We start from the raw sequence: 144,179 nt of genomic DNA, 5'->3' as shown, positions 1-144,179 counted from the left end.
GGCTTTGGACCAGGATTGGGTTTGAAACCCATTGTGGATTAAATTATTCTTACACAAAATCATTGGTTATAACTTATCAACCTCTTCTTTCAATACTCATTGCCTTTTTGAATTGAGAAGGCGTCTTTTTTGTTATTTTAAAGGATATTGAGGGTCGATATTGAGGTGATGGAAAATGACATTTGGGTCAATCCGAACCATGTTTAAATGGTTCCAAGTAAATTGGTCATGGTTTTCCATTAAGAAGTGAATTAATTACTACTTTAACTCTTTCCCTACCCTTTCCTAATTTTTACAATCTTGGTAGGGTGATTTGGATCGAGTAACACTTCTTCCGATTCTTCTACTGGCCTGAGTTGGGATTGTTCAGCATCAACTTCCTCGGTTATCATTACCATTGTTTGAAGAACTTTAGTTCTCTCTTTCAACTCTATGTTGTAACACTCTCTCGTCATTAACTGATCTCCTCTCACAGTCTAATTCCTGTTTGAGAAATTTCAATGATAAACGTTTTATCGAGCTAACTGCCCCTAGACCAGTTAGTGTTGGGTGACATATTATCATATTGTAGACTGAAGGATGATCCACTACCAGAAATTCTTGTAGTTGGGTAATTGATAATGGCGAGCCCCCCATTGTCAAAGGGAGATCAACTGTTACGAGACTTCCGACACTGTCTCTTGTGAATCCGCATAATGACCATGCATGGTTTCAGTTAAATTTTTCTAATCCCATTTTCCTTAGGGTTTCTTTGTATAGAATATTTACCGAGCTTCTATTGTCAACTAAGACCCGCTTTACCCTTTTATTTGCCAGTTCAATAGTTATTACGAGCGAATCTGTATGTGGAAATCTCACATGTGTCACATCGTCTTCATTGAAAATAATTGATGGCTCTTCAGTTCTTACTCGCTTTGGCACTTTAGTTGTGAAGGCTAAGGATCGATTTTTCACTTGATTGATATACCGCTTCTGGGCAGTATTTCTTATTTTTGCTAGATGGGGCCTTCTAGAAATTACTAAGATATCCTCACCATCAATTGGTGCTGGCTAGATGTTTTGATTTGGATTCTTTATTGGGTTGATTTTGTTCATTTCCCTTATTTCTCACGTACTGTCTAAAGTATCCTCGAGAGATGAGGCTTTCAATCTCATCTTTGAGTTGTCAACATTCCTCGGTCGTGTGGCTGATATCTTTGTGGAATCTGCAATACTTATTTTGATCTCATTTGTTCCTCACATTTCTCATATGTTCTGACTTGCGAAAAGCGACCCTATTTGAATTTATGAGAAATATGTTTTCACAAGTCTCGTTCAATTCTGTGTAAACAGTATAGATTGGTATGTATTCCTCCTATTTTTTATGCTTATTTTTATCCTTGGATGACTCCTTGGATTCATCTTTTCTTTTTCCATGTGGCTCATTGCTTATGCTTGTGTTTGCAACATTTGTTTCAGTCTTGCTCGAGCTAGGTTTATTCCCTGAGCCATCTTTTAGCAACTTTAGTTTGGATCGAGCTTCTTCCTTTTAGACGTATATAAATTCCTTGTCATTTAATTCATTTATTGATCTTACTGACAAAAATTATATTTGGCAACACCTAATCAACAACAGTTAATAAAAAAGTGTTGTGAATTTATTTTTGAAATTTTTACATGAAAAATCACTTTTGCACAATTTATTACCAAAATACTCATACACGTCTATACCAACTTTTTTACTTACAATGTTGGTTTTATTACACAAATACCACTTAGTCATCATTCCATCCATCATCAATCAAATCCTACTCTCTTCCCTCTCTTTTTTCATTTTCTATCAATCAATCTATCATTTCACTCTCTTTTTTTCTTCTTTTCTTTTTATTTTTAATTTTATTTCAGTTTTTAATTTTTTATTTTTAATTTTATTTCAGTTTTTAATTTTTTATTTTTAATTTTATTTTCAGTTTTTAATTTTTAATTTTTTTTCCATAACAATTCTTCTTTTATTTTTATTTTTAATTTTTAATTGTAAAGCTAGTTTCTTATATATTGTTGCTTAGGTCTAGGATTGACTTCTATCAATCAATCCATCATTTCACTCTCTTTTTTTCTTCTTTTCTTTTTACTTTTAATTTTATTTCGAGTTTTTAATTTTTAATTTTTAATTTTATTTCAGTTTTTAATTTTTAATTTTTTTACATAACAATTCTTCTTTTCTTTTTATTTTTAATTTTTAATTGTAAAGCTAGTTTCTTATATATTCTTACGAAGCCAAGGAAAGTGTTCTGAGAAATGAAAAATGTTTTCACTGGTTTTAGGCACAATCTTAGGAAATCATTGTGCTTCTTATGTATGTTTGCTCAACAAATAATGCAGAGATTTCATTGTCAACGTTTCTGGGAAAAAAGCTAATGTTGGTGCTGATATTCGAACCGAGGTTTGTTTTCGGTTTCTTTTTGGTTTTCTCCCATATTTGAAATTTTACACCTTCTGTATGTATTTTTTTAATATGTTTTTTATCTAGTTGTTTCCTGTCCATTTTTATATCATCAATGGGTAACAATGAGATTTATCATGGATGTTGATGTTCAAAGAGTTTTTCCTGTATTTTAGTTTGTATACAGTTGTTTTGTAGTTTTATTATAGTTTTGCTACTTGCATATGTTATTTCACTATAAAATTAATATGCAACTATTTGCACAAAACTTACTATGTATAACTACTATTTCTTAGTCCCCATCAAATTAAATGCTTGCATAATATATAAACTATCATAAAACGATAATGCAACTATAAGGCAACTATTTGCACTTGCATACAGTTGTTTTGTAGTTTTATTATAGTTTTGCTACTTGCATATGTTATTTCACTATAAAATTAATATGCAACTATTTGCACAAAACTTACTATGTATAACTACTATTTCTTAGTTCCCATCAAATTAAATTCTTGCATAATATATAAACTATCATAAAACGATAATGCAACTATAAGGCAACCAAAATAAAAATAAATCAAAATGTAACTGTATATAACGTACATGTATTATTCATGAGGTTTTTTTTAAAATTTTCACATCATACATTGTTTTGAATATGGTGGGAGGTCCAGATCTGTTTGTTACAGATCTACATTTCATGAATATGGATTTCGATATTAGGGGGAGCTGTTTTGATCGAATAAAACAGAAAACAAATGTGTGATTTCAGTTTCTTCACAGTTTTTCTGATTTTTTTTTTCGTCATTTTCAGTTTAGATCATTGCAGGTATTTTTTTCCAGTTGATTTTGCCAGAATTAATAGTTGTATTTTTCTCGTTTTGGTTTCATTTTGGTTGTTTTGCGGTTTTGAAACGAGCGCGTATTTTCATCTTCATGGTTCGCTCTGTACAGCTGACGGCTTAGTGCATGTGGTATTTTTGTAAATATTTGTATGTGGACTGTATAAATGTTTAATGGGCCGGCCCAAAGTATTTTTGTAATTTTTTTTCCTTTTTTGTATTTTTTTGTTTTTTTCCCTAATTATTAATTAATGCTTTATATATAGAAATTTTTACATGAAAAATTCATTTTACACAATTTATTACAAAATTACTCATACACGCTTATACCTACTTTTTTACTTACAAAGTTTGTTTTATTACACATATACCACTTAGTCATCATTCCATCCATCATCAATCAAATCCTACTCTCTTCCCTCTCTTTTTTCATTTTCTATCAATCAATCCATCATTTCACTCTCTTTTTTCTTCTTTTCTTTTTATTTTTAATTTTATTTCAGTTTTTAATTTTTTATTTTTAATTTTATTTTTAGTTTTTAATTTTTTATTTTTTATTTTATTTCAGTTTTTAATTTTTTATTTTTAATTTTATTTTCAGTTTTTAATTTTTAATTTTTTTTTCCATAACAATTCTTCATTTCTTTTTATTTTTAATTTTTAATTGTAAAGCTAGTTTCTTATATATTGTTGCTTAGGTCTAGGATTGACTTCTATCAATCAATCCATCATTTCACTCTCTTTTTTTCTTCTTTCCTTTTTATTTTTAATTTTATTTCAGTTTTTAATTAAATCTTTTTAACTTATTAGTTTAACTTTACAACTTCTGAAATACTTTCATGACAAAAGAGAAGACTTTGACTAGGCCATTCAACTGATATAAGCATGTACAAATAAATTCGTACAATTTTAATGTCATTTTCATTCTCGCTGGACTAGCTCAAAGCCACGTCGAAATAATTAGATAACAAAATAAAATAATAAGAAACAATTACCGATGATATTCTATACTTGAAAAGAAAACGATCTAATTCATGCTTATAGTAGTATTGACGTGAGTAGAGTTATAAAATTAATATTAGAAAAGTATTAGGACAAACATGATTAAGATTTATGAGTGAAGGTGGCAAAGCTAATAGATTAGATTAACCTGGTCAGTCCCATTTTTATATCATCAATGGGTAACAATGAGATTTATCATGGATGTTGATGTTCAAAGAGTTTTTCCTGTATTTTAGTTTGTATACAGTTGTTTTGTAGTTTTATTATAGTTTTGCTACTTGCATATGTTATTTCACTATAAAATTCATATGCAACTATTTGCACAAAACTTACTATGTATAACTACTATTTCTTAGTCCCCATCAAATTAAATTCTTGCATAATATATAAACTATCATAAAACGATAATGCAACTATAAGACAACTATTTGCACTTGCATACAGTTGTTTTGTAGTTTTATTATAGTTTTGCTACTTGCATATGTTATTTCACTATAAAATTAATATGCAACTATTTGCACAAAACTTACTATGTATAACTACTATTTCTTAGTCCCCATCAAATTAAATTCTTGCATAATATATAAACTATCATAAAACGATAATGCAACTATAAGGCAACTATTTGCACTTGCATACAGTTGTTTTGTAGTTTTGTTATAGTTTTGCTACTTGCATATGTTATTTCACTATAAAATTAATATGCAACTATTTGCACAAAACTTACTATGTATAACTACTATTTCTTAGTCCCCATCAAATTAAATTCTTGCATAATATATAAACTATCATAAAACGATAATGCAACTATAAGGCAACCAAAACAAAAAATAAATCAAAATGCAACTGTATATAACGTAGATGTATTATTCATGAGGTTTTTTTTTTAAATTTTTCACATCATACATTGTTTTGGATTTAGTGGGAGCTCCAGATCTGTTTGTTACAGATCTACATTTCATGAATATAGATTTCGATATTAGGGGGAGTTATTTTGATTGAATAAAATAGAAAACAAATGTGTAATTTCAGTTTCTTCACAGTTTTTCTGATTTTTTTTTTCGTCATTTTCAGTTTAGATCATTGCAGGTATTCTTTTCCAGTTGATTTTGCCAGAATTAATAGTTGTATTTTTCTCGTTTTGGTTTCATTTTGGTTGTTTTGCGGTTTTGAAACGAGCGCGTATTTTCATCTTCATGGTTCGCTCTGTACAGCTGAAGGCTTAGTGCATGTGGTATTTTTGTAAATATTTGTATGTGGACTGTATAAATGTTTAATGGGCTTGCCCAAAGTATTTTTGTAATTTTTTTTCCTTTTTTGTATTTTTTGTTTTTTTTCCTTTATTTTTTTATATAGTTGAACACACTTAAAATTAAAGTGTTGCTAAATAATTCATACATTTTTAAATTTGTATTTTAAAATCAATTAATAATAAACAATAGTAACACTCATAGATAAGTGTTGTCAAATACTATTTTATGTATATAAAATAAATAAATAATTGCCATATTTAATTCTAAAACTAACTAATTTAAGTTGAACTAGTGGATTGTAACTTCTTCTTCTTATATGTACCAACTAAGTACCATGAAAAAAAAAACTATCCCACTTTTTACAAGTTAAAATAACCATACATATATGAAGGTATCATCGAAAAACTTTAATGGAGATCATTAGAACTTATCTCTATCTATAATGGTTAGCTTTTTGCCTAATGTTTCTTCATAATTTTTAGTTTCTATTTATTTATGATATATCTATCATGATAATTTTAATCAAATACTTCTAAAATTACCTTTGTGTGTGCTAGGTTCTTCGTCACTTATACTTGGATAGTATGAGAATGACTTCAATTAGGTAAAATTATATATAGACATTATTCTAATTAGTTAATATATCTTTTGAGTTTTATTATTAATTTTTTTAGAATTTTATATATATATATATATATATATGTTTATTGAATTCTTGAAGCTTATACATTTAAATCAGTGAGCTTTTATTTTAAGATTTTTTGCTTTAGTTGTTAACTGTACAATGATTTTAATTTTTCTAACTATTAATTTATGTTTGCATAAGTCTTGCTTGAAGAATTCTTAAAAGAATATTGTAAGTATTGTTGCCTAAGTATTTAAGAACTGCTCAATTATATATGACACATGTAATAAAGAAAAATAAATTATCATTGATAATTTATACTAATATTTTTTTCCTTCTTGTTGTAGTGTTTCTCGCACAAACATATACATATACATCATGGAATGGAGAACTCCAGTGCTCTACCGTAGAACAACATGAAATTAATGGAGGCTTTCAGAGAAAATAATAGTTTAGTAGATTTTTTTTTTTTTGTTTTGGAGTGCTATGTATTTAATAGACTAAGAATATGTTTAAATTTTTGTAATGTTAAAGCATAATTGTAAACTTTCATGATTTTAATGTAAATAAAATATTTTTTGTTTGTTTTTGAATATACAGAAAAAAAGATTTAATTCCATAAAATCATTTGAAATAATTAAATAACAAAATTTTCTATATAAAAAAAATTAAATTATAAATTTAATTAGAAAATAATAATTAATTTCATTTGATTCAATTTTGAAAATTATGTATGGCAACACTTTTAAAGGAAATGTTGTCATATGTGTTAATAAGATATGGTAACACTTTTTTAAGTGTTGTTTAATGCTAATATTTTTGGCAACACTCTAGGAGGAAACACTTTTATAAGTGTTGTCTTTTAATTTTTCTTAGTTAAAAAAAAGTGTTGCTAATTGTATTTTTTCTAGTAGTGCCGGGTGCCCTTGCATATCATCCTGAGCTTACCTCCTGGTGTTATTCCTGCTTATATGGCAGTTAGTTTATTGCTATCATTCAAATTTTTAACGTTGGGTGCATTAGTGTTGAAACGACTCAAAAAGGACATTAAGGATTAATCAGGTTACTATTTTAAGTTAGTTAAAGATGATGCCTTGGGTCTCCTATTTCTAGTAATAAAAAATTGTTTCTTAAAGTCCTGAGACAACTGTTCCCTGGAGGTAATAGAATGTTCGGTAAATCTGTCAAACTAGCTACTCGTAGCTCCTGTGAGGGATGTTGGAAATAGAATGCATCATAATCCCACATTGTTGGCTCGTATTATAGTGTTGAAATTATCTAAATGAGCCACTAGATCGGTCGTCCCATCATAAGGTATCACATGTGGCTATTCAATATTTTTGAATGGAAAGGTTCTGGGTCGTCATCTAAATCATATCCTAGAAGTTTCCCATATTCCCCATCCTAGTATTTCCTAAACAAGTCTTCTAGCTAAATGAATCTTTGTTGAATAGAGTTATCAGCGGGTTGATTGGCCTATTCGTATGCTCGTGGTGTTGGAATTATTTTATCAGGATCTAGATTACTAACAAGTATGTTCTTAACATCATAAACATGAACTTCTAAAAACGATATAAAATAAAGGCATATAAAGTATTAGGAACCTTACAGTGGTTGCAGCGGGATATAATGTCTCCTTCCACTCAGATCTCTAACCCTTGTATCCTTTCTGTAGCAGGGTATCACCAAGATTTGAGTCCGAATCTCCTTCTCTTGAAACTAGATTCTTCACAGCCTTACACACTATGATTGAGTACCACTTGATGTGTGTGGGCACTCACTCTTTTCACTATGTGTCTTCGATTTTGAAGAGAGGAAGAGAGAGATAGGGTTTCGAATAGGCTAAGTGAAGGAGGCTTAAAATTTTACTGAATGAATGAGATGCATCATCTTTTCCCTTTAGCCATCACTACCTATTTATAGGAAACCACCTAGGGTTAGGTTAGATTTATTTGACATTAAAATAATGAAAAAATTAAATGGTAAATTGCTATGGAGTGGCCGGCCATGGATTGATATTGGCCCCACTTTGCAATTTTGCCATTTTTCAAATTTTCCATCTTATTTTCTCAAAAATGCCATTTTTCCAATTTAACCACTTAAATGCCCATTCTAATTATTTAATAACTAAAATTAATTATTAAATAATATTGCCATTTAACATATTTATTAATTAGACTCAACAAAGTCTCTTAAATAACAAATAAAGCCTAGATTCTCTTTTCTTCACAATTAAGCCCTAGCTTAGTGAAAATTCATAAACTAGACATAGTCTAATTTTAGAATTATAATTGATTAATTAAAATCAATTAACTGAGTCTTACAAGTAGTATTGTCTCAACTAGTATGGGGACCATGGACCTATATATTTGAGCTTCTAATAAGCAAATCTAGAATTTACCAAGTAAATTCGCTAACTTATTAATTCCTCATTGCATCCACCATAGAACTTGGAATCGCACTCTCAGTTATATAGAACGCTCTATATGTTCCACGATATAGATACGCTATTAGTTATCCATTGCTATAATCCCAATAAGCAATGATCCTCTATAGATGATCTACATTGTATAAAGATTAATTTACCGTTACACCCTTCAATGTATTTTATCCTTAAAACACTTACCCTCCTATAAATGATATTTCAGTAAACTAACATAATCACTGCAATGAGTACTCAACCATTTATCTCTGTTTAGCCAAGCTCGAAGGAAATCATCATTTCACTTCTATGTCTTGATAGAAGCTATAGATTCCATATCTTATGATTAGCGCTCCCACTCAATTGCACTACAATGTTCCCAAAATATACGTATCACCCTGACCAAAAAGTAGGCTTAACTTACAAATCAAAGAACATGAATAATACTCTTGAGATCGAGCCTAACCATGTCAGGATTAAGATCATTTGATCTAGGATCAACTAGGTGATATTGAATTGAATAGATATTACGGTAAATTTGTCATATCTAATTCAAGTTCAATATCGGTCCGTTCCGATGCATACTCCATACATCCAACCCAAGTTTTACTTTAACCAATGCCATGGAAAGCACATAGCACTTATCCAAGGTGCAAGTAAACTATGTTGTAGATTATCATATCTGTTAAACCCTGTGTACTGATATATCTAGGAATATATATTTAATCACACAATCTTGATTACTTTCCACTGTGTTGACGACACAATATACAAGAATATTAATGTGATAAGGGTTTGGATGAATTTATAAATCAAATAAACATATAAATGATAACATGAACCAAATGACACACTAAATAAGTGATGAAAATACTTCTGTCTCTTTATTGATAATTAAATGATAGAGATTACATTGAAATAGAGTTTTATTTAGGGCACAAAGCCCAACACGTGGAGCATCTTTATTTAATCTCTCTCCAAGATCTAGTGCATTTCTATTTATCTGCTCGTGTAAGTCTAGACGCCTTTGGTTCAATTGATCTAGCAAATTAAGCTGATCACGTACATTTTGGCATTGATTTTGTCTATTACCATAATTACTTACTGATCAACTTGGGGAATTACTTTTGGATTGGTAACTTTGCAAGTTACTTACACTTTCTTGCTCACTTCGATATTTGTGGCGTGGTGTTCTCTCACCTCATGGTAGATTTTCCCGTGTACGGGATCTCGAGGATTGAGTTTGCCCCTGGCTTGTTGACCTACATTGGGTTGTATTTGTTTCTAATTCTTATGGTTCTCCTCGGACTGGCCTTCACCTTTCAAATAAGTTAGCGAACTGCCCCTTAGTCAAGTATTCATACATACTGTCCCTTTCCTCCCTTATTGGTCCTCATGGTATACGTGGAGGGCGAGCAGAGTTGTGGTACCCTGATTCTGCGGCCCTATTCATCAACATGAACTACCCTTGTTTCCCATGGTTGTTTTTCTTGGGAGCGAGTGGGGTTATTCAGCTCCTGCTCTATGACGTTGGGTCCTTGTGCCCTTCTGATACGTGACTCGCAGGGTCTTCCTCGTGGTCGTCGAATAGGTTGCTCTTCTTGTGTTGGTGGGGCATCGTTTCGAGGTTCTCTGACCGTAGCCATTGCTCGTTCTAACTCTTTATCCTTTAACTGGATTCTCTGAGTCTTTGTCAAAGTTTTTGGTCTTCTGACTCGACGATTGGGACATACCTTGTGGGGTCATGCGCATCTAAATCTACTCTCTTAGGGATTTCTTCCTCAAGGTCATCGCATTTGGGGTTTCTTTCAGTAGGACCCCTTTCTTGGGTTGGTCTATTTTGGGAGTCTGTGTTCCATGGGGCTCTTTTCGTTGGAATTTATTTTACCAGGATCTTAGATCTACTCACAAGTATGTTTATTAACACACTAAATATGAACTTTCTAAAACGATAAATTAAACACATATAAAGTTTAAGAAACCTTACATTGGGTGCAGCGGAATATAATGACTCCTTCCGTTCAGATATCTAGCCCTTGATTCCTTTCTGTAGCAGAGCATTATCAATATCTGAACCTGGATCTCTTTCTCTGAAGCTTTGATGCTGAAGCTCCTTTGCTGATGATCTTTCTTCACGATCTTCCTCACTATGATTGAGGTATCACTTGATGTGTGTGGGCACTACTCAAATCACTAAGGATTTCGAAATTCTAATGAAGAAGAGAGAGAGTGGTCAGCTAAAGATAGGGAGAGAGAAGGCTCAGTTTTTCTGAATAGAAAAAGTCAGAAGAAAAGTGTAATTTTCCTGAAGCCTTCACTATCTATTTATAGCATTCCTACTAGGGTTAGATTTGAATTATATGGCATTAAAATAATGAAAAAATCAGTTTAAATTTCCTACAAAAGTGGCTGGCCCTAAACTTAGTGGACTGGGCCTTGCTTTTTGCAATTTTGCAATTTTAACACCTTTTGTATCTGATTTTCTCAAAAATGCCAATTTCCTAATTCAACCATTTAAATGCCAATTCTAACTATTTAATAACTATAAATAATTATTAAATAATATTGTCATTTATCATATTTATTAATTGAACCATACAAAGTATCATAATTAACAAATATGCCCCTATAAACTCTTTCTTTACAATTTCGCCCTTACTTAGTGAAAAATTCACAAATAGACATAGTCTAATTTGAGAATTATAATTGATTAATCAAAACCAATTACATGAGTCTTACAAGCAATATTATCTCAACTAGTGGGGGGACCATGGGTCTATATAACCGAGCTTCCAATAAGTAGATCAAGAATTTAGCACTAAAATTCACTAACTTATTAATTCTTCGTTGAATCCACGCATAGAACTTAGAATTGCACTCTCAGTATATAGAATGCTCTATATGTTCCACCATATAGACACATCATTAGTTATCCATTGTTATAATCCTAATGTGATCAATGATCCTCTATATGAATGATCTACACTGTAAAGGGATTAAATTACCGTTACACCCTACAATGTATTTATTCCTTAAAACACTTGACCCCGTATAAATGATATTTCAGCTTATGTGAAATGAGTACTCCACCATTTATGTTCGTTTGGTCAAGCTCGAAGGAGATCATCCTTTGCTTACTATTCGCCAGATAGAAGCTATAGATTCCATGTATATGATAGCGCTCCCACTCAATTGCACTACCGTGTTCCCAAAATGTACGTATCACCCTGACCTAAAAGTAGGCTTAACTAACAAATCAAAGAACACGAATAGCCTTTCAAGATTGAGCCTAATCATATCAGGATTAAGATCATTTGATCTAGGATCAACTAGGCGATATTGACTTGAATAGATATTACGGTAAGTTTAATAAATCTAAGTCAAAGTTCAATATCGGTCCCTTCCGATGCATACTCCATGCATCCAACCTGAGCTTTACTTTAACCAATGCTCTGGAAAGAACATAGTATTTCTCCAAATACAAGTAAACTCTTGTTGTAGATTATCATATCAGTAAAACCCTGTGTCTGATAAATCTAGGAAACTTTATTCACATAGTCATGTTTACTTTCCAATGTGTTGACGACACAATAAACAGGATCAAGTATGTGAAAAGGATTTCAGATGAATTTATACATTATGTACATATAATCATGAAATAAATCATGTGAACCATGCAACATTAAATGTTATTTATGATCTATATTAATAAGTAAATCTGATTATATTGAAATGAGTTTTATTTAGGGCATAAAACCCAACAAACTCCCACTTGCACTAATATAAAACAAAAAGTGCGTTTCAAATAATCTCAACACCTTGATATACAAATCAAGTGTAGTACTAGTAAACTCCTCGTAATAGGATCTGAAAGGTTGAATTAACCACAACCTTTTCTCCACCATTACTCTTCCTTTAATCACAAAATCATTGATAATGTGAAATTCCTCTCTATATGTCTACTCTCTTGGGATACTGGATTCTATACCTTTGGCAACTACTTTTGGTTAATCAGGAAATTAACACTAGTAGTTTAAGGCAATTTGGAATGGTGCCAAAGATGTATAGAACTTTCCTTAGACTGAATAAGTAACTTTCCTGCAGCTTTAACATTCAGTCTCTCTCTGGTAGACTTAGAGAATTCAGATAGGTTTTTACACTTCTCCAAAATCACTATTCCACCCCCAGAGTAATCACCATCTTATCAGAAATATTTACTAGCACATAGGCAAATTTCAAAATCTGATATGGTGTAGTCTAAGAGTTTTAAACACACCCTTATAGACTAACATATAGTTCCTCTTCTTTATCTTAGGATTTACTTGATTGTCTTCCAATGTTCTTCTCTGGATTAATCGATACCTACTCATTACTCCCACTCAACAGCAGGTGTCTGGTCCAAGGCATACAAAAGCATATCTAAGACCTCTCACTGTTGATGTAAGAAATTCTTTCATGGCTTTATCTTTTCTGGAATAGTTAAGACTTTTCCTTAGATAAATAAAATCTATACCTAAGAAGTTGTGAAGCTTCTATAGATTGCCATTAGAAAGAAAATGCTTCAGCATTTTACTAAAGTAAGTTGCTTGCATTAGAGTAAGTAATTACCAGGTATACCACAAGCCATAGATTTAGATAAACTCAAACCTATAATGCTAGGAACAGGAAGTTTTGTTAAGTCTATTGAATGGACTTATAAACAAAAATTTCCTTTTATGTCCTTGTAATAGAAAACTTTAGGTTATTCCATGTGAATGGATTAAACCATAGTTCTATTGGCTTTCTTCTTAGTTTCTTATCTTGACAATCCATTACTTGTTTAAACTCACAATGGATTTTAATCACTTGTGTCTCCCAAGTCATAAGAAGGTGAGTTCCTAGAAACTCTCCCACTACAACAAGGTACTGTGAATTATGTCGAAGAAAACTAAATGGTATTGATCTCTTCGGTTGTGACAAGACAACAGAGGCAGTGGGATCATCATATGTTATATAAGATGATAGAACACTTTTGGAATCAAGAATAAATATCTCCTTTATTTGCTACTTGTTTTTCAGACTTAGTCATTTTTTTAGAAAAGTAGTATTTGTTTGAACAAACACTTTCTTATCTATTGACAATGGGATGGTCCACCCCTAATCACTTAGAAAAGCTAACAAACCATGGTTAACAGTTCTAGCCTTTCTTAAGATTTTGATTAGGTCATCCATGAATCTAGTAATGATTTACATTAAGTATACAACCATTACATCATTCTGAAATTGTATTACCATAGAAGGACTTAGGCAACGACTAGTAACTAATCATCAATATGCAAATCGAAATTTCTGGGGAGGTAAGTTTGGATATAATTCAAAAATCAATTTAATGATCTTTGAACTGCATATCTACTAACTATTTCTCCACCCCTATCAGTTCGCAAGATCTTTAACCACTTACCTTAATGGTTTTAACCATTGCTAGAAATTAATGAAATTTTTCAAACATTTCAAATTTCTTTGCTAAAAGGTATAATCTAGAGTTATCGTCTTAAGAATACAACGAAAAACTCATATCCACCCCTGAATGTACATCCATCTGCGAATGAGATGAACTACTTTCAGTGGATATAGGCATATTATCTCTTTTGCAGAGATTGATCATGTCAAATTCACTATGAACAAGATACAAATGCCATAGATTAAAAAAAATGTGGTAGTGTCTTTTGATGACATAGGTTTAGTTACATCAAAGAGTTCTTAGAATAGTGCAAGTGGATCCTGGTCACAGAATACCTAACTCATATTCCATACAGTTTGAATCCATTAATAAAAGATGGATATTAAACACTTGAGAAAGTGTAAACTTGTATTGTATCTGGAATTAGAAATATAAGAAAATTTCTGTTTGGATTCTAAAATTAAAGTCAAAGACTTAAATTCAACCAAATATAATGAGTAATTCTTTCTTGGACCACCACTACTAATACAAACTCTAAGTCAGATTTGCCCATACAAGTAGGAGATTTCTAGGATTGAGGATTTATATCAATTGGGAATAGAATTTCGGGATTATAATCATATACATCATTTAATTTCTTAAGAGAAAATACAATGACATGAAATGATTTATAAACCATTCATCCAATGATATGTTTTGAAGCTAATTCAAAATGAATAAGCTAAGAGGAATTAGGATAATTTCGTTTATAAATAAGAATCCAACGATGCTTCGATTAGCGAAAGACAAAGTAATCTTATTTATGTAATTTTCTTGTTTCATATCGTAAAAATACTAGTCTAAGGTGTCATCAATTGATGAACAGCTAGATGTCGCATATACAATATTTATCTTTCGAGATCTAACACTATTATGTATGTCTAATGGTGAAAATCCACTAGGGATTTATCTCATTAGATAAACAAGCCAAGTTAGACCAACAATGAAGATTCGAAATGAAACTACAACTTAATAACAGAAAATAACATGGTTCAATATAAATTCATACACAATTCAGAAATTATAAGCATATAGCAAGTAGGAATGACAAGTGAAAATACTAAAACTTACAATCCTAAATAATTTCCAAGGTTTTTAACAAACTGATATCAGTGTCCCGTTTAGGCGAGAGTCAAAGCTACCATTCATTGAATAGAGTTGTCAGCTCGTCTAAAATGTTAAACATTCTAGCAACCTTTTATTCGATCAAGATTGGAATTCAGCGTTGTCCGTTTAGGCGAGAGTCAAGGCAATTCTATCTTATGAGCTTCCACCATTGTTTCATAATTTGCAAGTCAAGTATGGTCGCCACCATTAGGGTGATCCATACCATACAAAACACTTACAAACTACTTATCATGCGAGGTTAAACGGTGCGAAATTGCTAATGAACGTTCCTCCATTAGGGAGGATTACTCACTAAAACAAACGCGGTGTAAAACCCACAATGGAGATCGAATGTCTCTATAATAAAGCTCATTATTTGAAAAGAGTTGTATTTTCTTTTATTCTCTTTATTTATTCTATTTATTTTAAATATATATTTATTTAATTAAAATTTCCAATTTAGAATGAAAAATTCTAAATTTAAATTTTAATTTAATATTTATAAATTTTACTTAGATGGATATGAAAATAATATGAATTATTTCCATCTTAGTAATAATTTCCAATAAATATTTAGAAAAAATATTTAAGTTGTTACAAAATTAATTTAAATTAATTTACAACTCAAATTTAATTTTCTATAAATATATATTGCATTTCGAAAAATTAAAGTATATAAGAATACAATTTTCGAAAAATGCATATTAAAATAAAAAATAAATCCTGGAAAAATTATTCTAATTTAATGTTGGCCCAAAATTAATTAATAAAATTAATTTACAACAAAAAATATAATTTTCCTATTTAATTAAATATATAAGAAAAATTTCAAATATTTAAGTATGATGATGAAAATCAACTTAAATATTAATTTTCTATTTAATTAAATACACTAGAAAAATACTTCAAGCAAAAATATCACCTATCTAGATTTTCCTTTGACTAATTAATTCAATTTCTAATAATATACTTTAATTCAATTTATTTTAAATTAATCAATAAATGAAAAAATCATTGATTTAAGTTGATCCAAGAATTAATTAAAATAAATAATTAATTTACAACTTAATCTATTTTTTTTTAAAAAAAATAAAATTCGAAATTCTAGCATTTAAGAAATGCAATTTCAAAAATTGATTAATAAAATAAAGAAAAAATATATTTTGAAAATTATTTAAATTTAGTTGAAAAATTAAATTTCAACTAAAAATAATTTTCTATTTAATTAAATGTCATGAAAAAGAAATATTTAAGTATGATGATAAAATCAACTTAAATATTTAATTTTCAAATTAATTAAATATATTAAATTCAAGAAATAAATAATTAAGTGTAGAGAATGCTTAATTATTAATTTCTAGTTTAATACTAGGAAAAATATACTTAAAATAAATTGTACCAAAATTAATTATTTAAATAATTAATTTCACAATGTATAATATTTTCCTATTTAATATTAGAAATAATAAGTAGTCTAGAAATAACTATCTAGAAAATATCTTATTTGACTAAGTATCTTTTCTACAAAATTTGAAAAAATATCTAATTTAAGTTGTATTAGAAAAAATCTAGAACCTAAATATTTTTCAAATTTAAATTTAATTAAATATCAAAAATTAAGTTGTAACCACTTAATTTGAAAATATTCCATTTTAAGTTAATATTCGAAAAGATATTAACTTAAAAAATATCTAAAGAATCTTAATAACCAATGCCTAAAATTCCTCAACTTAATTTTGAAATTTGAAATTCAAAAGATATTCAGATTTAAGTTGATTAGTTGTAGATAACTAAATATCAACTTAAATAGGAATATTTAATGAAAAATTTAAATTAAGCTCCAGAAAGAATCTAGATGGTTATAATTCTATATTTAATTAAATACAAGAAAATACATATTGTTTAGCTTAGAATAAAAAATTCTTTAAACTATATTTTTCTTAAATTAATTTCAAAATAAATGAAATTAATTATGTTGCTAATTCAATTTTAATTAGGTTAAACTAGTTTAATTAACCTAGTACAGTCATTCAAATCAGGCAAATGGGCCTTCACAATTGGGGTAGTTTGTGTGAGGGGGTGCTGGGTTCAGTATGTCGTACCCACTTCTATGGCTCCCAACTCTCACACAAGGCCCAAAAGAGAGGAATTTAACCTTAATAAGAACAACTGTTATTAATTGAATAGGCCCAAAAACTAAATGGGCCTAAATAAATCCTATCAAGAACTATGATAATTTATTTTAGCAACATTAACCTATATGCATCTATAATAAAATTAAACACATAGGCTCACACAGGCACACTTTGGATGGGTCCTATCATGTTGCTAGGTCATACACAGATGAAAGAAGATTGTAAATTATACCTGTTACAAATTATTATCTTGACCAAGGGAGCCATCAGATCATTAGATCTGGCAAAAGGTAACCATGGCTATTTGCAATCAAGTAATAATAGGTTTTGAAAAACTTACACATAAGTTAAAACACATACTCCTGCAACAGGGTTAGCTGGATAGTTGGAAGTAGGATTTATTTAATTTTTTTTTTTTTTATAATAAATTTCGAATAAATAAATAATTAAATAAAAATTTAATATTCGAAAAAAACAAAAAAATAATTTCAGAATTAAAAAATAAATTTCGAAAATTTAAAAAAAATTTAAAAAATTAAACCTACTTTTTATCTTATATCTATTTAAAATTACATGATTATAAATATCTTATTTTAAATAAGGTCAAAATATCTTTTAAAATATTTATAAAATCTGACCTTAAATTTAAAAAAAAATATAATCAAATTTAAAAATAAGATAGGTTTTTAAGCAAAAAGATAAATACTAATTCTATTCGAATTCAAATTACACTAATATCTTGAATTAATTTTAAAAAATAAAATGAATTCAAAAAGATAATTAGAATTGAATTAGGAATAGTATTAGTATATATACAAAACCATACAAAAATTTGGAAGTTAATTCCATGAAAAGGTATGAAAAATTGAAGAAAAAGGGAAAAAACCGAAACTGTACGGACAGTTCTGCGATCATGAAAAATATCCAAATGTTGATTTTGTCAAATCTTCAAAAAATCATAACTAATTCAAATAAAATCCAAATTGAGTTCTGTAAAAGGCTAACTTGCTTAATTTTTTCCATACTATCCAATAAAAATAATTACAGAATCGAAATCACAATTATTTATCACAAAAATTTAACAAACATCAATCATTCATCAAATAACACTCAATACAACATGATACCATCCAAAGAACATACAAACAATCGTTTTAAAGTCCAAATTTCATGTAAGTAAATCAATTACCATGGCTCTGAGGCCAGTTGTTGGAATTTATTTTACCAGGATCTTAGATCTACTCACAAGTATGTTTATTAACACCCTAAATATGAACTTTCTAAAACGATAAATTAAACACATATAAAGTTTAAGAAACCTTACATTGGGTGCAGCGGAATATAATGACTCCTTCCGTTCAGATATCTAGCCCTTGATTCCTTTCTGTAGCAGAGCATTATCAATATCTGAACCTGGATCTCTTTCTCTGAAGCTTTGATGCTGAAGCTCCTTTGCTGATGATCTTTCTTCACGATCTTCCTCACTATGATTGAGGTATCACTTGATGTGTGTGGGCACTACTCAAATCACTAAGGATTTCGAAATTCTAATGAAGAAGAGAGAGAGTGGTCAGCTAAAGATAGGGAGAGAGAAGGCTCAGTTTTTCTGAATAGAAAAAGTCAGAAGAAAAGTGTAATTTTCCTGAAGCCTTCACTATCTATTTATAGCATTCCTACTAGGGTTAGATTTGAATTATATGGCATTAAAATAATGAAAAAATCAGTTTAAATTTCCTACAAAAGTGGCTGGCCCTAAACTTAGTGGACTGGGCCTTGCTTTTTGCAATTTTGCAATTTTAACACCTTTTGTATCTGATTTTCTCAAAAATGCCAATTTCCTAATTCAACCATTTAAATGCCAATTCTAACTATTTAATAACTATAAATAATTATTAAATAATATTGTCATTTATCATATTTATTAATTGAACCATACAAAGTATCATAATTAACAAATATGCCCCTATAAACTCTTTCTTTACAATTTCGCCCTTACTTAGTGAAAAATTCACAAATAGACATAGTCTAATTTGAGAATTATAATTGATTAATCAAAACCAATTACATGAGTCTTACAAGCAATATTATCTCAACTAGTGGGGGGACCATGGGTCTATATAACCGAGCTTCCAATAAGTAGATCAAGAATTTAGCACTAAAATTCACTAACTTATTAATTCTTCGTTGAATCCACGCATAGAACTTAGAATTGCACTCTCAGTATATAGAATGCTCTATATGTTCCACCATATAGACACATCATTAGTTATCCATTGTTATAATCCTAATGTGATCAATGATCCTCTATATGAATGATCTACACTGTAAAGGGATTAAATTACCGTTACACCCTACAATGTATTTATTCCTTAAAACACTTGACCCCGTATAAATGATATTTCAACTTATGTGAAATGAGTACTCCACCATTTATGTTCGTTTGGTCAAGCTCGAAGGAGATCATCCTTTGCTTACTATTCGCCAGATAGAAGCTATATATTCCATGTATATGATAGCGCTCCCACTCAATTGCACTACCGTGTTCCCAAAATGTACGTATCACCCTGACCTAAAAGTAGGCTTAACTAACAAATCAAAGAACACGAATAGCCTTTCAAGATTGAGCCTAATCATATCAGGATTAAGATCATTTGATCTAGGATCAACTAGGCGATATTGACTTGAATAGATATTACGGTAAGTTTAATAAATCTAAGTCAAAGTTCAATATCGGTCCCTTCCGATGCATACTCCATGCATCCAACCTGAGCTTTACTTTAACCAATGCTCTGGAAAGAACATAGTATTTCTCCAAATACAAGTAAACTCTTGTTGTAGATTATCATATCAGTAAAACCCTGTGTCTGATAAATCTAGGAAACTTTATTCACATAGTCATGTTTACTTTCCAATGTGTTGACGACACAATAAACAGGATCAAGTATGTGAAAAGGATTTCAGATGAATTTATACATTATGTACATATAATCATGAAATAAATCATGTGAACCATGCAACATTAAATGTTATTTCTGATCTATATTAATAAGTAAATCTGATTATATTGAAATGAGTTTTATTTAGGGCATAAAACCCAACACTTTTCTCGATAGATGCACCGTCTCTTCTTCCATGACTGGTTCATCATGTTGAGTGTTTTCCATGACGAGGAAGTCTGGTTATGTTGCGGAGATGTGTTTTGAGTTTTCAATTTTAAACAAAGGCTCTCACTGAAAGCACCAAACTCTTAATTCAGAAATTTATTAACAATAATGAAGCTTTATAAATAAAATTAAAATATTTATAATTACTAAATATAAATAAAATGAAGTGAACTTTTTACGTGGTTATGTAGTTGAAATCTAGATACTCCACGAGTAAGTGTTATTTCAGATTATTCTTTTATAGTATTTATAGATACACAATAATATTTTTGGGTATCTTTAATACTTAATCTCTCAAGAATTTTCTCCCAAAAAAGGACCCCGCCATCTTTGTAGGTCCTATCCCAGTTTATAGGATTCTTAGAAATGATAGTTATTCCTTTTTTATCTTATCTAGATAACTGTTTATGAAATGTGAATAATCATCATATTTTATATTTACAACATGTGGGATAAATGAATTAACTGTTGATAACCGTTTTTCTCCTTATCAGAAAGCAGTTTCTTTGCCGAGATATTATACCCAAAATTTTCCTCACACTCTTCAACAATGTTTAGGAATGATTGGACGTATTTTGTGAGACGCTAGTTGAGGTGTTTTCCTCACTTTTGTTATTTATGACTAATCTTGAGCTAACCTTTAAGATTGTATCCTCTATTATCCATTTGAGTTAATTCTTTCGCGTGGTCTATGAGCATTCTGAGATAGATCGTATTTTGCTCATTTATTTTAGTCTTTCAACATACTCGTGAGTATGCAGATTAATGAGCTGCAAGCTCTTAAAAAACTCGTTATCAACCCTTTCTAGCTATTCATTCCTTTGTACTCTATTTATGTCTTGTCTATCTCGGTCAAGTCCGTGATGACCTTATGATGTTGTGTTCTCGGTAACCGTTATATTTATAATTTTATCACTTTTATTAGACAACTATTTTATAATACAATACGAGACCAATATATCATTTAATTGTAGCATATCCTGAGGTGAGACACTTATTTTATTCTTCACGTTTATAGTTTTTCTCAATCTTTGAGACTTATATCTACATGCCGTGTCCATATTTAATGCTTGAAATATCAGCATAATAATTACTTGATATAAATATTTCTTTTTATTATTAAAATATTTTTATTTCATTATTTTTTTTTTTATTATATTAAAGCATGATACATTATTTAATTTAGTTATCGTACATATTTATGTACATATGATATATAAATATATTTTTTTTTTCACAAAAACTTGTTAATTACTTTTATGATTTAAATTTAAATTTATGTTATAATTACTTATACTTAAAATATATTTTAAATTCTATTAGTTTTTATTTTTTTAGAAAGAAAACAAATACTGTCCATTCTAAAATTAAACACAATTCAATCTAATCCAATCTAATTTAATCTTTCTAAATCTAATCTAATCTAATCATGCGTGTTAAACAGGCACTTAGAGCATTGCTATTGCACATCTTAAGTTATCTAACACTACACCTATGTTGACACTTTATAATTGGTTAATAATTTTCAATATTATTAAATTAAAAAATGTAAGACTTGATATTAAAATTTATACAAATTGCAATATACTACCTCTTCTGTTGTTTGACATCTTAACGTGCCATTTTGCATTTCTCTTATTATTTGTAGCTTAACATCATCACAATAGTATTTTATGGTTAGTGATTTTTTATATTCATTTAATTAAAATATGGACCTCTAATATTTAATTACAATAATCACATTATATGTAGAGTAAAGTATGATGATAAATGTAGAGTGCAACTATTTTTCCCAAAAGAGTGTCTAAAGTTGATAGAGATTGATTTGATAACTATTTGTAAATATATATGTATAGAACAAATCTCAGGCCTTATTATTGGGGGGTTGTTAGGATGTACTGGTTGAATTTGATGAAATACAAAAGAGTTAAATTCAAAAAAAAAAAAAATCACATTATGACATTTTGTAGTAGTACATGACAGTCCCATATATGCAAATTGTTCCTTAAATTAAATATATATATATAAAGAGCATTGATATTGGGTACCGGTGTTGTCTAGTGGTGCAAGTTCATGCATGTCGTGCTGGCCTGATCTATATTTTTTCGTGCTTTTCAAAAAACAGGTTGTGTCATGCCGTACCACAGAAAAATAAGGGTTGTGTTGTACGTGTTGTATCTATTGGGTTTTGTGCCCTAAATAAAATCCATTTTAATATAATCATATTTACTAATTAATAAATATCAGAAATCGCATTTTATGTTGCATGGTTCACATGATTTATTTCATGATTATGTTTAATGTATAAATTCTATTAAGTCCAGAACATATGTATTTGTTCATGATTATAGTGTCGTCAGCACAGTGGAATATAATCATGATTATATGTTCAAAAGTTTAATTCCCATGATTTGTCAGTTCACTAGATTTAGACTGGCATGATAATTTGTGATAGGTATACTTACACTTTGGATAAGTGTTATGTCCTTTCGAGGGCATTGGCAAAGTTTGCCAGTATCGGATGTATGGAGTATACATTGGAAGGGACCGATATTGATCTTAGATAAGATAGCCTAAACTTACTGTTATATCTTTCTAAGTCAATATCAATGGTTGATCTTAGGTCTATGGATCTTAATCCTGACTTGGTTAGGTTCGATCTCAAGAGTGTTATTTGTGTTCTTTGATTTGTTAGTTAAGCCTACCTTTTGGTCTAGGTGATATGTACATTTTGGGAACATGATAGTACAATTGAGTGGGAGTGGTAAACATAGATATGGAATCTATAGCTTCTATAAGTTTTTAGAAGTGAAACGATGATTTTCTTCGAGCTTGGGTGAATAGAGATAAATGATTGAGATCTCATTTCAGTAATTATATTAGTTTACTGAAATATCCTTTATAGGTAGCTAAGTGTTTCAAGGATAAAATACATTGAAAGGTAGAATGGTAAATTTGTCCCTATTCAGTGTGGATTATCTATAGAGGATCCTTGACTATTAGGATTGTAACAATGGATAATCATAACATATCTATATCGTGGTACATATAGAGCGTTCTATATAACTGAGAGTGTATTCAATTCCAAGTTCTATAGTGGTTCATGTTGGAAATATTTTACCAGGATCTAGATTTACTGCTATGTATGTTTCATTAACATCCTAATATGAATTCTAAAACAATGAAATAAACACATAAAGGTTTAAGGAAACCTTACATTGGTTGCAGCAGAATATAATGACTCCTTCCGTTCAGATCTCTAGCCCTTGATTCCTTTCTGTAGCAGAACATAATCAAGATCTGAACCTAGATCTCTTTCTCTCCTTCCTTTGATGCTGATTCTCCTTCTTGTTGGTTTGGATTCTCCTACAGTCTTACACACCATGATTGAGATACCACTTGATGTGTGTGGGCACTCACTCATTCACTAATGGCTGAAAAATATTTGTGAAGATAGGCTATATTGTTTTCGAAAATTGAAGAAGAAAGAAGAACGGAAGAGGTCTCATCAAAAGCTAGGTTATTAGCTTTGGAGGCATTAGTTGGATAATGAGACCATAACCTTCCTTTTATACTATTCTTCAATAGGGGTAGGGTTGAATTAAATGGATTAAAAAAGAATAAAATATTAGGCAAAAATACCTCTTGGCCGTACACAATAAGTGGACCAATCTCTAGTTACAATTTTGCCACTTTATTTCAACCACTTATTCTTCTTTTCAATAATGCCACATTTTCCAATTCAACCTTATAAATGCCAAACTATTTATTTAATAATTAAAATAACTATCAAATAAAATTGTCATTTATAATATTTATTAATTAGACTCCATAAAGTCTCTTAATTAACAAATAAACCCCAAAACACCATTTCTTCACAATCAAGCCATAACATAGTGAAAATTCATAAACTAGACATAGTCTAACTTTAGAATTAAAATTGATTAATCAAAATCTATTAACTGAGTCTTACAAGTAGTATGGTCTCAACTAGTATGGGGACCATGGTCCTATATAAACTGAGCTTCCAATAAGTCGAACCGAATTTACCAAGTAAATTCCCTAACTTATTAATTCCTTAATGAATCCACACTTAGAACTTGGAATTGCATTCTCAGTCATATAGAACGCTCTATATGTTCCACGATATAAATACGCTATTAGTTATCCATTGTTATAATCCTAATTTGATCAATGACCCTCTAATAGATGATCTACATTGAATAGGCACTAAATTACCGTTACACCTTCAATGTATTTTTGTTGGAAATTATTTTACCAGGATCTTAGATCTACTCACAAGTATGTTGATTAACACCCTAAATATGAACTTTCTAAAACGATGAAATAAACACATATAAAGTTTAGGAAACCTTACATTGGGTGCAGCGAAATATAATGACTCCTTCCTTTCAGATATCTAGCCCTTGATTCCTTTCTGTAGCAGAGCATTATCAATATCTGAACCAGGATCTCTTTCTCTGAATCTTTGATGCTGAAACTCCTTCTTGCTGAAAGTCTTTCTTCACGATCTTCCTCACTATGATTGAGGTATCACTTGCTGTGTGTGGGCACTACTCATACACTAAGAATTTCGAAATCTCAATGAGGAAGAGAGAGAGAGAGTGGGTTCGGCCAAAGATAGGGAGAGAGAAGGCTCAGGTTTTTCTCTGAAGGAAAAATAGAAAATTTAAGTGTAATTTTCCTGAAGCCTTCACTATCTATTTATAGCATTCCACTAGGGTTAGGTTTGAATTATTTGGCATTAAAATAATGAAAATATCAGAGGGAAAACCCTACAAAAGTGGCCGGCCCTATACATGTGGATTTGGGCCTCACTTTTTGCAATTTTACAGTTTTATCTTTTCTACATCTGATTTTCTCAAAAACGCCAATTTTCAAATTCAACCATTTAAATGCCAATTCTAACTATTTAATAACTATAAATAATTATTAAATAATATTGTCATTTATCATATTTATTAATTGAACCATACAAAGTATCATAATTAACAAATATGCCCCTATAAACTCTTTCTTTACAATTTCGCCCTTACTTAGTGAAAAATTCACAAATAGACGTAGTCTAATTTGAGAATTATAATTGATTAATCAAAACCAATTACATGAGTCTTACAAGCAATATTATCTCAACTAGTGCGGGGACCATGGGTCTATATAACCGAGCTTCCAATAAGTAGATCAAGAATTTAGCACTAAAATTCACAACTTATTAATTCTTCATTGAATCCACGCATAGAACTTAGAATTGCACTCTCAGTATATAGAGTGCTCTATATGTTTCACCATATAGACACATCATTAGTTATCCATTGTTATAATCCTAATTTGATCAATGATCCTCTATATGAATGATCTACACTGTAAAGGGATTAAATTACCGTTACACCCTACAATGTATTTTATCCTTAAAACACTTGACCCCGTATAAATGATATTTCAACTTATGTGAAATGAGTACTCCACCATTTATCTTCGTTTGGTCAAGCTCGAAGGAGATCATCCTTTGCTTACTATTCGCCAGATAGAAGCTATAGATTCCATGTTTATGATAGCACTCCCACTCAATTGCACTACCGTGTTCCCAAAATGTACGTATCACCCTGACCTAAAAGTAGGCTTAACTAACAAATCAAAGAACACGAATAGCCTTTCAAGATTGAGCCTAATCATATCAGGATTAAGATCATTCGATCTAGGATCAACTAGGCGATATTGACTTGAATAGATATTACGGTAAGTTTAATAAATCTAAGTCAAAGTTCAATATCGGTCCCTTCCGATGCATACTCCATGCATCCAACCTGAGCTTTACTTTAACCAATGCTCTGGAAAGAACATAGCACTTCTCCAAATGCAAGTAAACTCTGTTGTAGATTATCATATCAGTAAAACCCTATGTCTGATAAATCTAGGAAACTTTATTCACATAGTCATGTTTACTTTCCAATGTGTTGACAACACAATAAACAGGATCAAGTATGTGAAAAGGGTTTCAGATGAATTTATACATTATGTACATATAATCATGAAATAAATCATGTGAACCATGCAACATTAAATGTTATTTCTGATCTATATTAATAAGTAAATTTGATTATATTGAAATGAGTTTTATTTAGGGAATAAAACCCAACAATTTTATCCTTAAAACACTTAGTTCCGTATAAATGATATTTTAGCAAAGTGAAATGAGATCTCAACCATTTATCTCTGTTTAGCCAAGCTCGAAGGATATCATCGTTTCACTTCTAAATTCCTATAGAAGTTATAGACTCCATATTTATATTAGCGCTCCCACTCAATTATACTATCGCGTTTCCAAAATGTATGTATCACCCTGACCCAAAAGTAGGCTTAACTAACAAATCAAAGAACATGTATAATAGTCTTGAGATCGAACCTAACCATATCAGGATTAAGATCATTTGATATAGGATCAACGGGTGATATTGAATTGAATAGATATTACGGTAAATTTTAATATATCTAATCAAAGTTCAATATCGGTCCCTTCCGATGTATACTCCAAACATCCGATACTGGTAAACTTTGCCAATGCCCTGGAAAGGACATACCACTTATCCAAGGTGTAAGAATACCTATCACTGATTATACCATGCCAGTCTAAATCCAGTGTTCTGACAAATCAGGGAAAAAACTTTCGAACATATAATTAAGATTATATTCCACTGTGCTGACAACACTATAATCATTAACAAATTCATATGTTCTGGACTTAAATAGAATTCATACATTATGTGTATATAATCATGAAATAAATCATGTGAACCATGCAACATAAAATTTTATTTCTGATCTTTATTAATAAGTAAATCTAATTATATTGAAATGAGTTTTATTTAGGGCACAAAACCCAACAGTTCAATGAGGAATTAATAAGTTGAGAATTTACTTGGTGAATTCTAGATCTACTTATTGAAAGCTTGGTTATATAGGCGCATGGTCCCCTCACTAGTTGAGATAGTACTACTTGCAGACTCAGTTAATTGATTTTAGTTAATCAATTATAATTCTAAAATTAGACTATGTCTTATTTAAGAATTTTCAGTAAGAAAGGGCTTTATTGTGAAGAAAAGAGGTTTTGGGGTCAATTTATTAATTAAGAGACTTTGCATGGTCTAATTAATAAATTACATAAATGACAATTTGATTTAGTAGTTAATTATAATTATTAAATAAATAGTTTTGACATTTATAGGTTTGAATTGGAAAATATGGTATTATTGAAAATAAGAATAAGTGTTTGAAATAAAGTGGCAAAAATCTAACTAGAAAGAGGTGCACTATCTTGTACGGCCAAGGTTGATTTTTTCCCCAATCTTTTACTATTTTTTAATTCATATAATTCTACCCTAAGCCCTAGTTGAAACACTATAAAAGGAACATGATACCCTCACTCATCCAATTAATGTCAACTTGACTATTCAACCAACCTAGATGAGAGAGTCCCTTCCTTAGTGTTTTCTCACCTCCTTCATTGTTCTTCACCATTTAAACCCTTAGTGATGAGTGCCATGCCCACACATAGCAAGTCAAGTACTCAATCATAGTGAGTAAGACGGTGGTAACCAAACCCGAAGGAGAGAAAGAAATCCAGGTTCAGATCTTGATAATGCTCTGCTACAGAAAGGAATCAAGGGCTAGAGATCTTGAACGGAAGGAGTCATTATATTCCGCTGTACCCAATGTAAGGTTTTCTTAAACCCTTTTGTGTTTATCTCATTGTTTTAGAGAATTCATATTTAGGATGTTAATTCAACATACTTGTTAATAAATCTAAATCCTGGTAAAATATTCCCAACAGTATCAATATTTCTAAAGGGTAGGTTCGATATTTTTGTGTCGTACATGGATTTGTGCTGTGCTTTGTTTATGTCAGCCTATTATTTTTTAAATAGGTTAGCCTATTTTTATATTCGAGCTTAAATTCGTGTTTTACATTTTCATATATTTCTTTTACAATTACTAAAGTATATGTATATTTTATAGCTTTAATTATATTTAGTATAATTAGAAGTTGAATATTTACTTATAAATACTCAAATTATTATATCACACTATAAATAAATTAAAATATAACCTTTATTTTTTATGTTTTTTTATAGTTTTAATTATATAATTATAATATTCAGTTTATATTTAAGTTTTATTATTATTTTAACTTATTTATAATTAATAAATTCATATCTTATTATTATTATTAATAATAAATTATAAAGTTTTTTGATATATCGTGTCGTGCTTTTCGGACTTGTCGCGTATTGTGTCTTATTTTAAGCTAGTTTATTTGTGCTTACGTGTCACGCCTTTTGTGTTTCTCGTGCCGTATCGTGCTTAAGGACATATTTTTTTGTATCGTGTCGTGCCAATTTGTAGCATTGTACCGTGCTCGTGTTAGTTTCGTGCCTTGTCAAAAGGTCTGGCCCGTATTTACAGCACTAGTAGTGCCTAGTACCACCTAGAGGTAGCGCTTTACGATTTGTTAGCGATATTCTCTTAAATTTATTACCTTAAAGTTCTGATATTTAATTGTTTTAGCATTTCTTATTTTCAAAACAATCAACTTTTTGTTGAGCTTTTACAATTTTCTAGCAATTAATTCATGCCTCGACAAAATACTAAAAAAAAAACCAAAATGTTGACAGGCACACTTTTTTTGCTCCTTTTGTATTGTGTCGGAAGCAATGTTCTTTACCGGTGGCAAAACTCGTCTGTAAAGATATAGACTTTTATCGATTTGAATAGTATCATAAGCCATTTTTTTGCGGCAAATCTCACAAAAACTGCGGGCAAAAATTAGCACAAAAAGCTTAGAACTAGGGTGACCATTGAGAAGGGCGATAACATCAGTAAAAGAGGCATTTCTTATAGTGATCGCATTCTTATATATATTAGGGCATGTTTAATAAAATGCTAAAATATTAGTATAGTGTTGTATTTTTACATTGTTTTTTTAAAAAAAATAGTTATTCATGGGTGTGTCATATCTTGTGCATAATTTGACACATTCTGATGCAATTTTTTTAATTACATTCTTGGCATTAAGTATTAATTATAGAATTCAATACACATTTTTTAATTACAATATTATAAGTAGTGTAAATATCTTTTAAATATTTATTTGATTAATAATTATTTCAATATTTTATGTCTCAAAATATTATTGTATATTTATTAAAATAGGCTTGTTATTTTTCTTTTACTGCCATTGGTTTAGTGGTTATGTTCTATTGTATTCTGTTATGTTAGTTGTTCTTTGTAACTAACTATGTACTGTACTCCTCTTGAGCTTGAGCTATGTAAGGCTCACTCGCTTCTTTAATTTATTAATGAGAAATATACTCTGTTGTTCCTTTTCTCTTTCTTCTCTCGTTTTATATTTTCTTGTTTGTAATATGGTATCAGAGCCACGACTTTTGTGAGCTTCTTTTCTGGTTTCTTTGTTAATTGTGGTTGTGGCTCATGGCTCGTGAAGGAGCCAATACTCGATGCACAGCGAATCAGGGAGATGAATCTCGGACTGCTAACAGATTCTATGCCCTGGAAACCAATGATCGACCACCTAGAGAAGATCCAAGAAGTCCCTACTTCATTTCAAGTGAAGATCAATTAGCTGTGAATCTTGTTCCAAAGATTTTGACTGGCTGTGAAAATTACAGTTCATGGAGGCGATCCATGATTGTAGCTCTTGCAGCAAGAAACAAAATCAAGTTTGTCGATGGGCGATTACCTGAAATAGAGGTTGATGATGACATTTATGATGTGTGGTTTCGATGCCATAGCCTGGTGATTTCTTGGATTTTACATGCCATTTCGAGTGAGATTGCTAATAGTGTGATGTACCTTGATAATGCTGCAAAGATTTGGACAGAACTCAGGAGAGAAACCACCAGAAAAAATGCGCCAAGAGTTTTCGAAGCCAAACAATCTATGTATGCATTGATTCAAGGTTCGAATTCTGTTACCACTTTCTTCACTCGTCTGAAGTCTTTTTAGGATTTGATACAAGAATATAGGCCACAACCCGTCTGCACTTTTGGTGCTATGAAGACTATTCAAGAATACCAAGATGAGGATCGTGTTCTTGAGTTGTTAATCGGTCTAAATGAGTCCTATAGTGGAGCTCGATCCCAGATCGTGATGCAAGATCCTTTCTCTAATATCAACAAGGTTTTTGCTTCTATTGTTCAAGAAGAAAGGGAGAGAGGAATTACTGTCAATGAAAGTGATAATGCTCCTCCCACATCATCCAACAATGGTCAAGGACATCACTGTTGTTTCTAAGCACATATTATGACCAAGTGCTATTGTTTGTATGGATATCCCCCAGGGCACAAACTGCATGGGAAATTCCCAAATAGGAATGCTCAAGGCCCTGAAAAAGACCCCTGCTGCAAATTTGACTAAAGCTCAAAAGAATGGTGAGGCTAATGGAAATGGCAAGAACGTTGAGCAAGATTTCATGGCCACCTTTGCTCAATGTCAAAGAATGATGAGTATGTTGTCTCAGAAAAGTGGAGAACAAAAAACAGTGAGCAGACAAATCAGCCTCCAGTATCTCAATTCTCTTGTAAAATCCTTCCTAAAAAGTCTTGCTGGATTCTCGACACTGGTGCTACTCACCATGTGTGTCATAATCTATCTCTTTTTCAAAATACTTATGCTAATTCAAAGTTTTCTTGTGTCAATTTGCCTAATGGTAATACTGTCAAGGTCTTTTGCTTAGGAACTATTTTTATCTCAGCTAATCTTGTTCTTAAAGATGTCTTGTATGTCCCTGATTTCCACCTTAATTTGTTATCTGTCTCTTCCATGCTTGAAACCAAAACCTATGGCTTCACTTTTTACACAATAGATTGGGATGGTTAGGAGACTTGGAAAGTTGTTTTACCTTGAGGAGTCTGCTGTGAAAATCACCCCCATGTTTTTTCCTTGATTTCTGATTCCAACATAAATAATGATACTGTTTGGCATTTTAGATTGGGGCATCCCTCTTGTATAAAAACTCATTCTTTAAATAAAGATTTGTATTTTCAAGGTCAATCTTGTTCCAATTGTCATTATGCTAAACAAAGAAAGCTTCCTTTTGTTTCTAATCACAACATTGCTAAAGAGTGTTTTGATCTTATACACATAGATATTTGGGGACCTTTTAATACTTTGACTATTGGGGGGCATAAATACTTCATCACTATTGTTGATGACCATTCTAGGTATACTTGGGTTCATTTCATTAAAAATAAGGCTGAGGCACAAACTGCTATCCCTACTTTTATTCAACTCATTAAAACTCAATATCAAAATACTATTAAAGCTGTGAGGTCTGATAATGCTAAGGAATTGCAGTTTGTTGAATTGTTTAATAGTCTTGGCATCATTCACCACCATTCTTGCATACATAGGCCCTAACAAAATTTTTTGTTTGAGAGAAAGCCTCAACATTTGTTAAATGTTGCTCGTGCACTCTTATTCCAATCTTGTATACCTTTAGTAGATTGGAATGAATGTGTCTCAACTGATGCCTATCTTATAAATAGGACTCCTACACCTAATCTCAAGAATATCCCTCCATTTTAGGTTCTCAAATCCAACCCACCAAACTATAATCATCTAAGAATTTTTGGTTGCTTGGCCTATGCCTCCAATTTATCTTTTAACAAATCTAAATTTTCTCCAAGGGCAGCCCCATGCATATTTCTTGGGTACCTAACTGGCATGAAAGCCTACAAACTATTGGACTTGGATTTTAATAGGATTTTTTTTTTTTTTCTAGAGATGTGTTATTTTGTTGTGAGAATTATGTATGCAAGTATACGCAGTCAAACAAGTAATAAGATGATAAGTAAGATCTTCACCACAAGAATTACAAATAAAAATATGTCGGAAAACTAACTAATTACAACTTAAAGTAGAGGAAAAAAATATGAAAATGGTTGAGCAATGATTCAAAATTAAAATGACAGTAATTAAGCTTGCTAAAATTAATACTACTGTTGCTAGAAAATTTTCTTGCAAGAAAAAAATGTAATATGGTAAAAAGGGTTTGAATAGCTAATTCCTTCTAGTTAGGTTTTTTTTCAGGTGTTACAGCAGCAGTTCAGCATTACTTCAGCATTTTTTACAGAGATAACATAAATTCCTCTAGGCTTGTGATAGTTTTCCAAAACTCACAAATTAAAGTCTACCACTATTCAAACCTGCAAGCAGAACACTATTCAAACATCAATCCTTAAGTTATGCAAGGTAAATAAAATATTCCTATTATACTTACAAAGAAAAACTTAAATCTAGGTTTTCAATTGCTCCATTCAAGTTGAACAACTAGATTTAGCCCTTTCGGAACAAGATCTAGCTTAGAAAATTGTGATTTATGGCCAAGAAGCAACAATCAAATAAAATGAAAACTCACTTGAATGAACAAAGGCAAAAATGCTAAAGTAAGCTTAAAAATTAATCATACCCAACATAAAAGTTCATAGTCATTCAAGCCTCAAAAGTCTAGCTCATATTCAAATGAAAAACTGAAATCCAAGCTAAAAAGCTATCTTCCATGGGTGCTGCCCGGTTTTACAATTTAACACAGCTTTTAATAACTAAGTACAAACAACAAGAAAAGAGAAAGAGAAAGAAAACTATTAAGAGAGGATAAAAGAAAAATCAAACACTAAAGCTTGGTCCCCCTTTCTTCCTCCTTTGTTGTACTTTTTTCTTCATTTACTGCCCCTTCCAAAAAGTTGCAGCTGCTCTCATTGATGGAAAGATGATGGTGTTCTTGGATTTTTCCTCTTTTTGTTGTTGGGTCCCTAGGGTACAAAAATTACACCCTAAAATTAGAAGCCCAATCCTTTTTGAACTTTGGCCCACTAGATTTAGTCCTCCCTTTACAAAGCATACAGCTGGTCTGATTTTAAGTAACCAACATGCTCCTGATGACGTGGACACTCAATTTCGTGTTCCCACTGTTGGGTTTTATGCCCTAAATAAAACTCTTTACAATCTGATTAGTTATCAATATAAGAAATTTGAAGTGATTGATGTTTGCGTGAATTCTACATGCTAATGGTTTAACATGTTTAATATGTTTATTACATTTACACACAGAATCAGTTAAATCCAGATCATATGTTTATTCACAATTACAGTATCGTCAACACAGTGGAATGTGATTGTGATCATATGAATCAAAAGACTCGGTCCCTATTTCATCAGTGTTATTGGATTTACACTAATGTGATAATCTGCGATGATGTGTACTTACACTTGGAGTAAGTGTTATGTTCTTTCCAGGACATTAGTAAAGTATACTAGTTTCGAATGTATGGAGTATACATTGGACTGGACCGATATTGCAACTAAGTTAAGATATTACGAACTTACCGTTATATATATCTTTCCAAGTCAATATCAGTAGTTGATCTTAAGATTAAAATAATCTAAATCCTGATATGCTTAGGCTCAACTCAGGAGTGCTATTCATGTTCTTTGATTTATTAGTTAAGCCTACTTTTGGGTCAGGGTGATACGTATATTTTGGGAACATGATAGTATGATTGAGTGGGAGTGCTGAACATAAATATGGAATCTATAGCTTCTACTGGTGTATAGAAGTCAAGTGATGATTCCCTTCGAGCTTAGCAAATAGAAGTAAATGGATGAGCTCTTGTTTAATAGACTAATCATTAGATCACTAAAGACCATTTACAGGTAGCTAAGTGTTTTAAGGGGCAAAATACATTGAGGGGTGGGAACGGTAAAGAAATCCCATCTCAATGTAGATCATCTATATAGAGGATCTTTAAATCACAATAAGATTATAACAATGGTTAAATGAGATAGCATATTGATATCGTGGAACATACAATATGCTCTATATAAGTCTGAGAGCGCAATTCTAAGTTCTAAGAGTGGATTCAACGAAGAATTAATAAGTATGAATTTACTTGGTAAATTTGGTTCACTTATTGGAAGCTCAGCATATAGATCCATGGTCCCCATTCTAGTTGAGAACATTCTGCTTGTAAGACTCATTAATTGATTCGTGATTGAGCAATTATAATTCTAAAGTTAGACTATGTCTAATTTTATGAATTTTCACTAAGCAAGGGTGAAATTGTAAAGAAAAGAGTTTCTAGGTTTATTTATTTATTAATGGACTTTATATGTCTAATTAATAATTAAATTAAATGACAATATTATTTAATAATCTATTTTAGTTATTAAATAATTAGTTTTGGCATTTAAAAGGTTAGAATTAGAAAATTGATGTTTTTGAGAAAATAGAGATAAAATTTGATAAAACTGCAAAATCAAGTGGGGCCCAATACAACACCATGGCCGGCCACTTAATGTGGGATTTTAAATTAATATTTTCATTATTTTAATGTCAAATTATTCTTAACCTAAACCTAGTAGTTGCCTATAAATAGAAAGTGATGGCTCAGTCACAACACATGCTTTCATTAGTAATCTGACAGAAATTTCTCTCTTCAGAAAAACTGAGCCTTCCCCACTTTCTATACCTGGCCGAAACCCTCTGTCTTCTTTTCTCCTTGATCAATTTCGACCCTAGTGAAAGAGTAAGTGCCCACACACAGCAAGCAGTAACTCAATCATTGATTGGAAGACTGTGAAGGATCAAACTTGAAGAAGAAGGACATTCAGGCTCAGATCTTGATTATACTCTGCTACCGAAAGGATACAAGGGTTAGAGATCTGAGTGGAAGGAGACATTAATTTCGCTGCATCAATGTAAGGTTTTCTTAACTTTATATGTGTTTAATTTATCGTTTTAGAAAGTTCATATTTAGGGTGTTTAAACAACATACTTGTGAGTAGATCTAAGATCCTGGTAAAATAAAATTTCCAACAACTGGCCTCAGAGCCATGGTAATTGATTTACTTGCAAGAAATTTGGACTTTAAAATGATTGTTTGTTTGTTTTTGGATAGTATCATGTTGTATTGAGTGTTATTTAATGATTGATTGATGTTTGTGAATTTTCGTGAAAAATAATTGCGATTCTGTTTCTGGAATTATTTTTATTGGATAGTATGGAAAACATTAAGCAAGTTAATTTTTTACAGAACTCAATTTCGATTTAATTTGAATTAGTTATGATTTTTTGAAGATTCGGAAAAATCGGAGTTGTGCTGAAATTTTCCTGCGATCGCGAAAACTGTCCGTACAGCTCGCAATTTTTTCGTTTTTCTTCGATTTTTCATGTTTTTTCATGGAATTAACTTCCAATTTTTTGTGTAGTTTTGTATTTATAGATTTACTATTCCTAATTCAATTCTAATTATCATTATGAATTAATTTAATATTTTTTAAATTTAATTCAAGATATTAGTGTAATTTGAATTTTAAAATAGTAAATATCTATCTTATTGCTTAATTATCTATCTTATTTTTAAATTTGATTATATCTTATCTTATTTTTAAATTTAAGGTCAGATTTTAAATATTTTTAAATTAAATCTTTTTTAAATAATTTGACCTTATTTAAATTTAAAACAAAATAACTATAATCATGTAATTTTAAATAGATGTAAGATATTTTGCTAACTTTTAAATTTTGTTATTTTATTTATTTAAATTAAATTTAAAATCTGAAAAAGATATTTAATTTATCTTTTCTAATTTTTATTTATAAAATAACATTTAAATTTTAAAAGTAGTTAGCAAATTTTAAAATGATATTTAGGTTGGTTGAAACCTAATTTTTCAAAATTGTAGGTTTAATTTTAAATACTTTTTTTTAAATAATTTCGAAATTTAAATTAATATTTTTTAATTTCGAAAATAAATATTTATTTTATTTTTCGAATATTAAATTTTATTTTTATTTATTTATTTAATTATTTATTTTATCGAAATTATTTATTTAAAATTAAATAAATCCTACTTCCAACTATCCAGCTAACCTTGTTGCAGGAGTATGTGGTTTTAGCTTGTATGTAAGTTTTCAAAACCTATTATTACTTGATTGCAAATAGCGATGGTTACTTTTTGCCAGATCTAATGATCTGATGGCTCCCTTGGTCAAGTTAATAATTTGTAACAGGTAAATTTTACAATCTTCTTTCATCTGTGTATGACCTAGCAACATGATAGGATCCATCCAAGTGAGTACCTGTGTGAGCCTATGTGTTTATTTTGTTATATAGATGCATATAGGTTGTTGCTAAATAAAATGTCACACCATGATAGATTTTATTTAGGTCCATCTAGTTATTGGACCTATTCAATTAATAACAGTTATTTATTTTAAGGTCAAATTCCTCTCTTTTGGGCCTTGTGTGAGAGTTGGGAGCCATAGAAGTGGGTACGACATACTGAACCCAGCACCCCCTCACATGAACTACCCCAATTGTGAAGGCTCATTTGCCTGATTTGAATAACTGTACTAGGTTAATTATATTAGTTTAACCTAATAAAATTGAATTAGCAACATAATTAACTTTTAAAATATATGAAATTTATTTTCATTTTAATATTTTAAAGTTAATTTTAAGAAAAACACTTTTAGTTTAGATATTATTTCTAGACAAACTATTTGTATTTTTCTTGTATTTAATGAAATATAGAATTTTAACTAACTAGATTCTTTCTCGAGCTTATTTATTTAAATATTCCTATTTAAGTTATAAATTAGTTATATCAACTGATTTTTCTTATCTAACTTAAATTTGAATATTTGATTTAATCTTTAAATCAAGTTGAGGAATCCTAGGCATTAGTTATTAAAGATTCTTAAAATATTAACTTAAAATGGAATATTTTAGATATTTTTTAGGTTAATATCTTTTCGAATATTAACTTAAAAAGATATCTTCAAATTAAGTGGCTATAACTTAATTTTTGATATTTAATTAAATGTAAATTTGAAATTATTTAAGTTTTAGATTTTTTCTATATAACTTAAATTAGATATTTTTCAAATTTTTGTTGAAAAGATACTTAGTCAAATAAGATATTTTCAAGATAGTAATTTTTAGACTACTTATTATTTCTAATATTTAAATAGGAAAATATTATACTTTGTGAAATTAATTATTTAAATAATTAATTTTGGTACAATTTTATTAAGTATATTTTTCCTAGTATTAAACTAGAAATTAATAATTAAGCCTTCTCTACACTTAATTATTTATTTCTTGAATTTAATACATTTAATTAACTTAAAAAATTTAAATATCTAAGTTGATTTTCATCATGATACTTAAATATTTATTGATTTTTCATGACACTTAATTAAATAGAAAATTATTTTAAGTTGAAATTTAATTTTTCAACTTAAACTTAAATAATTTTCAATATATATTTTTTCTTTATTTTCTTAATCAATTTCGAAAATTGCATTTTATTTATGCAATTTTTTTCCGAATTTATCTTGAAAAATAGATTGAGTTCTAAACTAATTATTTATTTTAATTAATTCTTGGACCAACTACAATCAATGATATTTTCATTTAATTGATTAATTTAAAATAAATGAATTTAAAATATATATATTATTAGAAATTGAATTAACTAGTCAAAAGAAGATAGGTGATATTTTTGCTTGAAGTATTTCTTTTCTATTTTTATTATTTTCGAAAATTGTATATTTTTTATACTTTAAATTTTCGAACTCAATAAATATATTCTCAAAGGAAATTTTTAAGTTGCTAATTATTTAATTTAATTCAACTTAAATTAATTTCCTTAATATTTATATTTAAGATTATTACTAAGATGGAAATAATTAATTTTATTTCAATCACCATCTAAGTATAATATTATAAATATTATATTAAATTCTTCCTTTAGAATTTCAATTCTAAATTTTGAATTGAATGAGAATTTATTTATTAGAATTATAAAGAAAATACATTTTAAAGAATGAGCTTTATTATTATTAAGATATTCGATCTCCATTGTGGGTTTTACATCATGTTTGTTTTAGTGAGTAATCCTCCCTAATGGAGGAACGTTCATTAGCAATTTCGCACCGTTTAATCTCGCATGATAAGTAGTTTGTAAGTGTTTTATATGGTATAGATCACCCTAATGGTGGCAACCATATTTGACTTGCAAATTGCGAAACAATGGTAGAAGCTCATGAGATAGAATAACCTTGACTCTCGCCTAAACGGGACAACGCTGGATTCCAATCTTGATCGAATAAAAGGTTGCTAGAATGTTTAACATTTTAGATGAGCTGATAACTCTATTCAATGGATGGTAACTTTGACTCTCGCCTAAATGGGACACTGATATCAGTTTGTTGAAAAACCTTGGAAATTATTTAGGATTGAATTTTTTAAGTATTTTCTCATATCATTCCTACTTGTTATGTGCTTATAATTTCTGAATTGATTTTGTGTTAAACCATTATTAATTTCTATTTGTTGATTTCTAATTATTTTGTAGTATCCTGTATTATCAAAATGAATCCCATGTTATCACTGTTGACTGAAAACAAGCTGAATGGATCTAACTTTAATAAGTGGAATGAGAACATTAATATTGCTCTCATAGGAGAAAGTGCCTTGTTTGTTTTAACTGACCGTCACCTGAAGTGCCTGGGGACAATGCATCCAAAGCTGTGAAAGAAAAGTATGAGCGTTGGCAGAAAGCAAATGACAAACCTCTATACTTTATGCTTTCTAGCATGGTTGACACCCTCAAAATTCGGTTTTCTAAAACTGAGAAGGCTGCTGAAGTTATGACGAAGTTAAATGAGCTATTCGGTAAGGCATCACTTCAGTCACGCTTTGACGCGACTAAGAAGTACATTAATGCACGGATGGAACCTCATCAAAACGTGCGTGACCATGTTCTCCTCATGTCAATTTATTTCCAAGAAGCCCAGGATCATGGTGCTGAAATGGACAGTGCTACTCAAGTAAGTCTTATCTTGAATAGCCTGACTCCAGCATTTCTACCATACACATCAAATTATGTCATGAATAAGAAGGAAATTGACTTTCATGAATTAGTCAATGACCTTCAAACTTATGAAAATTTGATTGGAGGACCCAAGAAGAAAGGGAGCAAACCTCATAATTCTGGGAATGGTAATGGGACGATGAAACCTGAAGCAAATGTTGCCTCTGCTTCGAAGCCCAAATCGAAGAAGAAGTGGAACAACACCAAGAAGCGAACAATAGTCATGAAGAATAAAAAGGTTGTTCCTTCTGGTGATGCTACACTTAAAGGAAAGTGTTTCTACTGCAATGAAAAAGGTCATTGGAAATCCCAGTGTCCTAAACTTCTTGCAAAGAAACAAGGTATTTCCATTTATAAACTTTAAGAGTTTAGTGAATTGTTATCCAACTGGATTTATGATTCTAGACTAACTTTGTTTATTTGTTTTCTTCTTCTTATAGGCCAAGCTACTTGAACTCAGATGAGTTGGATCAGAAAGCTGGACCAAAGGGTGAAATCGTCCAGATGAAGATGAAGCTCTTCAATTTATTTTGAATTAATTGTTTTAGTTTAAAGACAATTTGGATTCAAATTTTAGTTAGGGATATTTATCCCTATTTTTCTCATATTGTTGCAATATATTTTTATTAATAAAGTTTTTTTTTTAATTTTTTCGAAATTCAACAATTGCAATTATGAGATTGAGCTTCATTTAATTTATCTTCATCAATTATTACCACATTATATTTGTATGTTTGTATGTGTAAGTGTTTTTATGATTGATGCAAATTCTATAATATTTACAACTCTTCATAGAGTTATATTAAATAAACACTAGAAACTATTTCTATGTTTATTAATAATTGTTAATTCTCATACAATTATTAAGAATTTGTTTAATAAAAGGATCTTATGATCTGATAGGGGTGGAGAAAAGTTAAGAAAACTATGCAGTTCAACGATCTTTTATATCTAATGAACTCTGGATAGTATTCAACTCCACATAAACTCTATCACACTAAGAGAATAATGATCTTTACAACCTTTAGGGGTGGATCATAATCTCCATATACTTAGGGGTGGAGGTTATCCATAGTACCCTATATGTATATTATTAGGGGTGGAGTCTATTCCACAATTCCCTATGTAACACATATCTTCTTCAAACATGGAAGTAATATAATGAGTCAGCTATTATCAATATAAATTCTTGATCTTGATTGTATGTTCCATTTCGATTTTACTGTTGTAAGTAAAAATTTGATACCTTTGAAAGTTCTTTGTTAAAGTTTCACACTACCTTAATTGAGTGGGAGAATTTTAAAATTCTATACCCATCTTTATTAGGTTGATACTTGTGATAGGTACTTAAGAACACTACTGAAAAGCAAATCTAACCATTCACATGGATAGGAATAGCTTATCAGAATTATGAGAATAAGATAAAGAACTGTAGTTCAGTCCATTCGAATGACTTGAACCTAGAATTCTTAATCCTCATAAAATTTTATGGTTTTTTAATTTTGATTACTTTATCTCTGGCATGTATTTTTCACTTCAAAATACTAGTCTGCTATGTTGATGACTTAGTCTTAACTTAAAGTTTCAGACTAATACAAAAGTCATAACTAGGTAACTCTCTAAACAATCAGAGGTTAAAAGTATTATTTAACCAGACATCTGCTATTGAGTGGGAGCTATCTGAGATGTAATCAAATAGGGAACATTAGAAGATATTCAAGAAAGGTTTATAAAAGTGATCTATATGTAAGATATTAAGGAACTGTGTATCAGTTGTCCTTGTATCTCACCATCTAATTTCAAAATTCCTATAAGATGGTGTTTACTTTGGGGGTGGAGGAATTATTGTATAATAATTCAAGCTCTACCAGAAAAGAATTATAACTTTGTGTATTCGAAATCCAAGAAAGTTATATCACTGAAGATAAGTCTACACTGTATTATCTCAATTACATATTTTAAAATATGAGAGATATGTCTTCTGTTTATTCAGATGTACTTTTAAAACAGTAAAAGATTTCAGTATCCCTTGATGAGTAAAGCATATAGTAAAGGATGTTTCATAAGAGTATTTATGAACTAGTTCCAGAAGTTTAGGTGGATTCAAATATACTACACTTGATCTGAAGATCAAGACATCAGATTGACCTATTTGCACAGTTTGTTTTATATTAGTGCAAGTGGGAGTTTGTTGGGTTTTATGCCCTAAATAAAACTCTTTACAATCTGATTAGTTATCAATATAAGAAATTTGAAGTGATTGATGTTTGTGTGAATTCTACATGCTAATGGTTTAATATGTTTAATATGTTTATTACATTTACACACAGAATCAGTTAAATCCAGATCAAATGTTTATTCACAATTACAGTATCGTCAACACAGTGGAATGTGATTGTGATCATATGTAACGCCCTAATGCTAAGGCATGCTACAGTGCTTTTTCAATTATTGTGCAATCTTTGCTAATCAAAGAAATTTCTCGAAAAACGTGTCAAATTAAAACTTTTGCATTAAATACTAAACTTTGTAATTTAATAAAATATTTACAAGTGCCGGGATCCCGTTTTTTTTTAAACATTATAAAATATACTTTTCAAGCATACATTCCAAAATACACAGATTTACAGGTCGCACAGCGACTTTCAAAATACAATTCTCAGATGTCTCGAGACCGAACACTCCAGGTCGCGCTGCTTGACATGTACAATCTCACTCAAGCTCAGGTTCACTCCTGCTCAGCCTTCGCCTTTCCTTTACCTACACATGGAAGCAGAAACTGTGAGTCAACAGACTCAGTAAGAAATGCATATAACATATCATATAATTTCCGACCTGTAATTAGGCGCCCATACACCTATTTACAGAGCTTAACAGATGAGTATGAACGTTCAACACTAGGGTACAACCACTATACCACATACACATCGTATCTCACTATACGAGTGTTGGTAGGGTTTACCCTGAATATTGAGTAACACTGAGTGATGTACCACACACCTTAGCATTTTCCCGTGCCCGTGTTGGTATCACTGTATTGTACACAATAAACACTATACCAATGCACTCTATAACGTATTCATACAAGTGTTGGTAGTGTGAAACATAATTTAAGCATGCATATACAAACACATATACACACATTCAGATAATCACATCATACGTTATACACAATTCTTACCTGCTTTCCGAATTCAAGTGTGTTGGCCGACCTGAACGGAATTCTCGTGCTAGATGGATGCCCTAATCACATATTGAAACCGGGTAAGTCACATGATTATAACCCTAATCCCGGGGAACCCAAAACCAAAACCCTAGGTTCTGCTATACTCTAAAGGGGTTATACTAACTCTGGAAATGGGGAAACACCCAACCGAGGCACTGAAATGGACAAAAATTGAGAAAACGAAGTGTTCGGGAATCCTGCCAAAACCGGCTAGCCGGTTTTTGTGGCATTGCAAACCGGCTAGCCGGTTTGCACCAGAATTCCCAAAACACCTCCTCCATTGCTCAATTTTCCACCAAATGATACCAAACTTTCCAGAGCTCCTAAACAATGCATAAACAATAAAACCCAGCCAGTATTTCACAGAAAAACACACCATATCTCCACTTGCCATTAAAGTTCAAAGCTTTGAACTCAAAGCTTAAAATTGTATAAAACTAACAATCAATCTCTAAACCAGCTACCAAGAACTAAAATTAAGCCAAACAAACCCTAAAATTCGAACTAAGCAAACCTCAAACCCTAACAGCCCCTATAACCCAAAATTACTTCTTGAAACCAAAATACAACTTCATAAACTTAAAAAGGAAAGGAGCTAGGGTTACCTTAGTTATTTTTCCTTGATTCCTTGATTGAAAACACAAAAAATAATGAAGAAAATTGAGTTTTCCTTCTGGTTTGTGAGAGCCGAACACCAAGAGAGAGAAAGGAGAAATGATTTTCTCTAATTTTAATTTCTTTTCAAAGTAAAACCCCTTTTCATTCAATTACGTTAAAAAAAGAATAGGTGTCATCACCCAAGGCTGCCACCTAACCCTCATTTAACCAATCTACTAATGACTAAAATGCCCTTAAGATTACAACTTAGGTATTTTTAAAGCTAGGGGTAAAATGGTCAAATTCCATAACCCCGCTCAATCCCGCTAATTAATTTTTCTCTAAAATATTTCCCACTATGAAATAAGGTTCTAAACTTACCCATGTGATCAATCTAGCCATCCATCGCATTTTCCGTTGTCGCTGAACAAAAATTACAAAAATAACATATTACACATATAAGCTAGATAATACCCCTAGAGTTTAATAAAATCTCCGGAATTGAGAAATTATAACTCTAATATTTATTTCTAAATATTGGGGTCCACAATTAAATTAATTCACAAATAATAAAAAAATAATAAAAATTAGTGCTAATTGCCCTTACTAATCCAAATTACTAGAGCGGTCATTACAGTTATCCCCCCGTTAATAGGATTTCGTCCCCGAAATCTAACCTGAATAGCTCTGGATGTTGAGTCCTCATATTCGACTCCAGCTCCCAGATGGCTTCTTCCACCTTACTGTTCCTCCAGAGCACCTTAACCAGTGCAATAGTCTTGTTCCGAAGAACTTTTTCTTTTCTATCCAAAATCTGAACAGGTTGCTCTTCATAGGATAAGTTTGGTTGAAGTTCAAGGGCTTCATAACTCAAGACATGAGTCGGGTCTGACACGTATTTCCTTAACATAGAAATGTGAAATACGTCATGAACAACCGATAGTGCTGGTGGTAAGGCTAGCCGATACGCTACCTGCCCGACCTTCTCAAGTATCTGAAATGGCCCAATGAACCTAGGGCTTAACTTACCCTTCTTCCCGAAGCGTCTAATACCCTTCATTGGTGAAACCCGCAGGAAAACATGTTCTCTTGCTTGAAATGTAACATCTCTACGCTTCAGATCAGCATAACTTTTCTGCCTGCTTTGAGCGGCAAGCATCCGAGCCTTGATCTTATCAATAGCCTCATTGGTCTTTTGCACTAATTCTGGACCCAGGTACTTCCATTCTCCTGTCTCGTCCCAATGAATAGGAGAACGACATTTTCTACCATATAACATCTCATAGGGAGCCATCGGTATTGTACTTTGGTAGCTGTTGTTGTAGGAGAATTCAATTAAAGGCAAGTACTTACTCCATGAACCCTCAAAGTCCATGACACAGGCTCGCAGTAAGTCTTCTAAAATCTGAATAGTTCTTTCTGACTGACCATCGGTCTGAGGGTGAAAGGCTGTGCTAAACTTTAACTTGGTACCCATAGCCTTCTGAAGACTCACCCAAAACTTTGATGTGAACTTTGGATCCCTATCTGACACAATAGATTTAGGAGCTCCATGGAGACGAACTATCTCTTTCACATACAATTCAGCGTACTGATCCACTGAATATGTAACTTTCACTGGTAGAAAGTGAGCTGACTTTGTGAATCTGTCCACAATGACCCATACCGAATCATACATCCCGGTAGTTCTAGGCAAACCAGTTACGAAATCCATTGCAATGTCCTCCCACTTCCATTCTGGAAGGACTAAAGGTTGCAGTAACCCTGCCGGCCTCTGATGTTCAGCTTTAATCTGCTGGCAGGTTAAACACTTGGACACGTAGTCCACCACATCTCTTTTCATCCCATACCACCAGAAGTAGGGTTTCAAATCCTGATACATTTTGGTGGTTCCTGGATGCAACGAATAAGGCGTGGTGTGAGCTTCATCCAGTATTTCTTTCTTAAGCTCATCAACACTAGGAACACAAACTCGAGCTTTAGATAACAACATTCCACTGCTCGAGACTGAAAAGCCTCTAGGCCGACCAGCCACTACTTCGTCTCGAACTTTAACTAGCTCGGGATCTTCCAGTTGTGCCTTTCTGATACTCTCCAACAGATCAGATTGGAGTGTTAAATTATGTAACTTCCCGACCACGAACTCAATTCCTGCACTAACCATTTCCGAGGCTAGTTGAGGAGCTATCATAACTGTAGTACAAACTTGTCCGGGACCTTTTCTGCTTAAAGCATCAGCCACAACATTGGCTTTCCCGGGGTGATACAGTATTTCACAATCGTAGTCTTTAACCAACTCCAACCACCTTCTCTGTCTCATATTCAAATCTTTTTGGGTGAAAAAGTATTTGAGACTTTTATGATCAGTATAAATCTCACACTTTCCACCGTAAAGATAATGTCGCCAAATCTTTAAAGCAAAAACTATAGCAGCGAGTTCTAAATCATGAGTTGGGTAACGCTGCTCATAATCCTTCAGTTGACGAGAGGCATAGGCTATAACTCTGTCAGCTTGCATCAGAACACATCCCAGACCCTGTCTAGATGCATCACAATAAACCACAAATTTTTCTTGATCTGATGGCAAAGCTAACACCGGAGCTGTTATCAAACGTTGCTTCAGCTCCTGAAAACTTGTTTCACACTTATGTGACCACACAAATCTCTGATTTTTCTTGGTCAACTCGATTAGGGGCATAGAAAGTTTAGAGAATCCTTCAACGAAACGTCGATAATACCCTGCTAATCCGAGAAAACTTCGAACTTCTGTCACAGACTTGGGCCTCGGCCAATTCTTCACTGATTCTACCTTGTTTGGATCAACCATAATTCCATTCTTCCCAACAATATGACCCAGAAAGGACACCTCGGACAACCAGAATTCGCACTTTTTGAACTTGGCATACAACTTGTGATCTCTAAGTCGCTGTAATACCATTCGAAGATGATGCTCGTGCTCCTCTTCTGACTGAGAGTATACAAGGATGTCATCGATAAACACTATAATGCAGTTATCGAGGAAATCCTTGAATACCCTATTCATAAGATCCATGAAGGCCGCAGGAGCATTAGTCAATCCGAATGACATTACCAGAAACTCATAGTGCCCATATCTGGTTCTAAAAGCAGTCTTCGGTATGTCCTTCTCCCGAATTCTGAGTTGGTGATAACCAAACCGTAAATCAATCTTCGAAAACACTGTCTTTCCCTGAAGCTGATCGAACAAATCGTCGATTCTGGGCAACAGGTACTTGTTCTTAATCGTCAGCTTTTTAAGTTCCCGATAATCAATACACATCCTGAGGGAACCATCTTTCTTTTTCACAAAGAGAACCGGAGCTCCCGAGGGCGATATACTGGGTCGAATAAACCCAATGTCAAGCATCCCCTGAAGTTGTAACTTAAGCTCCTTGAGTTCTGCTGGAGCCATCCTATATGGAGCTTTAGAAATAGGCTCGACTCCAGGTGCCAGATCAATTACAAAGTCAATCTCTCGCTGTGGCGGCAATCCCGGAAACTCCTCGGGAAACACATCAAGAAAATCTTTCACCACCCGGACTACCTCAGGCCCAAATGTTTCAGGTCTGCTAGAGTCAAAAACCACCGCTAGAAATCCTACACAACCATTGCATAGTAAATCCCTAGCCCTTAATACAGAAATAACCGGGATCCGAGACCCCTGAACTGACCCGACATAAACAAATGGATCTTCACCTTCTGGCTGAAAAGTCACCGTTTTCCGCTTACAATCTATACTGGCTGAATACTTGGATAAAAAATCCATTCCCAGTATGATGTCAAACTCAGTTAGTCTCAATTCTATAAGGTCAGTACTCAATTCCCTATCTTCGATCCTAATCGGCATAGACCTAACACGCCTATTAGAGATAACCAATTCCCCGCTAGGCATTAGGGTTCCAAACCCTCTTTCTAAAATATCACAAGGTCTACCCAAAAGATCAATTACTCTTGTAGCCACATATGAGCGTGTAGCTCCCGTGTCAAATAATACTGTAAACAATAAGTTGTTGACGAGAAGCTGACCTGTCACAACAGAAGGACTGGCTGCAGCATCAGCTTGCGTAATGGCAAACACACGAGCAGGAACCGGTTTCACCTCAGCTTTCGGCTCCTCTTTCTTTGCCTGGGGGCAATCCTTCTTGAAATGCCCCACCATGCCACACAGAAAGCATGTCTTCCAGTTACACTCTCCCGGATGATGTTTCTTGCACCGTGGACACTCAGGGTAAGAGTAACCCTGGCGTCCTCCTCTACCTTGGCTCCCACGGAACCGCTTACTTTGCCCCGAGCCACCAGAAGCTGGAACAACTTTTATTTTCTGCTCGGTGGTGGAGTCACCACCATCCCTACCATAAACAGGAGTAGGAATAGTGGGGGTTCCACCAACACTCGGAGTCACCCGGGGCTCCTGAAGGAATTTTACCGCACCCTCGGCTCTCAAAGCCTTTTCAACCATCTCCGCATAAGTGGTTGCCTCAGTAGTAGTAATAACCAAATCATGTCTAATCTTTGCACTCAAACCTTCCAAGTATTTCTCTTTCTTACTGAAGTCGGTTGGGACAATTCTCGCTGCAAGCTTGGCCAAACGGTCAAACTTTGTCGTATACTCTGTAACCGACATTCCCTCAGATTGAACTAGTTCAGTGAACTCTTTCCGCTTTGCACTGCGGACTGCTTCATTGTAATACTTGGAGTTAAATAACTCCTTGAATTCTTCCCAGGTCATCAGCGTGACGTCTCGAGTGAGGGTTATTAACTCCCACCACACGAGAGCGTCTTCCTGAAACTGAAAAGTGGCGCAGGTCACTCGGTCATTGCCAACCACTCCCATAAAATTGAGGATGCGTTCAATCACCGAAAGCCACTGCTCGGCCTTCATCACATCAGGGCCTCCCAGAAACACTGGAGGTGCCTGTTTCCGGAATCTTTCATACAACGGCTCCATACGGTTGCCAACAACAGGTTGTTCTGCTGGCACTGCAGGAACTGCAACAGCCTGAACCACTTGAGGAGGCACGGCAGGAGGACCCTGCTGCCTTAATCTTTGGATCTCTTCATCCTGTTGGCGGATTCTGTCTTGCATCTCTGCAAATCTTTGCTCCCAATCAGGAGGAGCTTGAGGTGGATTTACAGGGCGACCACCCTGAGCTCTGCCACGGCCACGGCCGCGACCGCGAGGATTTTAGGGATTCCTCTGACCGCCTCCGGTCTCAACCATATCACCCTGACTTCTTGTATTTCGCGGGGCGTCCATTTAATAGGACTTAGCCTGCGAATCCATAAGCCAGGCAGGTTAGACAGCGATGAAAATTAACACCGCTCTTAAAGACTTAAGGGCAACACACTTTTTCTTTTTTTATATATAATTAATTAAAATCTAATATGCTTCCTAACATGCTTTCACATTCACATTTATTAAAGTACTAAACAAGTACGGGCTTACTGAACCGTGAACCGAGCTTTCTCTGATGAAGATTGTACATGTCATAGCAAGCTTCGGTAGACAAACCTGGCGGCTCTGATACCAAATTTGTAACGCCCTAATGCTAAGGCACGCTACAGTGCTTTTTCAATTATTGAGCAATCTTTGCTAATCAAAGAAATTTCTCGAAAAACGTGTCAAATTAAAACTTTTGCATTAAATACTAAACTTTGTAATTTAATAAAATATTTACAAGTGTCGAGATCCCGTTTTTTTTTTAACTTTATAAAATATACTTTTCAAGCATACATTCCAAAATACACAGATTTACAGGTCGCACAACGACTTTCAAAATACAATTCCCAGATGTCCCGAGACCGAACACTCCAGGTCGCGCTGCTTGACATGTACAATCTCACCCGAGCTCAGGTTCACTCCTGCTCAGCCTTCGCCTTTCCTTTACCTACACATGGAAGCAGAAACTGTGAGTCAACAGACTCAGTAAGAAATGCATATAACATATCATATAATTTCTGACCTGTAATTAGGCGCCCATACACCTATTTACAGAGCTTAACAGATGAGTATGAACGTTCAACACTAGGGTACAACCACTATACCACATACACGTCGTATCTCACTATACGAGTGTTGGTAGGGTTTACCCTGAATATTGAGTAACACTGAGTGATGTACCACACACCTTAGCATTTTCCCGTGCCCGTGTTGGTATCACTGTATCGTACACAATAAACACTATACCAATGCACTCTATAACGTATTCATACAAGTGTTGGTAGTGTGAAACATAATTTAAGCATGCATATACAAACACATATACACACATTCAGATAATCACATCATACGTTATACACAATTCTTACCTGCTTTCCGAATTCAAGTGTGTTGGCCGACCTGAACGGAATTCTCGTGCTAGATGGATGCCCTAATCACATATTGAAACCGGGTAAGTCACATGATTATAACCCTAATCCCGGGGAACCCAAAACCAAAACCCTAGGTTCTGCTATACTCTAAAGGGGTTATACTAACTCTGGAAATGGGGAAACACCCAACCGAGGCACTGAAATGGACAAAAATTGAGAAAACGAAGTGTTCGGGAATCCTGCCAAAACCGGCTAGCCGGTTTTTGTGGCATTGCAAACCGGCTACCGGCTAGCCTGTTTGCACCAGAATTCCCAAAACACCTCCTCCATTGCTCAATTTTCCACCAAATGATACCAAACTTTCCAGAGCTCCTAAACAATGCATAAACAATAAAACCCAGCCATTATTTCACAGAAAAACACACCAAATCTCCACTTGCCATTAAAGTTCAAAGCTTTGAACTCAAAGCTTAAAATTGTATAAAACTAACAATCAATCTCTAAACCAGCTACCAAGAACTAAAATTAAGCCAAACAAACCCTAAAATTCGAACTAAGCAAACCTCAAACCCTAACAGCCCCTATAACCCAAAATTACTTCTTGAAACCAAAATACAACTTCATAAACTTAAAAAGGAAAGGAGCTAGGGTTACCTTAGTTATTTTTCCTTGATTCCTTGATTGAAAACACAGAAAATAATGAAGAAAATTGAGTTTTCCTTCTGGTTTGTGAGAGCCGAACACCAAGAGAGAGAAAGGAGAAATGATTTTCTCGAATTTTAATTTCTTTTCAAAGTAAAACCCCTTTTCATTCAATTACGTTAAAAAAAGAATAGGTGTCATCAACCAAGGCTGCCACCTAACCCTCATTTAACCAATCTACTAATGACTAAAATGCCCTTAAGATTACAACTTAGGTATTTTTAAAGCTAGGGGTAAAATGGTCAAATTCCATAACCCCGCTCAATCCCGCTAATTAATTTTTCTCTAAAATATTTCCCACTATGAAATAAGGTTCTAAACTTACCCATGTGATCAATCTAGCCATCCATCGCATTTTCCGTTGTCGCCGAACAAAAATTACAAAAATAACATATTACACATATAAGCTAGATAATACCCCTAGAGTTTAATAAAATCTCCGGAATTGAGAAATTATAACTCTAATATTTATTTCTAAATATTGGGGTCCACAATTAAATTAATTCACAAATAATAATAAAATAATAAAAATTAGTGCTAATTGCCCTTACTAATCCAAATTACTAGAGCGGTCATTACATCATATGAATCAAAAGACTTGGTCCCTGTTTCATCAGTGTTATTGGATTTACACTGATGTGATAATCAGCGATGATGTGTACTTACACTTGGAGTAAGTGTTATGTTCTTTCCAGGACATTAGTAAAGTATACTAGTTTCGAATGTATGGAGTATACATTGGACTGGACCGATATTGCAACTAAGTTAAGATATTGCAAACTTACCGTTATATATATCTTTCCAAGTCAATATCAGTAGTTGATCTTAAGATTAAAAGAATCTAAATCCTGATATGCTTAGGCTCAACTCAGGAGTGCTATTCATGTTCTTTGATTTATTAGTTAAGCCTACTTTTGGGTCAGGGTGATACGTATATTTTGGGAACATGATAGTATGATTGAGTGGGAGTGCTGAACATAAATATGGAATCTATAGCTTCTACTGGTGTATAGAAGTCAAGTGATGATTCCCTTCGAGCTTAGCAAATAGAAGTAAATGGATGAGCTCTTGTTTAACTGACTAATCATTTGATCACTAAACACCATTTACAGGTAGCTAAGTGTTTTAAGGGGCAAAATACATTGAGGGGTGAGAACGGTAAAGTAATCCCATCTCAATGTAGATCATCTATATAGAGGATCTTTAAATCACAATAAGATTATAACAATGGTTAAATGAGATAGCATATTGATATCGTGGAACATACAATATGCTCTATATAAGTCTGAGAGTGCAATTCTAAGTTCTAAGAGTGGATTCAACGAAGAATTAATAAGTAGGAATTTACTTGGTAAATTTGGTTCACTTATTGGAAGCTCAGCATATAGATCCATGGTCCCCATTCTAGTTGAGAACATTCTGCTTGTAAGACTCATTAATTGATTCGTGATTGATCAATTATAATTCTAAAGTTAGACTATGTCTAATTTTATGAATTTTCACTAAGCAGGGGTGAAATTGTAAAGAAAAGAGTTTCTAGGTTTATTTATTTATTAATGGACTTTATATGTCTAATTAATAATTAAATTAAATGACAATATTATTTAATAATCTATTTTAGTTATTAAATAATTAGTTTTGGCATTTAAAAGGTTAGAATTAGAAAATTGGCATTTTTGAGAAAATAGAGATAAAATTTGATAAAACTGCAAAATCAAGTGGGGCCCAATACAACACCATGGTCGGCCACTTAATGTGGGATTTCAAATTAATATTTTCATTATTTTAATGCCAAATTATTCTTAACCTAAACCTAGTAGTTGCCTATAAATAGAAAGTGATGGCTCAGTCACTACACATGCTTTCATTAGTAATCTGACAGAAATTTCTCTCTTCAGAAAAACTGAGCCTTCCCCACTTTCTATACCTGGCCGAAACCCTCTCTCTTCTTTTCTCCTTGATCAATTTCGACCCTAGTGAAAGAGTAAGTGCCCACACACAGCAAGCAGTAACTCAATCATAGATTGGAAGACTGTGAAGGATCAAACTTGAAGAAGAAGGACATTCGGGCTCAGATCTTGATTATACTCTGCTACAGAAAGGATACAAGGGTTAGAGATCTGAGTGGAAGGAGACACTAATTCCGCTGCATCAATGTAAGGTTTTCTTAACTTTATATGTGTTTAATTTATCGTTTTAGAAAGTTCATATTTAGGGTGTTTAAACAACATACTTGTGAGTAGATCTAAGATCCTGGTAAAATAAAATTTGCAACACCCACGTCACTGGCAGAATGCTGAATTTGTTTCAGAATTACTTCAGCAATTTGCCCCAATTTCAACTTTTGTTCCATTTTTTCCTTTGAATCATTTCCTTTTTCCTAACAATTTAATTTCTCTTTTTTAAACAACAAACAAGGACATTTAATTAAAAAAACACAACTAAAATAATAATTTTTACAAGACTTAAAAGTTAGCTTACTAAATAGAAAATGAAACTAAAACTAATTAAAATTAAGCCAACAAACACATTTTCATTACTCTTCTCACAATAATTTCAGTTAAAAAGGATAAAAAAATAACTCTATACCATAGAGTGATCATATTTCATGAAACTGTTTTTCCATTCCACACTCATAATGCCTTCACTGTTGAGCATAAAAGTTTCTTCTCTGCATCTGCTACATATTTTTTCCATAATAATGATCATTTTCTTAATGAATCTTTAATAACACATGTTGCACAACAACCTGTTATTTCCCAGCCTGCACCTACTGCTATTGACAGAATTTTGCCTCATAACAGACCCATCAGAACCTCTCATAAACCTTCTTATTTAAAAGATTACCATTGTTTTCTTGCTCATACTAATTCGGTTAAAGTATTGCAGGAGCCTTCAAAAGTTACGCCTTATTCTCTCTCACAGGTTGTGGATTATAACAGACTTTCACCTACTTTTCGAGCAGTTATTTTGGCCATTTATAGTCACTATGAACCTGAGTTTCTCAGTCAAGCTAAGGTGATCCATTATGGGACTATGCTATGGATTGTGAGACTGATGCTCTTGAGAAAAACCACACTTGGATCATTGTTTCTTTACCAACTGAACACCATGCTATGTGGTGTAGATGGGTTTATAAGATCATATACAATGCTAATGGATCTGTAGAGCGATGCAAAGCAAGACTTGTGGCTAAGGGATATAATCAACAAGAAAGTGTGGATTATATTGATACCTTTTCTCCTGTTACCAATTTGGTAACTGTCAAACTTATGCTTGCCCTTGCAGTAATAAATGGATAGTATTTACATAAACTTGATGTCAATAATGCATTCTTGCATGGAGATCTCCATGAAGAAGTGTATATGACTCTACCTCCTAGGTATAATCCTAAGAGAGAGTTTCCACCAAATGTTGTATGCAAACTTAAAAAATCTCTATATGGATTAAAGCAAGCATCAAGGCAATGGTTTGCAAAATTTTCTAGTGCTTTGGTTGAGGAAGGGTTCTACCATTCAACCACAGATTATTCATTGTTTATGAGGCACAGTCGAGACAACTTCATCATCCTTCTTATATATGTTGATGGTGTTATCTTGGCAGGTAATAATCTGGTTGAGATGGAGGCTCTTAAAGTTCAATTGAACAATAAACTTCAACTTAAAGATCTTGGAGATCTTAAGTGTTTCATTGGATTAGAAGTTGCTAGATCTCCTAAGGGAATCATTATATCTCAAAGGCATTATACTTTGGAAATGTTAGAGGATCTTAGTCATTTGGGGTGTAAGCCAGTGAATACTCCTATGGAAGCTAACCTGAAATTAAGTCAAGATGAAGAAGACAGATTGGCTTATCGTAAACTTTATAGAAGGACGATTGGGAAACTGTAATATTTGACCATTACAAGGTTGTATATATCTTTTTCGGTCAACAAATTAAGCCAATTCCTGGTTACTCCCAAAGCTAGACATATGAAGGCTGTTGAGAGGGTCCTTCAATATGTCAAGAATTGCCCTGGCCAAGGATTATTCTTCCCTGCTACATCAGAGATTCAACTTAAAGCCTACACGGATGCAGATTGGGGTGCTTGTCCTGATACTAGAAGGTCCAGTACGGGATTTTGTATTTTTCTTGGAAAATCTCTGATTTCTTGGAAGAGTAAAAGGCAACATGTTGTTTCTAGATCCTCAGCTGAAGCCGAGTATAGAGCTATGGCAAATACCTCATGTGAGCTTGTTTGGCTGCTATCTGTGCTTAAGGAGTTACGAATCGAACACAAAGGTCCTGCCTGGCTCTACTGTGACAATAAATCAGCTCAATACATTGCTGGGAATCTGGTTTTTCATGAGAGAACAAAATATATAGAGATTGATTATCATTTGGTGTGGGAAAAAGTGCAAGAAGGAGTAATTAAAACAAGTTATGTTGGTACTAAAGATAAGCTTGCTGATATATTTACCAAGGAACTTTCTCCTACTCAATTTAATGGTTTCAAAGACAAGATGGGATTGATAAGTATTAGTTCTCCATCTTGAGGGGGAGTATTAAAATAGGCTTGTTATTTTTCTTTTACTGCCACTGCTTTAGTGGTTATTTTCAGTTGTATTTTGTTATGTTAGTTTTATTGGTTAGTTGTTCTTTCAACTAACTTTGTACTGTACTCCTCTTGAGCTTGAGCTATATAAGGCTCACTCCCTTCTCTGATTCATTAATGAGAAATATACTCTGTTCTTCCTCTTCTCTTTTTTCTCTCGTTTTATGTTTTCTGGTTTGTAATAATATTAGAATACAATGTCAAATAATGTTGCAGCAAATGTTAAAAAGTTTGTTTATTTTTTTTACGCAAATTAGCATTATGTTTAAATCTTTGTAAATGGTCTTATATGAGGTAATGGTATGGTCATTCAGGATCACCTCAGCATTGTTATTACGTCTACAACTACTTGGTCTGTTAGAGCATCTCTAATGGTAAAAAATTATATGGATGCTTACTTAGCTGGATTGATGAAGTGGTAAAATATTGAGATGCTATACCATTGGAGGGAAAAGAATACTATTCTATGAATATTTGTGAATGATATACAGTAGCATTGATGCTATTATTATTTTCTTAATAAAAAGTTATTGTTGCTAAAAAAATAAATAATAATGTGTGAGATCATAATTATAGTATTTTTGAAGAGCGCTATGCCATTGGAGTGATTTTAAAAATAAGAGTGCCAAAAATGATGTGGAAGAGAGATAAAATAAAATATTATATTTTTAGATGATGAGATTTTTAGCATCCTTATTGAAGATGCTCTTAGGAAACTTATCTCCCAACGATTGCTGAAAGATCTTAGGTGGCGTTTGGTTGGAGGTAGTGAAATGGAATGGGAAGGAAAGAAAACAATCTTCGTGTCATTCCTTTGTTTGGTTGCATATTAAAGTGTTAGAATGTCATTCCAATAAAATGGCCTTTCCACCATTTTAGTGGAATGACTATTTCATTTTGAAATGGAAGAAAATACCATTGCAGTGTATGAGGAGAAAAAATTTAATAATTTTTTTATTAATTTTTTATGCATTTTAAATTTTATTCCATTCCATTTCTATTCCTATTCTCATTCTCATTCCTATGTTTTCATTCCTTCTAAGCAAACACTACCTTAATATTTTGAGAAGTCTCCAAACTGTGCCATAGGTTGGATTTTCATCATGTCATCATGGAATCGAAATGCTTATTTGAGATCCTTGCTATCAAGAATAGAAAGATATATATATATAGATATTTATATATATTTATGTAATCCCTGTACATTCCTATTGTATCTGAAATTTAATATTTAGGCTAATACCTCTCATTAATGATATTCTTCTGATACTCTTTCTTCTTTGAGTTTTTCCCATTAAGATATTCTAGTGAAATATACAGAAATAGGTTAAAGTGTTAAAAAGAAGCAAATTCGGTGTATATGCATATGATTATTAACATACTTTATTGGGTAAATACTATTTTGGACCCTGTGTTTTGTAAAACTTACCAATTGGACTCTCTGTTTTGTTAAATGATAAAATAGACTCTGTATTTTCTAAAATTATAGAAATAGGACCCTAAACTGATTTTTTGTCAAAATAAAACTTAATAATAATTTGATCTAGAGATGTTATGACAAAATTGATTACATTTTCTGTATCTGTTCGTGTTAGAAATTTTCTTAAACTTGATTATATTAAAAAAAAAATAGTTAAAAATTGAGCTCAATATCCTATTTTACTATTTTGGAAAAGATAGGGTCTATTTTGTCAATTAATAAAATAGAAAGTCAAATTGATAACTTTTACAAAACACAGAGTCCAAAATGATAGTTATTCTTTTGGTTTTAATTAAGATCTATACAATTTTCTTAGAAAAAAGGATTATACTATTTAATTTAGGATATATATATTTAACAAGTTACATACTTATTTTCTTTTTAATGAAGGTATATAAATATTTTAATATAGTATATTTTTAACATTTTTTTTTTTTTTGTTTGTTTAGAGTTGGTATTGTCTAATTATTAATTTAAATAATAATAATAATAAAAAAATTAAATTTAATACAATTTAATTATATTTTTCAAATTTATAAAATTTAATCTAATTTTAAATATATTTATAAGAAATTGTATCTAAATAATTTTATTAAATAATAAAATAAATAAATAAGTTTAGATATTTTAAACAATATAACTAATAAATTTGTTATAAATTATAATTAATTAATTGAATTAATATCGAATTTAAATTTAAATTAAGATTTACATAAAAAAATAATTATTTAATTTTATTGATACTTTTAAATAATTATATAAGTTATATTTGATAAATAAGTTAAATTTAAATATTAAAAATTATTTATAAAAAACAAAAGACAATTATTTAATTGATTTAAGAGTGTTTATTTTAACATAGTAATTAATATAAAAAATAAATTAAAACAATAGCAATTAATCAACTTTTTGTATTCAATTTTCAATGTCGTAAATAATATAAAAAAATCATGGAAAATTTTCACAATTGCACTATAATAGGAAAAACTTAACAAATATACGGTTACACCCCAAAGTACAACTTATATACGGTAAGTGTAATCTAAATTACATAAAATACGGTGTTAGCTTCTTCAACACCATTGATGCTCCCCGACTGAAAAAAACAGCAGAGCATCCATTGATGCTCCACAAAGCTTGCTGAAACAAAGGTTCAACAACATTTCGCTGAAAAATCAACAAAGAACCTTCCTACTCTAACAATCAAACCCACAGAAACAACAAAAAAACATCAACAGATGTGAATTCAACAAAATTGCTTACAGAGAGGTATCAACGATTCTATACTATAATCTCATCAATAACTGAGGTATCAACACTCCTTCTTCTAAAATTGAAATTTGAATGTTGCAGAACATTCAATAAATATGCGAGACATTGTTGATCGGAGCTCCCTAGTGAATTCAAATTCAAATTGAAACAGGTATTAAATTAACAACCAATCCATAAACTTTGAAATAAAAACATTCGCATACCAAAAAATATAATTGTTGTTTGATTGTTGCAGATCGTATTACAAATGAATTGACAAAATTGAGGATCGCAGCTCCCTATTAATCCAAAAAGGTATGAAAAAACAGAGTAAAGAAACACACCATTAACAGACAAATATTTATACTTAGAAGCATAAACTTGTTTTTAAATTGTTGCAGATCATATAAGGATGAGTTGAAAATCGTTGATCGGAGCTCCCAATCAAATCCAAACATACAATAACAAGGTATTGCATTACTTCTGATGATTGCATGTTAATGATTGAAACATTTGATTCACAAAAGTTTCAAAAAATAACAGTGAATAATTATTGTTGTTTTATTGTTTAATTAATGTAAATCAATTAAATAATCAACACGTTGAAGAATAAAACAAAAAATGAAGATAAATAGATACATTCAACTTGAAATTAAAAGAAAAATGTTGATTTATTGTTAATAATTTGGTATGACAATTATTTTCTTCACTACCTATTTGTTATTATAAATTCTGTTTTGATAAAAACATAATATTGCATTTAAAAATTAAAAACCGAGTTTTTGCAAATGTCAGTTGTATATACGAAAATATAAAAACTGTAAGCGTTTGCAGCAGCAGAAAGTAATTCTGCTACAGCAAAACTGAACAGGCGGAATATAAAATATTTGCAGAAAAATAAATAACTTGACACAAGAGATTTGTACGTGGTATCAGTGTTCTCCCGAACACTCCTAGTCCACGGGGCCACGCCCAGAGAATGAAATCAATTAATAAAGTATCAAAATTACAAAGACAATTGACTTAAACAAGTTTAGACTCCCTCTAAAGTATTGCCGCAATCCTTTGTAATCCACTTTATGAATCTGACTTCTTGAAACACCTTCAAGCCCGAACTCCCTTCGTCTTTGAAGTGTGAGTGCTTACTTCCTCCCGAAGTAAGGCTTCAACAAGTCTTCTCCCGAAGACCAAGTGCTTACTTCCTCCCGAAGTAAGGCTTCAACAAGTCTTCTCCCGAAGACCAAGTGCTTACTTCCTCCCGAAGTAAGGCTTTATCAAGTCTTCTCCCGAAGACCAATCTCTTGTTCAGTCAAGTAGTTCTTCACAACCTCTAGGATAGAGTAAGAACAGAAATAGAACAACTAGAACCTAGATGAACAACTAGGCTCTCACAAAACAAAGAAAGACTCTCTTCTCTCAAAAGATAAATGTAGAAAATGAATAATGGAAGAGGTAATTCGAATGGTTGCTCTCTAGGCTCTATTTATAGATCCTAGAAACCAAAGAGGCAACCACAAGTTCAAATTAGCAGCTGTACAAAAAATTTCCAAAAGAAACACGATCTGCTACATCAGATTCGGATGCTGACGAAGCAGATCTACCCAGAAACGGGAAACTTACTAAAATCGGGTCCGATCTTCTTTCAAAGCTAGATTCCTGCCAAAAACAGATTAGATATTCTGATTGTATCAAGATACAATCGAAATTAATAAGGAAAAGGCAATAATCAAAGTTTCCCTAAAAAAGACAACTTTCCAAAAGAGAATTCCTTCTCTTTTGAGAAGTTTTCAACAAAGGAAAGTTCAGCTGAAAGTGCAACTTTCCAAACAAGGAAAAGGGCAACTACAAACCGAATTTATAAGGTAAGAAATCGAATATGAATGCATAGCAATCTTACCATAAAAAGGAAAAATTATTTTGTCACATAACTTGCCAAAAAAGGACTTTACAATCTCCCCCTTTGGCACTTTAGATGAACAAAATATTTTTTACCATAAAGTACTTGCAATGCAAAGTTAGCAAGAGCAAAAGATACTACTCCCCCTGAGTAACACAATCGAAAACCAACATAAACAGCTAACTTTGACCAAAGATGAACACAAACACAAACCTCAACTCCCCCTAGACAGTTGAGTATACAATTACTCCCCCTTTTTGTTTATCTATAAGGGCCAAAGACAAAAAGAAATAAAAATATAGAAATATGTCCAACAAAAACAAAAAGAAAGAAAACTTATGCCCCATAAAGCTTGATCAATGAGGACAACTGCTTGAACATCTCTTGCTGAACCTCCTCCATGGCAGCAAGACGATTGGAGCAACAAGAAGAGCATTTGAGGGGGCTTGTTTAGATTCCACCATTTTCCTTTTTGGGATGCCCTAGGTTCTTTGTTCTCACCATTTTGATATGAAAGAGACAATGAACAGAAAACAAGCAAGAGAGACAAAGAAATAGAATCGGGTAGGTGGTGAGAGAGAATGACAAAAATTGGTTGAAATAAACATGGGAGAGTTTAGCAAAAAGGAAACCAATTTCAACATATTTGAGAAACCACCAGCCCACGATTACACAAGGAAACTGCCCACTCCTTGCAACTTCTTTCCCCTTTTTTTTTTAAAACAAATAAAATAAAAGGAAACTGGAATTACCAACAATATTTCCAAAAATAAGTCAATCTTTCAAGATTAAAGACACATTACCATATAAAAGATCATTCTTTAAATGGAAACATATCAAAAATAACTCAAAGAAGAATGAATGTTGATACTTACCATTTATGCACAAGATTTTCTTAACCCATGAAGCAAGTCACACGCCTCCCTCCTTTTTTTTTTTTTTAAATTAAAACCGAAAATAAAATATAATGTGTACAATAAGTATATGTGATTCGAATCAAGCAGAGAAATCAAATATCATTGACAATTGACAAAGTAGAATACATGTTATGATTTTAAAGAAAATAACTAATTAGTATCTCATGAAATAATCATACTTAATTGATGTTGAGGAAAAAGATATGCATGTTACTGAAAATTGTGAACCAGGATTATCAATTTAATTTTAATAGAGGAGACTTACAGATTTGAACACACTTGTCAGACATAAGTGTGTGCAGTGAAAATAGGATCATTGTCCTTGGCAAGATTTTTCATTTTCGCCTTTTTCAATTTGATCCCGCAACTGGATGCTTTCACACCATACTGAAGGTAGCCCTTTTCTATGGTAGTGCATCCTCATCATAGTTGCTAATTACAATGTTCCAGCTTACTCATCAGATGGCTTTCACACCTCAGTATGGGTAGCTCTATTCCAGCAAGGGGCCTGACAAGACTGAAACAAAAATTGCTCAACTCTGTATAAGAACATTATTTAATCCTAGACACACAAAAAGAGTAACATGAACCTTTTAGCACAACATCACAAAGTATGATCAGACTGAGATCCTAACTAATTATAAACCAAAAGCATAAACATGATTTGTCAAAATACAATGATAGAAGATTAAGAGCTAGAGATGAATCACATAACACTATTGTACAAGAATTATGAGCAGATAAAATTAAACAATGCAAACTCCCAACGACTTTCTGAGGGAGTCAAAGCGACTTGCATCTAGGGCCTTTGTGAAAATATCAGCTAATTGTTTTTCAGTATCAACATATTCTAATTGCAATGATTTATTTTCAACAAGTTCCCTGATAAAGTGGTGTCTTATATCAATGTGCTTTGTTCTAGAGTGTTGAACAGGATTTTTGGAAATATTTATGGCACTAGTATTGTCACAAAAAATAGTCAAAACACCCAAATCAAACCCATAATCAATCAACATTTGTTTCAACCACAATAGTTGAGTGCAACAACTGCCAGCAGCTATGTACTCAGCTTCGGCAGTGGATAAGGAGATGGAATTCTGTTTCTTGCTATGCCAAGATACTAGATTATTCCCAAGAAAGAAGCACCCTCCACTTGTGCTCTTTCGATCATCAGCATTTCCTGCCCAATCTGCATCACTAAAACAAGCAAGATTTGAATTGGTATCTTTCGAGTACCAAATTCCATAATCAGGAGTGCTATTAACATATCTAATAATCCTTTTTACAAACCGATACATGAGATTCCATAGGATTACTTTGATATCTAGCACACACTCCCACACTGTAACAGATATCAGGACGACTAGCAGTTAAATACAAAAGACTTCCAATCATGCTACGATAGAGTGTAGTGTCTACCTTTACTCCATTCTCATCTTTTGTTAATTTCAGTGTGGTGCTCATAGGAGTACTTACCTGCTTAGCCGATTCAAGGCCAAATTTCTTGACAAGGTTCTTAGCATACTTGCTTTGAGATACAAATGTACCTCCTTCAATTTGTCTCACTTGAAGACCCAAAAAGAAAGTAAGCTCACCAACCATGCTCATTTCAAATTCATTCTTCATTTGATCAACAAAAACCTGCACTTCATGGTTAGATGTAGAACCAAAAACTATATCATCAACATAAATTTGAGCAGTGATAAAATCAGAGTTTATATGCTTGATGAAACGAGTTTTATCAACACTAACAAATATATATTGTTTACCATTCAAACTTTCAACTTGGATTGGACCCATAAGATCCATGTGAAGCAATTCTAATACTTTTGAGGTATTGATATCAGACACAGGCTTGTGAGTGATTTTTAATTGCTTCCCAAGTTGACACGGTTCACACTTACCTTCACTTTCCTTACCAAGCTTGGGAAGTCCTCGAACAATACCTGCATTTGACAATTTTTTCAGGTTTTTATAATTAATATGCCCAAGCTTGGCATGCCACAAATCTGTGGTGTTGTTGATAGCTGAATGACAAGTAAACACAGGGGTTAGAGTGTAACAGTTATCATTGGATCGAAATCCTTGCAAGATACATTCATTATCATCATTAAGAACATAGCAATGATCACTATCAAATGAAACAGTATACCCTTGGTCACAAATTTGACTAATGCTAAGTAAATTAGCCCTTAGTCCTTCAACTAACATCACATTTTTCAGTCTAGGTAACCCTACAAAATTTAGAGTTCCCATACCAACAACTTTACCAGCTAAGCCATTACCAAACGTGACCTCACCACATTGCATTGGTTTGATATTCATTAAAAAATCCTTGTCACCTGTCATATGTCTAGAACAACCACTGTCAAAATACCACATTTGAGAAGCAGCACTTTTATCAGAAAAACCAACTAGACATTTTTCTTTTTCAATCCATTTTTGTTTCAAAGCACTATGTTTCTTTTGAAAAAAATTCAAATTACCAAAATAATTTGTTTTAAACAAATTTTTCAACGTGAAACATTTAGGTCTGATATGTCCTTTTCTACCACAAAAATGACAAGTAGGAACAAATCTTTTTACCTGAGATCTTACTCTTTTCGAAAATTCTGGAGATTTTGCGACATCGAAGCTTGACTCTTGCTACAACAGTCTGTGAAACTGTTGCAGTAGACTTTGTAGCCTCAGAATGATTCGTTGGAACACTAGATTTTACAAACTTTGTGACTCCAGAATTTTCCATTCCATTTGATCCAATGCCTGCGAAATTTCTTTGACCTGCATTCTGTGCTTTTTCAAAAATAGAAGATCCAGGGTTAAGCATTTGAATATTTTTCTTAAAATTTTCAAGTTCCTTCTTTAAGAGAGTGATTTTTTCATCTTTATCACAAATATTTGTCTCACACTCTTTTATTTTCAGTTCACACATTTCAATTTGATGAGACAATTTTTTATTCAATTTATTCAACTCTCTATTTTCAGAAGCAACCTGAATCCATTTTTCATACATGACTTTGTATGATTCAGCAAGAGACTCTTCACAGATTTCAAACTCATCTGAATCTGATTCCTCTTTTTCGGTGGTATTATTCAGACATATCAATCTAGCTTTCACCTGTGAATCACACAACACATTAGACATAACAGAGGTTAGGGCAACATTTTCAGAATTATCTTCATCACTTTCGGTTTCATCATCACTCCAAGTGACATTGAAACTTTTCTTATTCTTTTTCAAAGTGTTTGCACACTCAGCTTGAATATGCCCAAAACCTTCACATTCCCTGCACTGAATTCCCTTTTTGTTAGAAACAGATGGTTTAATAAAAGTATTACCTTTTGAACCTTTCGAAATATTCTTTTTATTTCCCATCTTTTTCATATATTTCTGAAAATTCTTTGTTAATACAGCAATCTCATCATCACATTCACTATCAGAATTTTCATTATCTGCAACTTTCAAAGCAATACTTTTACCTTTATCAGCAATAGATTTGGGTTTGTCCTTTTGTTTAATCTGTTGATTTAATTCAAAAGTACGTAAAGAACCCATCAATTCTTCCACCTTCATTGTGCTAAAATCTTTAGCTTCCTCCATTGCCAAAAGTTTAGTATCGAACCTCTCTGGAAGAACTCTAACAATTTTTCTCACAAGAACAGAATCATCAAGCTTTTCACCAAGAGCAAAATATTCATTAGCAATATCAGATAATTTTTCATAGAATTCAGTTAGGGTTTCATTATCTGACATCCTAAGATCATCAAATTTGGTCTGAAGCATAATATATCTAGAACGCTTAACATCAGATGTTCCTTCAAACTGAGTTTGAAGGATACGCAAGCATCCTTAGCGTATTCACAAGAAGATATAAGCTTAATATAACCTTCACCTACTCCATTAAATATGGCATGTAAAGCTTTGCTATTATAAGCAGACAAATTATCATCTTCAGTAGACCATTCAAGTTCAGATTTTAATTTAGAATTACCTTCAGAATCTACCACAACAGGAGGAGACCATCCTGAAAGAACCATCCTCCATGCTTTCTCATTTTGAGACTTGATAAAGGCTCTCATTCTAACCTTCCAATAAGGATAGTTGGAATCATTGAGGAGTGGTGGGCGAACAATAGAAGTTCCTTCTGCAAAGGGAAACATATTGCAAAAACACAAGAAAACGTAAAAAGGACCACACTAAGAGTTTAGTGTCCCGCTCTGATACCAATTTAAAAACTGAGTTTTTGCAAATGTCAGTTGTATATACGAAAATATAAAAACAGTAAGCGTTTGCAGCAGCAGAAAGTAATTCTGCTACAACAAAACTAAACAAGCAGAATATAAAATATTTGCAGAAAAATAGATAACTTGACACAAGACATTTGTACGTGGTATCAGTGTTCTCCCGAACACTCCTAGTCCACGGGGCCACGCCCAGAGAATGAAATCAATTAATAAAGTATCAAAATTACAAAGACAATTGACTTAAACAAGTTTAGACTCCCTCTAAAGTATTGCCGCAATCCTTTGTAATCCACTTTATGAATCTGACTTCTTGAAACACCTTCAAGCCCGAACTCCCTTCGTCTTTGAAGTGTGAGTGCTTACTTCCTCCCGAAGTAAGGCTTCAACAAGTCTTCTCCCGAAGACCAAGTGCTTACTTCCTCCCGAAGTAAGGCTTCAACAAGTCTTCTCCCGAAGACCAAGTGCTTACTTCCTCCCGAAGTAAGGCTTTATCAAGTCTTCTCCCGAAGACCAATCTCTTGTTCAGTCAAGTAGTTCTTCACAACCTCTAGGATAGAGTAAGAACAGAAATAGAACAACTAGAACCTAGATGAACAACTAGGCTCTCACAAAACAAAGAAAGACTCTCTTCTCTCAAAAGATAAATGTAGAAAATGAATAATGGAAGAGGTAATTCGAATGCTCTCTAGGCTCTATTTATAGATCATAGAAACCAAAGAGGCAACCACAAGTTCGAATTAGCAGCTGTACAAAAACTTTCCAAAAGAAACACGATCTGCTACATCAGATTCGGATGCTGACGAAGCAGATCTGCCCAGAAACGGGAAACTTACTAAAATCGGGTCCGATCTTCTTTCAAAGCTAGATTCCTGCCAAAAACAGATTAGATATTCTGATTGTATCAAGATACAATCGAAATTAATAAGGAAAAGGCAATAATCAAAGTTTCCCTAAAAAAGACAACTTTCCAAAAGAGAATTCCTTCTCTTTTGAGAAGTTTTCAACAAAGGAAAGTTCAGCTGAAAGTGCAACTTTCCAAACAAGGAAAAGGGCAACTACAAACCGAATTTAGAAGGTAAGAAATCGAATATGAATGCATAGCAATCTTACCATAAAAAGGAAAAATTATTTTGTCACCTAACTTGCCAAAAAAGGACTTTACAAAAAAAAAAATAAAAATTATTGTTCATTTATTGGTTAAAACATGTAATTCAAATGTTTTTGTATATGAAAAAAACAATAAAAATACATAAAAAAAAAACCCACAATTTGGTAAATGATTCTTTAATGTTTCTATTATTCACTAATTAAAAAACAAATTAAAAAAAATAAAGATTCATATATATTCAAACAAATAAAATTGTTGATTTAATGTTAATAATAAACTGTTTGTCTTACGAGCCTGTTAGTAGTTTTAAAACTTGGTGTGGAAAAAAGAATATAATATTTAATTTTTTAAAAATGTTAATTTATTGTTTAATTATTGTTGCTTAACTGTTATCCTACATTAAAAATAGAATTTAATGGACATACTGTTGAATTGCAGACAAAATGGCATCTATACTTGTACTAGTTCAAAGCAATGGACATTGGGATGAGAACAACCAGTACACTGATTTTGAAGCTATTGGAATATGCATCCAAAAAAATTGCAAGTATACAGAACTAGTGGACAGACTGATGAAAAAACATAATTGCAACAGAAATTCAAGTACCCTACAAATGTAGTTTCAGATACAGTCTGGATATCCAGCATTAAAGATCACAGATGATGAAAGCCTGGAGTTTTACTTACAGTTGAAATCAACAGAACGAGACCTGACAAAACATCCTTTGTGCATAAATATACTCCCCAACACAACAACAACATCACAAATACCTTTTTTTACAGAGGTTGAGAAAGAAAATGAAGTCTACATGCTTGAATATGGAAGTCAATCAGGGGGAACACCAACACATCAACAACAAGAAAACCAAAAAGCAGATAATGATGAATTTGACTTTCTTGACTATGCTAAGATAATTGCTGCAGAAATGATGGCTCAACTAACAAGACAGACAAAGGATGAACAAGAAAGCAACGATGAAGAAGCACTTGTCATCACAGATAAACATCATCCAGAAATTGAGAAAGGGCAAATGTACAAAGATAAGGAAACTTTGAAGAACATTTTCAACTACTTTGCAATAAAACAACAATTTCAGTACAAGGTGAAAAAATCTTGCACAAAGGAATTTCAAATTGAGTGTTTGGATAAAGATTTCAAATGGTCACTAAGAGCTTCAAGGAATGGGGCAACAGAGAATTTCATAATAAGAAAATACAATGAAAAACACACTTGCTCACTAAGCATCAGATTTGGAGATCAAAGGCAAGCATCAGCAAAAATAATAGGGGACTATGTTAAATACAAGTTTTTGAACATAAAGACAACAACTACACCAACAGATATCAGATTTGAGATGAATGACAAATATGGGAGACAAATGAATTACATGAAGGCATGGAGGAGTAGGGAACATGCTCTAAACATAGTTAGAGGAAAAGCAAAGGAGTCTTATCAGTTGCTGCCTAGCTATTTCTATATGCTCCAAAAAACAAACCCCGGTTCTGTAGTGCACATTGAAACTGAAGTAAACAACAACTTCTTGTTTTGCTTCATGGCACTAAATGCTTCACTAAAAGAATGGGAAAAATACAGACCTATAATAGTCGTCGACGAAACATTTCTTAAAGCTACATATGGGGGAACACTACTAACAGCTAGTGCACAAGATGCAGCAAGTAAAATATTCCTATAAGCTTTTTGTGTGGCAGATTCCGAAAATGATCTATCATGGGAATGGTTCTTTGAAAAATTAAGAGCAACATTTGGTGTTAGACAAGAACAGTGTGTTATATCTGATAGACATGAAAGTATAATAAAGGCAGCTCAACAAGTCTTCCCTGAAATACAACATGGATATTATGTGTACCACCTACTCAACAACCTGAAAACAACATTCAAGAAAAATGCAAGGTTCTTTGAAAAGCCATTTTTTCGTGTAGCCAAGGCCTACACTGCTAAAAAATTCGAATATCACATGAGAGAGCTCGATTCCTTAGACAAACGAGTTCGACCTTATCTACAAAAAATTGGATATGATAAATGGTCAAGGTTGTATTCCAAACACAAAAGATACAGTACAATGACATCCAATGTTGCTGAATAATTGAATGCAGCAAACCTGGCAGCTAGAGAACTCCCAATAACAACACTCATGGAAGCTCTGAGGACTTTAATCCAGGAATGGACATGCAAAAACAGGAAAATGGCTCAAGGAACATTCACAAAATTGACTCCACTTGCAGAGATGAAGATGAAGGGCAACTACAAAACTTCTTTGAAATTAAAGGTACACGATTTTTCTAGAATTATATTTCATAATGTTGAACTAATGTTTAATTTCTGTTATTTTAACAAACAATATACACAACAATTTTTTTCTCAGGTTAGAGCATCAAATGAACACATATTTGAAGTGTACAAAGTAAAAAGATCATGGGTTGTGAATCTAGAACAAAAAACATGCACATGCAATAGGTTTCAAATAGATGAAATGCCATGTGCGCATGCCTTAGTAGTGATGAAAGAGATGTATCTTGACCCACAAAATTACTGTTCAGATTACTACAACACAAAGAACTGGCTCGAAACCTATGAAGCAACTGTATATCCAGTAGGAAATCAAAGCAGTTGGGACATTCCTCAAGAAATCAAGGATATTGAAATATTGCCACCACTTGAAAGGGTAAAAGCGGGAAAACCAAAGAAGAAAAGAACGAGACCTAGTTGGGAGACCAAGACACAAATCAAATGCACCAAATGTGGAAGAAAAGGACACAACAGGAGGACATGCAACAACCCAAGTATAAACTGAAAAACAACAGCAGCTACATAACATTACAACAACATAAATACAACATAAATAGAACATTTTTACAGATACAAAAAGAAAAAAATAAGGAATTTTAAATAATGATTGCTATTGAGATGATTAGCTTTGAATTTGGTTTCTATTGAATAAAAGAACTCAGGAATACATTTTAACTGAATCGGTTTGATAATGGAATGTTTAGTTTTGAATTCATAGAATGGCAAAAGTAAAGTTGTAAACTATTAAAACATATAGAAATTGGTTGATGTATAAAAATACATTTGAAAACAGATGTACATGTTGATTCTTTTGTCTTACCATTGTATAAAAAATGTTAATAATCATTTGAAATACAAAGAAAAATAATAATAATAATAACATCAATATCACACCTGTATATAATATCAACATTATATAGAATATAAAGATTCAGTAATGAACCAACATTGTTGTGTAATTTAGGCTAACAACACATAAAAAAAATATAAAAATAGCCATAAGCAATACACCAACAACTGCTTTAAGTTCTGGCTAAACAACATAAAAAAAAAACCAAACACATAGAGAAGCCTACAACAAAATATCAATGTATTATATCATATCCTAGCTAACCAACAAAAGATAAACATAGAGTAATTTTCTTGAATTCAAATCACTTCTCTTTTGCCCCCGCTTTCCCTTTAGCTTTTGCCTTCGTCTTCTTTGGAGATTTAGGTGGGCTTTCTGGCTCACTTTCAACATTGTGAATCTGTTTCATAAGTCCAAACTTGTATAGCAACACAGAAAGCCTAAGGCGATACTCCTCAACATCGAAGTCAGCTGAAATATTCTTTCCTTCAATGAAATACTCAGCAAAAGCAGCAGCAAACGCACCACAATCACTAGAAACAACAACAAACAAAAAATCAATGTTAGATATGTTAAATTAACATAAAAACAACAAAAATATAACATTCGTACTTATCCACTTGTTCAGGAAGTACTTCAGCATTGACAATAGGGAAAGGTGCAACAGGATTCACAGATGCTGGTAAGGTATAAGGAAGCTCATCATAAACACCCAGCATAGAGAAAAACAATGGCAACATGACAGAATAAGGTTCCTAAGCAAGCAAAGAAGAAGCCGCATACTTCGGTGTCCTTAGAGAATTATACAAATATATAATTCTAGACTTCATGTCAAGCCTACCCATAACCCAATGACTAACAGTCTTTATGTGCACCAACAACAACACATGGTCAGCCTGACTCCAACGTGTACCACATCGAAGAAGTTTACCCTTTATGAAATGAGCAATTTTTTGCTTGGAATGAACAAGAGACATGTGTTCATTCATACTTACATACTTCTCATGCAATGATCTGATGCTACTATTGAAATAGCAATCTGTAGTTGTGATCTTCATGTTTGTTGCAGTAGAATACTTAGCTTTCTTTCTCAAATAATAAAAAATCACATCCATATGCTGAAAAAAAATTGAAAAAATGAATAAACATAAACAATACTGACAAAAAACATAAAAACAACAAAAAAACAACACAAAACTTACAGAATCACTAAGAAATTGATCACAATGAAGCAACGAGTGAAACCGCATCTTTCGCTGAACATACTCACAACCAAGATCAAAACCTGGCTCAATCTTATTATCAACAGGACCAAAATATACAGAATGACCATTCAAATCCTTCCTATAAACATAAAAAAAAAACAAAAAAAATTAATAGAAAATCACATGTATAAGAAAATGAATCTTATAGACAACTAATATAGAAATAAACATAAAAGTAACATACGTCGGTCTCTTAAGCAAACCAGATTTGAACCAAGCATCAAAGGCTTTCTCATCTTCATCATTGACATCCTCTACAACAGAATGATCCAAAGCACATAAACCTTTAGTTATACTTTTAACAACAACAGCCTTAGATGATGAACTCAACTGCTGTGCATAAGGACACTGCAAATGTAAGCCAGGCTTTGGTATTCTCCTCTCAACAGGAGGAGTGATCTCATCAATATTAAATAAATTATCAACGACAACATTAAGCTCAGCCGCCAAATCCTAAATAAAAGAAATAGATAAAAAAAAAATACATCTTTTAGAAAAATAATATATTTATACATAAACAAAACAATGAGGTAAAAAAGTTACCACATTAGCAGAAGTGGTTGATTGTGGATCATATGGAATCAAAGCAGATGATTGCTACAAAAGAAGCAAATAACAACATTACAACAAGAAAATAACAACACATAAAAAATTAAATAATTAAATGAATAAAAAATAAATACCTGAAATTTTGCAACAACTTTCAAACCAGCCATAACAGCATCATCATCCTCAACAGGAAGCTGGCTATAACCTTTTAAAAAATCAGGATCATCATTTTCTTTTTTCTCATCGTTAAAACAATCTTTTGGTACGTCACTAACATGATCCAGATCATTAATGACACCTTCATTATCATTCTTCTCGTCCTGAGAAACATCCTCATCCAGACCCCCTTCCTTCTCTTCATTCACATCCTTTCCGTTATCACCCTCTTCATCCTCATTCGCACCCTCATCAGTCTCACTCTCTTCACTATCACCATCATCATCTTCCAATTCATCCTCATCCTCACGAGAAGCCTCCTCAATCTCAGCATCTTCATCATTATCGTATTCCTCAACATCAGGAGAATCCTTCACATAAAAAAAGAAATATAAAAAATAAATATTGATAATTAAACAATAATTAAAAGTATAATAACAAATTACAAACAAACCTTGGGAGGAGGTCTTGACAACAACTTGTCAATTTTTTTATGTACAGATTCCAAAGAATGCATCATACTCTTAAAATGTTCTTTTAAAATGACAAATTCAGCAGAGAATGCTTCATGCTTGGCAGAAATATCTGCCAATCTCCTATGAAAATCAGAAAATTTAAGAGATGAACTATTTTTGTCAACAGAACCTTGACTACCAACATCATCAATCTGAACAGATTTCCCTTTCCCCATGCCATCTATATTCTTATCCACAAAGAATCCATCTAAATGTAACCTCAATGATTCCTCCTCAGTTGGGAGCAAATTCTTGACCTTAAGCTGCAACATACATAAAACATGAAATAAAACATTAAAAACACATAAAATAAACATACCATTAACATTGAAATCGAACTCTTAAAACTAAATACCTTAGAAAGAGATACATTGAAGATTGAATTCTTGAACTCTTTAACAGAAAGAGCAGAATCATTGGACCAGTTAAGAATTCTAGGAATACGATCATGCAATTTAGAACAATGAATGCCATCAATGTAAGGACAACATTCATTGAACCAAACTTGAAAAACATAGGCCAAACCTCTCAACCTATAAAAACCAATTCTCTCACCATTATCAACTTTATTTATTTTCACAAGATTCTTTGATATCGCATTCCTTACCGAATTAAGAAATAAAGAATAAGACTCTTTGCCCCCAAGCATATTCATTAAACCTCCCACTATCAATAATATCCAACTCTAAATCAGATACTTTTTTAGAGTCTGAATCACTTAAGACAAAACATTGAACAAAGTACAAAACAACAACTTTCAATGCAAGCTCATCATCATCACCAAACCTTTCACCAATAAAAGTGTTCTCAACATTCTTCTTGTGTATTTCCTTAAAACCAGGAAAAATCTTCTCCTTCAATAAGTTTTTATCTTGTTTAAACCTCAACTTGTCACATTGACCCGAACAATCAAGGCCTGAAACCAAAGCGAACTCCTCTGTGCTAAACCTTAGCATCCGACCAGCTACATTAAACTACATCTCATTTTCATTCGGCTGGACAACCTCCCTCAAAAATAAACTATGGAACAACTGGTGTTGCATAACATAAGAAGGAGTTCTTAAAAAGACTCCAAAAACAGTTTGTCCAAACAATTCTTTCTTTTCAGGGATCAAAATAGAAATGATAGTTTCAATAATTCTAAAGGAGCAAGTAGAAGTCACCCGTGTGGTATGAAAATCTTCATTACCAAAATTATTATCCCATAACTGAAAAAAACAAAATAGTAAAATCAATTAAACATATAAACTACAACAACTATGAAAAATAAACATAAATGAACAATGCATACATAAAAAATTAACTAACACCAAAAAAAAAGAAACAAATTCTGATATCAAGAAACAAAAATATATATAAAAAAAAGGACACACAATAACAGAGGATATACATTAATTTTTAAAAATATGGCAATGGAACCTGTAACATGAAATTAACAACAAATGAACAAAATAAAAACAAAAAAAAAACCTAGAAAACAGAAAAGAATAAAAAAACATCGAATTGAACAAAAAAATAACAAAATTATATGAAGGAGGCTGAAAATCTTTTAGTTAAGATTGAACAGATAAATGATTTGAGCAGACTTGGAATATCTTATCACTTTGAAGATCAAAATAAGACAATATTAAACCTAACATATAAACTACAACAACTATGAAAAATAAACATAAATGAACAATGCATACATAAGAAATTAACTAACACCAAAAAAAGAAACAAATTCTGATATCAAGAAACAACAATATATAAAAAAAAGGACACACAATAACAGAGGATATACATTAATTTTTAAAAATATGGCAATGGAACCTGTAACATGAAATTAACAAAAAATGTACAAAATAAAAACAAAAAAAAAACCTAAAAAACAGAAAAGAATAAAAAAACATCGAATTGAACAAAAAAATAACAAAATTATATGAAGGAGGCTGAAATGGTGGAACTGGGTTTGGTCTCTAACAACTAGTTCTCTATTTTGCCATTCCATGATAATCCACACACATTCTTAGGTTCTTCACAATTCTTATTGTCACCCCAGGCTTAAAACTGATAAGGCCAAATGTAATAGCCAACTTTAAAGAAACTGAATTTAACTTGTTATTTAATAGCAATCTTTTTATACACACTAACAGTGAGATATATGTTTTTATTAATCTAATTCAACATGGTTTGCACTCAAGAAAAGAAAGAAAAAAAAATATCACAACCTATCAAGTTATTCAATTACTTTTTTCACTAACTTTAAAATGGCAATGTAGTTACAAATTGAGAGTATGAAATCAAAGTTTCACCTCAATCAAATACTAATTTAACATAAACATGACAATAACAAACACAAACAACAATCGACCTACTCTTTTTTTTTTCTTTTGTCAAATTTCTTAACATCCATGAATGATAGCACTTGTGAACATGACCATACATCGGAAATATGTCCATCAACACGATAACAAAAAATAAACAAAAAAGCAAAAAAAAAAAAAACATATAGAACATAAAATAGGAATAAATACATATGAACAAAATTTAAATTAAACAACTAAACTAATAACATGGAACTTGCAAACCTAATTTGGAAAAAAATGAGATTGAAACCCACAACATAAAAAAACAAAGAAAAAACCCTAAACACGAAAAATTAAGGAAATAAACAAATAAAAAACAAAAAAAATACCAGTCATAAACAATGAATCAGATCACGACAAGAACAGATCAAAATAAAAAACAAAAAAAAAAATCAAACATACCTTCCTAGGACGAACTGCAACAAAATCATCCTCATTGTCATTTCTCTTCCTTTTAGCTTTCCTAGCATCACCAGATGAAGGCTCACCCACATGAACAACAACTTTGGATTTCTGATTAAGAGGTTTTGAAGTAGTTTTAGCAACTAATTTGGGTTTAGATTGTTCAATGGTCTTTTTTTGGGTTTCTTAGGAGAAGGGGACAAAGAACTCGAACGAGATCGAGTAACAGCCATTACTCAAAAACAAAGAAAAAACGCATACACAACAATCAGAAAAAAAAAAAGAGAAAAAAAAAAAAAAGAGGAACTAGATGAACAGATGAAGAAGAAGAGCAAAATGAAAATGATGAAGAAATGGAAATTTAAAAAATATTGATATTAACGAGGGAGTGGGATAGTGTGTGGTAACTGACATTAGAAGTGATTGAAAATTGGAAGTTTGGAGGGAAACGTGTAGGCAGTTGGGTGATGTAAGCAAAACCGTATATGATGTAAAACGTTTTAAAGAAACCGTATAAAAGTTTAAACAAAATGATAAAATTGAAAAATGAAACTATGGAACCGTATAAATGTTTAAAAACAGAAAAAAAAAATGACATTTTATGTAAAAATTCCAAAAATCATCGTAAACTAATGAGAAGATCCTTGCACACTTTTTTCTTTTTGACAGATCCTTCGACACGTAAATGTATACTATTATACATGTAAAAATATATATATATATATATATACATATATGAGTGCACTCTTAATGGGTATTACCTCTAAATGGGTAATATTAAAAAAATTTGAGTTTTTATGATTAATTTTTCTATTTAATTAGAAAAATTTCTTATTTTTATATTATATGGGCTGAGATTGGTTCATCAGCATATAGTAGGTTGATATGTTACCTGCAATGCACATATAATTAGTTTTTTTTTTTATTTAGGTTCAATTAGGTGATGTTAAGTGCAATACATGCATGTTTAATTTTTTTTAATTAGGTAATATGTAATTTTTAAAATTTTTAAATATCGTTTGAGATTTTGATCTTTAAAAAATAAAAAATTAACTATTGCTATATTGATGTGTCATTTCGATATGATTATATATATACGTATTTTTTAAATTTTTTAAATATACTTAATTAGGTAACTTATATTATATTCTTAACCAAAATTCATATAAAATTTGAGTGTGTCTATATATAGATTGGATTCGTAAATTTGATATAAAAGTTTTTTATTTCCAAACTTTATGAAAAATATGGTGCATGAATCGATTTACCATAGCTAAAATGGAAATCAATTAATTTCTTATTACAATCATTTCAATATAAAATATAAAATAAATCAAAATAAAATTAAAAATATAGTATAAAATATTTATAATATTTTAGATTATTTTTTTTATTTTAATTCAAAGTTAAACTAATAAATTTAAAAATATGATTAAAAATATTTATAGTATCTATAATATAAAATATATATATAATTTTTATTTTTAAATATATATAATAATATTATAAAATTAATAAAGAATATTCTGTTAAAGTTACCGTAAAAATTTAAAAATTATCTTAATTTCTGTTAATTAATAGAATATTATATTAAAATTAACGTAGAAACAAAAAAAAAGTATAATTAAACAAAAAAAAAATATAACCACTTAATATAAAATGTATATACTTTTCTTTGAATGAATATTACTTAAAAAAATCCGTAAATTCTGTTATATTATTGTATATTTTCTGTGTATAACTTTTCGGTCGTTCGAAGTAATCGATGTAAAATGGTATTGCTTCTCTATTTTTCAATTTTTAAATCATTATCACTATTTCGGTCAAACTTTGAAATGAACTTCTTATTATACTACTCTTATCAGATAGATATCTACTAATATATTGGAATTCTTTTTCGAAAAAAAAAAAAAAATGAAAACAGCACTCGCTTGTGTAGCTATGATTATTTTGTTTACAAAAATTTGTTGTGCAATTTTGGAAGACCACTATTTGCTTTGGCATTTTGAGGAGTTTTTTTACTTTAATTTTTTATACTTTCGGTAGGTCATAGTTATTTAGTGCTATAGGTAAATTTTCAAAAGAATTTAAATAATTTACAATATTAAAAATACAATTTAAACAATTATTTATCATGTGTATAAAAAAAACAGTCACGTGTACACTAAAATATTTAAACTTCATTTTCAGCATTGTAAATTATATAAATTTTTTTAAAAAATTTACATATAATCCTAAATAACTACAACATATATGATCACAAAAAATAATTGAACTAAACATAATAATTATAAGAAGCAACATAATACTAATTTTGGAAAAAAAATTAAATAACTCTTTTTTTTTTGTTTGTTTATTTAAAAATATATATTCTAATATTTTATAGTGCTAAAATTACCTTAAAAAAATAAAAGGTAAGTATATAGTGGTATGTTTCAGTACACCCTATATTTTTTCGATATTCAAGAGAGTTTCTTACATAATCTATTTTCAAAAAATGTTGAATAGTTTACAATACTGGAAATAAGATTCAAATATTTTGTTACATATGTGATTGTTTTTCTTTGCCACATAGTAATAAACTATATGAATTTTATTTTTAACTATAAACTATTAAGAATTTTCTAACATTTATACATTTTCTTAAATAACTAACACATACGTTATTATATATATAAAAAAATAGACCATAAATCTTTCCTAATTATACAAATAGGAGGTGTATATCAAAACATTTTTTGAGAAAGTGTACTATATATTTTTCCAAAAACAAACACACACACACACTATAATTTAGTGAAAAAAAAAAAACATGACAAGATAACTTCCATAATTGTAGTATACACATATGATACCAAATATAAAAAGTTAAGATAATACTTACTAAGGGTACACATCGCTTGATTTGGTCAGATTATAATATATTTTTAACGACTTAACGTTGAGTTGTAAATATCAAATAGTAACCCACTCAATTAAAAATTAGTAAAAAAAAATTTAACATGCTCAATGATTTCATCAGTTTGGACAGATTTTGGACAACTTAACCTATCCAAACTGATCTTTATTTTTAATTGTTAGTTTTTTGTTTTCAAATAATTAAATTTCAAAAAAAAATGTATAATATATATTTAAAATTTGAAAGCACCATAGTATAAATAATATTAAAAACTTAATAAGTTAAATATTAATTGAATACATTAAAGTTGTTGATTGCAAATTTAGCTGATTAACGAGGAGTCTAATTACGATCTAATTTTGTTTATAACTGTCACGTGCGAAATGATAATAAATGTAAAAGACACACAAATTTATAGAGATTCGGCCCCTTTGATCAAGTAATGACCTACTCCCTTTTTTTGAATTCACTCTTGAGATAATACCAAACAGATTAAAGGCTGAAATATTTATATTTCTAGCTATGTGTAAAGCCCGCTTAGTTAATTTGGAAATTAGCAGTTATTTATGTTAATCATGAAATTATTTATAGCCATTTAAATAATTTATTATGGATATTTATGGAATTCAAATATGCATGAGTATGTTATCAGTAGCTTTTATATTTCGCATTTCCGGTGTCCGGTATTTTGGAACGCGGCGTTTGGCTCAGTAGAAATCACAACTTAGTATGTTAGTATTTTGGGGACGGGTTTTAGACATTGGGAATGTCGGGAATGGCCGGGAATTTAGAATGTCCCAAAAATACCCCTTTAGTATGAATTATGTAATTTTATGGTGGAGGGGCAAAATGGTCTTTTTGCCCCAATGACTTTTTGTCTTTTGTGACTTGTAAATGGAAATTAAATGTTGATTTTAATTATTTTTCTTGGCTGAAATAAAGTATTATATGCATGAAAATCTTTGTTTTCTCTCAAAACTTTACACTTAACAAAAAATAGAAAAACTTGGAAAAAAGAAGCTCTCTTTTCTTTCTCTCCATTTCGGCTTGGTGTTGGCTGCTAGGGCAGGATTTTTCTCTTCAATTTCTTGTGATTTCCTTCTCCTCTAAGTGTGATTCAATTGTAGGTAAGATCCTTGAACTTGTCCTTCTATGTTTTCTTGATTTTTTAAGTGAAAAGGGATGAAAATGCATGTTGAATTGAAGTTCTTGCTGCTGTGTTGTGATGTTGTTTTCTAAAGTTTATCTTGCTGTTGTTAAGTAATTTAAAGCTAGTGTATGCATGTTGATTACTTGAAGTTATGTTTTGGGAGTTTTTTTAGTTCAAGAGCATGATTTTTGAAAATGTATGTGAATCTGTAAATTGCTGGCTGTGGTTGATCATTTTCTTTTTCAGAGGCTTAGTTATGCATATTTAAGTAGGTTTGATCTAGCTTGATGGCATGTTAGTAGTTTTTAATCAAGCTTGAGTTTTGGAACTCAAAGCTTGGTCTTTAATGGCATTTTGTGATTCTGTGAGTTCTGGGTGAGTTTGTTGCCTTTGAATGGCTATTTGGGGTATATTGATCGTGTCCGGGAAAGTCTTGGATGATTTGGGTTAGATTTGAGAGAGTTATGAAATTTTGAAAATTTCTGCGAGGAACCGGAATTCGGTTGTGCAAGCCGGAATTCGGATGGGTGTCCGGTAATTCCCGAACCGGAATTCCGGTTGGGCAACCGTCCTTAGGTTGGGGAATTTTTCCGAACCCTAGTTTTCCTCGTTTTTGGGTTTTTAGGGGTATTGCCATGCTTTTTATCGATAGGGAAACTTTTAGTTTCGAGTTTTAGTCCCCGGGAAGTGATTTAGCGTGTCAACTTATAGCGTTGTGATTTTTTATGGTTTAGGAGCCGATGTCCGCCGTTCAGCTTCAGTTCCAGTCAGGTTGACCGACACACCGGAAATCGGAATCCAGGTAAGATTAGTATAACAAGTATGCATATGTAGATTACATGTTTAGCGTGCATGTAGGAAGCCCGTTAGATTACATTAGATATGTATTTAGGCTTCGAACCACCCAACCCCGTCACGTCGGTACGAGGCTGGAGTATGACCAGCAGCGGAGTATGACCGGCTCGACCGATCAGCCGACACCGGTTGGTGGTTCGGTGCTATTGACATATCCCGTCGGTACGAGCCGGAGTATGACCGGCAGGCGGAGTATGACCGGTTCGGCCAGATCGGGAGGATACTTGTCAATAGTACCGTCCCCTGAACGTTCAAAACTCAGTACCATGTTGGACATGGCAGTAGTGCTCAGTACCATGTTGGACATGGCAGTAGCGGGACTCAGTATCGTGTTGGACACGGCAGTCAGTTTTATGTATGATATTATTATGCTTTTCTTACTGAGTCTGTCGACTCACAGTTTACGTTCATGTGTAGGTAAAGGCAAAGGCTGTAGGGGCCGATGGACCGTGACCGAGCATATGGGATTGTACATGCTCGGGGCGGTTAGGCACAGGAGCGTACGATCCTCGGGACGCCAGGTGGCTGAGATTTTTGTAATTGTCGTTAGACGACTTTCATTTTGATGTAAAAGTTAAACAGTTAAAACGTTTGTAAATATTTTTATAAATCGGGATCCCGAGACTTTTGGTAAAATGGTTTATAAGTTTAATGAAAAAGCAAAATTTTAATTAATCACGTTTTTCCATAAACCTCGTTGATTAGCAACGAGCTGCACAGTACGTTTAAAAATCACGTAATACGCCTAAGATAGTTAGGGTGTTACAATTTGGTATCGTAGCCGCTGTGTTGTCTTCCGAAGATCGTCACGACATGTACAATCATCATCGCCAGCTAGCTCGGTTCACGGTTCAGTAAGCCTTTATTGCTTTAGTAGTTTATTTTATTCAGTTATGAAAAAGAAAAGCCTGTTAGGAAGCATGTTAGTAGCCTGATAGTAGAATAGGCGCATGTTTCATTTCTAATTTCCAAATTAAGTGGCATTAGTAAGCTCGCCTTGAATACGACCTGATATGCCAACTCTTGGTTTCGCAGGCGGCTCTAACTAGATGGACGCCAGGCGGACTACCAGGAGTCGGGGCAACTCCGTGGGGTCGAATAAGGGAGAGGGAGCTCGGTTTCCCCCACCTGCTAGGGGCCGAGGTAGAGGTCCCCGAGGCAGGGCTCGTGGTCGGGGTGTTGAGGACCCGCCACAGGCTGCCCAGGCTCCCCCAGCCGATCAGGGAGCCCCGGGCGGGAGTTGCGGTTGGCGGAGATGCAAGCCCGGATCGAAGAACACGACCTCGAGATTCGTAGGTTGAGACGGCGAGGTGCTCCCTGCAGTTCCGGTGCCGGTAGTTCCGGTGGCACCTCGCCCTCGCCGCCCGGCCGAGATAGTGGTGGCGGCCCACGATTGGAACCTTTGTATGAGCGGTTCGAAACAAGCACCTCCGTATTCCTAGGAGGTCCGGATGTATCGAAAGCCGAGTGCTGGCCGACGGTGATCACCGAATTCGAACTTCATGGGTGTCCACCGGTAACGACGAGTGGTGTGCGCCACATTCCAGTTCCAGGAGGATGCCCTGGTATGGTGGGACATGGTGTCTCAGATTCACGATGTCACCACCATGACCTGGGAAAGGTTCCAGGAACTCTTCAACGCGAAGTACTATAATGAGGCGGTCAGAAGCGCCAAGAGGAAAGAGTTCGTTCACCTGACCCAGCGGGAGAACATGAGTGTCACTGAGTATACCACTCAGTTTGACCGGTTGGCGAGGTTAGCCTCGGGAATTGTGCCGACCGACTTCGGCGGGGAAGGAGAAGTACACGGACGGGTTGAATCCCAAGATCGTGCATGACCCGATGATTACCACGACGACAAAGACCACCTACGCTCAGATGGTGGACAAGGCACTGCGAGCTGAGGGCGCAGTGGGGTGCATGTCAGAGTCAGCTAGTACTCCGATTAGTGGCGGAGCTCCTACCCCTCCTGCATCAGGATTTAGCAGGGGGAGTAGTGGTTCGGCCATTGATCAGAGGAAGAGGGCACCCACTGCTTCCGGCGGCTCGAGTCAGAACAAGAGGTTCCGGGGGAACCAGAACGAGAGGAGTCGTCTGGTGGTAATGAGACTCGATTCTCTTATCCCGAGTGCCCTAGCTGCAAGAGGCATCATCGGGGAGAGTGCAAGGGGCAGGGATGCTTTCATTGTGGCATGCCCGGGCACTTCAAGAGGGAATGTCCCCGGGCCCGGCCGCTGGCACCGAGAGCTCCAGCGATACCCACTCCAGCCAGGGTATTCGCGATCACGCAGGCTGATGCAGATGCCAGCCCATCAGTTGTTACAGGTCAGATTTTTATTAGCGACTCGCTTTATTCAGTGCTGTTTGATTCTGGGGCTACACACTCTTATGTGGCGGCCAGAGTCTTTAGTAAGTTGGGTAGACCCTATGATAGATATGAATCAGGGTTTGGAACCCTGTTACCTGACGGAGAATTGGTTATCTCCAATAGGTGGATTAGGTCTATGCCGATCAGGATAGATGGTAGAGAGTTAAGCGCTGATCTGATAGAGATGAGCTTAGTCGAATTTGATATTATTTTAGGAATGGATTTCCTATCTAAATATTCGGCGAGCATTGACTGTAAGAGGAAGATGGTGGTCTTCCAACCGGAAAGTGAAGAACCGTTCGTGTTCGTGGGTTCGGTTCAGGGATCTCGGATCCCGGTGATCTCGGCTATGTCAACGAGAGAATTATTGCACGGTGGGTGCTTAGGGTTTCTGGCCGTGGTGGTGGACACCACTCGGCCAGACACCATTCGGCCAGAGGACATCAGAGTGGTTCGGGAATTTTTGGACGTTTTTCCCGAAGAACTTCCAGGGTTACCACCTCATCGGGAGATAGACTTCGTGATTGACTTGGCACCAAGGGTGGATCCGGTTTCCAAAGCCCCGTATAGGATGGCTCCAGCTGAACTTAAGGAATTAAAGATTCAGCTCCAAGGGTTGCTTGACATAGGGTTCATTCGGCCCAGTGTGTCACCTTGGGGAGCCTCGGTTTTGTTCGTGAAGAAGAAGGATGGATCTATGAGGATGTGCATCGACTACAGAGAGTTGAACAAGCTGACGGTGAAGAATAAATATCCATTACCTAGGATCGATGACTTGTTCGATCAGCTTCAGGGGAAGACGGTCTTTTCTAAGATTGATCTCCGTTCGGGTTATCATCAGTTGAGGATCCGAGAGGAGGACATTCCAAAGACGGCTTTCCGCACTAGGTATGGACACTACGAGTTTCTGGTTATGTCATTCGGACTAACCAATGCTCCTGCAGCATTCATGGACCTGATGAACAGAGTATTCAAGGATTTCCTCGATATCTGTGTGATTGTGTTTATCGACGACATCCTCGTGTACTCTCAATCAGAAGAGGAGCATGAGTTACACCTCCAGATGGTACTGCAACGACTTCGAGAACATAGACTCTACGCCAAGTTCAAGAAATGTGAGTTCTGGTTGTCTCAGGTGTCCTTCCTGGGGCACATTGTGAGTAAGGACGGGATCAAGGTGGATCCCGGAAAGATTGAATCCGTCAGGGATTGGCCGAGACCGAAGACAGTGACAGAGATCAGAAGCTTCTTGGGATTAGCTGGGTACTACCGTAGGTTCGTGGAGGGGTTCTCCAAAATCTCAATGCCCCTAACCGAGCTTACAAAGAAGAATCAGCGATTTATCTGGTCAGATAAATGCGAAGCTAGTTTTCAGGAGCTGAAGCAGAGATTGATTACTGCACCGGTACTAGCTTTGCCTTCGGACGAGGAGAAGTTCGTGGTCTACTGTGACGCATCCAAACAGGGTTTGGGGTGCGTATTGATGCAAGCCGATCGGGTTATCGCTTACGCCTCCCGTCAGTTAAAGGATTATGAACAGCGATACCCGACTCATGATCTAGAATTGGCCGCAGTGGTTTTTGCACTGAAGATTTGGCGGCATTACTTGTATGGTGAGAAGTGCGAGATCTATACCGACCATAAAAGTCTCAAGTATTTCTTTACTCAGAAAGATTTGAACATGAGACAAAGGCGTTGGTTGGAATTAGTGAAGGACTATGATTGTGAGATCCTTTACCATCCCGGGAAAGCCAATGTGGTGGCCGATGCCCTGAGCAGAAAGGGTCCCGGGCAAGTGGCTAGCATGGTTCAGATCTCACCTCAGCTAGCAGAGGATATGGTTAGGTCCAGCATTGAGTTTGTGGTAGGTCAGCTACACAACTTAACGCTGCAATCTGATCTGTTAGAAAGAATAAAGGTTGCTCAGACGACAGATCCAGAGTTAGTGAAGATCCGAGATGAGGTATTGGCTGGTCAAGCCAAAGACTTTTCAGTGTCAGATAGTGGGATGCTTTTGTATAAAGCCAGGGTTTGTGTCCCGAGCAGTGTGGACTTGAGAAACGAGATCTTTGAGGAGGCTCATTCTACCCCGTATTCTCTGCATCCCGGCACCACCAAGATGTACCAAGATTTGAAACCGTACTTCTGGTGGAGCGGTATGAAGAAGAATTTGGTAGAATTCGTATCGAGATGCCTCACTTGTCAGCAGATCAAGGCTGAACATCAGAGACCAGCAGGGTTGTTGCAGCCTCTAACCCTACCAGAATGGAAATGGGAGGATATTGCGATGGATTTTGTGGTCGGGTTACCTAGGACCACGGGTATGTATGACTCCATCTGGGTAGTGGTGGATCGATTTACGAAATCGCTCATTTTCTCACGGTCGTAACAACATTTACAAGTGGATCGGTTGGCGTAACCGTACGTCAAAGAGATAGTGAGACTTCACGGGGTACCGAAGTCTATAGTTTCGGACAGGGATCCGAAATTCACCTCCAAATTTTGGCAAAGTTTGCAACGGGCAATGGGTACGAAGCTAAAATTTAGTACAGCATTCCATCCTCGGACGGATGGTCACCCGAAAGGACAATTCAGATATTGGAGGATATGTTGAGAGCCTGTGTTATGGACTTTGAGGGTTCATGGAGTAAATACCTACCGTTAATAGAATTTTCATACAACAACAGTTATCAGAGTACGATAGGGATGGCACCCTATGAACTGTTGTACGGTAGGAAATGTAGATCCCCTATCCACTGGGATGAGACAGGGGAGAGGAAATACCTAGGTCCAGAGTCAGTTCAGCGGACCAATGAGGCGATAGAAAAGATAAAAGCTAGAATGCTTGCCTCACAGAGCAGACAGAAGAGTTACGCAGATCCGAAACGTAGGGATGTTGAGTTCCGAGTAGGGGACCATGTGTTTTTGCGAGTATCTCCGATGAAGGGGATTAAACGTTTCGGGAAAAGAGGCAAGTTATGCCCTAGATTTACAGGACCTTTTGAGATTCTCGAGAAGATAGGTCAAGTGGCATATCGGTTAGCATTGCCTCCAGCTTTATCAGCAGTGCACAACGTATTTCATGTCTCAATGTTGAGAAAATACGTTTCAGACCCCTCTCATATACTCAGTTATGAGAGCCTTCAGCTTCAGTCAGATATGTCTTATGAGGAACAGCCAGTGCAGATCCTGGATAGAAAGGATAAAGTCCTTCGGAATAAGACCATAGCGTTGGTCAAGGTTCTCTGGAGAAACAGTAAGGTGGAAGAAGCCACCTGGGAGCTTGAGTCAGATATGCGAGCTCAATATCCAGAGTTATTCAGGTTAGATTTCGGGGACGAAATCCTTTTAAGGGGGGGATAGTTGTAAAGCCCGCTTAGTTAATTTGGAAATTAGCAGTTATTTATGTTAATCATGAAATTATTTATAGCCATTTAAATAATTTATTATGGATATTTATGGAATTCAAATATGCATGAGTATGTTATCAGTAGCTTTTATATTTCGCATTTCCGGTGTCCGGTATTTTGGAACGCGGCGTTTGGCTCAGTAGAAATCACAACTTAGTATGTTAGTATTTTGGGGACGGGTTTTAGACATTGGGAATGTCGGGAATGGCCGGGAATTTAGAATGTCCCAAAAATACCCCTTTAGTATGAATTATGTAATTTTATGGTGGAGGGGCAAAATGGTCTTTTTGCCCCAATGACTTTTTGTCTTTTGTGACTTGTAAATGGAAATTAAATGTTGATTTTAATTATTTTTCTTGGCTGAAATAAAGTATTATATGCATGAAAATCTTTGTTTTCTCTCAAAACTTTACACTTAACAAAAAATAGAAAAACTTGGAAAAAAGAAGCTCTCTTTTCTTTCTCTCCATTTCGGCTTGGTGTTGGCTGCTAGGGCAGGATTTTTCTCTTCAATTTCTTATGATTTCCTTCTCCTCTAAGTGTGATTCAATTGTAGGTAAGATCCTTGAACTTGTCCTTCTATGTTAACTTGATTTTTTAAGTGAAAAGGGATGAAAATGCATGTTGAATTGAAGTTCTTGCTGCTGTGTTGTGATGTTGTTTTCTAAAGTTTATCTTGCTGTTTTTAAGTAATTTAAAGCTAGTGTATGCATGTTGATTACTTGAAGTTATGTTTTGGGAGTTTTTTTAGTTCAAGAGCATGATTTTTGAAAATGTATGTGAATCTGTAAAATTCTTGTTTGTGGTTGATCATTTTCATTTTCAGAGGCTTAGTTATGCATATTTAAGTAGGTTTGATCTAGCTTGATGGCATGTTAGTAGTTTTTAATCAAGCTTGAGTTTTGGAACTCAAAGCTTGGTCTTTAATGGCATTTTGTGATTCTGTGAGTTCTGGGTGAGTTTGTTGCCTTTGAATGGCTATTTGGGGTATATTGATCAGGTCTGGAAAGTCTTGGATGATTTGGGTTAGATTTGAGAGAGTTATGAAATTTTGAAAATTTCCTGCGAGGAACCGGAATTCCGGTTGTGCAACCGGAATTCCGGATGGGTGTCCAGTAATTCCCAGAACCGGAATTCCGGTTGGGCAACCGGTCTACCGGTTGGGGAATTTTTCCGAACCCTAGTTTTCCTCGTTTTTGGGTTTTTAGGGGTATTGCCATGCTTTTTATCGATAGGGAAACTTTTAGTTTCGAGTTTTAGTCCCCGGGAAGTGATTTAGCGTGTCACTTATAGCGTTGTGATTTTTATGGTTTAGGAGCCAGTAATCCGCCGTTCAGCTTCAGTTCCAGTCAGGTTGACCGGCACACCTGAAATCGGAATCCAAGTAAGATGAGTATAACAGTGTGCATATGTAGTTTACATGTTTAGCGTGCATGTAGGAAGCCTGTTAGATTACATTAGATATGTATTTAGGCTTCGAACCACCCAACCCTGTCACGTCGGTACGGTGGAGTATGACCGGCAGGCGGAGTATGGCCGGTTCGACCGATCAGTGACACGGTTGGTGGTTCAGTGCTATTGACCTATCCCGTCGGTACAGGCTGGAGTATGACCAGCAGCCGGAGTATGACCGGTTCGACCGATCAGGAGGATACTTGTCAATAGTACCGTCCCCTGAACGTTCAAAACTCAGTACCATGTTGGACATGGCAGTAGTGCTCAGTACCATGTTGGACATGGCGATGGCGGGACTCGGTATCGTGTTGGACACGGCAGTCAGTTTTATGTATGATATTATTATGCTTTTCTTACTGAGTCTGTCGACTCACAGTTTACGTTCATGTGTAGGTAAAGGCAAGGCATGGGCGATGGACCGTGACCGAGCATATGGGATTGTACATGTCGGGGCGGTTAGGCCTGGAGCGTACGATCCTCGGGACAGCAGGGCTGAGATTTTTGTAATTGTCGTTAGACGACTTTCATTTTGATGTAAAAGTTAAACAGTTAAAACGTTTGTAAATATTTTTATAAATCGGGATCCCGAGACTTTTGGTAAAATGGTTTATAAGTTTAATGAAAAAGCAAAATTTTAATTAATCACGTTTTTCCATAAACCTCGTTGATTAGCAACGAGCTGCACAGTACGTTTAAAAATCACGTAATACGCCTAAGATAGTTAGGGTGTTACACTATGGCTCTCTTCAATATTACGATGATGAGAATGTGTACGTGAATACTTGTGAAGTGATGAGAAGAAAAGAGAGAGTTTAATGACTTAGTGCTTCCGAGCTCTTAAGTGCATGTGTTGAATGGATGAATTCAGGTCCCTTTCACGTACGGTTAAGACCTTTTATCTAGCGTTAGGGTTTTACAAGTTGTTATTCAAAAATACATAACAAATGGAAAATATCCCTAGAAAATAGGGCAGTTACACTCTGACGAGGCTTTCCTACTTTTGTAGGCAGTTCAAGTCGTTCTAAAGTTGTAGGTGTGTTGTAGACGATTTAGAATATTTTGGAAGGCTTATGGGAAAAACACAACTGCTAAAGCGTAGTATGTGCATTGACTGGCTAGCCACATTCGCAGACTGCCCGGTATGTGAGTTGTCACGCTTGGCCGGCCAGCTAATGGCTCGCCCAGGGTCTTGCCAATGCTTGTGCATCTCTATATTTGCTAGAGATTTTGATATCAGGATGAACTTGCTTCGAAACCTTAAAGATGTTAATTGTGTAAGTCTCCACACTCTTCTTGTTTGAGTCCATGTTGTACCCCTTAGATCTTGAAAAGGTTGCATGGCAGTAGCATGGCCAGTTAGTGCTGACCTATCTCCCATGTGTCCCTTGCTTTTGGCCATGTGGAGGTGCGTTGGGTTTTGTGCCCTAAATAAAACCCACTTCAATCTCATTAATTATCAATACAAGAAATTTGAAGTGATTTATGTTGCATGAATTTTACATGTTTATGTTTAATATGTTTAATATGGAGTATACATTGGACTCGATCGATATTGAACTTAGTTAAGATATTATAAACTTACTGTTGCATCTTTCCAAGTCAATATCAGTAGTTGATCTTAAGATTAAGAGAATCTAAATCCTGATATACTTAGGCTCAACTCAGGAGTACTATTCATGTTCTTTGATTTATTAGTTAAGCCTACTTTTGGGTTAGGGTGATACGTATATTTTGGGAACATGATAGTATGATTGAGTGGGAGTGCTGAACATAAATATGGAATCTATAGCTTCTACTGGTGTATAGAAGTCAAGTGATGATTCCGTTCGAGCTTAGCTAAATAGAAGTAAATGGATGAGCTCTTGTTTAAGTGACTATTTCTTAAATCACCGAAACATCATTTACAGGTACCTAAGTGTTTTAAGGGGCCAAATACATTGAGGGGTGAAAACGGTAAAATTATCCCATCTCGATGTAAATCATCTATATAGAGGATCTTTGATCACAATAAGATTATAACAATGGATAAATGAGATAGCATATCTATATCGTGAAACATATAATATGCTCTATATAAGTCTGAGAGTGCAATTCTGAGTTCTAAGAGTGGATTCAACGAGGAATTAATAAGTAGGGATTTACTTAGTAAATTCGGTTCACTTATTGGAAGCTCAGCATATAGATCCATGGTCTCTATTCTAGTTGAGACTATACTGCTTGTAAGACTCAATAATTGATTTGTAATTAATCAATTATAATTCTAAAGTTAGACTATGTCTAATTTGTGAATTTTCACTAAGCAGGGGTGAAATTGTAAAGAAAAGAGATTCTAGGTTTATTTATTAATTAAGAGACTCTATATGTCTAATTAATAATTAAATTTAATGACAATATTATTTAATAATCTATTTTAGTTATTAAATAATTAGTTTTGGCATTTAAATGGTTAGAATTGAAAAATTGGTATTTTTGAGAAAATAGAAATAAAAATTGTGAAAACTGCAAAATCCAAGTGAGGCCCAATAACACCTGTGGCCGGCCACTTAGTGAGCTTTTTCTAATTAATATTTTCATTATTTTAATGCCAAATAATTACTAACCTAAACCTAGTAGTTGCCTATAAATAGAAAGTGATGGCTCAGTCAAATAAGAAGTTTAACAAGTTTTTCAAGCCTTCTGTTAGAAAATTACTTTTTTCAGAAAAACTGAGCCTTCCACTTCTCTCTCTATAGCCGACCCTAACTCTCTCTCTTTTCCTCTTCACAATTTTGAAACCTTAGTGATAGAGTAGTGCCCACACAAAGCAAGTGGTACCTCAATCATAGATTGGAAGACTGTGAAGGATCACACACAAAGAGAAAGACATTCGGGCTCAGATCTTGATAATACTCTGCGACAGAAAGGATACAAGGGTTAGAATCTGAGTGGAAGGAGACATTATTGCCCTGCAACCAATGTAAGGTTTTCTTAACTTTATATGTGTTTAATTATCGTTTTAGAAAGTACATATTTAGGGTGTTAAACAACATACTTGTGAGTAGATCTAAGATCCTGATAAAATAAATTCCAAAAACTGGCCTCAGAGCCATGGTAATTGATTTTCTTGCAAGAAATTTGGACTTAAAACGATTTGTTTGTGATTTAGATGGTTTCATGTTGTTTTGTGTGTTATATGACGATTAATTAATGTTTGTGAATTTTCGTGAAACATAATTGAAATTTTGTTTCTGAAATTATTTTTATTGGATAGTATGGAAAAGATTAAGCAATTTACTTATTTACAGAACTCAATTTCGATTTTATTTGAATTAGTTATGATTTTTTGAAGTTTCGAAAACTATCGGGATGGAGTAACTGCCCCACACGTGCGGAACCGAGTGATCCTCGGTCAGGTGCGTGTTCGGACAGCATTTTGTCCGAGCGACACGCCCAGGGGTGTCTGAAACCCCTGATTCGCGCGCGGAAACGCTGCTATCTGCTCCTTGGGCCGAGGTTCCTCTGTCGTGCAACTTCCCCTGCGCGCACGGACAGTATGCATTGTACAGCTCGCAAATTTTTTCGTTTTCTTCAATTTTTCATGCTATTTCATGGAATTAACTTCCGATTTTTTGTGTATTATTGTATTTTGATTTTTATTTTTCAATTTTCAAATCTAATATCAGAAATAAATTAATTTGAATTTTTTAAAATTAATCTTAGATATTAGTGTAATTTGAATTTGAAAACAAGTAAAAATCTATCTTTTTTGCTTACTTTTTTATCTTATTTTTAAATTTGATTATTTGATCTTATTTTTTAAATTTAAGGTCAGATATTAAATTTTTTAAATTAAATATATTTTTTTAAATATTTTCACCTTATTTAAATTTAAAATAAGATAACTATAATCATGATATTTTGAATAGAAATAAGATATTTTCCTAACTTTTAAATTTTTTCATTTTATTTATTTAAATTAAATTATAAAATCTGTAAAAGATATTTATTTATCTTTTTTAATTTTTATTGAATATTTAATTTATAAAATAACAATAAATTTTTTAAAAGTAGTTAGCAAATTTTGAAATGATATTTAGTTTAGTTGAAACCTAATTTTTCAAAATTGTAAGTTTAATTTTAAATATTATTTTATTTAATTTTTTTTAAAATCTGAAAAATATTTTTTATTATTATTTATTATTTTTTCGAAATTTAATTATTTAAAATTAAATAAATCCTACATCCAACTATCCTGTTCATCTTGTTGCAGGAGTATGTGTTTTAGCTTATGTGTAAGTTTTATAAAACCTATTATTGCTTGATCTAAATTTCCATGGTTAACTTGTTGACAGATCCAATGATCTGATTTTAACCCATGGTTCAATTGTCAATAGGTCAAGTAAATAATTTGTAACATGTAAATTTTACAATCTTCTTTCATCTGTGTATGACCTAATAACATGATAGGGTCCATGCAAATCTGTGTGCCTGTGTGAGCCTAAATAAAATATAGGTTGTTGTTGCTAAATAAAATATCACGCAATGATAGATTTTATTTAGGTTCATTTAGTTTTTGAACCTATTCAATTAATAACATTTATTTATTTTAAGGTTAAATTCCTCTCTTTTGGGCCTTGTGTGAGAGTTGGGGGCCAATAGAAGTGGGTACGACATACTGAACCCAGCTCCCCCTCACATGAACTACCCCAATTGTGAAGGCTCATTTGCTTGATTTGAATAACTGTGCTAGGTTAATTAAATTAGTTTAACCTAATAAAATTGATTAGCAACATAATTAACTTTTAAAATATATGAAATTTATTTTCATTTTAATATTTTAAAGTTAATTTTTTTTAAAAAAAAACACTCTTAGTTTTAGATATTATTTCTAGATCAACTATTTGTATTTTTCTTGTATTTAATTAAATAAAGAATTTTAACTAACTAGATTCTTTCTGAAGCTTATTTATTAAATATTCCTATTTAAGTTATAAATTAGTTATTTTAACTGATTTTTCTTATCTAACTTAAATTTGAATATTTTTTGAATTTAAAATTAAGTTGAGGAATTCTAGGAATTAGTTATTCAAGATTCTTAAGATATTTTTTTAAGTTAGTTTTAAACTTAAAATGAAATATTTTTTCAAATTAAGTGGTTACAACTTAATTTTTGATATTTAATTATATTTCAATTTGAAAATATTTATGTTTTTGATTCTTTCTATAACAACTTAAATTAGATATTTTTCAAAATTTTTTTGAAAAGATACTTAGCTGAAATAAGATATTTCTAGATAGTTATTTCTAGACTACTTATTATTTCTAATGTTAAATACGAAAATGTTATACATTGTGAAATTAATTATTTAAATAATTAATTTTGGTACAATTTAAGTTAAGAACATTTTTCCTAGTATTAAACTAGAGATTAATAATTAAGCCTTCTCTACACTTACTTATTTATTTTTTGAATTTAATACATTTAATTAAATTGAAAAATTAAATATCTAAGTTGATTTTCATCATGATACTTAAATATTTTTTTTTTCATGACACTTAATTAAATAGAAAATTATTTTAAATTGAAATTTATTTTTTCAACTTAAATTTAAATAATTTTCAAAATATGTTTTATTTATTTTATTAATTAATTTCGAAATTGCATTTAATTATGCAAGATGTTTTTGAATTTATCTTGAAAAATAGATTAAGTTGTAAATTAATTATTTATTTTAATTAATTTTTGGACCAACTTAAATGAATGATTTTTTTTCATTTAATGATTAATTTAAAATAAATGAATTAAAAAAAATATATTATTAGAAATTGAATTAATTAGTCAAAAGAAAATCTAGATAGATGATATTTTTGCTTGAAGTATTTTTTCTAAGTAATTATTATTTAAGTATTTTGAAAATAGTATAGTTTTATACTTTCTTTTTCAAAACACAATAAATATATTGTTATGAAAACTTAAATTTGAGTTGCAATTAATTTAAATTAATACAACTTAAATTCAATAATTTTCTTAATATTTATTGGAAGATTAATACTAAGATGGAAATAATTTAATTTATTTTTAATCACCATCTAAGTATAATTTTATAAATATTAAATTAAATTCTAATTTAGAGTTTTATTCTAAATTTGATATTTAATGAATATATTTTATTATTAAATAATAAAGAAAATACATTTTAAATAATGAGCTTTATTATTATTAAGATATTCGATCTCCATTGTTGGTTTTACATAGCTTTTGTTTTAGTGAGTAATCCTCCCTAATGGAGGAACGTTCATTAGCAAGTTAGCATCGTTTAATCTCGAAAGATAAGTAGCTTTGTAAGTGTTTTATATGGTATTGATCAGCCTAATGGTGGTGACTCTATTTGACTTTCAAAATATGAAGCAATGGTAGAAGCTCATAAGATAGAATAGCCTTAACTCTCGCCTAAACGGGACAACCCTGGATTCCAATCTTGATCGAATAAAAGGTTGCTAGAATGTTTAACATTTTAGATGAGCTGACAACTCTATTCAATGGATGGTAGCTTTGACTCTCGCCTAAACGGGACACTGATATCAGTTTGTTGAAAACCTTGGAAATTATTTAGGATTGTATTTTTTAGTATTTTCTCTTATCATTCCTACTTGCTATGTGCTTATAATTTCTGAATTGGATTTTGTGTTAAACCATTATTGATTTCTATTTATTATTTTGTAGTATCCTGTATAGCCATGTCGAATCCCATGTTATCACTCTTGACTGAAAATAAGCTAAATGGATCTAACTTTCCAAAATGGAATGAGAACATTAATATTGCTCTCATAGGAGAAAGTGCCTTGTTTGTGTTAACTGAGCCGTCTCCTGATCAGCCGGGTGACAATAGAACCAAAGCTGTTAAAGAGAAGTACGAGCGTTGGCAGAATGCTAACAATAATGCTCGATACTTCATGCTTTCCAGCATGGTTGACACCCTTAAAACACGGTTTGCAAAAACTGAAATGGCTGCAGAAGTTATGACGAAGTTAACTGAGCTATTCGGTATGGCATCTATTCAGTCTCGCTTTGACGCGACTAAGAAGTACATCAATGCACGAATGGAACCCCATCAGAATGTGCGTGATCATGTTCTCCTAATGGCAAGTTATTTCCAAGAAGCCCAGGATCATGGTGCTGAAATGGATCACACTACTCAAGTAAGCCTTATCTTGAATAGTCTAACTCCAGCTTTTCTGCCCTATACATCAAATTATGTCATGAACAAAAAGGACGTAGACTTTCATGAGTTAGTTAATGACCTTCAGACATATGCAAATTTGATTGGAGGACCCAAGAAGAAAGGGGGTAAACCTCATAATTCTGGCAATGGTAATGGGACGGTTAAACCTGAGGCACATGTACCCTCTACTTCAAGACCCAAATCTAAGAAGAAGTGGAAATACACCAAGAAGCGAGCCAAAACTGTGAAAACAGTTCAAAACAAAAAGGTTGCTGCTTCTGGTGATGCACTAAAAGGAAAGTATTTCTACTGCAATGAGAAAGGCCATTAGAAATCCCAATGTCCTAAACTTCTTGCAAAGAAACAAGGTATTTCTTTCTATAAACTTTAAGAGTTTTAGTGAATCATTATCCAATTGGAGTTTTGATTCTGGACTAACTTTGTTTATTTGTTTTTCTTTTTATTATAGCCCAAGCTACTTGAACTCAGATGCTATCATAGTGAGTTGGATCGGAAAGCTGGACAAAAGGGTGAAGATCGTCCAACATGAAGATGAAGCTCATTTATTTATTTTTGAATTAATTGTTTTAGTTTAAAAACAATTTGGATTTCGAATTTTAGTTTGAGATTTTTATCCCTGTTTTTCTCATAATGTTGCAATACATTTTTTATTATTAATAATATTTTATTTTCTATTACAAATAAATTGCAATTAATGAGATTGAGCTTCATTTACTTTATCTTAAACCACAATTAGCAAATTATATTTATATGTTTGCATGTGTAAGTGTTTTTATTATTGGTACAAATTCTATAATATTTACAACTCTTCATAGAGTTATATTAAATAAACACTAGAAATTATTTCTATGTTTATAAATAATTGTTAATTCTAATACAATTATAGAGAATTTGTTTAATAAAAGGATCTTTTAATCTGATAGGGGTGGAGAAAGTTAAAAAAAATTATGAAGTTCAACGATGTTTTATATCTAATGAACTCTGGATTAATTGTATTCAACTCCACATAATCTCTATAACACTTAGAGAATCATGATCTTTATAACCTTTAGGGGTGGATCATAATCTCTATATACTTAGGGGTGGAATTTATCCACAATACCCTATGTAACACATATTTTCTTTAAACATGGAAGTAATATAATAAATTAGCTATTATCAGTATAAATCCTTGATCTTGATTATATGTTCTAATTTAGTTTTACTGTTGTAGTAAATAATGATACCTATAAAAGTTCTTTGATAATGTATCACACTACCTTAATTGAGTGGGAGAATTTTAAAATTCCTTACCTATCCTTATTTGGTTGACACTTGTGATAGGAACTTAAGAACACTACTGAAAGCAAATCTAACCATTCATGTGGATAGACATAACTTATCAGAATTATGAGAATAAGATAAAAGAATTCTAGCATAGTCTATTCGAATGACTTGAGCCAAGATTTCTAATCCTCATAACATTTTTATGGTATCTCAATTTGATTACTTAATCTCTAGCAAGTATTTTTCACTTCAAATACTAGTCTGCTATGTTGATGATTTAGTCTTAAAAGAAACTTATAGTTTTAGACTAATACAATAAGTCACAACTAGATATCCCTCCAAACAATAAGAGGTTAAAAGTATTATTTAACCAGACATCTGCTATTGAGTGGGAGCTATCTGAGATGTAATCAAATAAGGAACGTTCGAAGATATTCAAGAAAGATTTATGAAAGTGATCTATATGTTAGATATTAAGGAACTGTATATCAGTTTCCTTATATCTACCCCAACTCATTCAAGATTTTGAGATGGTGGTTACTCGGGGGGTGGAGGAGTTGTTCTATAATAATTAAAGCTCTACCAGAGAAGATTTATAACTTTGTAAATTCGAAATTACCATAAAGTTATTTTACTGAAGAAAATTCTACACTGTATTATCTCAATTCCATATTTTAAAATATGAGAGATATGTCTTCTGTTTATTCAGATGTACTTTAAAACAGTAAGGATTCCAGTATCCCTTGATGAGTAAAGCATATAGTAAAGGATGTTTCATAATGTTTTTATGAACTTGTTTCCAGAAGTTTCGGTGGATTCAAATATACTACACTTGATCGGAAGATCAAGACAACAGATTGATTAAAATGCACAGGTTGTTTTATGTTAGTGCAAGTGGGAGTTTGTTGGGTTTTGTGCCTTAAATAAAACCCACTTCAATCTTATTAGTTATCAATACAAGAAATTTGAAGTGATTTATGTTTGCATGAATTTTACATGTTTATGTTTAATATGTTTATACACAAAATCTGTTAAGTCCAGATCATATATTTATTCACAATTACAGTATTGTCAAAATAGTGGAATGTGATTGTGATTATATGATTCAAAAGACTAAGTTCCTGTTTCATTAGTGTTTTAAATTTACACTAATGCGATAATCAGCGATGATGTGTACTTACACTTGGAGTAAGTGTTAAGTTCTTTCCAGGACATTGGTAAAGTATACTAGTTTCGAATGTATGGAGTATACATTGGATTGGACCGATATTGAACTTAGTTAAGATATTATAAACTTACCGTTGTATCTTTCCAAGTCAATATCAGTAGTTGATCCTAAGATTAAAAGAATCTAAATCCTGATATGCTTAGGCTCAACTGAGGAGTACTTTTCATGTTCTTTGATTTATTAGTTAAGCCTACTTTTGGGTCAGGGTGATACATATATTTTGGAAACATGATAGTATGATTGAGTGGGAGTGCTGAACATAAATATGGAATCTATAGCTTCTACTGGTGTATAGAAGTCAAGTGATGATTCCCTTCGAGCTTAGCTAAATATAAGTAAATGGATGAGCTCTTGTTTAAGTGACTATTTCTTAGATCACTAAAACATCTTTTACAGGTACCTTAGTGTTTTAAGGGGCCAAATACATTGAGGGGTGAAAACGGTAAAATTATCCCATCTCGATGTAAATCATCTATATAGAGGATCTTTGATCACAATAAGATTATAACAATGGTTAAATGAGATAGCATATCTATATCGTGAAACATATAATATGCTTTATATAAGTCTGAGAGTACAATTCTAAGTTCTAAGAGTGGATTCAACGAGGAATTAATAAGTAGGGATTTACTTAGTAAATTCGGTTCACTTATTGGAAGCTCAGCATACAGATCCATGGTGCTCATTCTAGTTGAGACTATACTGCTTGTAAGACTCAATAATTGATTTGTAACTAATCAATTATAATTCTAAAGTTAGACTATGTCTAATTTGTGAATTTTCGCTAAGCAGGGCTGAAATTGTAAAGAAAAGAGATTCTAGGTTTATTTATTAATTAAGAGACTCTATATGTCTAATTAGTAATTAAATTAAATGACAATATTATTTAATAATCTATTTTAGTTATTAAATAATTAGTTTTGGCATTTAAATGGTTAGAATTGGAAAATTAGCATTTTTGAGAAAATAGAAATAAAAATTGTGAAAACTGCAAAATCCAAGTGAGGCCCAATAACACCTGTGGCCGACCACTTAGTGAGCTTTTTCCAATTAATATTTTCATTATTTTAATGCCAAATAATTACTAACCTAAACCTAGTAGTTGCCTATAAATAGAAAGTGATGGCTTAGTCAAATAAGAAGTTTAACAAGTTTTTCAAGCCTTCTGTCAGAAAATTGCTTTTTTCACAAAAACTGAGCCTTCCACTTCTCTCTCTATAGTCGACCCTAACTCTCTCTTTTCCTCTTCACAATTTCAAAACCTTAGTGATAGAGTAGTGCCCACACACAGCAAGTGGTACCTCAATCATAGATTGGAAGACTGTGAAGGATCACACAAAAAGAGAAGGACATTCAGGCTCAGATCTTGATAATACTCTGCGACAGAAATGATACAAGGGTTAGAGATCTGAGTGGATGGAGACATTATTCCGCTGCAACCAATGTAAGGTTTTCTTAACTTTATATGTGTTTAATTATCGTTTTAGAAAGTTCATATTTAGGGTGTTAAACAACATACTTGTGTGTAGATCTAAGATCCTGGTAAAATAAATTCCAACAGGGTGCCACATCAAAGGGAAAAAATTTAGGATAATATTTGCCCCACAAGTCTCTGTCTAAATGTTTGTCCAGATAAGGACTTTTCAATTCTGCCTTGGTTTTTGATGGCTTTGCCGTGCAACATTACTTGGCAAAATATTGCTCTCTTCGACTGACATGATTTTGTGACAGTTATCAACTTTATGTCGATCAATGTAGGAAATGATGTGACAGTTGCACCCTTTCCCATGTTTAAACTCTTGGCCTCCTCTTTCCCATGCATTCCTATTTTTGTGGCATTAAATCCCCATTATGTTTTTTGGGGGAAAAATAATTTCCCAAAACATATATAAGTATCTCACTTCCTCTCTTCTCATTTTTCACTTTTCAACTTCCTTGAATTTAGAAAACTCTCTCAACCTTTATTTAAAACTTAAAACTCACATAACTTCAAACCTCTCAAACCCAAAGCCCCCACGATCCAAGAATCCTTCGAGGAGCCTTATTGCTACTTGCTGGAGGATCGCCATTGTCGAGCAGAATCGTGCTACTCTCACAAAGTCTTCATAGTGGGCGAATCATAAATTTCTCTTTTCTTTTTCAAGTTTTTTGAGTTCTTCTATTGTTGAGTTTCAAGCTTTTGAAATTCTTGATTTTCATGCTTTAGAGTAGTCTTTATACACTATGATTTGTGCAATAACTTTAGGATGTAGAATGCACAACTTTTTGATGAAAAAGATTGAATCTTGCACTTCGTTTTGCCATTTTAAACATTAGGGTTCAAAGAACATGAAGAAACTGAGCTTTAAATGTATAAATAGGACTATTTGATTTGATAAGGGAACCTGTCCGATACTTTGGGTCTGTTAGAGACCTTGTCCAATTATTTAGATCCATATAGAAACTCTGTCCGGTTCTTATGGAACAACTTTTAGGATGGCCGATTCTTGGGGAACCAATTTCAAGCTGGTCGGTTCTTGGCCTCTCAAATAAAGGTTGCTCGGTTAATGATACACTGTCTTTAGGCTATTTGGTTTGCATACATGCATGAGACGGATGCACCATGCTTGAAAAAGCCAGAGGTCTAACGTATGCTACTAGTTTGGTGGTTTGTCTCGAGGGCCTACCAACATGCATGGAGGCATGGTGCCTTGAGGATTGGACCATGGACATATGGGAGTCCTTAGGTGATGAGGGAGACTGTTTGGATAGTATGGAATAGGGGCATGATTAGAAGCGTTGGCACGTCAGCTTAGTGTTGGCATCTTGCCATACTTGCTACCTTAGTCACAAGTGACTAGGTGAGCGACGATGTTGGGATTTGCCTTATCATAATGGGAACATGAACCTATGTACAGTGCAAGTATCTTGACTAGAGAGCCTCGATGCATGGATGCACTCATGGATGCTTTCGAGCATGACTCAACGGGAGTTGTTCGAGAGACAGAAGTGTGCACAAGGCACACGGTCGCACAAAAAATTAGCCCATTGTAGCGAGGTGCAACAAACTGTTTGAAACTTGTTGGCATAGTACAAGGTTTGATTGGGTAGTCCATACTGTATGTTTGGTACACTAGGCAAAGTTTTCTTAAGTGACATTGTAAGCCATAAAAGGTGCTTTTGTTGAAAAAGAAGCATGTTGTCATGGGTGTGGAAGTATTGCAGGGGCCTTCAGATTCATGTTAGTCAAGATAGTGGTCGAGAGTCGATGACTGAGATGGTTCAAATTGGGATAGACATGGAATGCTTTAGTTACTACATGCATGTGAAGAGGGATGCACATGGAGACCAAGGGGGAAAATGTCGCGACCGCTAGAGGATCATCGTACTTTGAGGCATTTGCATGTGAATTTTATTTGATCTAGATGAGAAGCTCTGATATAGTCGAGCGAGTTGTGTTGGCTTGTAAAAGTCCCAGTGGGCATAAATCACACAAAGGCATTGATAGAGATATGAAGTTGTGGAATGAATGCATCAAAGAAGCCAACAGGGCCAAGAAGACTGAGCGCAAACATTAAGATGGTGCTAGAGTTTGAGTGTAGGCCAGAGGGCTGTGCCAGTGAGACTTAATAGTCATGTGAGCCTGCAAAGGTCAAGAGGGGTGATAGAGTTTTATATGAAGGCCAGAGGGTTGCATCATTGTAACTTAGTGCATCAAGGGAGCTACATGGGCGTAATGCTCGTGCCAATCAGTTGGATGGTTGAGTGGAAAGTGGATGCATATAGAAATCGATAAGGGTGCTATTTAAGATAGTTGACTTGAGAGTCACATCCTGCGGGATGCACTTATAGATGGCATGGTGTCATGAAGAGTTAGGCTGTCAGGCATTCACGTGTGGGCATCATGTTGAGGATGCCAACAGATGAAGAGGAGGAGAGACCCTCACGGTTCACTCAATAGAGTAGGTATTCATTACAAGCATTGAAATGAGTATCATGGAGATGAGTTATTGTTCTGGATGTAAAGCCAATAAGACTCGAGACACGGGCAGTGCTAGTTATCTAGGATGAAATTCAGTAGGACTCACATATTAAGATAATACCATGGCAATGTTGGCCTAAGGTGAAAGTCGACAGGACTAAGGTACTAAGGCAACATAGAAATGTCAAGGAGTGAAGAGTCAAAATGGCCGAGGCATTAGTTCAACATCTTCATCAAAGGGACATTTGGAATGGAGGGACCGTATGCTAGTATGCGGTTAGCTTGCGAGCTATACCTTGAAAGGTATTCCCTTAAGAGAGAAGTTCTTCCTAAGTTAAAGTACCAGAACCCACTAATTCATATGAATGAAGAATTAGGGTACTTGTTCAGTTTTGGTCTTTGAATCTAGAGGGAAACACTAATTGATAGATGGCTTGTTCAGTGTAAAGACTTCTGTTACAACTGCAAGCTGCAAATAGATATTATGCATGGGCATTGGCTGAGATTAAGACTGAGCTAGTTTGCAGCATGTCATGGGCGTGCTTTGTGTTTATTGGAACACTAGGGTTGTATGGGACACTGTAAGCCAAATGGTTCAGAGAGCATATGCCGATGAGAGATAGTAGATTTGCCTTATCATATTGGGAACCTATGGACAGTGCGAGTATCTGGACGAGAGAGCCTCGATGCATGGATGCAGTCATGGATGCTTGTGAGCAAGACTCGATGGGAGTTTTTTGAGAGACGGAAGTATGCATGAGACACATGGTTGCACAAAAAATTACTCCATTGTTACTCGGATAGTTAGAAGGCTGACCTTCGCTTAAACAAGTCAAGATGCCACTCGGGCGTTCCGCTGCCTGAAAAAGGTGAGCCTATGACACTAAGCAATGGGCAGTTCTTCCTTTGCATCTATACTTAAGGGACATAGCTAACTTCTTCAAGTTTTGTCCAACTCAAATCACGCTGAAGGGCATAAAATACCTCTTAGTGCTCTTTGTCCTGTATGCCGAACTAGGTAGGCTGTAGCCTTTGCCTTTCAAGGTGAACTATTACTTTGAGCTGAAATCTAGCCTGGGCCAGAAAAGGACTCGTTACTTCTATTTTAGCCAGTAGGGTTACCAATGGTTTGAAAGGAAGACCAATGACGCAACCATGTCAAAGATTGGGGGTTACACCAAAAGTTACTTCATGGCTTATGACATAAAAGGTGTCTGCTAGTTTTTTTATTAAGTCCCTACTTATAGTCGGCTAATCCCCACATTAAAGCTAAAGGACAGGGCCAACCACATTCTATCTCTTTCTGTTGCCCGACGTAATATTTGTAGGTTGGCCTATGAGAAGAGTATGGCTTGTACCCTTTTGGTGAGAGTGTTGAGGCCCCAAACAATCCTCATGAGGAACCAAACAACACTCTTGTTGAGAAGAAGAAAACCAAGGGGAAAAGGCCTGCGACCGAGAAGGAAAATAGCAGGTTTGACGATGAGGTCTCTTTGGCTGATATTGCTCAAATAGAAACTAGGAGGGACTAAGCCCTTCCAAGGTGTCTGGCACGAGGTGGCACTATTAGTGATGCCCCAGTTCTGATTATGCATGAGGGACAAAATTTAGTGAGACCTGCTCAGCCTACGCCAATAGGCAAAGGCAAAGGCAAGGCTGTAGTGACTGAGGGCAGCTCTAGTGAGTCTTCTTCTAAAGACGTAGGGCCTTTAGACAGTTATCCTTGGGTAGTGTTAACTCAGAAAATTTCCCTGGTGATGTGGACATCAATGTTTGACACGTGGCATGAAGGATGCCATTACAGAGTTGAGCAGACTTGAGTCATAGTAGTAAACATGGGAGGGGACCCTAGCCCTGCACCCGGGTTCACTCCAGGATCTCCGGGATGGAAGTTTGGACTTCAATAACTTGAATCCAACCCACTATATTTCAGAATTCTGTACCATGAAGAGATGAAGTAACCTAATCCAAGTCACGAGAGCTGAAATTACATGAACATGCAACCCAAAGCCAACCTGAGCACATAGGGTTTTAGTTTTTGGGACCGTCTTAGTGAAAAGTGGTCCTTAATTGAATTAGTACATCAACTAGACATACCACAGACATATTTGAGTCATCGAAATAAGAATCAGATCAAGTTGGTTTTTAAGGACCCAGGGCCCCGTGGCCTCAAGCACCCAGTGCCCAAGTTGACAATCTGTCAATCTGGGCACCTTCCAAGTGTCCAATCGGAGATTCAACTTGTGAATTGAATCTGTCTTCATGAAAAATGAGGAAATAGGTCCTTCCAGAGGAAAAACAACAATTCATGAGCACAACTAATAGGGTCCAGCATCTAAGTTGACACTTTGGACTAACTTGCACCAAGTTGGCATTTTGTCAACCTAGGCTATTTAAAATGGAGTTCTTTCAAGAATTATTTTTAACATCTTCTCTTTCTTTAGAAAATATTGAGATTCAACTATTTTTAGGGACCAAACAGAATTTCCGAAGGGACCAAATTGGGTCCCAGCGCCCAGGTTCACATTTTGTCAGCCTGGGTTGTTTTCGATCAAGTTTAGCAAAAAGTGTTCTAGGCATTTTCTTTTGTGATCAGAAATAACGAAAATTCAAGTAAACTTAGGGAGAAAAACATAAACCTGAGTCCCAAGAAACAGGGCCCAGCGCCCAAGTTGACCTAGGGCTAGGCCCAGCGCCCTGGTTGACAAGCAACATGGGATGCTCCCTTTAATTGCTCAAATGCCAAATCTGATCCGACCATTGAGTTTAAAATTTTCAAAAATGGGGGGGAGACACCATCCTCAAGTTCAGAAGCCTTGGAAGTATAAAAAAAAGAATCCAGGGAGCTTAGTGGAAAGAGCCCAACCCCCAGGTCAACAAATGGCCTAGTTTCCTGGGTTCTACTTATCCGAATCTAATGTTGTTTCGACCGTCCATCAAGTTTTTCACAAATACAATGATCTATGAAGTCAGAGAAATCAAGTTCACAACATTGCATTTCTCATTTCCAGCACACCAGGAAATGAAGAATTTTGAGTCTCCCATTTCGGCAAAATAGCAACATCTCCAAGAATTGGTGACAAGCTTTGTTAGAACATATAAATTGACTAAGTGGTATCAAACTATCACTTAGAAATCTTAAAGGACATCCCTTGAACGTTTTTACACTTATCTAGCATCCAGGTTGACATCAGATGTCAACCTGGGTACTAGGACCTAAAAAACTTTCAGTAAAATGGCAATAACTCACTCAATTTTTATTCGGTTGATGCGATTCAACTTATGTTTTGAAGCTATTTAAATGATCTATCAATTCATTTCTCACACCCCAGTATAAATTACGAAGATATCGTTCTCAAAATTTACCCCCAAGGGAGTTATAAAAATAAGCTCTGGGTAACCCACAACGAGACCCGTCGGGCACCACAAATTGGCTATCACTACCAAAAGATAATTTTCATCGTTAGATCATCATCATCAACGGTGGAAATAAATTATTTGTATTTTTCTCCTATTTTTGTGGGCCTCCTTCACCTATAAGATGAGAGCTCCCTTAACTCATTTTTCAAATTCAGAAAACCATCCACAAGGTTAGAGCTTCTCTATCTAGACTTTCTCTCTGTAGAGTTTGTAGTTTCTGGTAATTATTCTATTGCTATAATTACCATCATGTGAGAAATAAAAACTCAAAGTAGATGTAGCCCCATTACTATCACAATATAGGAGGTAAACTATTATATATTGGATGTGTCTCTTTATATTACTTAACTACTTTTCTTATTCTCACTAATCTAATGAGCGACTTTGTCTTAAAAGTCTAGTCCAAATTTTTGAGTCAATATTTCGGTGCTTTCATTTTGAGCCATAGCTCAAGAAAGTTACTAAACAAGATAGTTGCAACACGTTCTACAAGTGTTGATAGATAGACTCCAGCAGCTTGCTAAACAACTGGAGCACGCCAATTGAATAGGTTGGAACCGAGACTACTTCGGTGCCGCAGGTGCCAGGAGTAGGCCTCCAAACCAGCTCCTCAATTCGTCCTCCAAGGCCACCATAATTACTCCTCGTACTGTCACAAATGACCAGATCCCACCTAAGGAGCCACATGTGGAGATAGATGACCTGGAGGAGGTTGATCCTCTGGTTGCTCATCTCAACCAGACTATGGCTTACTTGCAACAACAGCTGGGAGACTGTCTCGATAAGCAACATGAATAGTTTCAACACTGGTTCATGGAAAACTCGAAGAATATTGAAAGCCAACGCATTGAATAGGAACAACGAAGAGCTAACCTATCTCAACGGATTAGAGAAGCATATTGCTCTAATCGAGGAACTACTTCCCGAAGAGGTCTTTCTGAGTTTGTGAGGGAGACACCCCTTTGACAAGCTAGTCACGTGGGAACTAATGCTTAAGACAAAATCCTTAATTCTCATAACACCAATACTGCACTTGGTGACTGAGCAGGCACTAGGCAAACACTAGGTGTGGAGACCTCCCAGAGGGAAGGTATCTTCGAGCAAGAGCCCGAGAGGACTCAAGCTCGAGAGCACCAACCAATGGGCTCTCCCGCTGATGTTGAATGACCTTACAACAATGAGAGAACCAACAAGACTCCTCCACTAAGTTCTCCTCAATGTTCTCAAGAAACCAGGCCACGAGACCCTACAAGGGGAAATGGACATGCTACTCAAGCTGAACGAAGTAGTAGGAGACGCTACTTCAAAACTAGAGGCTACAAAATCTAGTGGGTAAGGACAAATGAGCCACTTTAAACTCAGAAGTACTTTCGAGATGAAAGAGGTGAATTGCGTCGTTACTTTTCTGTGGCCCTGATGGCCGAAAGTATGAGTACTTCCCTCGGGTCCATCGAGAAAAATTGAACCTGAATGACTGTTATCTACATTTTTGGCAATGGACACGTGGAGTCCAGGTCAGCATCCAAGGCTCATCAGTGGGTCCCTCAACAAAGGTAAAGTGGGCCAAGCCCATTTGGATAAGTCCTTCCAAGAATGCATTCAGCTCTGCAATCATAAAACCTTCTGCCTTCGGTAAACTATTCCCGAAAGGATGTTCGATACGATGATATCGGAAGGATGAGACAGCGTGTTCCTAGAAGACTCTTCCAATTTCCCTTTTGATTCCTACGCATAAATAAGGAAATTATAGCTGACAGATCGCAACCGAGTATAGTATCAGGTTAAATGGGGAAACTTCCTATAATGAGCATCAAGCAATTAATTCACAGATTAATTGCCCACAATCAAAGCACATGGTGTTGACCAAATCAAGCTTAATCCAATCCACCTAGTCAGTAGATCCTTTCCTTTGTGGGTTGAACTTCATGAGACGACACAAGTGTACTATTTACTGTAAACCCCCCAATAGAGGGAAAAGGGAAACTGAATGTAATTCTAAAACTACTACAAATTCTCATGGAATCATATGGATTAAGGGTTGAATTCTCTTGCAAACTTTTCTCAGGAAAACTTAAGAACATATATTCTTTGTATTCCTAAAGGCTTTTTCAAGCTAAAGAACTACTGAATAATACTCACTCGTGGACTTAGGCGAATTAACACCCCAACCACGTAAAAAACTGTTTGTCTCTTTTTTACTTTTTCTATTTTAATTATTTATTTCTTCAGTTCTTATCATTTATATTATGCTTTTGAAAATCTCAATAAATATTTTGGTGCTTCCATTAAGAGTTGAAGGAAGCAGTGAGACCACTTGTAGATTATGTTCTAGTAATCAAGGCCCTCACCCGAACAAAGTTTTGTCTTTGTTCCACTTGTCTTGGCACCAAATTTGGAGACTCTAGTGATCCCCAAAAGGTGAATAGTCATCAAAAAGGTTGATGGGACAAAGATCAGAATCGAGAAGATCTTATCATTAAAGACACAAAATCTACAGAAACTAGGTTTGAGAATGGTGAAGTTAATGCTGAGAAAGTACCGGAGGATATGCAAGAAGATGACCTTTAGGAAAAGGCTGCTAATGATGATGTTGGGGAGAAGAGCCAACCTGATGAGTTAGACCCCGTGGTAATCATGGCAAGACAACTTCAACTGGCCGAAAGCAAGTTAACTCGGCAAGATCAATTCAACGAGTTATTACTCATGAAGATGACTAGAATATAGGCCGTAATGATTGCCCTGACTAAGATAGCTCCTAACGTACAAGTATCTCCAATAACTGATGTCCCAAAGAAAGCACATCCAAAAAATCTTGGAACTTCAAGCGTTTGTGAAGACAAAGGCAAAGGAATCATTGTTGAAGAACTAAAAAAGACTCATTCCACCAAGCAGCATAAAAAGTCTAAAGCTGTTGACCAACCTCAACAGAAGTGCAAAGGAAACCGCACCTCAATGAATGGTGAGCCTGCTCCCAGTGATTTCAGTAACCACGCTGAGGATGTTGACAAAGTACATCCGGTGTCAGACCTTAGTAGCAGAAGCCTTTCCACGAATTATCTCCGAAGAAGATTGAATGCTAAGAAGGAAAGATCCAAAGCAGAAAAAGCAAGACCTCGCGAGAATGATTTGAGAAACCACACCAACAATCATGTTTGCGGAAGAGAATCTTCAAGTGATAAGACTCAACGCCTGGAATGTAAGGTGGAGGAGTTGATGAAAATCACAGAAACAATTTCTAAAAACCAAAGTGGGGTTGTATCAGATTGTGAGGAAGAAGATATGAAGCCATGTGTGAAAGGAATCATTGATGCACCACTACCGGAGCATTTTTGAATGCCATAGATAGAGCTATATGAAGGACTTACGGACCCCATGTTCCATTTGTCTAAAGTTTATGTTTATCATTAGCACTAAGCAAGTTTGTGGAGGACTGATGGAAGAGGTTATCTCTATGATTGATCCACAACTGGAGAGACCTACAAGTAATGTTTAGAAAGTAATTTATAGTAGCCAAGGACTATGATTTGGAACCTAGCTCCTTGACTAGTGTCAAGCAACAATAAGGAGAAAGCTTGAAAAACTTTATTCAATGCATGATGGATGTGGCTGCTAAAACGAAGATCACCGATGATATGAAAATGGTGGCCCTAACATCAGGACTTACAAAGGGCTGATACATTGAGTGTGTTCTTAGTAAGAGCTAAAGGATTTATAGATATAGAAGATGCTTACGCTCAAGCATATGGAGTAGTCCCAACACCTTCCACTGATGTAATAAATGCCTAGCCTTTATAGATGAAAACTCCATCCATTTACCCTCCCCCAACTGCTTTTACTACTCCCATGGTATATTGCCAACTACTTTTGTGCAGCCAGCTGCACAAGCTAGTTATTCTGGGTTCAGAGCTGCATAAACCAGATATAGTACTGCTTCTAAACAAATGAACCAAAAAGTGGAAGTTCTAGATTCCAATTGAACCCATTAACGGAGTAAAAGAAGTTCAAAGGGTCCAAATTAGAGTGAGTTTGCAAAGAAGGGAAAAACCCAAGAATCAAGATACACCGAGTACACAAGTCTCATAGATATTCAAGAAAATGTATACAAGGCAACCTGTAACACGGTACACTACAGGAAGCCTTCGCAATTGTACAAAGGAAGAAAATAAACAAGAGATCTGAGCAAAAAGTGCAAATATCATGGTGATATTAATCACACCATAAACGAATGTGACTATTTAAAAGATAAAATTGAGGGATTAGTATGGAGCGAACATTTAACAAATTGGGTAAGGATGCAAACTCCAAATGCACAAGCTCTTCAAGGGGCACAAAACGCTCTAGTAGCGGCAATAACTATAGCCCCCGGTCTTGGAAATCCGTACCCTCTAGGAGTTGCATTGCAAGTCTTAGATGGTCATGTAGCAACTATTTTAAGTGGACGTCATACTGCCGAAAGCACTCAAAATACATAAAAGTGATACCTTAATGAGTTGAATCAAGGTAAAGCTTGCCACTTGGTACAATCACCTGCCCAACATCCAAGGATGATGAATTTACAATTGACTTTTACAGAAGACGACGCCAGACATGTTCACTTCCCTCATAATGTTTCTTTGGTAATAGAGGCTCAAATAGAAAATAAAAGAGTTTCCAGAATCCTCATAGATAATAGAAGCTCTGTGAACATCATTTTTAAAGGAGCCTTCCAAGCCATTAGTCTGGTGGAAGCCAATCTGCTACCATGCACAATCCAAATGTAAGGTTTTAATGGAGGCACATTGATTCCCATGGGGAAAATACAACTTTTGATGAAAATAGATGGGGAAGTTCCCGAAAGCATTGTTGTATTAGTAATAGTTGATTGCCTTACTACTTATAATGCCATTCTGGAAAGACCATTTTTAATGAATTTTGGAGTATTGACATCCATCTGACATTTTTGCTTAAAATTCCCCAACAATACTGGAAGAATAAGGACAATTAGAGGAGATCAAAAAAGTACGTGAAGTTGCTACAACGTTTCAACTAGAATTGTACTCATGGTCCAGGAAGGAAATAACTCTAATGTCTAAACATCTTCCTAGCCAACGCTTGGGGTGGTCTAAGAAGATGAACTTGATCTACGAATTGGCATGGAACATGTTAATAGATGATGGAGATCCCACCAAGGTTATCCGAGTAGGGAAGAACCTGCCTCCAGTAGTGAGGGAAAAGATTGTTTCCACATTCAAGGAAAATAGTGATGTGCTAGCCTGTAATCATTTTGATATGACCAGCATTAGTCCCCATGTTATATGCCATGCAGTAAACATAGATCCCAATGCGGAACAAGTCTGACAAAAGCAGAGACCTCTAGATCTAGCGAGGTTGGAAGCAATAAAAATAGAGTTACACAAGTTGATAAACATTGACTTCCTTAGGGAAGCTCTATATCCCATATGACTTGCAAATCTGGTTCTGGTCCCAAAGCCTAATGGGACATGGAGAATGTGTATAGATTTCACAGATCTAAACTAATCTTGGCCAAAATACTATTTTCCACTTCCACACATTGAGCAGATGGTTGATGCTACCTCAGAAAATCAACTCTTAACGTTCATGGATGCGTACTCCGGCTACAACCAAATAAAAATACATTTGGCTGATCAGGAGTGTAGCAATTTCCAAACTGACAAAGGAATCCACAGTTACAAGGTCATGCCAATGAAATTGAAAAATTCCAAAGCCATTTACCAACGAATGGTGAATAAATTGTTCAAGAATATTTTGGAGAAGAATATGGATATTTACGTCAATGACATGCTGGTAAAATCAAAACCCTTCGAGAGCCATCACAAAGATTTAGAAGAGGCCTTGACATGATCTAAGAGTACAAAATGAAGTTGAACCTTAAGAAATGCACTTTTCGAGTTTCTTCATGGAAATTCTTGGGTTTCATAGTCAGTTCTTAAGAAATCGAGGCGAACCCGAAGAAAATTAACGCTCTTCTGGACATGCCTTCACACAAAAAATAGAAAGATGTCCAGAAGTTGAGAGGAAGAATAACAACAATTAGCAAATTTGTCTCCAAATAAACGAATAAGTGCATACCGTTCTTCAACATACTTTGAGGACACAATAAATTTGAATGGACAGCAGAATGTGAAACAACCTTCTAGTAACTAAAAGAACATCTAGTAAAGACTCCAATACTGTCTAGACTAGTTGATGGACAGTCGTGGTTCTTGTACTTGGTAATGTCACATCATGCCATAAGTGCTACCTTAGTGCGAGAAGAAGGAAACAACTTCTAGTATATTATGTAAGCAAAAGACTATTGTGCACGGAGTCAAGATATCCTATGATTGAGAAGCTTTCCTTTTGCTTACTAATTGCTTCACGGAAGTTAAGACCATACTTTTAGGCTCACGCCATAAGGGTACTATCCAACCACCCTCTTCGTTAAGTACTACAAAAACTGAAGTCGCTAGGAAAACTCCTGAAGTGGGCGATGGAATTGAGTCAATTCGATATACAATATCAACCCAGAATTTTAATTAAAGGTCAAGCCTTAGCTGACTTTATTGTGGAATGTATAGGGATAAATGATGATCCTGAAATGTCAGTCCCGGAGAGAGAAATCTGGAAGATATATGTATACGGAGCATCCAACAAAAAATGTTCTAGAGACAAAATCATTTTAATATCTCCACAAAACCTCCAACTTGAAAGTGCACTTCATTTCGAGTTTGGAGCTTCCAACAATGAAGCTGAGCACGAGGCTATTATTGCTGGTTTACAACTAGAAAAAGAGGTTGGCACCAAACACATTGAACTCTACAGTGATTCACAGCTTGTAGTCAACCAAGTATTCGGGAAGTACTACACAAAAGGAGAAAATATGGCTAGTTACGTAGTAAAAAATCAAGAGCTATTGTAATATTTTAAGCATTATTCTGTGAAGCAAATCCCAAGGGATAAGAATGCTTTTGTAGATATGTTTGGCAAAATTAGCAACGGACTCAGATATAGAGAAATACAGACTAGTCCCCATCACACATCTGATCACTTCAAACACAGAAACACTGGGGTATTCGACATCAATCACTTGACCTCCTGGATGGCTCCAATATTCAAGTATCTAGAAACAGGTACACTTCTAAAGGATAGGGCTGCTTCGTGGAAGACCTAGTATAAGGCCCCCAAATACGTGATCATCGATGGGAAACTATACAGAAGAGGATTTTCAATGTCGTCTCTAAGGTGCATAGTTGGAACAGAGATAAGTGTTGTCATGAATGAAGGATTTTGTAGAGATCACACATCTGGACCCAGTCTTTCTAAGAAAATCATTTGTCAAGGCTACTTCTGGCCTACCATGAAGAAGGATTGCACTGAGTACACCCATAAATGTAAACAATGCCAATATTACTCGAAAGTTCCAAGAGCCCCACCAACGGATAAAACCCCTCATGAACACTCCTTGGCCCTTCGTTGTATGGGGAATAGACTTAGGGGATCACTTCCAACTAGAAAGGGAGGAGTCTAATTCGCCATTGTTGTTGTTGACTACTTCACTAAATGGGTGGTAGTTGAACCCGTGAACATAGTGACTTCCAAGAAAGCCCTAGACTGTATATTAAGAATATAGTGTGTAGATATGACCTTGCTGACAAGATAGTGTCTGATAATAGAAAGTAGTTCAATAGTGATCAAATCAATGACTTTTATGACAAACATGGAATTATCAAAAGCTTTTCTGCTGTGGCCAGACCTCAAGCAAGCTGACAAGTGGAAACCATTAACGAAATTCTAAAGACTACCTTAAAAAAGAAGCTTCATGATTGCAAAGCACACTGGCCAGAAGAACTCCAATGAGTTCTTTGGGCCTATAAGACCACTGAAAGAACTTCTACAAGCCACACTCTGTACTCCATGACCTATGGATGTGAGACCGTAATCCCAATTGGATCCACAGTGAAAAATTGAATCCTTGGATTTAATTAAGGAGCTTCGAGAGCAGTCCCAGGTCCAACTCTAGATGTATCAAAACAAAATTGCCAGAAATTTTAACTCTAAAGTTAAGAGCAAAAAATTCAAAATCAGCGACCGTGTTTTGAAAAGAGTATTTCTAGCCTCTCAGGAGCTCGGAGTGGGGATCTTAGGACCAAACTGGGAAGGTCCATATGAAGTTTTAGAAAAAATTGGTGATGAAACTAATCATTTAAAACGACTAGATGGAACGAGAACCCCAAGGGCATGGAATGCTGACCACCTGTGCTGATACTATCAGTAAATTGAGGGTGGTCAGGTTCCTTTTTGTTTGTCTTTACTTTTTATTTTAGTATATAATTTCCATACACGCCTCATGGCATGAAGTCTTTAAATAATAGAAGAAGTTTTCATTTCATATTCGGTCTTTGAAAGTTCTACCATTTAACAAGTGATCAAAAGTCTAAACTATTAATCACTTGGGGGTAGCATATATTATATTGTTATATAAATAGTTTCACCTCTTTCGTAAGAAATAGAAAAATTAAATCCTCAAGTATAAGAGTAGGGAGTATAGCCTGAATTTTGAACCCTAGGGAACTGGAAGTAAGCCACAACCTTATTATATTTGAAATTAATCTAGCGTTTAACCAAGTATAAGAGTAGGGAGTATCGCCTAAAATAGGAATCTTAGGGAACCGAAAGAAAGCCACTACCTCATTATACTTGGAATCAATTTTAACATATGAACAGTCAATTCGGGTTAACTTAAAATAAAAGTTCAAGCTTCATGATTAACTTAGGTTAACGCAATTAAAATATTTAAGCTACTTAAATGTAATAATTAAATTAATTTAATTAAATATTTAAGCCCTGAAAGCAAGTAGTAATTAACAAGAAAGGTATAATTCTAAAATAATTAATTAGCTCAAGTTAATTGATTATTTAAGTTTTAAAAATATTTTAAGAAAAACACTTTCAAATATTTTTATTCAAAACAAGTTAATACCAAGGTTCAGGCCATTGGAATCACATTCTAAAGAATGCAAATGATTTGTTGAAAAAAAATATGTAAGTCTAAGCATTTCAAATCTATAGGTTCAGGCCTTTGGAACCAGAAACTCATAAGGCTGGAAGCATTAAACTTAGCAAATTCTATAGATTAAAATGAAAATATCTAAGAAGTTTATTAAATAGTACTACGTACTTGAAAACCCCACGGCAAGGGTATAAAATATTGTCTCTACACACATGAAAGGTGGGACCCTTGTCCCCTAAAAGACAAAAAAAATATGTGATAAAGTTGTTGAAAAAAGGCAAGAATGGTTAAGGCTACGCTGGATCCTTTGGCAGTTGGTTATCTTCAGTTTGAGCATCAGATGAGAGATCCAAAATTGTAGAGTTGGTTGAGAGGAACATCAGAGGCTCAAAGAGTAGAGTCATCCAAGATGTCACCTACAGTAATGGTAGTTCTAGGATCGACCATTTTGTAGTCTGAGTTGCTTCCTTAGCCTTGTCTGCTTCCTTCAGTGCCGAGATCTGAGGCATTAGATCATCCCTATCTTCAGCATCCAAGAGGTCTATTACACATTTGTTGTGTTGCCAGATAGTGTACATCGAGTAGACAAGGGCCAGTTTCAGATCATTGGAGGTCTGGGCTTCCTGCTCTTGCTTTATTAGGATTACCTACTGGTGTTGTCCCTTTAGGCCTAATTTGTCTCCCTCTAACTGGATGACCTCCTTTTGGGACTCTTCATAGGCTTTCCCCAATGAATCCAATTTAGTGTCAGCCTCCTCAGCCCTTTGGATAGCCTTTTTCTCACCTTTCTCCACCTTTTGCTATAACTCCTAATGCAGCTTAACCTTTCTCTATAGAGTAGTTTCCGTAATGAACTTGTCATTTATGATTTCAACATGTTTGTAATACTCTCGAGAGAGGATGGTAAGCTTTTGGTCTTTTTCTTGCATGTCCAACTTTGCCTGCTACGAATCAGCTTCAAGGTCTTTGACTTTTGTGAGAGCGACAGAATGTAAATCCTTATACTTATCTCCACGCTCGCTCTCCATGTTGGTTGCCATCTTTTTGCGATTTAGGGCCCTGTGCAAAGATTCAATCACTCTTTGCTTTATGATAGCCTCCATCTTGGTATTGGTTTTACCTAGAGCATTAACAACTTCCTCCCTCTTTTGATGAGCATTTTCATGTTCCACCCTCAGCACATTAAATTTGTAGGCTAGTAGGTTGACCATGGAGTAGTTCCTCTCTGCTATTAGGCTCACCTTTGAAAAGTAAAGTGCAAATTTATTAAACCATTGGGAGGTGCAAAGTCTTTATTAAAATTAAAGGAAAGTCAAACTTATAGCATTGGCCTGGGTCCTCATAGCATCTGATACGTAGATTGGATCCCTGCTCGCCATCATGGCAAACTTGTTAGCTCCGAGCCTATAACTTGTAGTAGCACTCTGATCCAACACATCAGCTAGAAATGGTGATACATCAATTCCAACCCGAGGATGGAGCCTCTCTATCATTTCAACTCTGTTTGTAAGGGCAGGGTAAGGCTAATCCCATTTGTCATAATCAGCGAATTCAGCGTTACGTCTCGTGGAGATACTACTGGTCAGTTTCTTCTTTTCTTTGTATTCGATACTACACCTTTTTTGGTAGAACTGCTCAACCTCCAAGCAAGCATTGTCTCATGCTGTCACCGACAAGGGGCTAATAAGAATGTTGAAAGGCGCTAGAGGAAACGAAGGTAAATCAGTTCTCTCCCTAGACAGTTGAGTAGCAATAGCTGGAATGATCTCTGATGTCGGGGGTGGAGGAGGAGGATCCTGACTATCCCTTGTAGTTTTGGTGTTTTGTCTAGGCAGCCTTTTGCCATCAGATACATCAAATCTCTTCCAAGACTGAGCTACCACAACCTGCCTCCTTGAAGTTGTCGATTGTATGACCTTCTCCTTGGTCTCCACGCTCACCTTTTTGTTTGCCCCATCATTTGAGGAACCTGGCCATTTCTTATTGATCACGATTGGTTTATCGTAATCAGAGTTGTCCCCTCTAGAGTTCTCAAAAGGAACTTCCCTCAAAGGTTGCATGATCAGAACGTGTGCAGTCAGATTGATGATATAAGTAGACAAGCCATCTGTGCTTGGTGCCTTGAAGTAGCCTCTGTATTCAAAGCTGGAGGTACTGGCTACTGAGATCCGCTCTCAGAAGCTTAGAGGCTGTTTGGCTTTACAGTTTAAAAACTATCAGGAGTCGTTTGGCAAAAATTTTAAAAACTGTTTTTTAAAAATTGAGTTTTAAAAAACTGGAAAACAGAAAACATCAAAAATACTGTTTTTTTTTTGTCTAACATATTATATTTTATATTTTGCTCACATACCCGGATCCTAGACCCAAAACCATACCCGAACCTAGACCTGGATGGGTTAATGTCATGGTATGGTGCTAAAATATTGATTTTTTTTCGTAAGAAAAAATCTAAAAACAGATTTTAAAATTTTTTGCCAAACACCATTAAATTTTTAAAAATGACAAAAAACTGTTTTCTATTCTCACTTATAAAAACACAATTTTAAAAACTGAAAACACAGCCAAACAAACTCTTAGCTTTTCTTGCCCTTGTCACTGCCTTTCTTGGCGATCTCCCAAAATTTGTCAAACCTGGACTGGATGTTGCCCAAGAATCTGTTTAGTAGCCCCATCTTCAAGGTTTCTAGTTGATCTGCGCAAAATAAACAAAATTTCCATAAAACAAGGCCATGGTAAAAGATATGATTTTCATAGCAAATTATCATGTAAGACATCGGGAGCATCCAAATTATTTTATTTTAGCATAATTGACTTTCCCCCTAAAAAAAGAATAATGTCTTCCCAACTTAAGTTATTCTCGTGCTAAAAGAAGCCTGGGAAGTAAATTTTACTAAATGCATCCACTCTAAAATGATGGTGAACTAGTGGAACGAAGTGATTGGGATTTCTTACAATGCAATCTACTTTATCTATATACTTACTACAAGGATATCTACGATGATCTAAGTTTAAGAAGTATGGAGCCCTAATAATATGAAAGGGTGTCTCACCACTACCCGAAGTGCTCCCTCCCAGAGCACCTTCATTCTTCACTACCTCCTTGAATCTGATAGTGACTTCCTCAACCTCGCTTAGTCTTTTTGGGAATTGTCTCCTCCAATCCGCGAGCCATTGCTCATCGACCTTTACTACCTTTAAGGCCTCTTTAGCAATTATGACTACAATAGCCTCCTTAACCTCATCCAAATCCCCTCAGAGAGCTTCGTAATTGTCATTATGTAAATAATTGTATTAGGCGAATTATACTAGTTTAACCTATTTAAAATTGAATAGCAACATAATTAATTTTGACATAGATGAATTTTTTTTTCAATAGATAATTTTGAAATTAATTTAAAAAAATACACTTAGTTTAATGAATTTTTTTTTCTATTAAACTAATTTGAATTTTTTGACATTTAATTAAATAATAAAATTATTTTAAGTTGAATTTTATTCAAAGATACTTAGTAATTTTATGTATATTTAATTAAGAAAAAAAATTATGTTTAAGTTGAAAATTTTAATTAATTTTAGATTAACTTAAATTAGAATTATTTTCAGGATTTTATTTTAGTTTTTTAAATTTCAAAATACATATTTATATATATATTAGAATTTCAATTTTTTTTTTTTGAAAAATAGTAAGTTGATTTTTTTTAAATTAATTTTAGATCAACTTAAATTAGATATTTTTCATTCATAATTAAAATAAAATAGTTTAAGAGAAAATAAATTTTATTTTAATGAGCTTTAATAAAGATATTCAATCTTCATTGTGAGTTTTACATAGTTATTGTTTCTAATGGGATCTCAAGGCGCTTTGTTGTCCCCATAATAGATGATCAACCATTAGACAATTTGACAAAATAAAATCTCGAAAGATAAGTATTTTATAAAAAAATTTCTAGTAGACTCATCCCTAAAGATGACTGCTTAGAAATTATTTATTAATATGAAATAATAGTAGAAGTTCATGAAATAATGACCTTGACTCTTGCCTAAACGGGATAACGTCAGTTTTATATTTTGATCGAATAAAAAGTTGCTAAAATGTGTTCATTTTAGAAGAGTTGACCACTCTATTTAACTTATGATATCTTAGAATCTTGCCTAAACGGGACACTATATATCAAGTAGTTAAAAACCTTGAAATATAATTGAGATATGTATGTTTTGTATTTTTTCATGTCCTTATTTCATGATAAATGTTAACAATTATTAGAATTACTTAGAGCTTAGAGCTTTTATTTCTCATGAGAATCACTAGGTTAATTAGCTAAGGAAGAGATCTCAAATTCTAGAGAGAGAAACTAGAGATATGCTCTGACCATATAGAGACCTTTTAGAATCGTAAAAATGATCTTATATGAGCCTCCTATTTATAGGAATGGAGGTCCATTAAAATAATAATAATATATTACAAAATTATAGAACATTTTGGGAATATTCCATCTAGAGTGATTTTGATTATGGATCGAGATGCTCAATTTTGACTACAGATTATGTTTACCCAAATACTGACCCCAGTGACGTGGACGTTAATGTTTGACACATGGCAAGAAGGAAACATCCTAGAGTTGAGTAGTCCTAAGTCATAGCAGTCAACCAAGGTGGGATCCTTAGCCTTGCACCCAAGTTAACACTGAGAACTCCTAAATGGGTGTTTGGATCCCGCCAAGTTATTTTCCACTCACTATCCTTCAGTATTCTTATAAAGACCACTTAATTTTAATATGATAAATTAGCAGATAATTAGGGCTTGATTATGAAATTAGATTTCTAAATATAATTTATGAATTTATGGAGATTTATTTGAATTCCAAGTGTGTTATGTATGCTATATATGAAATTTTTACGTTTTTTATATTTTATGCTAACAACATTGGAACGCGACGCTTGGCCAATAAAATCACATTTTCTTTTGATCTAGTATTTTAGTAATAGTAGGGCAACCTGGATAGACATTGGGATTGTCAGGAATATTTGGGATTTTAGAAATTACCAAATTATCCTTAGGTGGTAAGTTGCCTTTTGGCTTAAGCAAGGACAAAATGGTCGTTTGCCATTTATTATATTTTTTTTTTCTTGTAGTGATTTAATTTATTTGAGTAATCTGAATTTATTGTATTAGATAACTATGTTTTCTCTCATTTATCAAAAATTAAAGAAAACACACTTATCACATTCTTTCTTAAGTTTAAGTTAGTTTTCCTTGCATGATTTCAAGATTAGGGTTTTGTGATATTGAAGGGTGTTTGAAATTGTGCTCTAAAATTTAAATGATGTTGCTTGTGTTGATTTAGAGCTGTTTGGTGGCTTGGTGATGTGTTTGGTCAAGGTTTGAGCTTTAGAGCTCAAACTTTGGTCTTCAATGGTGATTTGTGTTGGAATTATTTTACCAGGATCTAGATTTACTAACAAGTATGTTATTAACATCCTAAACATGAACTTCTAAAATGATATGAAATAAACACATATAAAGTATCAGGAACCTTACAGTGGCTGCAGCGGAATATAATGTCTCCTTCCACTAAGATCTCTAATTCTTGTATCATTTATGTAGCAGCGTATCACCAAGATCTGAGTCTGAATCTCCTTCTCTTGAAACTGGATTCTTCACAGCCTTACACACTATGATTGAGTACCACTTGATGTGTGTGGGCACTCACTCTTTTCACTATGAGGCTCCGGTTTTGAAGAGAGGAAGAGAGAGATAGGTTTGGCTAGGGTAGTGAAGGAGGCTTGAAATTTTTACTGAAGGAATGAGATGCATCATCTTTTCCCTTTAGCCATCACTACCTATTTATAGAAAACCACTTAGGGTTAGGTTAGATTTAATTAGCATTAAAATAATGGAAAAATAAAGTGGCAAAACCCTTGTGAAGTGGTCGGCCATGGACTGTGGGCCCCACTTTGCAATTTTCTCATTTTTCATCTTATTTTCTCAAAAAATGCCATTTTTCCAATTTAACCACTTAAATGCCAATTCTAATAATTTAATAACTAAAATTAATTATTAAATAATATTGTCATTTAACATATTTATTAATTAGACTTAACAAAGTCTCTTAATTAACAAATAAACCCTAGAATCTCTTTTCTTCACAATTAAGGCCTTGCTTAGTGAAAATTCATAAACTAGACATAGTCTAATTTTACAATTATAATTGATTCATCAAAATCAATTAACTGAGTCTTACAAGTAGTATTGTCTCAACTAGTATAGGGGCCATGGGCCTATATATCTGAGCTTCCAATAAGCAGATCTAGAATTTACTAAGTCAATTCACTAACTTATTAATTCCTTGTTGCATCCACCATAGAACTTGGAATTGCACTCTCAGTTATATAGAAGTTCTATATCTTCCACGATATACATACACTATTAGTTATCCATTGTTATAATCCTAATAACCAATGATCCTCTATAGATGATTTACATGGTATAGGGATTAATTTACCGTTACGCCTATCAATGTATTTTATCCTTAAAACACTTAGCCACCTATAAATGATATTTCAGTGAACTAACATAATCACTAAAATGAGTACTTAACCATTTATCTCTGTTTAGCCAAGCTCGAAGGAGATCATCATTTCACTTCTATATCCTGATAGAAGCTATAGATACCATATCTATGATTAGCGCTCCCACTCAATTACAGTACCATGTTCCCAAAATGTACGTATCACCCTGAACAAAAAGTAGGCCTAACTAACAAATTAAAGAACATCTATAACACTCTTGAGATCCAACCTAACCATGTCAGGATTAAGATTATTTGATCTAGGATCAACTAGGTGATATTAAATTGAAGGATTAAGATTATTTGATCTAGGATCAACTAGGTGATATTAAATTGAATAAATATTACTGTAAATTTATCTTATCTGATTCAAGTTCAATATCAGTCCCTTCCAATGCATACTCCATGCATCCAACCCAAGTTTTACTTTAACCAATGCCCTGGAAAGGACATAGCACTTACCCAAGGTGCAAGTAAACTATGTTGTAGATTATCATATCAGTTAAACCCAATGTACAGATAAATCTAAGAATATATATTTAATCACACAATCTTGATTACTTTCCACTGTGGTGACGACACAATAGACAAGAACGTAAATGTGATAAGGGTTTTGGATGAATTTATAAATCAAATAAACATATAAATGATAACATGAACCAAATAGCACATTAAATAAGTGATGAAAATACTTTTGTCTCTTTATTGATATTTAATGATAAAGATTACATTGAAATGGATAACAAATGTCACAATTCCTACTGCATAACAGATGTCAGGTCTAGTGCATAGCATTGCATACATTAGACTCCCAACTGCTAAAGCATCAGGAACCCTTCTCATGTCCTCTATCTCTTGAGGATTAGTGGGACACTGTTCCTTAGATAGACGGACACCAAATCTAGAAGGCATTGTTGCCCCTTTGGTGTTTGTCATTGAGAATCTCTCTAAAACTTTATCTATGTAAGTTGTTTGAGAGAGAGCAAGGGATCTGTTCTTCCAGTTTCTAAAATCTGAATACCGAGAACATATGCAGCTTCACCCAAATCCTTCATTTTGAATTGAGTGTCAAGCCATTCCTTGATCTCAGTCATTTTCTTGATATTGTTGCCGATAATCAAAATGTCATCAACATAAAGGACTAGGAAGACTACCATGTGGTTTTCCTTGAGTTGGTAAACACAAGGTTCATCTTCATTCTAAAGAAAGTCGTAGGTCTTGATGATTTCATCTAACTTTTTGTTCCAGGAGCTAGAAGCTTGCTGAAGTCCATAAATGGACCTATTGAGTTTGCAAACTTTCTTCTGCCACCCTGGAAGAACATAGCCTTCTGGTTGCTCCATATAGATGGTCTCTTCAAGAATTTTGTTAATGAAGGCTGTCTTTACATCCATTTGCCAGATTTCATAATCGAAAGCAACTGCTATGGAGAGAAGAATTCGGATGGATTTGAGCATGGCGACCGAACTAAAAGTTTCCTCATAGCCCACGCCTTCTCTTTGGGTATAACCCTTGGCGACCAGTCTAGCTTTAAAAGTTTCGACTTTGCCTCCTGCACCTCTTTTCTTCTTATAGACCCACTTACATCCAATAGGACGATAGTCATCAGGTGCGTCTACATATTCCCAGACTTTGCTCTTTTTCATGGAATCCATTTCTGAATCCATGTCGGCTGACCATTGTTTCTGTTCTGAACTTGCCATTGCATGTTTATAGGTTAATGGGTCGTCATCAATACTATCACCAACAACCATGCTAATTTCACCATCCAAGCCATAACGAGATGGTTTAGTAGAAACCCTCCCACTACGACGAGGAGCGGTGATCTTCTGAACAGGAATATCAGTGGTAGATTTCTTGGTTGTATCAACTTGCAAAGGTTCGACCGAGGAAGTGGGATTATTCTATACTTGAGTAGAAGAGGATGGAACATTAGAAGGAGTTATATCTGAAAGCATTTCCTCCAATACTACTTTGCTTTGTGGTTTGAAATTCTTAATATAGTCATCTTCAAGGAAAGTGACGTTTGTGGAAACAAACACTTTATAATCCTTGCGACAATAAAATAATCACCCCTAGTCTCCTTAGACTTTCCAACAAACATGCAAACCTCTGTTTGCTTTTCAAGTTTGCCATCTTTCTTTCTTAAGACATGAGCAGAGCACCCCCAAATTTTGTAATTGTGTAAACTAGGTGTACGACCATTCCATAATTCTAAAGGTGTCTTAGGGACTAATTTAGATGGAACAACATTTAAAATGTCAGTTGCCATCTGAATTGCATATCCCCACAAGGACGTAGGTAGAGTTGAGTAGCTAAGCATGGACCTAACCATTTCCAAAAGCGTGCAATTTCTTCTTTCTGCAACTCCATTTTACTGTGGAGTGCAAGGGACAGTCAATTGGGATTAAATGCCAAGTTCGATTAAATGATCTTTGAACTTTATATCCATATATTCTCCACCCCTATCAGTTCGCAAGATCTTTAAGGTTTTACCCAATTGGTTTTGAGCCAATGCTAGAAATTCCTAAAATTTTCAAACGTTTCAGATTTCTTATGCATAAGGTAAATATGACCATATCTAGAGTAATTGTCAATGAAAGTGACAAAGTACTCATAACCACCTCTAACTTTGACATTCAGTAGTCCACAAAGATCTAAATGTACTATGCCTAGTGGCTAGCCTATATGACCAAGACGTAAGTGCTATAGATATGTTTCGTCTTCATATAGGCTAGTGGCTAGCCTATATGACCAAGACGTAAGTGCTATAGATACGTTTAGCTTATTTGAGTAATTTGAATTTATTGTATTAGATAACTATGTTTTCTCTCATTTATCAAAAATTAAAGAAAACACACTTATCACATTCTTTCTTAAGTTTAAGTTAGTTTTCCTTGCATGATTTCAAGATTAGGGTTCTGTGATATTGAAGGGTGTTTGAAATTGTGCTCTAAAATTTAAATGATGTTGCTTGTGTTGATTTAGAGCTGTTTGGTGGCTTGGTGATGTGTTTGGTCAAGGTTTGAGCTTTAGAGCTCAAACTTTGGTCTTCAATGGTGATTTGTGTTGGAATTATTTTACCAGGATCTAGATTTACTAACAAGTATGTTATTAACATCCTAAACATGAACTTCTAAAACGATATGACATAAACACATATAAAGTATCAGGAACCTTACAGTGGCTGCATCGGAATATAATGTCTCCTTCCACTCAGATCTCTAACCCTTGTATCCTTTCTGTAGCAGAGTATCACCAAGATCTAAGTCCGAATCTCCTTCTCTTGAAACTGGATTCTTCACAGTCTTACACACTATGATTGAGTACCACTTGATGTGTGTGGGCACTCACTCTTTTCACTATGAGGCTTCGATTTTGAAGAGAGGAAGATAGAGATAGGGTTTCGGCTAGGGTAGTGAAGGAGGCTTGAAATTTTTACTGAAGGAATGAGATGCATCATCTTTTCCCTTTAGCCATCCCTACCTATTTATAGGAAACCACTTAGGGTTAGGTTAGATTCAATTAGCATTAAAATAATGGAAAAATAAAGTGGCGAAACCCTTGCGAAGTGGCCGGCCATGGATTGTGTGCCCCACTTTGCAATTTTGCCATTTTTCTCATTTTTCATCTTATTTTCTTAAAAATGCAATTTTTCCAATTTAACCACTTAAATGCCAATTCTAATTATTTAATAACTAAAATTAATTATTAAATAATATTTTCATTTAACATATTTATTAAGTATACTTAACAAAGTCTTTTAATTAGCAAATAAACCTTAGAATCTCTTTTCTTCACAATTAAGCCATTGCTTAGTGAAAATTCATAAACTAGACATAGTCTAATTTTAGAATTATAATTGATTAATCAAAATTAATTAACCGAGTCTTACAAGTAGTATTGTCTCAACTAGTATGGGGACCATGGGCCTATATACCTGAGCTTCCAATAAGCAGCTATGGATAATGCATCCTCATGTCAGACTCTAGTTCCAATGTGGCTTCCTTCACCTTGCTATTTCTCTTGAGTACCTTAACCAATGTTATGGTGTTGTTCCTCAGAATTTTATCTTTCCTATCGAGAATTTGAACTGGTTATTCCTCATAAGATAAATCTAGTTGTAGTTCTAAGGTGTCATAACTCAGGACATGGGTTGGATTTGATATATACTTACTTAGCATTAATACATGAAATACATTATGCACAGCGGACAATGCTTGATGTAAGCCTTTCCAATATCTCAAATGGTCGTGTAAACCTAGGGGACAATTTTCCCTTCTTGTCAAAACATTTAACACCCTTCATGGGTGAAACACATAGGAAAAAATAATCTCCTACCTTAAACTCTATATTTTTGCGTTTATGATTTGCATAGCTCTTTTTCCTACTTTGAGAAGTAAGAATTTGAGCCTTGATCTTTTCAACAGCATCATTGCTCCTCTATACTGTCTCTAGACCTAGATATTTCCTTTCTCTAGTTTCATCCCAATGAATCGGAGAACAACATATCTTGCCATACAACATCTCATACGGAGCCATCCCTACAGTAGCTTGTAACTATTATTAAAGGAGAATTCTATCAATGGCAGATACTTGCTCCAGGAACCTTCAAAGTGCATAACATAAGCTCGTAACATATGATACAACATTCGTATTGTCCTCTCAGACTGGCCATCGATCTGAGGATGAAAAGTTGTAATTAATTTTAGCTTTGTACCCATGACTTTTTAAAAACTCTTGCAAAACTTATAAGTAAATTTGGGATCTCTATCTGATACAATTGACTTTAGAACTCCATGGAGATTAACTACTTCCTTTACATACAATTCTACATACGGATACACTGTATAGGTTGTCTCCACTGGTGAAACGTGTGCTAACTTGGTAAAACAGTCTACAATCACCCATATCGAATCATACAATCCTTTGTTTCTAGGCAATCCCACCTCAAAATCCATAGCAACATTTTCCATTTCTATTTAGGAAGGATCAAAGGTTGTAGCAAACCTACAGGTCTCTGATGTTCATGTTAGGATTTTAAGCCCTAAATAAAACGTATTTTAATATAATCAGATTTACTAATTAATAAAAGATCAGAAATCATTTTATGTTGTATGGTTCACATTATTACTTTCATGATTATATGTTTAAAATATAAATTCTATTAAATCATGAACATATAGTTATTCATGATTATAGTGTTGTCTACACAATGGAAAATAATCATAATTATATGCTTCAAAGTATTTAGTCCCATGATATTTTAGTGCACTAGATTTACACTAACGTGATAATCATTGACAAAGTTTACTTACACAATGAGATGTGGAATGTCCTTTGTAGGGCATTAGCAAAGTATTTTAGTATCAGATGTATTATGTATACATTGAACTGGGGTGATATTGATATTAGAAATGATATCATAAACTTACTATTATGTTCTTTTCTAAGTCAATATCACTTAGTTAATCTTAGATCAATAGATCTTAATCCTGGGGTGGTTAGGTTCTGGCTTAAATGTATTATATATGTTCTTTGACTTGTTCGTTAAAGCTGACCAAATAGATCGACCCCATACTTACATCTTGGGAGCATGATAGTACAATTGAGTGGGAGCGCTAATCATAGATATGGAATCTATAAATGCTATAACTATTAGAAGTGAAGCGACAGTTTCCTTAAAGCATGGCTTAATGCGATAAATGATGGAGCACTCATTTCAGTAATTATATTAGTTTACTAAAATATCATTTACAAGTAGCTAAGTATTTTAAGGATAAAATACATTGAAGGGTAGAACTGTAAATTTGTCCCTACTCGTTGTAGATCATCTATACAGAATTTTTGATTATTTAGATTTAAACAATGGATAATTTATAGCGTATCTATACTTGTTATAGAGCGCTCTATATAATCAGGAGTGCGATTCCGAATCTACAGTTGAGTCAGTACGAATTAATAAGATAGAGAATTTTTTTTTTTTTTTATAATTAAAATTTTATTGAAACAAAACGAGAATATCACACCAAACTAGTAGCCACAAAGGGAGCTACATCCCTTAGACAACCCTCTGCTTTAGCCTTAGCACATCTAGCCCAGCAAGCTAAAGCATCCGCACAAGTGTTATCAAAACGAGAAACATGGCTAAAAGTAACAACATTGAAACATTGACACAAAACAAGACAGGCATCGAAAATAGGATAAGTACCCCACGCAAAAGGCAAGTAACCCGACTTAAGAGCTCGAACTGCCACGAGAGAGTCTGAGTGGATGTGGATTGTAGAGCCACCTCTTTCTTTTGCAGACCGAAGTGCAAGCCATATAGCCTGTAATTCACCTTCCAGCACACCAGAAACTTTGATGCAGTCCGTTGCCACCCAAGGATCATGTAGGTTTGCACCTGAAACATCCACTACTGCTAAACCAGCCACATTTGCCACCACTGAAGCATCAGTGCAGAGAATGGTGGCTCCCTCTTCTGAAATAGGAACAGGAGGACACAAATTGCCCGACTCTAGACACCACACACAACCTTTCATTCTGATCAATGAACCCCAGCCTAGATTTCACAGGGAGACAATCAGACCATATTTTCCAGAGAAGAAGTTTTAATCGAGGGTGAATCTTACTTTTCCACAACTTATTCCTGGGAAGGTCTTGATGCTTAAATCTCTTACTTTGGCTAACCCAATACGCACTTTTGACAGAGAACAAACCTGACTTAAAGGCCTTCCAGAAAAGCACATCCTCATCACACTGGAGCGGCTTAATTTTGAGGATAGAAGACGCAATCTCCTCTACAAAACAAGCTTTGATAACTTCATCATTCCACTCCTTCGAGCCACTCACAAACAGGTCAGAAACTTTCCAAAAGGCCTGAGTCACATTATAGGAAAATCCTTCTTTAAGTTCTTCAACGGATCGATCAAGCAACCACGGTCTGTCCCACAAACTCACATTGCCCCCCCAATCAAGATACCAGCCCCCGAAAGACAAATCTCACGAGCTCCCAGGATACCTTGCCATCCCCTCGAATCCCCACCATGTTTCTCAACACACCAGATATCAGAGTTCTGATAGTATTTGTTAAGCAAAGTGCGAACCCACACTTTATCCTCTTCCTTGAAAAAACTCCAGCATAGTTTCGCCAGGAGAGCCATATTCATATCATGAAACCTCCTAAATCCCAAGCCCCCACAGCGCTTCAGTTGACAGATTTCACTCCAACTCTTCAAAGCACGGTATCTTTTACTATCTTTTGTGCCAACCCACCAAAAATGAGCAACTATTCTGTCAAGATAAGATAGAGAATTTACTTGGTAAATTTTAGAACTACTTATTGGGAGCTTGATTATATAGGCCCATGGTCCCCACACTAGTTGAGATAATATTGCTTTTTAGACTCAATTAATTAATTTTATTAATCAATTAGAATTCTAAATCAGACTATGTCTTATTTATGAGTTTTCACTAAGCAATGACTTATTTGAGAAGAAAAGAGATCTTAGGGATTGATTATTAATTAAGAGACTTTGAAAGGCCTAATTAATAAATAAGTTAAGTGGTAATTTTATTTGATAATTAATTATAATTATGAAATTGATAGAATTGACATTTATAGATGTAGAATTAAAAGATGGCATTTGAGAAAAGAAAGATAAGTTTCAAATAAAATAACAAAATTGAAACTCAATAGGCCCATGAGGAATTCAACCATAAATAGAATATGTTGGCTCTTATTTTCAAACCTGATAACATAACCTAATTAACTCTTTATGAGACAAAATAGAAAGTAAAGAGAGCCACAATCTATTTTGAATTTCTCTTCTTCTCTTATTGAAATTTTTGAACCCTTATAGTGATTGAGGAGTTTCCCACACAATTCAAGTTAATACTCAAGATAGTGTTGAAGATTGTGTAGATCTATCAACTGAAGGAGAATCCAAGTTCAGATCTTGATCATACTCTACAATAGAAAGAATCAAGGGTTAGAGATCTGAATGGAAGGAGTCATATTATTCTGCTACAACCAATATAAAGTTTTCTATAGCTTTATATGTGTTTATTTCATTATTTTAGAAAACTTATATTCATGTTGTTAGATTATAATTTATAATCAAACATACATGTTAGTAAATCTAGATCCTAGTAATATAAGTTTCAACAACTAGTATGAGAGTCATGGTAATAATTTATTTTCATGAAATATGAATTGAAAACGATATTTGGTTATTGGATGGTTTATGTGTGTTTAACGATTGATTGTGATATTACGAAATTTTCTATAATAAAATAATTCAATTTTTTTATCTAGAATTATTTTGTTTGAAAAGTTAGTGAAAAATTAACAAAAATTATCCTTATATGGAACTTAATTTGGATTAAAATTGAAAATGATATAATTTTTTGATGTATTAAAAATTTGGCTAGGGTGAAACCCTAAGCAAGCGCGGAAAAGGGCATTTTCTTTGGCCATTTTTTAATATTTTTCATGTTTTAAATTTTTTTAATGAAATAAAATTCAAATTTTGGTAGATTTTTATGTAGAAACTTATTTTTTAAATATAAATCTAACTATCAAATTAAAATTAATTTTTATTAATTGAAGTGATTTTAGATATTAGGAGACTTTAAATTTAAAAAATTGATTTTTCTACAAACTTTCTATTATGGTTATTTTAAAATTTGATTATTTATTGATTTTACTTATTGTTTAAATTATAATATTAGAGATTATCATATTTGATATATTTATTTTAAATATAATATATTAATTATCTTATAAAACATGTAAATACTGATAAAATTTGAAATTAATTTAGATATTTATAGATATCATAACATTAATTATTTAAATTCAAAATTGACATTTTTAATTATCATTTTTATTGTATAAATTATGAGTTAAGAAAAATGATAACATATATAAATATTTTAGATATATAATTATTTTTAAATTATTAGAGATTTTTAAATTTAAAGATACATTGAAAAATGCATAGAGATTTTATAAAAATTTTAAAATACTTAAAATTATTTTAGGGTTTTCAAATCCTAAAATTCGTGCTCCATATATATACTATCAATTTTCATTGTTTTAACATTAAAAAAAAATTATAATATCTTAACTATAAATATCTAATTTTTAAATTTGGTCTATTTTATTAGTTTAATTTATTAAATTATAAGGTTTTGAAAATTATATTAGAAATATCTTACTTTTCAAATTTAGATATGATATTATTTTTCTTATTAGTTATTTAATTCATTAAAAATAAGCTAGAGATTTGAAAGTTAGTTGGATATTTATTTTAAATTGAGATATTTTAGGATATTGTTGGATTTATTATTTTTAATATTATCTAACTACCTAATTTAAAATTCAAATTATTACATTTGTTTTTAATAATATTTTATTTATTAAAAATATAAATATCTCAATCAACTTTTTTTATTTGTTACATGTTTGTTTGTTTAATTTAAATTTAATTTTTTTAAGAAACCTATTATTTATTTGATTTAAATGGCTATGATTAACTTGTTGATGGATATAATGATCCAAATTAATCATAGTTAATTGTCAATAAATAAAATAAATAATTTGTAGTAGGTAATTTTGTAATTTTCTTTTATTTGTGATAAACCTAGTAATATGATAGGGCCCATCTAAATTAATGCTTATGTGAGCCTATATGTTTGCTATTGGGCTTAGATGCATATAAGAGCCTATTTTTTTGGGATAATTACATAAGACACTGTTATAGTGTGAATTTTTTGCCTAGAAACTCGAGACCAGGCTCCCGTAAGAATGACACGTGGACTCACATTCCTTGAGGATTGCTGAGCTGTCAAGAAGGGAATTCTTGAGAATAAACCTCTCCTGAACCAAACTCAGCGAGATGATGTGACCGTGATAGAGTCAGTCGCATTATTATGCCTCACGTAATAAGGTAGGACATAGAAGGGATTATACAAGTCGCGCATATACCAAAGTAAATGCCATGGCTACATAGACTTCTCCAGCGACTTAGTAAAGATCATTTCTTTACATAGCGAGTTGGTCTGAATGACTACTCGATGAATCGATAAGAAATCGCATATCCTATGTTATCGACGCTGATAAGGTATCCACATACACGACTCGATTAGGACGCGAATACATAAGTATGAGGCCTGTTAGCCCCCTCTGTGTTAAAACGCACCACTAAGCCTGCGAGCTTGTGCAGGTAAATGAACAGGCAACTCGCACTATGGAAGTCGCGTACGTTGCAGTAATTAGTTAAATAGATTTAAACTGTTTTTCATTTTTTTCCATTTATGTTTATTTTAATTTACTGTTAATATTTATTGTAAAATGGTTATATAATCAATTAAGTTATCTGTAATTAAAAGGACACTTGCTTTCTATATAAAGGAGTAATCCAACATGAATAAGACAAGACAAAAATATTTACAACAGTGGACTAAGCAGACCGTGATCTGACTGAACCACTATACTTCCTTGTGTTTATCATTTTCATTGCTTTTTCTATTTGTCTAGGAAGTCTTTATTTGAGTATTCGCTATTCTCGGTTGAATACTCGCTGTTTTTATGTAATTCTTATTTTATTTGGTGTTGTCTAACTTCCTTTGAAAACATTTGGAGCCGTTTGTGGGAAGTAACTTTTTATTTAGGAGGAAAATCAACATGGCTGCAAACCAGACAAACAGAAATAATGGATTTTTCAATGTCGAAACAATGCATGTTCCACTCCCCGGTGATGGAGCTAATCCAACTGACACAATTAATGGAAGTATGGGATGAACCAATGTCACTCCTCTTAATTTGTTTCTAGAAATTTCTTGTAACGGCCTAACAATTAGGCACACTACCAAAGGTGATTAAGAAATCCTAATCCCCTAAACGAGATTACTAAGCGGAAAAGTGTAGGAACTTTAAACTTTAAACTAAAACAGAATGAAAATAAAACTTGTAATAATTTAATTTTACAATCTAAGGTTACATATCTCGGGATCCCAAAAATATTTTACAAAATATTACAAGTCTTTTCCATTAGCCGTCCTAAGCGGCAAAATAGAGTTACAAACGTTCATCACTGGTAGACCCTAACCCTCTTGGTCTAGAATGGCCTGAACATGTACATACGTCATCCAGCTCTCGCACTCATGGCTGATCAAAAACAGATTTACCCTTTCTTGCACAGTAGAGCACCCGTGAGCTAAGCCCAGCAAGACAGTATAAAATATCAATAATCATAATTAACACATTATACAAATATTAATGCCATTCACATTTGTCTGTACGACACAGACCTGCATGTTAAGCTCACATTTGTCTGTATGTTTATGTGGCATAGACCTACGTGTTATGCTCACATGTCTATATACAATAAGGCCTTAGAATGGTTCATCTCGGTTTTGGTTACCGAGTCTAACCTGATTATACCTTGAACGCATAACCCTAAAACTTTACATACATTGCAATCTCCTAGCATAACAATATATATTAATAATTCACTAGGGTAATAACACTAGGCCATTAAACCGCTCATGTTAGGGTAATAACCCTAATCCTGGTTTCCAATTAATCACATATAACATTTTCAACAAAAGCGCCACCACGCATAACTATACGTGCAACTAGTGTCTTACCTGATGTCCTGCAAACGTGAAGATTCTAAATCCCCGGGTGCTCCTCACCAAGTTTCGGTATTCCTAGTCAAAATTTTGAGATTTACAAATATAGGGTTAATTCCTAATTACACTTTCACATAATATAAAATTGGAATTCAAAACAATGGTATACACATAGAGCTCAGAACGAGCTTTCCAACGATATATAGAACTCCCGAAATGGAGTCCGGATCACAAAGTTATGAGAATTCGATTAACGTGTTCAAATTTGCCCCAAAACAAGGAGGCGGGCCGCAGTACCTGTTGGGTTTTATGCCCTAAATAAAACTCATTTCAATATAATCATATTTACTTACTAATATAGATCAGAAATAACATTTAATGTTGCATGGTTCACATGATTTATTTCATGATTATATGTACATAATGTATGAATTCATCTGAAACCCTTTTCACATACTTGATCCTGTTTATTGTGTTGTGAATATATTGAAAAGTAAACATGACTATGTGAATAAAGTTTCCTAGATTTATCAGACACAGGGTTTTACTGATATGATAATCTACAACAGAGTTTACTTGCATTTGGAGAAATGCTATGTTCTTTCCAGAGCATTGGTTAAAGTAAAGCTCAGGTTGGATGCATGGAGTATGCATCGGAAGGGACCGATATTGAACTTTGACTTAGATTTATTAAACTTACCGTAATATCTATTCAAGTCAATATCGCCTAGTTGATCCTAGATCAAATGATCTTAATCCGGTTAGGATTAGGCTCAATCTCAAGAGGCTATTCGTGTTCTTTGATTTGTTAGTTAAGCGTACTTTTAGGTCAGGGTGATACGTACATTTTGGGAACACGGTAGTGCAATTGAGTGGGAGCGCTAACATAAACATGGAATCTATAGCTTCTATCTGGCGAATAGTAAGTAAAGGATGATCTCCTTCGAGCTTGACCAAACGAAAAATAAATGGTGGAATACTCATTTCACAGAAGCTGAAATATCATTTATACGGCGTTAAGTGTTTTAAGGATAAAATACATTGTAGGGTGTAACGGTAATCTAATCCCTTTACAGTGTAGATCATTCATATAGAGGATCATTGATCAAATTAGGATTATAACAATGGATAACTAATGATGTGTCTATATAGTGGAACATATAGAGCATTCTATATACTGAGAGTGCAATTCTAAGTTCTATGCGTGGATTCAACGAAGAATTAATAAATCAGTGAATTTAGGTTATAAATTCTTGATCTGCTTATTGGAAGCTCGGTTATATAGACCCATGGTCCCCCCACTAGTTGAGATAATATTGCTTGTAAGACTCATATAATTGGTTTTGATTAATCAATTATAATTCTCAAATTAGACTATGTCTATTTGTGAATTTTTCACTAAGTAAGGGCGAAATTGTAAAGAAAGAGTTTTAGGAGCATATTTGTTAATTACGATACTTTGTATGGTTCAATTAATAAATATGATAAATGACAATATTATTTAATAATTATTTATAGTTATTAAATAATTAGAATTGGCATTTAAATGGTTGAATTTGAAAATTGGCGTTTTTGAGAAAATGAGATGCAGAAATGATAAAACTGCAAAATTGCAAAAAGTGAGGCCCAAATCCATACTGTATAGGGTCGGCCACTTTTATAGGGTTTTTCATCTGATATTTTCATTATTTTAATGCCAAATAATTCAAACCTAACCCTAGTGGAATGCTATAAATAGATAGTGAAGGCTTAAAGAAATTTACACATTTAACTTTCACACTTTTCCTTCAGAGAAAAACCTGAGCCTTCTCTCTCTATACATGGCCGCCACTTCTTCTCTTTCTTCTTCCTTGAAATTTCGAAATCACTTAGTGTTAGAGTAGTTCCCACACACAGCAAGTGATACCTCAATCATAGTGAGGAAGATCGTGAAGAAAGACATTCAACAAGAACCAGTTTCAGTACTAAAGAAGGAGAGAAAGAGATCCAGGTTCAGATCTTGATAATACTCTGCGACAGAAAGGATACAAGAGTTAGAGATCTGAACGGAAGGAGTCATATTATTCCACTGCACCCAATGTAAGGTTTCTAATACTTTATATGTGTTTATTTCGTAATCGTTTTAGAAGTTCATATTTAGGATGTTAATCAACATACTTGTGAGTAGATCTAAGATCCTGGTAAAATAATATCTTAAAGTACCCCCACATGGGGCCACATCACCTGGGTTCGATTCCCAAGCCACAAACCAGAGGTGGGCCGCGGTGCCCAAGGAGCTAGGCCGCAGCCCCTGGGTTTCAAACCTAGAAAAACCCAACTTTAAGGTTCGAAAATCAACTCCATTCACACCCAATCCAACCCAAACCTAAACACAACTCAAATTAATCTTTCACCAATTGATAAGTACCCAAATAGGCATTAAAATACATAATTCTCATGCTCTAATTCCAGCAAACACATATCAACAATTTCAAATCAACAACAGAAAGATTAAGCTGCAACATTAAGTTCAATTCCACACAATCCCATCTTCAAACATTTACACATTCAAGCCAAGAACTCATACCTCAAGCAACTAATTTCAGAGCTAAATAACAGAATAAAAACACTAATAAAATCTCTAAATTTCTATCTAAAATTAATGCAAAACAAAACACAAAAGCTCCAAACACAAAACATGCTCACAACAACAAGAACATCCCAACATGCATCTCAAGATCATAAACACATAAGAACATGCTTAAATCACTACAATTTCAGCAACAATTGAAAGGCAAAAAGAGATAAAAACTACCTCAAGATCTCAAATCACTCTAGCTCCAAAGATTATCACAATTCAAGTTTGAAACCAAGCAATTTCCAACAAAATCCAAGAACAAGAAAGAAGAGTTTTGAGAGAGTGAGGGGGTCAATTTAAAGGGCTGAGAACAAATGCATGAATTGCTTTTCATTTTTGCAACTAATTCTCTTTTGTTACAAATAATCCACTTTGCCAATTTACCAAAGTGCCCCTAGGGCTATATAACACTCATAAAAGCATTTAAGGGTAAAATAGTCATTCTCATCACAAATATACTCAAATTAATTTCTATTTATTCACATATAAATAAAATACCAATAATTCATCCAATAAGTATATTTTGGCCCCGAACCCGGTTCAGCCTGAAATACCCGGTTGTGACTATACCGCGCCAACTTGTCAGAACACACATAAAAAAGGACAAAAAAGGCATACTATATAATAATATAGTTCATAAGCACATCATAACATAAATTTCTCAGTTTTACCCTTCTCGGGTCAAAATTACTAAAATGCCCCTAGCTCACCAATGGGGTCTTAACATGTCAGATATCATATTAATTCACATATAATATATTATATAATAATATAATTCCACAATGATACCCAATTAACTAGTTATGGTTTTCCTATCCATTTTCATAAACTTAGGGTATTACAACTACCCCCTCATAGAAATTTCGTCACAAATTTACCTGAACAACTTTGGATATTTCTGCTGCATATCCGTCTCGAGTTCCCAAGCTACCTCTTCCACATTACTGTTTTTCCATAATACATTTACCAGTACAATTGTCTTGTTTCTCAAGACTTTCTCCCTTCTATCAAGTACTTGCACCAGTTGTTCCTCATATGGTAAATTTGGCTGTAGTTCCAATGCTTCATAACTCATAATATGGGACGAATTTGAGACATACTTCTGAAGCATCGAAACATGGAACACATCATGTACAGCTGCCAGCGCTGGGGGCATAGCAACCCTGTATGCTACTTGCCCTATCCTCTTAAGGATTTCAAAAGGTCCAATGAACCTCGGGCTAAGCTTTCCTTTCTTACCGAAGTGCTTGATGCCTTTCATAGGCGATATTCGGAGAAATACCATGTCCCCTATCTGAAAGTCAATATCCCTTCACTTTGGATCAGCATAACTCTTTTGTCTACTTTGAGCTGCGAGCATTCGTGCTCGGATCTTATCCACTGCCTCACTTGTTCTTTGAACAGCTTCAGGGTCTAAGAATTTCCTTTCACCCACTTCATCCCAGTGAATAGGTGATCTTTATTTTCTTCCATATAGAAGTTCATAAGGGGCCATCCTGATTGTTGCCTGATGGCTGTTGTTGTACGAGAACTCGATCAGGGGAAGGTACTTTACCCATGATCCTTCAAAGTCAAGCACACATGCCCGAAGCATGTCTTTTAGGATCTAAATAGTCCTCTCGGACTCTCCATCCGTCTGAGGATGAAATGTTGTGCTAAAATTCAACTAAGTACCCATAGCTCGATGTAGACTCTCCTAGAATCTTGATGTAAAAACTTTGGATCTCTATCCGAAATAATGGACTTTGGGACACCATGAAGACAAACAATTTCTCTAACATATAACTCAACATACTGATCAATGGAAAAGTTTGTCTGAACAGGTAAGAAGTGTGTTGACTTTGTAAATCTGTCCACTATGACCCACACAGAGTCGTATTGTCTCGTGGTTCTAGGCAATCCTACCACGAAGTCCATGGAAATATCTTCCCATTTCCACTCCGGGATATTCAATGGCTGCAACAACCCTGCAGACCTCTGATGCTCAGCTTTCACTTGTTGGCAAGTAAGACATTTAACAACATACTCAGCAATATCATTCTTCATGCATGGCCACCAAAACATGGCCTTCAGGTCTTGATACATCTTTGTTGACCCTGAATGAACTGAGTAAGGAGTCGTATGGGACTCATTCATGATCTCTCATTTAATGTCATCATCCATAGGCACACAAACACGATTCATAAATCGTAAGATTCATGTATTATCCACTGTAAAGTAACCAGTCTTCCTAGTCGAAACCCTATCTCGGGATTTTGCTAACTTGGGATCCTGCAATTGTGCTTCTCTGATTCGCTCCAAAAGAGTAGATTGTAGGGTAATATTAGCTAATTTCCCCACAACCAACTCAATTTTAGCTCGGATCATTTCATTTGCTAACTACTGGGAGATTTGCTTCACTATATTTATATGACTCTGGCCTTTTCTACTCAAGGCATCGGCAACAACGTTGGCCTTCCCGGGGTGATAAAGGATCTCACAATCATAATCCTTCACCAACTCTAGCCAGCGTCTTTGTCTCATGTTCAGGTCCCTCTATGTAAAGAAGTATTTCAGACTTTAATGATCAGTGTATATCTCCCTTTTCATACCATATAAGTAATGCCGCCAAATATTTAGTGCAAATACTACTACTGCGAGTTCTAAGTGGTGAGTATGGTACCTCTGCCCGTACTCCTTTTATTGCCGAAAAGCATAGGCTATTACCTTTCCACCTTGCATAAGAACACAGCCCAGACCCTGTGTCGAGGCATCACAATAAATAATAAACTTTTCCTTATCAAAAGGAACAGTTAACACTGGAGAAATAATCAAGCCCTACTTTAACTCTAGAAAACTTTTCTCACACCGATCGGTCCAAACAAACTTCAAATTATTTCGGGTCAGCTTTGTTAAGGCTACAACAATCTTCTAGAAATCCTCAACGAACCGACGATAATACCCAGCTAAGCCTAGAAAACTTCTAACTTCAGTAGCTAATTTTGGTGTTGGCCAATCCCGAACAGCTTCAATCTTGGCTGGATCAACCATGATCCCATCTTTATCTACTACGTGCCCAGAAAGAGACACGAGTAACTAAAATTCACACTTTTTGAATTTGGCATACAGTTTCTGGCCTCGTAACCGTTGCAGTACTAATCTGAGATGCACCTCATGCTCCTCTTCTGATTCACAATAAACCAAAATGTCATCGATAAACACGATCACGCATCTATCCAAGTAATCCTTGAACACTCGATTCATAAGATCCATAATGTCCATACCGAGTACGGAACGCAGTCTTCAGAACATCTTCCTCTCGAATTCTCAGCTGATGATAGCCTGAGTGAAGATCGATCTTGAAGAAAATAGTCATCCCCTTTAATTGATCAAAAAGATCATTAATTCGAGGTAAAGGATACTTGTTTTTGATGGTAAGCTTATTCAACTCTCGGTAATCAATACACATTCGCAGCGACCTATCTTTCTTCTTCACAAATAATACCAGAGCACCCCAAGGAGAGTAACTCGGTCTAATGAACCTCAGGTTCAATTACTCTTGCAATTGTATCTTTAATTCTTTCAATTTTGCTGGAGCCATTTGATACGGTGCTTTTGATATTGGCTCTGCTCCTGGAACTAACTCAATTACAAATTCAATCTCTCAGGTAGGAGGAAATCCCAGTAAATCTTATGGAAAGACGTCAAGGAACTCACACACCAATTTTGTCTTCTCAGGTCCAGATGTCACAGGTTGGCTGGTATCCACTGCAGTGACTATGAATCCTAGACAACCTCTGCTCATCAGATCTTGTGCTTTCAGAAGAGTTATTCCTGGTTTGCGTGACCCCTAAACTTTACCCACAAACGCTGTCGGATTAGCACTATCGGGCTCAAACACCACCATCTTCCACTTGCAATCAATTGTTGCCCCATACTAAAAAAAAATCCATTCCCAGAATTATATCAAAATCAGACATTTGCAGGCAGTTAATTCAAAATCATCAATCCAAAAAGATAAAGACCGAATCCAACTAGTGGATACTATAAGGTCTCCCGCAGGTAACAGGGTACCAAACCCCGACGCATAAATATCATATGGTTTATGGAAACTTTCAATTACTCTACTCGACACATAAGAATGAGTAGCTCCCGAGTCAAACAATACAGTATAGGAACAACCATTTATAGATAACTGACTTTTCACCACTGACGGACTGGCATCAGCGCAGCCTGAGACATAGTAAAAAGTCGTCTCGGGTTCTGAGTAGTATTCTTCTTAGGCTCCTCTTTGTTGGCATGAGGACAATCTCTGATAAAGTGGCCCACCATGCCACACTAGAAATAGGTCTTGGCCCTACATTCACCCTGATGGTGTTTCTTGCATTTGGGACACTCTAGATAGGATCGGAATGAAGACCCGCAGCCCTGACGACCACCTCTGTTTCCTTAAAACTTTCTATTACCCTCTGATGTTCTGGAAGCATCAGCCTTCCGTTTGTGATGAGGGTTACCACCGTCAGTCCCCTTACAGACATTACCACTAGCAGGAGGGTTTAATGCTATGGCAGCATCCTTTGCTGTCTGTTCTTTTATTTACATGTTGCTTAGCCTCCTCAACAATTAAGGCTAGCTCTACCACTTTCTTGTACAAAGTTTCATGAGTAGTAGTAATTTTCAAGTCCCGACTGATTGTGGCATTCAGTCCTCTCACATATTTCTGTTTCCTGGTGAAATCTATAGGCACCAGATCACCAGCAAACTTGGACAGCAGATCAAACTCCAGAGTGTACTCGGCCACAGACATTTTCCCCTGAGTTAGTTTCACAAAATCCTCCATATGTGAAGTCCTCACAGCGATGTTATAGAATTTTTCCTCAAATAGACTCTTGAACTCTTCTCAAGCATCACACTGACATCACGAGTCTGTCCCACAATATCCCACAAGACGTGGGTAGGGCTGAACATCGGGCGGGTTTATCGAGTTTCGGGTTCGCAAATTTCAGGTTCACAGGCTTGGAGTTCAAAAAAATGAAAGTGAACTCGGACCCGAATAGGGCACGAGTTGGCGGGTTGGCAGGTCATGGGTTGGCGGGTTTTGGTTGGCCGGGTTGACCGGGTTGGCAGGTTCTTCCACTGTGTTAAAAGAGGCATCGTTGGTTTATTGGTAAATGTAATGTCCATAACTTCATTGATCGAAGCAAAGATCATCATACAAGGATCGGAAAATTTGCATCAATAATTACAGAAGCGAGAACACACATAATAAGACAATTGTTTAAGGCATGCAATGAATTGAGATACTACGTATGATGGGCAATATGAGTCACAGCTGCCACATAGTGGAAGAACATAGAACAAGGATTAAACATATCAGACTCCTTCAACTCTTCAAGCCTTCGATTGCTAACAACTTCTTGAATTATTAATATCACCTGTGGAAACTTTTGAAATTCAAAATGAAGAGGAAGCTCCATCCCCATTTTAATAGCCAGTAATTTGCCCACTTCAACAAAGTATAGCTATTTGTTTTTGTGGTGCTCAATGAGTGCTGAAATGTAAAAATCTTTTAGGTTTTTTTTTATTTTTTAATTAACAAATCAATATATATAAACCGTAATAAAAAATAAAAATATATATAATTTATTTAAATTACGGGTTGGCGGGTTCAACCCGAAACCCGGTGCCCCTAAAAACTCAACACATGAACCCGCTCGAACGGTACCAGGTTGAACCCGACCAGCCCGAACATTTTTTAAAAAAAAAATTGCGGGTTCTCTGGTTCGGGTTCGAGCGGGTTGCTCGGGTTCGGATCGAACCCGCTTGAAATGTTCAGTCCTAGACGCGGGCATGATCTTGTAACATGAAAGTTTAACAGTTCACTCTCTCTATTCCCATCACCCCCATTTGTCAAGGATACGGGTAATTGTACTCATCCACTTCTCATTTTTAATTATGTCAGTACCTCCCAGAAAAGTTGGAGGTTGCAGCTTCATAAATCGCTCAAACACGAAATCTCTATGCGGCAACATGAACCCCTGGTTACCCACCACTGGCACAGGTGCTAGTGGTAACACTTGCTCAACAGGGGCAGAAGGTTCCGGTTTCCTTAACCGAAGCAACTCTTCCTCTTGAAGAAGTATGATAGCTCGCATTCTTGAAACATCTGCTACCAATCAGTAGGCGGATTAGCATTACCAATCCCCACATTATCTCCTGAATTCTGTGGAGGTGTAGGCGGTGCTAGTGAATTGGTTTGGTTTACCCTTAGCTCTACTTGGTCACCCTGTGGTCTAGATGATTGCGGAGTGACCTTTTTACAAGTACCCCTATAATCAACAACCCCAGTGAGTTAAGCACCAATACAACACTTATGCACTTATTGGCTTAAACCCTAACTCAACTATTCCATTCAACATAAATAAACATTTTAAACTTGGCATCATATATAACATAAATACTATAGATGCTCACATACTGCCTAAAATAGAAAGCGGTAAATAAATGATCATATAAGCAGTAAGGCATTTACTCTCAACACTTACAACACCATGAGTTGAGCTTGTCTCATACAATGATTGTACATGTTCGCTGGGTCTACAGGATGTTTAAAAATCTTGGCGCTCTGATACCAAACAGTAACACCCTAACAATTAGGCACGCTACCCAATGTGATTAAGAAACCCTAATCCCCTAAACGAGATTACTAAGCAGAAAAGTGCGGGAACTTTAAACTTTAAACTGAAACAAAATAAAAATAAAACTTATAATAATTTAATTTTACAATCTAAGGTTACATATCTCGGGATCCCAAAAATATTTTACAAAATACTACAAGTCTTTCCATTAGCTGTCCTAAGCGGCAAAACAGAGTTACAAACGTTCATCACTGGTAGAGCCCAACCCGCTTGGTCTAGAATGGCCTGAACATGTACATACATCACCCAACTCTCGCACTCATGCCTGATCAGAAATAGATTTACCTTTTCCTACACAGTAGAGCACTCGTGAGCCAAGCCCAGTAAGATAGTTTAAAATATCAATAATCATAATTAACACATTATATAAACATTAACGCCATTCACATTTGTTTGTAAGACACAGACCTGCATGTTACGCTCACGTGCCTATTTATGTTTATGTGACATAGACCTACGTGTTACACTCACACGTCTATATACAATAAGGCCTTAGAAAAATTCATCTCGGTTTTAGTTACCGAGTCCAACCTGATTATGCCTTGAACGCATAACCCTAAAACTTTACATATATTGCAATCTCCTGGCATAAAATATACATTAATAATTTAATAGGTTAATAACCCTAGGCCATTAAATCGCTCATGTTAGGGTAATAACCCTAACCTCGGTTTCCAATTAATCACATATAAAATTTTCAACATAAGTGCCACCGCGCATAACTCTATGTGCAACTACTGTCCTACCTGATGTCTCGCAAACGTGGAGATTCCAAATCCCCAGGTGATCCTGACCAAGTGTCGGTAATCCTAGTCACAAATTCCGGCATTTACAAATTTAGGGTTAATCTCTAATTCCACTTTCACATAATATAAACTTGGCATTCAAAATACAGATATTCACTTAGAGCTCAGAACGAGCTTTCCAACAATATATAGAACTCTCGAAATGGAGTGTGGATAACAAAGCTATGAGGATTCGAATAACGCATTCAAACTTTCCCAAAAATAAGGGGGCAGGCTGCGGCACCTGGGTTCGATTCCCAGGCCACAAACAAGGGGTGGGTCGCGGCCTCTGGATTCCAAACCCAGAAAAACCCAACTTTCAGGTTCGAAAATCAACTCAATTCACACCCAATCCAACCCAAATCTACACACAACTCAAATTAATCTTTCACCAACTGATAAGTACCTAAATAGGCATTAAAATACATAATTTTCATGCTCTAATTCCAGCAAACACATATCAACAATTTTAGATTAACAACACAAAGATTAAGCTCCAATATTGAGTTAAATTCCATAGAATCCCATCTTCAAATATTTACACATTCAAGCCAAGAACTCATACCTCAAGCAACTAATTTCAGAGCTAAATAACAGAATAACAACACTAATTAAATGTCTAAAATTGTCTCTAAACTTAATCCAAAACAAAACACAAAAGCTCCAAACGCAAAACATGCTCACAACAACAAGAACATCCCAACATGCATCTCAAGATCATAAACACATAAGAACATGCTTAAATAACTACAATTTCAACAACAATTTAAAGGATAAAAGATATAAAAACTACCTCAAGATCTCAAATCACTCTAGCTCCAATGATTATCACAATTCAATCTTGAAACTAAGCAATTTCTGACAAAATTCAAGAACTAGAAAGAAGAGTTTTAAGAGAGGGAGGTGGTCGGTTTAATGGGCTGAGAACAAATGCATAAATTGCTTTTCATTTTTGCAACTAATTCTCTTTTGTTACAAATAATTCACTTTGTCAATTTACCAAAGTGACCCTAGGGCCATATAACACTCATAAAAGCATTTAAGGGTAAAATAGTCATTTTCATCATAAATATACTCAAATTAATTTTAGTTTATTTACACATAAATAAAATGCCAATAATTCATCCCAAAATTGTATTTCGGCCCCCAAACCCAATTCTGTCTGAAATACCCAGTTGTGACTATACCGCGCTAACTTGTCAGAACACACCTGAAAAAGGACAAAACAAGCATACTATATAATAATATAGTTCATAAGCACATCATAACATAAATTTCTCAGTTTTACCCTTCTCAGGAAAAATTACTAAAATACCCCTAGCTCACCAAAGGGGTCTTGACATGGCATATATCATATTAATTCACATATAAAAAATTATATACTAATATAATTTCATAATGATACACAATTAACTAGTTAGGGTTTGCTAATCTATTTTCATAATCTTAGGGTATTACACTGCTGGCCATGTACGAGAAAAGTCGACACTAGTAGCTACTGTAGGCCACTTCCCGCCTATTACACCAGCTGTAGCTTTTGAGGGAATTGTCCAGATGACAACAGCCAAGTATACGGCCATGTAGAAACAAATACAGGCATTGCTGGCCAAAGTTGATGGGAGAGTCAGGACCCGACATCTGCCTTGAGTCCCGAACATGCATTCGGGCAACCCTCGAGTGACTACCGTGAATAAATGACGAAACAAACGTCTTAAAAATAGTCATATTCACAGGGAACAAGGGAACAAACAAGAGGGTCTCGACTTTAACCAGCCCACATATAATTCCATGCAAAACAGGGAACCTGTCGCACCTAACACAGGTCATGGTAGAGAAGAGAGACCACAAGAGGAAGATCCTGAACGATGAAACCCTCGAAGTCAGTCCCAGCCGCAAGTTGAGGTAAACGAAGTCGAATCTCACTCTTCCTCTACTAACAGTCGCTCCCCTAGTGTTTATACCAGGTCAAGTTCTGTTGAAACGCGATGAGGAGGGAGATATCATGTTCATAAAGGTGATCTTCGTGATCATCGCAATTAAATTTTCAGGGCGTGATCCCAAACACCAAGGAATCGCGATGATGACGAACCTCAGGATCCCTAAGTGGGTGATCAAGGCACACAGAACGTAAACAACCCACCTAATGCACCAGCTTTGACCATAGAGGTAGTAATCCCAGCTAACATAGCTGCGACTACTGCCATACGAACGGTAACACAGGCCAATCCTATTTTACTGGGGGTATTGACCAAGAGAGCCTCCTCCGAGCGTCCAAAATTATCAAGCAACAGAGAAAGCCCATTTACAAACTCCATGGGACATTTCCTTTTACAGAAGAAGTGCAACAAGCTCGACTTCCGATGGGCTTCAGGCTGTCTGAATCGCTCAAATACAAAGGTTTACTAACCCAATCGATTATTTAAATAACTTTAATACTATTATGGAAGTAGACCAGGTACCTTAGTTGGAAAAATGTTGGATGCTCGATGCGACTCTGGAGGAGAATGCCCATGATTGGTTCAACCAATTACTTGAGGCCTCCATTGTTGGAAATATTTTACCAGGATCTAGATTTACTACCAAGTATGTTTCATTAACATCCTAATATGAATTCTAAAACAATGAAATAAACACATATAAAGTTTAGTAAACCTTACATTGGGTGCAGCGGAATATAATGACTCCTTCCATTCAGATCTCTAGCCCTTGATTCCCTTCTGTAGCAGAGCATAATCAAGATCTGAATCTGGATTTCTTTCTCTCCTTCCTTTGATGTTGATTATCCTTCTTGTTGTTTGGATTCTCCTACAGTCTTACACACTATGATTGAGATACCACTTGATGTGAGTGGGCACTACTCATTCACTCAAAGATTTCAAAATTAGAAGAGAAGAAAAGAGAGAGGAAAGTGGCTATGGCTTTCTCTGAAAGAAACAATGTGCAAAGTCATGAGTTTCCTGAAGTCAACACTTTCTATTTATAGAATGCCATCTAGGTTTAGGTTAGAATTGTATGGCATTAAAATAATGAAAAAATAAAATGGTAAACCCTTTGCATAGTGGGCGGCCATATAAGGAAATTGGGCCTCACTTTGCAACTTTCTCATTTTGTTATTTTTCATTCCCATTTTCTCAAAAATGTCAATTTTCCAATTTTAACCATTTAAATGCCAATTCTAATTATTTAATAACTTAAAAATAATTATTAAATAATATTGTCATTTAATATATTTATTAATTTAGACATATAAAGTATCTTAATTAATAAATAAACCTAGAATCTCTTTTCTTTACAATTTCGCCCTTGCTTAGTGAAAATTCATAAAGTAGACATAGTCTAACTTTAGAATTATAATTTATTAATCAAAATCAATTAACTGAGTCTTACAAGCAGTATGGTCTCGACTAGTATGGGAACCATGGGCCTATATTTCCGAGCTTCCAATAAGTCGAACCGAATTTACCAAGTAAATTCCCT

Source organism: Cannabis sativa, chromosome 2 (genome assembly GCF_029168945.1).
Source record: "Cannabis sativa cultivar Pink pepper isolate KNU-18-1 chromosome 2, ASM2916894v1, whole genome shotgun sequence".
In the NCBI taxonomy this organism is placed as follows: domain Eukaryota; kingdom Viridiplantae; phylum Streptophyta; class Magnoliopsida; order Rosales; family Cannabaceae; genus Cannabis; species Cannabis sativa.
Note: the sequence above shows the minus strand (reverse complement) of the source record.